Source organism: Pezoporus flaviventris, unplaced genomic scaffold, assembly GCF_033815535.1.
Source record: "Pezoporus flaviventris isolate CSIRO_AGI_PZ_B2104156 unplaced genomic scaffold, CSIRO_AGI_Pfla_v1 ptg000002l, whole genome shotgun sequence".
NCBI classification, from domain to species: Eukaryota; Metazoa; Chordata; class Aves; order Psittaciformes; family Psittacidae; genus Pezoporus; species Pezoporus flaviventris.
Window position 1 is genome coordinate 24,025,606 of NW_026892550.1, and position 144,179 is coordinate 24,169,784.

Here is a 144,179-nt window from a genome sequence, read left to right on the forward strand (position 1 = left end):
ATGTTCTAAAAGTTACTTTCCCACAGCTCATGCTGATGAACGCTCAGAACTGAAGCTGACACAAAAATACATATTACCTCCCTCAATGGCTTCTTCCTCAACCAATTATCTCACAAGCCACTAAGAAATACATTTGCTTCTTTGCTTTCCTCCTTTCTTCCCCCATATGTCCCTACCTCTTCCCAGTTGCTTCTAGTTGCTTTCACACAGACAATTTATGGTCACCTCACTTCTGAAAAGTCTCATCATATCAGATGTTATCTATGATCACTGGGAAGGGAAGGGAATTCGGTAAGGCTCCTGTTTGGCATCTGGAGAAGCTCTTTCATGCTTCCTAATTTAGAATAATATTCAGTTTTATGAGTAGTCTCCCAACCTAAAGTTTGTACCTCAGAACATCCAGCATAATATTTTTTTTAAAGATGATCAACAATGCAGCAGTTACAAGTTGAATTAAGCAGATATGGAATGTGAAGGTAATTTCATTGGCTACAACATAATTGAGAATTTTGGAAGCCGCTCTTTTAAAAGCAAGGAGTTAAGAAGTCTTCAGCAGACAACCCTGGCTGATAAACCCTGCTGATCTGTATATTCTTCATGCTGATTTATAAATTATTGTTAAAGTAGTGACCATGTGCATCCAGCAGCGTGTGCCCCAGTACTACCTTGGAAACTTGTTTCATAATTGAAACCTCGTTTGTAATTATAGTAATTTCAATAGAAGTTTACCATAGTGTTATATCACTGTATTTTTTGTGTTCATTTATTAACTCACATAAAATATGAACACCCTGACCCCAGAATAATGGGAAAAATAAATTATATTAACATGTCAATCAAAAATTTCACTGGTAAAAAATTTTCACTGTGCAAGTCTTTTGATAGCAAAATTACTTGCATTTGCTCACTTACAGTCCCTCTCCTCACTTTTAAGTATTTAAGACCAGTAAGTTTTACTTAAATTAAATGAAACTTCTAGGTATTTGGCTCATAAATTTGTGACACCAGTTTTCAAATCCTAGACACAGATTCAATGCCACTAAATTGTAAGAAGGCTTAACTCTTGCATTCCAATGTTCCTTGCATGATGCTTGCATTCATTTAATCCTTTACATTCAAATTCACTTATCCAGTCTTTAGTTTTACAAATTTGCAACTTATGTGTAGTCATTTTATTCACTATAAATGTTTCAGTAGTGAAACAATAAAGCAGACTTCCTCCCACAGAAGGTGTTTGCTTTAACACAGACCAGCTGAACTAAATGTAAAAGTGAAGCTTTTGTGGAGCCTACACACTCAAAAGTCTTGCTAATGCCCACAATAACTGCATGTGTATATTTAAAATGTATTCTCATTCACTGACTGAATTTGTGTATTTAAAATGTATTCTCATTCACTGACTGAATTTGTGTATTTAAAATGTATTCTCATTCACTGACTGAATTTGTACATTATACTTATTCTTCTGTATTAGTGCGCAATAAATGTATCTTTAGCATGTGATAAACACACCTGTTTTTTTGCCTTCCTGACTCCTAAGCATAACACAAGCATAGAAAACAATGGTCAGTGAGTGAAAACATCATTTTACCCAAAAAACAAAGCAGTAGCAGCAGAGCTGACTAACATGAGACAGCATCAGGCTTCTTATACAGACTGAAGATACACTTTTTGCATGCAGCTCTGAATTACACAGCTGTTCTTTTCCAGAGAAGTTGTCTTGTTGTAGAAGACTTGTACTGTCAAAAACCTTTGAGAGGTCCCGTTCTTGGATTAGGATGAAAAATCCTTCCTTATCAGCTAATCCAATATGCCTCTAAGCACACTCGTAGTGGGGAGAGTTCTGACTATACAGTGTCATGCATGGAGCAATACACAACATTGTTCAAATATTTTGAAGAGTTTGGAGTACCTGGGAGTGACCAAGGGTGAAACACAAACCTCTGTTTCTCATGCCCCAGTTCAGTGAGCCTCGGAGGGTCCCTACATCTTGCTGATGCAAACAGAAGGTAAGAACTCGCACTAGGTCATAGGAAGGAGACCTTTGCCACAGAAAACATAATCGAGCTACTCAAGTTCAAGAGCTGTTTAACATGGGCCTCCATTAAACTATACAGTCAGAGCCCTTTGCCAAAAACAGAGTTAAAAGTGAAGGGATTTTTCTACAGTTCTAATATTTACAATTGTTTGTACATATGTACATATTTATATATTTATTCATACCTGGACAATGTGACTTTAAAGGGATCATTTATAATTTACAAATGAAACATTTTAAAAATGTATAATTATACCATGAAATAAACCTTTGTTTATTGCTTGCCTTCCAGCCTTATGCTCATAATCTCACTATTGCACACATCTCCATGTTACATGGAAAATCTACATTTATATATAAATATATATGAAAATAAGGATATTTCAATTTTAATGTTCTGAGTAAAGTGCTCATTTTTTAACTACTGTTGATGAGAAAGGTTTAATCTGACAGTTTAATTAGAGGGACTTCAAGGGAAACACACCTAGTCCATGCTTCTCCATTTCATTTTAACTTACATTTTCCTGATGTCAACTCTGTCTTAACTATTAATTCTATTCATAATATGCATTTGTGACCTTGGCACCTATACTGTCACACAAAGTACAAAACAGAATCACATTAAAAGCAAAGAAAAAGCAAGAAAATAAATCAGCAAATGAGAGCAGTGTTTCTCTTTGTTGTTTTTAGCACATTTCCATGTCTTAAGATACTCTTTTATTTGATTTTAGAAATATTTGTACAATTTTGTTAAACTCTGAACATATCTATTTTATGCACTATACTCAAGTACTGTACAAAACTGCAATAAATGACACTATACGACTACATATGTCTCTACTAGAAGACATCATCATAAAGGTGTATCTTTTTTTAAAGGTCAACTAATAACTGCTAATGTATGTGTGAATCGAAGTATTTTTGATTGGCCAAGTATACTAAAATCTAAATACAGTACACAATTATTACTTATGCTATGATTTATCAGGCCTTTAAGGGCATAAAGAATCTTTGCAAAGGCTCAGATGAGAAACAATTTTACTGATCAGTATTAAATGTTCATATAAAATTGCAAGTGGCAGCTCCAATTTTGTTATATTTGTGTATATGAAATACAGTTTATACCTACTGAAAATGCATGACCTTTTATTAAAAAAATAACATTCAAATCTTAGCAAAACCATTTCTAGTATACAAAGTTATTGTAAAGTTATGTCAGCGAAATGCAAAGTTGCAATTTACAAAAGCAGCAGTAAATTTTATTATATGGACAATTTCCTGAACTTAAGTCATGATTCTTGTTTCCCTTCAAAAGAATGCTTTCTTGGACGAGTACAGGTAAATATTTTAATGGCAGGTTTTAGGTTAACATTAAGCAAGGAAAGAGTGTATACTTAACCCTGAAAGATTTCTGAGCACTTTTCTGAACCTCACAATAATCCAATTAAGAACAAAATCAAAAAACAAAACAAAAAAAATCCAACTTTGCTGAACCAGACAAACCTGGCTTAGTAACATCAAATAAATAAAACAGTGAAAAGAACAAGATTTTTCATTAGCAGAAGTTGGATGAAAGTGAAAATTTGATTAACACTAGCTTTTGCCTGAAATCATTTAGAAGGGTTTAATAAGAACTTCAAGCAGGACAGAAGAAAGAAACTTGTGGCTTTTGCCATATAGTAGTCTTTACTACCTCTTCAGCCTAACTAGCATCCACAATGTTTGTGAACAGTAGAACTGTATGAGCTCCATACTTTGTTATGTACATGGGTACCGCTATTGTATGAAACAATTACACCTTTTTAAAAAAATCATTTTTTTAAATGACAGCTTCTTTCATTAAAGTAGGATTACTTTATAGAAAAATATTTTAACTTTAAATTAAAAAAATACTGTTCTTAAATAATTATGTAGGATCATATCTTCATTTCGTTGTACGGAGAGAGTATAATTCTGTATATTTGAATCCTAGTTTAACAGAACTCTCCTGGGTATAACTTTTAAACAGCTGGCTATATTTGCCATGGGTGCTATCTGTTTACAGACCCATGAAATAACAGTGTGTCCCTCCTTTGGAGATACACTGATAAGACATCTATATACACTCTGTACATAATGGTTCACAGATTAGCAGTTATTAGTCGGACTGTACACAGCGAACAACCTATCTGATTAGAATGATTCTTTAAGTCCTCAGTGCAATTCAGATTTTAAGTTGATGGTGCAAAGCCAAGTAAGACAGGCTCTCTGTTTAAATATGTAGCCCAATACACTAAATTGAAAGTACCAAATAAGACTGGAAACACTATTCTAGACATTCTGTCAATTTTGCTAACACTGTTGAATGTTTTCTTTGCTTCCTGTGGCTTCGCTTCTGGTTTTGCCTTGTTGGGTTCTGCAGTTGTAGCACTCTTGGAGATAGTTGGTAGCACTGAGTCCTTGGTAATATTTGGAGCATAGTTGGCAACAGCCACTGCATAGGCATTGTTTTTCTTAATGACAGACGCTTTTTCTTTTTTCTATTGGAAGACAGCATGAAGTTAAATATTTAATGTGTATTTGCCAGAATAGACTTAATTAAACATCATTTCAAATGTAAAAGAAACAAACAAGTATGTTAAAATAAGTATTAGCAATACCATGCTGATAAATTCAAATATAAAGAAAGACACTTCCAGTCTACCAAAAAAGAAGGTATAGGTAACATGAGAATGCTGTAAGAGCATAGACTCTTGCGCTATCTAATGCCCTACTGAAGTTCTATGAGGAAGGATCTACTATCGCTATTGTAAGGATAACTGGAAAAGAGTTTTTTCTCTAGCTGCTTTGTGTCTGGCTCCTTACAATATAATTGCAAGATGTTTAAAATGTTCTCTGTTAAAAGAACTATGAGGAATGAATGGGTGGACTGGAAAAAAAAAAATAAAAATTACCTGGCATTGTAATAAAAGGAAAATTAGGCCATCTTTTCCACGTAAATCTAGCATCACTATTAACTGAACCTCTCATAATATACCACTAATATATAATGAAATTTCAGCAATGCTCTATATTTTTAAGAGATTCTGGAGAAATATGTGTGTGCTTACATGTATATATACATAGACACACACACTGATGTCAGAAAGAGATTGCAATTGAGAGAAAGAAGGACTCGAGCCTAGTAGTTGCAGAAACAGGCTGAGAGCTAGTCCAAGAACTATTTCTGTTCTTCAGAAATTATTGTTTAAAAAATGTGTAACAGTGATGAATATGGGGATTAGAACCTAAAAAGTAACAGAATATAAGAAAAGTAAAGTGGAATTACAAGAATTTAGTGAAGTTTAGCAAAGGGAAATTAAAGTCCTGCACCTCAGGAGGAATAACACCATGCACCGGTAGAGGTTGGGACTAATGGACTGAAAAGCAACTATGCAGAAAAGGCCCAGGATGGACACCAAGTTGAACAGAAGTCAGAAATGTGCCCTGACTGCATTACAAAGGCCGAGGGAGGTGAGCATTCCCATCAACTCAGCCCTAATAAGATACATCCATAGTGATAGACCCAGTTCTGGGCTCCCTGGTTCAAGAGACATGCAGAGTAAGTCCAGCAAAGGATTACAAAGATCATTTAAGGCCCGAACCACCTGAAATATGAAAGGCTGAAAGCTGTGGTGACTGTTCAGCCTGGAGAACAGCAGGCTCAAGGGGGAGTTTTATCAATGTATATAAATATCTGGTGGGAGAGAGTAAAGAAGACCAGAAAAGACTCTTCTCAGTGATATCCAATAGAAGGGCAAGAGACAATGGGCACAAATTGAAATGCAGAATGTTCTACTTAAATATACAAAAATACCTGTTTTACCATGAGCGTGACAGCATTGGAACAGGTTGCCCAGAGAGATTGTGGAGTCTCCATCCTTGGAGATACTAAAATTCAGTCTGGATATGACCCTAAGCCCCTGTTCCTGCTTGGGGTAGGGTAATTAAATTCAGTGACATCCAGAGGTCCCTTCCAACCTCAGCAATTCTGTGTTTTTACAAGATTGTGTATGCTGTCAAACGGCTAAATTTCAGCCAAAGCCAATCCAATGGAGACACTACGTCTATAGATAGATACAGGGATGTAAAGTTAAAAGAGTATAGGCTTGAGTTTTTAAACATATGTATAGGTACACAGACTAGTTCTGCAACAAGACTGAATGTAATTGATTCACCATTTTACAGCAATCCCAAACTAAGGAATTTCGAATAACTGACAGGAAAGAATGGAAGAGAAGCTTATCAGGAAGCAAGGCTCTCCATATAGAATTTAGAAATAGGCAAATAAATATTAGATTCAGTCCATCTCTTTCACAAAATACAGAATTAAACAGATGAAGAAACTTCTGGCTATTGTATTGGTTTGGTTTAATTTTTTTATCTAATTAAAGTGGCACAGGAGATGGTGTCACATAAAATCTGGGATCAGGTGGGAATTCAGCGCTGTTCCTTATTGACTGGAGTGTGAAAAAGGGCTGATCAAATCTGTAGCTTGTCCCTTCACCTGCTTTCCTGTCAGACAAATTCCATGTTGACAGCACTTAGATGGGAATTTCCATATAACGTGAACACAGATGACTGTCACTGAGGAAACATATTTCACTCTATTTGGTGAGGAGTAACCTGGCTTTAGGTGCACAGATGCATTCGGCAAAAATAATTGCCAAATCTAATTACAAGAGGAACGCTTTAACTGATCTATAATTCCTTCCTTTCAGACACACTTAGTGTGTTTTTAAAAGGTATTTGTAAAACCATTAAAGAGACCTGTATAATAAAGATGAACCATATGTTTGTATGACAAACTATGAGCATGTTAAAAGTTTAGCTTTTTGTTAAGACAGTTTGAAGAAAATAGAGAACGGGGCATGTGAATTGTATGTAAATCCTCACATGGAATCGATAATTTTATTTTTCTTGGGGAAGAAATGCTATCTTGCTGTTAAACAGCTGCCACTCCTAAGATCAGGAGACAACACTGTTATATTAATTTGAAGGAACAGCCAAAGTATGATCAAAGATTTTATAAGGGATGCCTACACTATTACAATGCCAGGGTAATATGTCCATCTGAAAAGCTTGATTTGGGACATGCTGATAATCTTGTAGAGATTCTGTATCTACTTCTAGCATGAGGGAACAGACCCCAAAGCTATGGACAGCTCATGTCTTAATGGAAGCCACAGGAAATTATAAACAACATACTTTTTCTTCTAATTCTCTTGTACTATTAATTGAACATTTTGTTTCTTTACGCATTGTGCATTATGCATTCAAAGTGCTGAGAAACCACCAGTCAATTAAACATTGCTTTACATCTAATACTATCATGTAGGAAGCAAATAATATTCTACCTAATTTAAGGAGAATGATAGAAATCAGAGTATTCTTTATCATGAGAAATCCTTTTCCATTGGTAGAACCAGGCACTGAGATAGGAAAAATTACATAATATAGTCAGTCAGCCAAAACAAGGTTAGCTTTAACAGTCATTCTGTGTTATTAAAATTATGCACTGCAAAGCTTGCCACAAATTTAGGAATATCACCAGTTAATTTTGTTCATGAAATAAGAAATTCTATCAGGTGAAAATTTCTTCATGCTATCACACCTACACTACTATCAATACCAGAAAATTAAGGCATGACTGTTTTTCTGCGCACTCAGAGCAACAGTGCATCATAGGTGAAGAAGCATTGAGAATTTTGTAAAATTGCTATTTAAAATAGTTTAAAGATCAATGTCTATATATCATTAAGGATAAGATTCAGAATACTGAAAATGTTCAAAACCTCTGGATTTTGTTATTAATAGTTTTTTACATATATGGGCATTCTGTTCTTATCTTTAATTATCTGGAAAATTAATATATGTTATCTCTCTCTCTAATATTCTTCTTATTTCCAATTGAAATGGATTAAATAATGAAAAAGGGATTAACCAATAAATCTAGATTAAATTTTCTGAATAAACAGATAAACAGTTGTATTTAAGAAGTAAGAAACAAGTCAGTTCCCAATGTAAAAAAAGCAATGTGCTTGATATATAAACCTGGAATACTGAGACCAAGTAACGTTAGCTACATCTGGGCAGATATATTTTTGTTCAGGACTGAAAATACACCTACATTCTTTTGATTTAAAACATCATATATTATTTGTTTTTATCTAGCCAATTTTATCAAAACTATGTATTACAGCTGCTTTAATGAAATTGAATGGAAATAGGGAAATTTCCTTAGGACTTACCTTATCATTCACTACACTTTTTCCATCCCAAGCCCATCCTCGCTTTGTGAAGTAATTTACAGTTGCAAATTCGATTAATGCAGAGAATACAAATGCATAACAAACAGCAATAAACCAATCCATAGCTGTTGCATATGCTACTTTGGGGAGTGAATTTCGAGCACTGATGCTCAGTGTTGTCATTGTCAACACAGTTGTGACTCCTGCAATGGGGAAAAAAAACCCACAACAGTAACAATTTTACTTGGATTTTTAAGGTTAACAAAAATACAAACCAAAAATTATTATGGTTTGTTTGTGAACACAGTGGAAAACTTTCTTATCTAGGTTGGTGACAGACTGCCAGAACCTTATTAAAAGCTGCATCTTGGATTTCCTTTGACACATTTTAGTTCAATTTTGTTGTCTGAACTTCCATTTTTTTAATCAGGTTAAGATTTTACTTATAGGAGATAGAAAATATATAGATAACTATATATTTTTAGTTATCAGTACAGGTAAGGAAAAAATCAGCAATTCCTTAATGGAATTGTAATATTTGGCAGCATTAAGTAAAAATGATTGATATAGTAATGTTTTGTGGATGGCTTCACTGCAGAAACTGCAGGTTTGGCACCTTTTCTCACTAACCATTCAGTGACATAGTTGAAGATATAAACTATCGATAAAGTCTTCATTCAGGTAACATGGATTTTTTTTTTTTTTTCTAGAACAGCATATAGTTTTGAAATGTTAGATTATTATTACTGTGTCACAAAACAAGACTTCATGACCCAGGAAGATTGTTTTTCACTATGGCTGTTATTAAGAGCACTTCACAGTATTTTGTACATGATGAAGACCCAGTAGGAAGCCAGGAATCAAACTAAAAAAAAAAAAAAAAAAATCAGAAAAAAGATAAATGAGAGGAAAGGAAGAACATTTTTTGAATCAAGTTTTAGCAAGCAGAAATGCACAGCCACAAACACAGTCTCCATTCCTTAAGTAAATCAGTTCTCCCACGTGAGACTGAATCACACTTAGACAAACTGAACTATTCCCTTTGTGGCAAGCCATTAAATACGTCTCCAGAATTAAAAGCAACACAAAGTGATATACTTAGCACAAATCAAAAACCTACACTCCATGATGACAGGCAAAGCAGATGCCATGGCAGAAATATTAATAACAGCACATCACAGCTTCAACAACTATACACTCATAAAATTGTTGTAAAAGGGTTCCCAAGGGAAAGTAAAGTCACTCTTCCTAAGACAGATCCTTCACTGTCAGCAACCCGTCACCAGGGTTCTGCAGGATTGACCTAGCTCAGATTTTCTTTCTGCTACAAGAGAAGCATTTTTAAACTGCTGTGTGAGAGGGAAGAGAGGCAGCAGTTACGCCTACTCAGACCTCTTTAGGCTTTGCAATTTCCATCCCTCCTGTGAAGAATCTCCATCTCTGAGGGTGCTACACAGGATGACAGAGCAAAGCTAAGCGGTCTCAGCCTCAGCATTACTCTCCCTTGATAACACTTCCACAGGCCTGTGCAGAAGGGAAAAAAAGGCACAGAAACAACCTGCTGAGTCACACAGTAGCCCGACACTTTAGCAAACATGATTTTGTAATTGCCATTTTTCAACCTCCATAAATGAAAGTGATGGATTTAACTGGAATCAGCCATGACACTGTTAGCCTATACAACAAAAAGGAAGCAGCTATCATACTATATTGTGTGAAAACATGTAGACAATATATTTTGTAAAGAACTTATTCTCTCCTAACACTTACACAACATATGGATTAATTATTTTCAGCACTTCAGGGAAAGGCAGTCTATCTTAAATTTAAAATTATCGCATGCAAATTTTAACAGCAGCCCTGAGCTGCAAATAAATCATTTTAATTACACGGAAGTATCAGTAAAGTAATTGTTTCTCCGAGATAAGTTGACCTTATCCACATGTAAATATATGCAGTTGCTAACGTAATGTTCTGTTTAAGTCCTACCTTTTAGAATAAACTAATCTTCTGGAAGCCCCCTTGGCTTCTTCAGAAATTTAATTTAACTGCTGACCTTTTCTAGTCTCAATTAAACCATCATGAATTTACATCTTGTATCTTGGTATCAGTTGACAATTTCTCTAAAAAGTTTAGCAAACCACACCACTCTGGGACCCAAATGTCAATCAAACAGCCCACTGTCAGAGAATTGCCAGTGCACTTTATTTACTTGTTCATTCTATAAATTCAGACATGTTCAAGCTACCACAGTGATTTAACCTGTGGTAGCTTGAACATCAGAGTGGGAAAAAAACGGACAGAAAATTTCACTTGTGAAACGTGTCAGTACTGGAATCTCTAATATTTTTATACTTGCTATTTTTCTTCAATAAAAAAATGATAGATGATTTTGCACATTATAGTTAATTTTAAAAATCAGTATTATGAAGTCTTCTTTACAAAAATGGATGGAATGGAAGTAACCTCCCTCCTTGTCACTGCTAAATTTGATAGGGCTGAAAAATTATTAATCTGGAAGAATATGGTCAACTTTTAAAACAAAACACAATTATTTCACAAAGATTTAACTTAAACCCCATACACTGACCAGATCAAAAACATTCCTCTTTCCAATAATTTGTAACACTAGTGAACTAAAATTGATATAAAACCCACTGAGTAGATTGTCCCCATACAATGAGGTAGCCAAACAATTAGAGAAAAACAATCTTCTCTCCTAAATCATATAAGACTATGAAGAGCCTAAATAAGGTAACAGGCTATGTAAAGACTGCATGCTATCACCCTATGATGTAGAAAGGCCAGTTTATAGACATGTCAAGAACTATCATCTATAGCAGATATGGCACTTAGCATGCCAGAAGGACATGGCCACATATCATCTTGTAAGAGACCATGAGGAGCCATCAATTTGTCTTTAAAGGATCCAAAACATAAACCATTGATGTATCACTTCTTCAAAGAGGACCAAGCATTTTATACTTGACAGTAGATAAACCCAACATCATATAATTTTTTTTTTCTTAGCAGTGCATGCTTATAAATGCTAAATATATTATACCACTACAGTTTTATCCATTCTGGAGCTATTTGATTGCCTAGGATTTTTTTATGGTGCCACTTTTGAAGTGGCATCTGTTCAGTGGAGGGAAGATACCCATCTCCAGGACTCCAAATTCAACACTTTCAACTGACACTAAACTTACATATGTGGAAAATACCAGCTCTGACATATTTTTGATTCCAGGACAGATTGATACCATCCAACACACGTTTTAAGTCAGACAGCCACCTTTGGGCAAAAAATTTCTGGCACTCAGCAGTCTAGGGCACTGCCACACAACAGCAGAAGAGGTAAACTGAAAACATAGAAATGGTTAACTAAAAACATTCAGTGGAAATTGAAGAAGTTATCACATAAATATTAAAGTTAAATCTTGTCATGATGAATAGTTATGCCCACATGTGTGCACAAAAAGTCAGGCTACTCTTTGACAGCAACAAGATCTTTTGGACCCTAATTTCACCTCTTGTGTATCAACTGATTTTTGTAATTTGAGCAGATTTTAGTTAACTGTACTGAAGGGGGCCTATAAGGATGCTGGGGAGGGACTCTTCATTAGGGACTACAGTGATAGGACAAGAGGTAATGGGTTAAAACATAAGCAGGGGAAGTTTAGATTAGATACAAGGAAGAAGTTCTTTACCGTGAGGGTGGTGAGGCACTGGAAGAGGTTGCCCAAGGAAGTCGTGAATGCTCCATCCCTGGTGGCATTCAAGACATGGTTTAGAGTGGTGTCCCTGCTCATGGCAGGGCAGTTGGAACTTGATCTTAAGGTGCTTTCCAACCCAAACCATTCTATGGTTCTATATTACGTCCTAGCCTTCTCGTGTTAGAATGTAGACGCAGCCCTTGAAAATGACATGGTCATTTGGGTGGCATGGTTTAGTGGGAGGTGTCCCTGCCCATGGCGGGGGGGGGCTGGAACTTGATGGTCTTGAGGTCCTTTCCATCCCTAACTATTCTATCATTCTATGATTCTGTAATGAAAGCCAAAGGCCTAAACAGTGAGTTACTAAAGAATATTTCAGTAACAAAAGTGGTACTTCAGCTTTGCAAATAATTTGTACAAAATGCCTAAAATGTGTTCCATTTCTTAGAATATCATGCTACTCCTCCCACAATTTTATCTTTTCACCAGAACACTTTGCAAAGATACACAGGGTGGTTGAAGAAGATTTCACAAAAGGATTGATAAATTGCTCTTTTTGTATGAGGAGACTAACCCAATTGCTCTATTATTTCATGCTTTCTTTTTTCTTAAAAGCAATTAGATTACCCAACCTGGTCCAAAACCTGAACAGATTTATAAATACAAATAACGTAGCAGAAAGAAAAAATTGTTGTACCTTTTTGAAAGATACAGATTGCTGCCCCATTTTATCACGCCAAGAGTAAACATTTGGAGGCCTAAACAAAAGCTTAAAAATTCTGGAAATAGATAGTGCAATTTTGAAGTATTATACCATAACTGTGGCTACACACCATACTGTTTGTTTTTTATTTATGTAACGTATTACTTGAGAATACAATACAAAGGAAGTTTACATTGATTTTGCTTAGACACTGGCAAATACGTCTGAATTGTCCTGGGTTAAGCTGTTATTTTTTTCTTCCTAGTAGCTGGTGCAGTGCTGTGTTTTGGCTTTAGTCTGAGAATAATGTTGATAACACACCGATGTTTTAGTTGTTGCTAAGTAATGCTTACCCTGATCCAGGACTTTTCAGTCGCTCATGCTCTGCCAGTGAGGAGGGACAGAGGATGCCAGCAGGAAGCAGAGACAGGACACCTGACCCAAACTAGCCAAAGGGGTATTCCATACCACAGCGCATCATGCTCAGTACATAAACTGGGGGGGGCGTTACGTGGAAGGGCAGATCGCTGCTTGGGTCAAGCTGGGTATCAGTTGGCGGGTGGTGAGCAATTGTATTGTGCATCACTTGTGTTTATTGTTTTCTTTTCCTTCTCTTTTAGCTTTATATTCTCTCCCCTTATTATTTCTCTTGTCATTATTAGTGGTAGTGGTATTAGTTTTGTATTATAGTTCAGTTACTGGACTGTTCTTATCTCAACCTGTGGGAATTACAGTTTGTCGATTATCCTCCCCGTCCTGCCTAGGGGGGGGAGAAGGGAGTGGGTGAGTGATTGGCTGTGTGGTTCTGAGTTACCAGCTGGGCTTGAACCAGGTCAACAACTAAAGCCAAACAGTAAGTGCTATTTATCCTAACTCCAGTAAAAGTTACATATCATTACACCACTACTGGAATATGAGCTATTGTCTTGACCACCACTGAGCTGAGATGACATATTTGTTTGCAGCCACCTCAGTCATTTAAGGTCTACAGTTTCCCAGGTATGCTTGCCCACTGCCTACCAGTAGTGTTATACCTACAGTTAGCAGAAACTCCCAATTAAGAAATTATAGACTGAAAGTTGTAAGTGCTGGGATAACTCTAAAGGCACAAATGATAATCAGCAACATGTGAAAGGAGAAGCAAATAAAGAGAGTTCAGATTTTTTTCAACATAATAGGAAAATATAATTTTTATATATAGAATTGTTCAAAATTAAAGGTCTACATTATTGAATTACCATGTAAAAATAACCAGAAATCAAATCTGCACTTTTCTTAGGTTTCCCTCTCTGTGCTTGTACATAGTCTGCCTATTTCAGGTCTAAATCATAGAATCATAGAATCATGGCTTTTTGCTTCAAAATGTACAGTAATTAATATAGGTTCAGAAAAGATAAACCAAGAACAAGCAAAATACAGGGACAGGAAAGCAGCATAATAATATGATCACAGAGAATACAGCCCTGACAAAAGAACATGGCTACATGAATTTAATATTCTGCATCTTGAACAACGTATTAAAAAATAATACAACTCCTAATTTTTGTTCTTGCCTGCTTTGGGTATCAAATGGTATATATATATCTAACTACATTTCTTTTAACAGTCTCATTCTCATTCTGTGTGAGAATTAAATCACATAGATAACTATAGCACTAAGAAAACTAATTTTTGACTTTTCTGTCACCTGCCTGTAGAGCTGCAATTCAAATATATGTGATGCTTCTAAATGTTATGACCATTAAAAATGGAGAATTCAATAAGCTGCACAAGGTTAGCTTTGCTAACATTGTTGACACTAAATGCATAACAATAAACACATTACTAAATGAAACAGATTGTAATCTTGCACTAAATGAAGGCATTATGAACCAAGCTCATTCCCTTTTGTTAAAAACACAATCAAATGCTTTTTGAATTTATCTGCTAGAGAAAACATATTCAAGACTTAATGATGATAAAACTTTCTTCTTCCATTAATTTAAAGCAAAGTTGAAACAATGTAACATTAGCCCATAATTCATTTGGGATAACTTAGGTCAACAATATTAAATAGATGCCATAAAGGAAAGGGATTAAGGAGCTCAATTATAAAAGAAGCTTCATTCTACCAAGCCCTTAATGTTACCATAGAACTTGAAACTTCATTGCCAGAGAATAGAAGGGGGAAAGAAAAGTAACTTCTTTCAAACATTAAATAATAAATGGTAAGTGCTGCTTTGAATATCTGGCAGTTATGTTTCTTTGAAAACAACAGTACTCCAGGAGTTAGTCCTTTCCAGGACTTGGTAGCTCTCAAGAAGATACTTGAAATAAATTTCTTATTTATTCTGACAAACACTTTATCAAAACTAATACTTTCTACTTAACAATATTTTAACATTTATACATTAATTATTGCTATACTATCATATCCGTATACCCAGGATGTTATTATGTTTATACGTTATGTAGAATATATTCTTGTTATATCTATATATTTATTATACAATGCAAAGATGGGTATCTAGTGACAACTCCTTATAAAAACTAAAAATTAAGTATGATCAATAAAAATGTAAAGTGAAATCTCCTACAAGTTTTATATTTTCTGCTAGAAGTAGCTTATTTTATTAACTTAGCTGTAATATGGGCTTCATGTATCACTGCTGGAGTATACGTGAAAGTACCACCCAAATGAGATCTTGAGTATACCTGCCCCACTCTAATTGCCAAGATTAGTTCAGTAAGGCAGAAAACTGTAAGAAGCAATAGATGAACTTTGCTATGAAACTGTATCTAAATTCACACTTTCAAAACACATTTAGGCAGGAGACCAGAAGGGTATCATAAATATAGAATCATAGAATAGTTAGGGTTGGAAAGGACCTTAAGATCATCCAGTTCCAACCCCCCTGCCATGGGCAGGGACACCTCACACTAAACCATCTCAGACAAGGCTTTGTCCAACCTGGCCTTGAACACTGCCAGGGATGGAGCATTCACAACTTCCCTGGGCAACCCATTCCACTGCCTCACCACCCTCACAGTAAAGAACTTCCTTATAGCTAACCTGGACTTTCCCTGTTTAAGTTTGAACCTGTTACCCCTTGTCCTATCACTACAGTCCCTAATGAAGAGTCCCTTTCCAGCATCCCTATAGGCCCCCTTCAGATACTGGAAGGCTGCTATAAGGTCTCCACGCAGCCTTCTCTTCTCCAGACTGAACAGCCCCAACTTTCTCAGCCTGTCCTCATACAGGAGGTGCTTGAGTCCCCTGGTCATCCTTGTGGTCCTCCTCTGGACTCGCTCCAACAGCTCCATGTCCTTCTTACGTTGAGGACAACAGAACTGCACTCAGTACTCCAAGTGAGATCTCATGAAAGTAGAGGGGAAGAATCACTTCCTTCAACCTGCTGGTCACGCTTCTTTTGATGCAGTGACAATTTCTTCCAGTAAGTATGAAGACTAGGAGATTTGCCTGGAGCTATGTGACTAGAGAAGCCACCAGCATCTTATGCTGACAATCTCATCTAAAATGTAAAAGAACATTACGAAATAGCTCCTCAGGGGACCTCCAACCCAATGCCAAAGTCTAAGCCCAAGGTGCAAACACTGCATACAGGGGCTATGCTCCATCAGACAGAGACTGGACATGTCTTGCTCTCCTGGGTTCAGGGTACCAGTCTAAGCTGGCCTGAATGGGATGGAAGCCTGACTGGTGCATGAGGGGCTTGTCTATGTGGCAGCAATAAAATGCTAGCATAGAAATTGCTATTTTCTCAATATACCCATTGTGCTTAGTACACATACTTTAGATTTTATGTCACCGGGTGTTGTGATTCTGTTCTTGCAGCCATCTTACCCAGTTCCCTCAAGACATCCTGAAACAGGACACTGTTTATTATCCATATTATGCTAAACTCCCAGGAGAATAAAGCAGCAGTCTACCATGCAGGTATTACTTATTTCCAAAGAAAACACCATAAAATTAAAAAAAAAAAAAAATCAGAAAGAAAGAAGTATGCAGAAAGGGACACAACTTTTCGTATAAACTGTCCTAATGCCTTGTTACTGATGACACAGTAACAGAAAGTGCATTTTAAGAAAATAAGATGTGAGACTTTTTATGGACAGACCAGTTACACTGCATTAAATGTACAGGAGGGAGTACAAGGGGTGAAGTCAGAGATATAGAAGGATTTGACAGTATATTTGTGAGGCTGGAAAATAAAAATGTGAATTTTGATAAGCAGAAATGGACACATTCACAGAAGATATTGTAGAAAGACAAAAAAACAAAAAATCGGCTGGATAACTGCCTGGGAAAACGTGGCAGAATTCTGGTCCCACTAAAACCACTGATCCATTTCATCTGCCTTCAGTAAGGCTCATATTAGAATCTGCAATTTTCACAATGCTTTGTGTGGTATTTGCTCTACAAGGAGAGACAGAAAGTGAGTTTGACCTATTTTTTGAAGAGCGCATAGTGTTTAATGATGACTAATCATATGATTTATGCAGCATTTCTGATGGCTGATTTCACACAGACATTGCTTTCCCTCTTTTGTTGTGCTAGTCTCTTTTTCTTTAAAAACAAACAAATTAACTTTAGGTTATGCAAATAAGAAAGACATTTGTTACTTTGCTTTAATAAAGAAGAAAGCAAAACCTTATTGTAAGAGAAACATTATTTTGCGCTGCTGATGCTGTTCACTGCCTTGCAGTACATTCCAATTTGAATTAGTGGAAAGGTTTTGCCCACACTCCCAGAATAGGGTTAATTTTAAACAACTGCAGCTTGCAAAGTTTAACACATTCAAATAATTCAACAAATTCAAATTTAATTTGCTTAATTTAAAAAATATATTTAGAAATGTGCTTATCTACCAAGTATGAAAATATTATTCATATAATATCAAGGTAAGAAAGACATTTCAGAAAATAATCTAAATTTACTTTTTGAATAGAAACATTGTTGTCTTTTTCTATTTTGTGAAAACTTTTTCCTCTCAAAAGAGTCACATATGGACAATTTTCTCCTAAGCACTAATTTCAAAAAAACTTCAGGATTCTCTGGAGATCTGTGAGCTGTAGCTGAAACCTATTTGGACTAGAAAGAGTATCACATTCTACAAGCACAGCAATTAGGATGAAAAAGGCCTTTACCAAGCATACTTCAGAAATGCTTCCTAACAGCTTCATCTGCTGCAAACAAAGCTAACACTGCCCAGTATACTCACCAAAAACTGTCCTGGCAGGTACAGATTCTCTGTTCAGCCAGAATGACACTTGAGAGAGAATCACAGTCATGATACAGGGCAGGTAAGTCTGAATGACAAAATAGCCAATTTTTCTCTTCAAGTGAAAATGAGCTGTCATTACTGTATATTCACCTAGGAGCCACAAGCAAACAAAATATAACGAAACAAAAGGTTATTATCTTAAGGAAGTCCATTTCTTTGGTAAAAAAAAAGTTTGGCATGTTTATGTGAACTAAATGTGCTAGGGGTAAATTGCACAGAACATATTCTGTAGTAGAAAGCATCCTGCAGAATATAAGAAAGTTTTTGAGCACAACCACATCTTATTCCCATTGAGCTCCAAGGAAGATCACTGTTCAGGAATTTACAGGAACTCTGCATGCCCTAACAAGAGCTTTAGTCTTGCAGGCTTCTGCACATGAACAACATTCTGTGCTCATGCAAAGGCACCCTGAGAACTTAATCTCAGTCAAAAGGCAATCATGGGGGTCCATCACAGCCTGATGCATGTAGGAACAGTCTAGAATCTGGTAGAATGTTTAATGCCAAAAACATGATGGAAGGGGAAAATAGCTGAAACTTGTATGATTCACCATTTAGTAGACAAAAAGTGTTATTTATCACATGAAATTAAACAATTATCCTAGTCTTGAGTTAAAAACATTAGGATTCAAGGCTAAGCTCCAGATACAGCATTAAAAAAAGTTACTGGGGACAAGATCACATTTGCTATCACCAGTTTACTTATTAACTTGAAAGAGTCAGTAAAGTGCTGCTATGTGTTATTTGTACCATACATTAATAGACTTTGCCTAGTATCTCACATTTTGCAAGTGTTTTTCAGGAGCCTTCCAACACCACCAGCAATGCCTATGTTCTTCATAGACAAGTGAGTGCCTTTTTTGTCAAAATTACTTTTACTAACCTGTACTAGATTTAACTGTCTCTTTTCCAATTGTTTGACCTAAAAGATCATACTGATTCAATCTTGAGCCATCTGGTGCCACCTGCACTGAATCTGAAGCATTATAAGTCCAAATGTATGTCACTTCTGAAGTTGTGTATGCATCTGTGGGAAATAAAATAAAATATTTTGTCAGAAATTTAAACAGTTTCTATCAAAACATATAGAATTAGAAGACCTACATTCTTTTTTTTCTTAAAGAAAAAGAGTTGACACCATAAACCTACAATTATATGGGAAAAGTATGCTTTGACATTTAAAATAGCTTTACTGTAGGGTAAATACCTATTGGAGCATGGGAACAGGGCACTCCTTTGTGATCTTATCAACCACAATTTACTGCTGCTAAATTACAAACATATCTTCTACACTGTTAAAAGAACTTGTCAGAGATCAGGTATTATATGTATCCTGAAACTCGTGTAAACCGGATGAAAAAAGCATCATAATGCAAGATTTAGAATGTACAAAATTTCTGAAAATTCATTCCTATATTGTTCTGACTTTCTGTTGTCCCCACTCTCCACTTTGGGATTGTATCATAAGCATTTTAATATTAACTGAAATTCATACGTAAACATGGGAAGTCAGGTTCAGTGATAATGCCATTAACAAACTTGTAATTGCTCTGTGCCTTGCCCTGTGTAGCCTCTTAAATTTTACCCTCTTAAATAGCATATTTTTGTGGGACACACTGACATTAAGCAGGCTGCTTACTCTCTCAGTACACGCATTTAGCCTAGGGTCTGTCAAAATAAACTAGAATGAAAGCAAATCAAAACTATATTTTAAATAGTTTATTTTAAACTAAATTTTAAATAAATGCCTCTCCCATAAGTAAAAAAGAAAATAATTGAGTATGTTTTGCTAGTTTTTCCAGTCTAACACCCTACTAACAAATGGAAAATAAAAGGAAAGTGGTAAACCACTGATGGATGAAACTTTGTGTTCAGTTTGATTGACTAAGTCAAGTACATTTTGAGTCCTATACCATAACTGTACTGCAGTGGGGAGAAAAAAAAAAAGAAAAGGAAAGAAAGAAAGAAGCAGCAACATTTCACTTCTGTTGGGCTGCAAACATTTTTGCTTGAGAAATACCTGAAGGCCCAGAAAGAAGCTTTTTCATGCAAGTAGCCATAGATTACATGACTAACAAAATCTAGCAGATGGGTAGCATGTAGAGATTTTTAACAATTCCCTCCTATCTTTCCATCTTCCCACAAGAAGACCTCTGCTTCAATGCAAATCAATAGTATTGCCAACTGCTGATTTGTCCCAATTCTCCCCACTGTTGGCTAGATTTTATGGTGAGGATAAAGAAAGGCTATTAAGCTATCTATTAAGCTACAGTTTCTCCAAAATGTTCTGTTTGGCTTTTCTCCTATGTATAAAAAATACCCAACCAAACAGACATACGTAAGAGGCTTGTGATCCTCCTAGCAATGTAAGAGTAGCAGCATAGGAAGAGCTGCAACAAATACACATCACTGGCAAACTTGTCTCAGCTAAACCAAAATCCTCATGATTCTTTCTTATTTTTATGATTATTCCTCATTCAAGTTCTATCCCAGAATAACAGCTGAAAAATGCACAGCAGTCTAGAAATGAGTTGTCGGTAAAGAAATAAAATGAGTGTGAAGCTATTCTAAATGGACAGAAATAAGAGTTCCCTGAATGTGCACAGGTGAGTATGAGGGAAATGAAAGACAGATTTTCTAAAATCACATTGCTTACAGCTTTAATTTTCCTTCTTGCCAGAAAACCAGAAATCATGGGCACATAACAAAGAACAAATTCGTAAGCAAAAAAGACCCAACCAAATAAGGCTACATATAAGTCCTTTTTCTTATCATACCTTATAAATCAAACATAGTTTGCTGTGCACATACATATAAATAAGAATTAGCAGCTGATTTCAGCTAACATCTCTAGTGTTAATTAAGCTGTATTATGTATTAGACATAAAATATTTAGGGGTGGGTAATGCTCCATGATACAAATATTATTAGTTTTCTCTCTAGTGTGGAAGCATCATCAGAAACACAGGCTTGGTTTAATTTGCTTCAAACTCCAAGGAAAAGTATGCCAGGGTTATGGGAGGGAGTGTGCATAGCTCCCTGACAATGTTCACCTGATTAATGCTGTCCTTAGTGGCAGCTTACCACCTGTTTTGTAACCTGTGGTGTAAAATGAGCCAGAATTTAAAGGTAATAACCAGTTTCCTCAAAAAAACATTCTCTTTCCTGGGCCCAGCAGAGAATGTAGACTGCAGGCAAAGAAAAAAAGAAAACCTTTCAGTGTACAAAATCCAGGACATAAAAATAATATGATTCTAGTTCATGAAGAAGAAGAAAGGCTGTAGTATAGGTAAGTGGAGTTAGGCTGCTGTTGAAGTAATACTACTGAGATCAAAGTTCACGGGTTTATAACATGCAGATGTGCTAAGAAGTGAAACATTTTAACACAAGAAGCCTTCATTGACAAAGAATGTAAAAACAAATCTCACTAATAATATAGAGAAAGTAAGTGTTTAAATAAATGAAAAAAAAAACAACCCATTATTTGAAGTCTTTAATCTGCTCTTCATTAATACTTCATGGGCTACATGTACCCAGGTCTGCATTCATCAGTATGGTTTCAACACTGTAATAAAATGCTGAACTAGGTGTATAGTGCTTATTGTTAACTGAAGTCAAGAAAGCTTTAAAATACATTAGAAGATACCACAAAAAGAGATTTTGATATATCAGGTTACAAACCTTTTAAAAAGAACCATTCTGTGTTTAAACCTCTCATGTAACAGCTTGCTGAAACAAAGTGATGGTGGGCAATGTTAGGTATTCACTAACCTAGGCTAAACTTATTATATACTTACAGCTGCCAAATTTCAGTGGGCATGAGTGAGCATCCATAGGGAAATCCTCCAAGTGCATTGGACATTCAGCTTGGACTGTAAGCCTAAAAGCGGTATGCATTTAAGTCAGTTAACAGTACAAGAAAATCACTTCAACAGAAATGAACAGAGTTCATGCTGTTTTAGGAGATGAAATTGAAATGTTACATTAAACTAATTAAAATTTAAATCAGCTCTTGCTTCTTCCCTTTTATGTGTTCCTTTGGAAGGCATTGACTTATCACATCAAAAGCTTGAAAGAACTGACCTCAAAACTATGAGCAAAGGCCATTTAAATGAAAATATAAGTTATGTAACCATGTAACTGCAGGTTGTTAAGAACAGTCATTTTCTTCTCATAATATTCTGAGGTACATGTGTGATTATATGGCTCTCAAAGGCTTATTACAAAAGCACATAAATACAGTTAATTTGCCAAAGGACTATGCTCCACAGTTTCCTGGGTCTTTTTTTTTTTCTGTTTGAATTGACGATGTGGAAGACATAGACAAAACCCCATTTGTGTTCTTTGAAAAGACTGACGATATTGCTCATTCTCTCTGTTACTTGGTATTATTATTTTTATGTACGTATAATCATGACAATATGTTAACAATTCATTCACTTTTGCTTCTTTTGTGAAAAAAAAATCCTACCAATATTCCAGTATCAAATATAGGGATTAAAAAAAAAAAAAAATCAAAAGTTTGAAGAAGGATTTTGATGGACTTTTCTTTCTTGTTATTTTTAAAACAAACAAACAAACAAACAATACAAAACTCTATTTCTCCTTCCTATCTTTCAAGTCTTCTCTGGTTAGAGATTTTTTTTCTGGATGCCTTCATTCCTCTTCATCCAGCCTCAAAAGTCAGCTACATCCTCCTGTACTCCCAGTGGTTCACAGTCATTGTATTCCCCACCATATTTTCCCACCCTTCTCTCCCCAAATATTACATATTACTATTCCCCCACTCCACAGAAAAGTGAAGTCAAGGGGCAGAGAGAGAGAGATGAGTCAGCAAACAGCGGAAGGTGAAAGAACTGCATGAGCCCCTGATATAAATCACACTAAGATTTTAAATATACAGATAAAAATGGCTGTTGAAAATCTAGACAACGAAAACAGTTTACACATTAATCTCATACCCTCAGAAGCAACATACTTAAAAGTCAGGAAAAAGCATAGTTAATTCTTTTGTTTTCTAAAAAAATCTTCATAATGCTTTCAAACAGTATTTCTTATTATTTATAGCATATGATTACAATGCCTTCTGGAGGAAGAGAATTTCAGTCAATTTATACAAATACAAGTACAAATATTGATTTGAGCCCAAGCAAAAGTACTATAAATGGGGGTCTCTATTTCCAGCAAACCTTTCTGAACCTCTCCAACCACCACATCGTTCAACATTATTACCAGTCTACCCATCAACACCCAATACTATAAGTGTGTTGTGTAGTAAATCAGGGTTAAGAGATGCTGGTATTGCTGCATGGAAAAAAAAGCACAGTACATGCTTGCTTTACAGCTCACATTTTATATTTTCCTTAGCCTGGGAATTTTAAGTCTATACTTGCAACAAATTCAATTTATTAAATATTTTCAAAAAAAAAAAAAAAGAAGAAACCAATCAGATGCTTCTGGAAGTTTGGATAAGAATTTTCCAGAAAACTCATATAGGTAACATTATTGCAGAAAGAATAATCAAAGAAGAAATCAGTCTTATGCAACTGCTGCTTATGCCTATGCAAGCATAATATTTATAATTTTTCATAAATTGTTTTATAAGCAAATATCATACATTTTACCATCTAAATGTTTATCTTAGCTGCTAATCACACACAGGATGCAAAAAATGAAACTCTAAGTAAAATATTGTAATTAGATATAAAGAAAGATTTATTACAGAGTAAAACATATTTTCCCTGCAGCTCTTGCTGGAAAGAATTTGAGGCCTTATTAACCCTTTCTTCTTCCTCTTTATTTTTTTATTGCCACTGATCTTAATAGTAAATTTGCTTAAGGACTCATGCGTTTGGTACAATGGGTGCAGTAGCAGGCAATTAACATATACTATTTTAATTGTTCTGAGATGGAGTTGGTAAACTTTGAGTATTCTTAACAGTTCTTACACACTGATTTCATCTGAAGGTCTCAAACCATTTTATGTAGGTGATCAGTATCTTTTAATACGTTACAGAGGCATGAAATCTGAGAAACATGTAGGAAAACTGATTCAACTGATAATCAGCCAACAGATTTGTAACAAAACTAGAAACAAAATGTGTTTTCCTAGCTTTCTATCTGCTGGGACAGAAATGAAACAAAGGAGAGTACTACTGCAACCAAGTTGTTATCTTGAAAAATTACATCAAAAAATAGCTTAGGTAGAGAATAGACAAAAAGACTTACCTCATGGTGTACAAGAGAGTCCCATCATCTTGGATTCGTAGAAGCTTGTTTGGCATTGTCATGTTATGAGCCACTGACTTCTTCCCATTGTGGAAAAATGTATCTGGAGTCCAGATTTTGCTGGCCATTAAGTTGTTTAATCGAAGAATGTTCATCGGGCCCTTAAACTTTAATCTCTCATCCTTCCATCTCTGACGGAAGAAAACATCTATTGTGTATTCCTGTAATGGAATAAAGATATGCTTGGTTTTGATCCTACAAAACATCAATCTGCTTTTTGAAGGCCAAAGTAGAAAAGCTCTGCTTGGAAAAATTCCTTTGGTAAAATTGTCAAGGGAGAACAACCATCAGACAAAATTGTATAATTCTGAGAATAACAAATAGGAAGTCAATTATTAAAGGTATAACATTCTTCTTCATGATTACTAGCTGTTGTTTGTATATTGCTCCATTCCTATCTTTAATTTATGTACCTGATGCAGACAGTATGTATGACAAGGGTAATTTAAAGAACACAGCTATTTTACATTAAGAGGTAAGAAAAAAATACACAGAAGAATATTGAACAGAAGAGTATTAAATAGTTCCTGCAGCAGATGCACCTGAAGGAGAATAACCCAGCATTTCAAGAGCACAGGAGAATGGCTGAGACTGGAAAGAAGGAAACAAGGCTACACATACAGGGCGCAATATATTGAAGCAGAGCAATATAAGGAAGATTTTTCCTAACAGGAAAGTAAGGCTCTGCAGTGGTATGGATTTTATTAATAGGAGTAGATAAGTAGGGAACAATTGCTGATGATTAACAGGTGACACCGTCCGCTGAACTTTACTCTGATGCCTTATATTGGGAAGGAAGCACAGTCTGGAGAAAAGGATGTAAGCATAAACAGACTGATGACCTAGACCAGATGCAGAGTATCCCATCTGCTGGATTTTGTAGCTTTTCTAAATATACAAGAAAAAAAAAAAGACACTGTTTAAACACTGATAATATAAATTCATCAACTAACTTCAAATTGGACCTGAAAATGCATTAGTGGTTTGCTACTGTCAGCACAGAATATGAATTGAAAATGGAAGAGTTTACAAACTTTATTGGAAGCAAACTGTATCTGCGTATTGGCAAATGCAACCTTGATGCAATTTCAGTTTTGTTGCACAGGTGCAAAATGGACCCACTGTTTCAAAATATTAGTATGTTACAGCAGTCTGTAGTATTGCAATCACACTGTAAATGCTACAGTTTACACAAACCATTTTTGAGTAAATTATCTTTGAATGAAAAAGTCCTGATAAAAGTCAAATAATACAAAATAATCAAGTGATTTCAAGGAACTTATCAGTGCCCATCACTTTCTGCTTGTGTGCTGATAAACAAGGCTTAAGTTCTTTCTCAGTAAATCATATGGCGGTATAAAAGGAGTGCTGCATAGACAGTGAGAGGCGACAGCCCTTTTCAGCTCCTTTGGTCTGTGAGCCAAGGAGCTGTGAGTTGCATTTTCCAGGTCAGGGCCAGGGGCTAAGATGAGCATACGGAATAAAGAAAAGAGAATCCTGATACCTGAAGGAGCATGGCAGGGAAGGAGAGAAAGCAGTTGTCATTAGGAACTGTGACAGGTGCTTCGGGACATCTTTCTGGAATGATGTAATGGGATACTTATAAACTAATCTGACAAAACTACAAGCACAATTTTTAGCCATTATCAAGTGGTCTCACATTACTACAATACAATTTTCAATTTTTATAATTAAAGTTATAGTTACTCAAACAAATAAAGCTAACACTACAATACACTGAAAACTATTTTGCTTGAATTTCTTTAATGCTAGTTACTATTACCTCTAATAATATTTTAGCAAATGTATCTGTGAAATACAAAGGTATGAATTCTAAAACATTAATTTCTTTGACATTATACTTGATCTTTTACTGTCTCTCATCACTGCCAGAGACACTGCCTCATGACAAATAGTTTGCCATTTTTCTACAATAGATCACATTCAAGTATTCTGTTTTATTTGCTGATTTATATGTTGGTTTATTTGCTAAATATCATGTGACTTAAAATCACATTTACAAATTCCAGGTTATCTATCAATTTAGTTGCAAACCATGGAAAGCCAAAAAATGCATAAAATCATGGAGGATTAGGAGTAGAAGGAACAGTGTGCTTGAAGCAGGGGGAATATATTAAATCTAGCTAGAAATACCAGGTAATTCAAGGAAAACAATTGTACTGAAACCCTCCTTGTTGTTTCTGTCTGGGGGGCTTTGCCAAAAAATCATTGCTATATATGATAAGATTGATGTTTGAGGTATAAAGAAGTGGAAAGACGAGCCTGAGGGAGTAAGACTTTGAAATGCCACTGAAATTCAATAGAAGTGAGTGGCAAGTCCTACCGGCTCCTTTGACAAATACCCCCATATATAAATGATTAGAATATAAATCTTAAGTTTTGGTAATGTTTCCATCAATAAAGAATTTCAAAGGTTCCACTTCTTCACTGTCTTCCGCCATATATAAAAAAGAATTAAAGGACATATAAAAGAGGGAAAAAGAAAGGCAAACATGAAATGCCACTAAATCAAAACAACATTTCAAAAAACCACATCTGATGCATGGCAACTGCTTAGGAAGTGGAATAAGCAGGAGAGAATCTGAACTACAGCCTTGAATGATCCCACTGATAAATCTCTGACTGATTCACAGGTAATTCTAATCTCTCCATCCAATCCATGTTGGAAATCTTTGTTTGCTGAATAACCCATTTAGAAGATGGAAGCACAGAATAAACCAAGGTTTGGTGTGAACAAACACCTTCTCGTCCTATTTACCATAATAGCAATAAAATCTCACATAGTTCTAAAATAACTTATCTTTCTATAAACCTCAGTACATTTTTCAAAGAAAGTACTGGGAACTCAATTTTGTATGAAGAGAAACCAAGGCACAGAGATGAAATTAACTTCTCCCAGTCCATTTATTGTTTATGAAAAGCAGAATACAATGTATGCCTTCTGCATCCCAGCACAATATTAATCAATCCCATGTCCCCTTCAGAACCAAATCTATTCTGCTTATGATCATCAATATCTTTATGATGATTAACATACAAAACAAATTAAAACACAGGCAACTATTAAAGTATTTTGAATAAAACTGATGTGATAAAAGGCCAGCATTTATCAAAAGATGATACATAAAGGTTTTATAACTGTTTCCTATTCCATACATGTACTACTTTGTGGTAAATGCTGTGTAATGTTTACTTTCCAAGAAATGCTAACATTGCATCAGAAACAAATCTGGACTCTAGAAAAAAAAACCTCAATTTAATACCTGATACTCATTTCATGCAATCTGCAGATATTTTCCTATATGAAAAAAAATCTGTGCGGTTACTGGAAATTACCCACCACTCACTCAGTATATAGTACAGTACCTCTACAAAATCACAAGAGCATACTTTCTGGGCTATAAAGGACTCCTGTGATCATTTCTAAACAAGTGAATGCTTCCTACTGATTTGTGCCTCAAAAGGTACTTTCACAGCTGGACTGGAACACAGTACACAATCTTTGAAGTATGTTTTGTAACAGCTTACATTCCACACCAGAGCACATCATGCCCTGTATATAAACTGGGGGGAGTTATCCAGAAGGGACCAATTGCGGCTCAGGTTGGGCTGGGTATCATCTGGTAGGTAGTGACAAATTGCATTGTGAATTGCTTGCGTTTTCTGAGCTTTCATTACTTCTCTTGTTGATTCATATTAGTATTAGTATTATCGGTATTTTTTTTATTATCACTATATGTTGCTTTATTTTAGTTATTGGACTGTTCTTATCTCAACCTGTGGAGTTTACATTCTTTTGATTCTCCTCCCCATACCACCCTGGGAAAAGGGGGGAAGGAGGTGGATGAGTGAACAGCTGCATGGTGCTGAGTTACCGGCTAGGTCTAAACCATGACAACAGTAAAAAAAAGATACTAGTATCTCTGGGAAAAGATTTCACTGACCCAAGTATAAGCAATCCCTCTCACTACATGGCCATTTTCTTTTTTTGCTAAGGCCAGATTTGTATGGGAAAAGTTCAAACAACAAAAAATGTACTCTCATCCTCTCAAAATGGTTGGCAGATTTTGGCAGGTTTTTCCATCTGGAGTAAAGATGAAAGTGTTCCAAACATCTCAAAAATTGCTAGTGTCCATTATCAAGCAGTACTGTTGTGGAGCAGACTGAACATTTTATTAAGCACCCTCTGGAACACAGCATTTTGTTAAGTAAATGGTTCTGGCTAACGTTCCTCATTCCCTACTTGTAAAGATTTTACTCAGTCAATTCTCTAAAGAAAGTCTGGCTTTTACTTTAACCACTATTAAACTGACACACGTATATAACAATGCAAGCAAATTTTAAGTCTTTTAAAATATGAAATTTTAAAAAGGCAAATACAAAAAAAAAAAAAGTAAAAAGGGTAAATGGCACACATATCTTTTTATTGATTCCTCCAAGACAGTCAGAAATACTGTGGTTTATACATTGACAAGATAAATGCATAAGATTCATGGACCTAAATCTCACATACAAATATAAGGGCTTCATATTAATATTTATTTTTACATTAGTATGATTCCTTAATTTTAGTTTTTAAAAAGATCATTCTTGGTATCATATCTACCTTAAGGCAATGAGTAACTTTTCTTTCAGTTTAGCTTAAAAACATGAATAATATTAATATACAAGTAGTACTGCTGAATATTAACATGGTTGGGTATGCAAGTATCAAAACTATTTCCAAGAAAACCAAGAATGAGTTTTATACAGGAGACTCAAAAAAATGCAGCTCTTCAATCCAAAATAATATGCCACGTATATGCATTCTTGTTATCATCTGGTATTTGTGGGTTTGATGAGTGCAAGTTTGTGACTGAACTTCTGCAAACTGATTTACTAAACTTCCTTACTAAGTATTTGGATTCTATCTTTTGAGTGAATGATGAAATTAGCTTTACAGTGTGAGGATCAAATAATTGTTTTCTTATCTTGGTCATTTCATTCTCTGTGGAATAGATTTATGCATGGTGTAAATGGCATACGCAAGGGCTAACACACTACAACAGTCTGCAAAACCCCATAATTCTTGAAGTACACTACTTGGCTTTACCTTGGCCTGTCTACCATATTGGACAAACAGTGTTTCTGATCTTTCCACCTCACTTCTCTCTTAAAAAAAAATTGTCTAACAACAGTAGAACTGAAAGAGTTCAGGATGCAATTCTCTTCTCCCCCAAAACCCCTCAATGTCACAAACACTGACTGCTCAGGCTCTGTAGAAGTACTTCATTAGCTGTGTATCTAACATCAGATCTCATTGCACAGATGTATAAACTGTGTCTATTTGCTCTTTACCAAAACTCACCTTCTGGTGTGTACAAAACGCAGAACATAGAATGAAATAGCAGACAGCCATAAATTCCTTTCAGACCTTAGGGAGGTGTGAATCTTATATACCAGTGAATAGAATTCTTGAAAATATTATGAATAAACTCTCTTAGAAGGAAGGTTGCGGTTTCAGACTGCACTCTTGGTTATTTTTCATCAAAGTCCTTAATAGCCCTGTTAAAAACCTGAACACCATACCATCACTGCATTTCAAACATGTATGCATTTTTAAATACATAAGTAATGTCTGCCAGATGTATACAACCTCTCATACTACAAGAATGTCTAGTATATTCCTAGGGAATTGTTGCATGATTTTCCTCTATGTGAAGAACTCATTTCAAGCCTTTTATTTCTGCTTCACCTGCCAGCTTCAGTCATTTTTGTCTAAGCATTTAATCTAAACATGAAGTATTTTAAAAAATCTGCAAAAAGATGTGTTTAACCACTTTGAATGATAGTATCTAGGGAAGAGAATGTCTTCCTATTTATGTTCATTTATGGAAAAGGTCCTTCTCTGAACAATTTTCTTTCTTTTTCTTTCCACAGACCTGATGCAGAATGAACTCTGAGTCTAAAATAAGCACTGAGGAGGGATAAGAGAGGAATACTAAAGACACAGATAGGAATTACTTAGAAAAGAGACTGCAGGATATCATTCACAGTGCTGTCACTGAAAATATAAACACTTCTCATTACCCTTTTTAATTCAGACTTGACGAACAACCCAGAAACACAATGGACGCCTGGTGCCAGGGACAGCTAATGTCAGCAAAGGGCTTGGATACAGCCCCTGACAAATCAATTTCCAATACTGACCCACTTGGCAGGATGCTGCACAGCGGAACAAGCCATCCCAACAGAATAAAAGGACAGAAATTCTGCAAGAGATCACACGAGATATCCTCATCAAAATTTCAGCCTCTGCATTTAACTTCCAAAGGCAATGACCTGAGACTAAAAGGGAACAGTGCAACCAATGTATTGACTTTTCAGAAACGTATGAATGATAGAAAGACAACCTATATGCTCTCCAACATCCAAGAAAGCCAAATGTATCTATAATTTCTTTTTGCCTGTTACACTTTAGTCTTCTGTTAAAATAAAAGCTACAGTAAGATTATTGCAATGCTTTTAATCTTTGTGGGGGAAAAAATTACCTTGGTGCATTCCCTTATTCTTCCTAACTTACCTATCATACAACCCCTTCAAAGCTCTTCTCCAGCTAAGGAATCATAGCTAATAATTAGACTTTGAAACAGTTAAAAAATAAGTTTTGTAGGAAAAAAAAATCTACAATGGAATGAAGGAATTTGGAAAAAGGACACACACAAAAAAAAAGAAATGCAGTTCCCAGTTCAGCAACTGTCTCTAAAGAGCCATCCTCAGTTTTAGTGAGAGATGCTGTAACAATCCTTTAGGTCATTTCTGTATTTGACCTACAGCCTTCATTAAAAATTTCTGTTGTAGCTATATTTGAAATATCAGAAACACTCATTGAAAGGTTAATTGAAAACTAAGAAGGCAGAAGTGCGTGTAGTGATGAACTAGCTGGGCATGGCTGTCTCTACAGAGAATGTTCATATTTCTTAACTCAAGAGTAAAAAACAGAGGTTTACCATCAAGAAACTAGGAAAAAATTTTGCATACAAACATACAGGGAAAAACAAAGATGTAACCACAGTAACCAGAACTCCCCAAAGGCAATGAAAAAGCTAAGGTTGAAAGTTGAAACTCAAAACTTTTAGAAAGGTTACTAGTTTTAATATTCAATCAAAACTGATTCAGGTCCTGTCACCTGTTGTAGGACTGCTACAGTCCTGCTGCAGCAGACTGCTCTGAGGCAAAATTTGGCAAAATCTTGCAAGGCTTCCTTCACAGTAGACCTCATATAGAGGCTTTTAATGCCTATGTTCAGTCCTGGATGATGCAATAACTATTGCTTGAGGAGTAAATATGTTACTTTTTTTTTTTCTATCAAGGACATCAGCACTTAAGTCTATTACATTTTAGAAGGAAATTTTAGAAGCCAGTGTCAGAAGGCCCTGGTAAGAAAGCAAGCCTCAGGATAAGCTGTAAAGTATCTTGCTTGCAGTGCTAACATCAGAATTATCGGCATATGTAAATAGACATCATTCTACCAGATTTCAAATAATTAACTAAAAAAACCCAACAGGACAATAATTAGTTATAATGTTTAAATAAATTATTTTCAACTTGTTATCCTACAAATCATAACCCAACTAAAATTATTCTTCACCTCAGAATTTCCTATAATAAATATTTAAAGTTAATTACAAATTTTTTAATTAGCCTCTTTAATCAACATTTACTCTTCTAACTCAGATATGCTTAGTTTTTCAATTGTTCTGTTCAAATTTCAGTTTGTTTGTTTTTCTAAACAATGTAGCTCTTCTCTAAGGCTAACTTCAAAATAAATTTTTATCACTGGTTGGATCTGGTTGGAAGCCTATGAGGCATAGCATCACAATACTGAATTTAAACATTTCAGAGAAATAACAACTCAAAAAGACGGAAAAGTAAAAGCAAAATCTGTTTAATCCCATGTTTTGGTTTGCCTTACTTGATTCTCATTAATTTGCAAAACAAAGTTGAAAATTCCTGTTGTGTACTGGCATTTCCTTTGACGGTAAATGTGGTGGTTGACATACAATAGCATTTTTATGACACAGCTAATACAGAAACACCAATATTTTAGACTGTGAACTAAATGAACAGCAGTTCATTTTAAGGACAGTTTGTTACAGAATTCTGTCCAAGACTCAATAGATTTGGTAGCTGACTCTTTTGAAGCGGAACAGAGAGTAACATCTTTTTAGCTTAGCCAAATATTAAACCCAAAATTAAATATTTGACTCTTAACACATTTGGAGAAAAAAACTCAACCTCAGCTTTTACCTCCTAAATTTATCAATGACAACTTCAGCCAGCCTAAAATCAAAGAAATCTCCCTGGATTTAATTATTTTTTTGGCAAAATTGGGATACTGGAAAAAATACAGGGAATATGAATAGAAACCTGCATTCTTGCAATCATACTGAGTCACAGACTGCACATGATACTATATTGTCATTAATGGGAATTACTGCACAGAAACCTCACTAATTGCTATGAATTCAACAACAAAGATTAGAATGACATTTTATCAACTTTGTGAATCAACACTGCCATGCGACAACTGTGTTGTCCACCTATCATTTTCAGTGTGCCACCTCCCTCTCCAATACTCTAAACACATATTAAACATCTCCCATGGTACTGAGCCCCTTCCCATTTTCAACACGCTTTTCCCCTAAGCACTGTTATTCTTCACAAGATGCTAACCGAGGGGAAAAAAAGCAAACTGGCAAAGAGATAACGCAAAGTGACACAGTCATCCATCTGCTGACTTGTTGATCTGAAAAATGACAGAGGAAAGAATCCTACTGGCAGCAATGACTATGAGAGTTTTGGGCAACAGAAGTATCCAGCCTAAAAACATGATGCGACTGAGGGCCTCTCCATTCATACCGTGAATGCAGAGAACCTCAAGGGCTGGGACCTGAAAAGATCCAAGATTCAGTTTAGGATCCTCTGGAGTATTTAGGAGATTTAGGAGGTCATGGGCAAGAGTCAAACTTATTCTTCCAAGCCTTTTATGAAGGAAGCTTATAAAATGAGACTATTCCAGAGCTTCCAACATTTACAGAAGAAACTACCAGTTAACCCTCTATATAGTAGCTTACATTATCAATTCAGTAATGTAATACTTAAATGAAAAAGTATTCATAGTAAAAACCCTAATGTCACCTTCATGTTTGAAGGTATATATAATAGTCTGGAAGCTATTATGTCCAAACTCACAAGTTGAAATTTTCTAATTGACTGCTCATACATTTCAAAATGATTTTTTAATTATCAACTGAACAAGCTAAATTAACCCTGAAACTTGGAAGTCAAATGGCTCTTACTTACCTATCTACTTATCTGTAAACAGACCTACCCATTACAGTAACAGCTGTCACTCTGTTTCGATTAACACCCCTGCACAGAGCTGCTAGATCTGTAGCACCAACCAACCTGATCCCTTACTGTGTGGTGGAATCTGTTTGTGCAAATGAACACCCAGAGTTCTCGACACATTTACACGCTGATACCAAAAGTGTTTCAGGATCCAGGGATTATGCTTAGGGAACTTTTCATTAAATTCCCATTTAAGAATAGATGACCTGCTCAGCCTTGACTAAGTCTCAGTACTTGTGCCTCAGTACCAGATCTTTAACACTGGGTTAATATCATCTCTCCATTCCATGGGAATACTGTAAGTGTGACCACTGTGAAGTCATGAGATACCAGACTAACAAGGTCAAGATGTTCATACCACCTTTGTATATAGCTGCGGATACTTGTTTTTTATACTTAGTAATAAAACAAGAATAATTTTGGAAACTTAACTTCATTATGAAACAAGACCATAAGAGAATCAGTAACATTTATAGTGACAAAAAGAAAATAAATGTCTATTTATCCTGTGAAATGACTTTTCATATGAGGCCTCCGTAATGTATTCATCAGAATCAAAACAAAGTTTGAAAACTGAAACTATCAAACACAAAACCCAAACACAAAACTCCAGGATATATTTTCCAAAGCTATGACTACCTGTTAATCAGTGGGAAAATAACTTCTAAAATATACACTGTACCATGAAATATTTAGTTATGTTTCAGCCTAAATGGTAACATCAAGATGTTTACTGGTTTGTATGATGTGTAACCTGAAAGTTACCGTATTTGTCCAATTTTAGAATTACTCAATTTTTAATACCTATATATACACATAAGTAGCATTTTATATGTCTCATATATAATCATGAACATTGAAAACACTTAAAAAAATAATTTCATGTAGGAAATAATTTCTTGCAGAAACGGCAAGAGCAGCTAAAGTAACTCTCAGATTGTCCTTCCCTTCTTTCATTTTAGAGATGTTACACCCATGAAGAGCTTTCTCTCCAGTGTGACACGTTCTCCTTAATCTGTGTACAATTTGCAGTGAGACTACAGAAGAACCCTAAGAGTTTTTTCTGTTTCCATGAAAAACTGTAATCCAAAGCAGTATTCTGACAGTTTCTGTCTTTATTTAATGTCACTAACTTCCTTTAAGTTGTGCAAACTATAAAGAATAACAGAAACATGCTGGCGACCCAGCTCCCAAGCCACATCTTTCTAGAAGTTCAGTTTAGACTGAATCCAGTCAGATCCCTCACTCTGATGGCAACATTAAATATGCTTCTACAGTGCATCTTCCGCTCTAGTTTCATCCAAGAGGAATCCAGTTCACCCATCTCAAGATTGATCCAGAATATAACTGACAGTGTAGTCAGTGGGGTCAACCAGAAGATTCACCAGAGCAAAATAAACAGCTAACACAAGGTACTTATCATGAAGACCAAATTCCATCTCTAGAACTACTGGGATTTGGCACTTCCTGACTTCAGTGAAATTATTCCCAACATGTGCCCAGTAAGTAAAAGTAGAATACAAGTTTACATGAAGTTAACAGTATATATCTTACATCATTTAACATATGTGAAAAAGATTCAGAAACTCACCATATCAGTATCTGACACTGGTCCAAAACTGGTTACATAGATGTTAGTGAAGACTTCAGTAATACTATCTGATATAAAAAGAAAAAGAAGCAAATACGTTAAATTTATAGTACTTCTTTAAGCTGTCTATGCAAAACTATGGGACGTTTTAAACAATTTTCTGTCTTATTTACTTCTCCTAACCAGTATCCTCCCCAGTACTGAGGGTCTCTACCCCACTTCCACAGAGATTACCAGATATGAGTTTGTCCCACTGAGCAGTTTGCTTCAGTTAAAGGACCACACAACCATCAGCAACTGCACACATATTTCGCATTTCTCCAGAAAATATAACCACGCTGTTCTGGACTTAATACAGTAGTACAGTTCTAAACACCAAATGCCTTTGTTGCAGAGGTTCTCTCCGTTGTTGCAGATCATTTCCACTGTAGACTTTCCAGTTCAAGGCTGTTTTCTTCATCCTGAATAGCTTTTTCAAAGCTAAAGACATGAAAAGGCTTACAAAGCAATTATTAACTACACCAAATGTAACATTCAACAGCATCCTACTTTTTAATTAGGTATGTTTTTAAGTGGAGCATATTTTAACATGATAGTTCCTTCTCTTGATACACAGTGTTCCTGATACATTGCTATGGTACTGTAAATACTGTAAGAAAATGTTCTTCCTAATCATTGTAGTCAGACAGCCATGAAATCAGAATATTATATATTGTACTGCAAGGACAAATAATTGCTCAGTTTTCTATCTTCAGTTTTCAATTACGCTCAGAATGGAATGATATTCACTAAGAGGGATAGAACACACTCACAGGAAATTTCTTACAGCGGTTGCCACCTACTTTCTGCATTCAAGAGGAATTCTCTGCCTTCAAGCCAGTTGGTGGCTGGAAAATAAAAATTCGAATACAAGTAGCTGCAAGCTACAAGCTGACTTACCCCAGAATTTCCCATTCCTAAAAATACAGCTGCCTGTTATATGAGTGATCCTGCTGCTATATCATGATTTCCACATTTAATCATTATTTAATATTGATAGCTAATAATTTCTATATTCCTAAGAGCTACCTGTTCACAAATAGGTAGCACAGGCAGATTTTTCTTTTCGTTGTATCGAGGACAACAGTATAATCACTGCCCTCTATTGTGAGAAATCAAAAGTGCTCACCCATGGTAGCAGATGCTCTAACAGCCACCAGGCAAAAGCAAGGCTATTCCGTGAGCGGCTGCATGGACAGCAGTTAATTTTGAATGGGATGCAGCTGCACCTAAAGCAGAGATGGGGTAATAGAGTACTTTGAGAAACCTGGAGCATGTGGGAGGCACATTCCTGCACTCTCAACTTTAAGGAAACTTGAATTTCCTTCTCCATCCAAACACTAGATGTGCTTATTAGAATAAAGGACTTCATAAAGCCTTTCCTATTAAAAAAAAAATCTTTCCAGGATCATCTCTGCTTTTAAGCCAATAGCTAAAGACTGACTCTTATTATGTGTCACACAAAGTTCACAATTGCACTTCCCCTCCACGTCCAGGGAGATGTTCATTTGTGTGATAGAGACTTCAGTAATCCCATATGCAGCATCCATACACAAGCTGAGTTGATTTCTACTCCAAACATGTTACAAATTAATTTTAAGTCAGTGGACAACAAGAGGAGCTGAGTCTGCACTGTTCTTAGTATTCAACAAGGATAAGTATGGGTCTGGCTGAAATATCATACAGAAACCACAGGTGCAGTCCAGAAAACCAGTGACTGAAATTGCTTGTGGGAGACTTTCCAGAAATTATTCTCTCCAAATGGATACCTGGCACAGCTGACATGAAATGGAAAAGTGACAGGAGAGCTACTCTTCAGGGGGTAAAACAGGGCTGCAGGGACTGTGAAATTTGGCCTGTGATATTAACGACAGGCTATTAACACAAAATCTTAATTACAATTCCATGAAAAACACTGTTGTTACAAAAATATGACTGACAGTCAAGTATCCCCACAGCAGGGAATGAAGGCTAATTTCAATTATACTGGTATAAATAACAATAATAATCTGATGGAACCCTACTGTAGCCAACAAAGTCACTTGGCAAACCTTAATCTGCACATGCACCCCTCAAATGGTTGGAAGCACGGTCCTCTTGTAACTTCACCCTACTGCTGTCAGTTGTTTGCACCTGACATGTTATTTGACACATGGGAATGACTGCAATTCACATATAGTAAACTACAGGACATGGAATCTTCAGGCTTGCCTTGTATTTTAAGTTTTAATTTCAAAATCATCCCATATTCTATCTTATTATTTCTACATGTTTCAGGATCCATCCTCCCATCAGAAATGAGCAGAGAAGACAGAGCTGAAAACAAACAAACTGAACACTATATATTACTGAATGATACTACAACAGTCTGTAGATTCCCCTTGGTAGTGTACATTAATCATTTCAAATCCTTGGAGTGAAGGATCACAACTTGGGTATTGGAGAGGATATGGATGGGAAGAAGAGGAGGCTTGCTATCCACAGATCCTCAACTGCAAGAGCTTCATTTAAGGATGATATAATTAAGATAAGCACTTCAATGTATATAAAAAGTCCTAGGGAAAATTCATCCCTGATAGCCTCAGGAATGGGAATGGATGCGAAGTAATCATGCACCTTTATTTACTTATTTATTTATTTATTTATTTGCCAAAACAGCCTTAAACCAGTGCAGCTCCAGGCAATGGTGACAGCAGTGAATTTCAATGAAACCAGTTGCTCTCCCCCAAGTTGATGATTCATCTTGACAGCTGCCACTCCACCAGGCTGCTTCTCCTCAGGCGAGAGCCACGCCATGGCACAGTGAAGGGAGCAGACAGAATGTCTTGCAAAAGGGTATGAAAGGATAAGAGAAGCTGAAAAGTTACAAGAAATTCTAAGACTGAAGAAAAAAGAAGGATAAGAGAACAAAGGAAGGCAGTGAAAAAAAAAAAGAGAAAAGTACAACGGCTATGAACTGGCAGATTTTTATTTCTGCCTCCTATTTTCTCTCAAAATGCTGCATATTTTATAAACTTCTGTTCATACCCTACAAAAAAAGAAACTGGTCCTTAAAGACAAAAGAAGCTGAAGTATAATAAATTTTGAATTATTCCTGTTACCATCTGTTAGTGTTAGCAGCCTAAACCGTGTACACGTTTCTTCTTTGTTACTTAGTGTTACAATAAAAACTCTGAATTACAGATTTGAACCCAAGGTTTCAGAATCAGTGTCTACGAAAAGAAAAAAAAAAAATCCTCCTTTTTTAGAACAAATATTACAGTTACTGCTTTGAAAGAATACATGCTTGTCAAATAAAGTCTGCATTAAAACATACTGCTTTGCCCCTTTAGTAACTCACTGAAAACAATGCAGAGGCACAAAGAACAGTTTTAGATGGACTCTCTAATCAGAATTCACCCAGCAGGCACCACAGTTACAGTCTTTTTATAACTCACGTTCTGTCAAGAACAACACAAGTTATCACACTTAACCCACTGGAGAATCAAACAGTTCTGGATAATCAGTATTTGTGGAAAAGCCAAAGGAATGTACTCAGCTAAAAAATGTTCAATGCAACATGTGTTCATGAACAATCTAGAGTCTGTTCTTTTGAGGAAAATTAAGGACAAGTTTTTTCCACTTGAATTATAAAAATCTTTTTCTTCAATTGACATGTAAACATGTATCCAAAAGGCCTGACTTTCAAAACAGCTTAAATCAATGAAAGCCTAGTGCTTTTGAAAAAGTCTAGTTTTTAAAGAACCCTCTGTTGGGATGAGTGGGGGCTGATTCATTTCTATTTGCAAGCTTTTAAGTTATTCTGAATCACTGCTTTTGAAGGTTAAACAAATACGAACAGGAAAGAGTAAGGATATAGTTTCTATTTCTCATGCTTCTTTTAGGGGAAAAAATCTTGAAGATGACATGTAGACGCAATCATCACATGAAATGCTCTGAAATTCAAGAAATACTATTATAACACCATTTCTAACTTGCCTTAGTCAAAAATGTTAAAAGAGAAGCCTTAGCTGACTTAGCTTAGGCCAATTTCTCAGAATACGGAAGCCAAAGATAAAATGATGAAAAAAATGTCAGGAAAATTAGGAATAAAGAGAGGAAGAAAAACACCCTATGAAAGTAGTAAAAGCAAAACCAATTAAGATCATGGTTCATGAGGTTCTCAAGCACTGATTTCTTTTGATTCCCTTTCCTTACATCAACTGTCGTATCACATTCTGTATATAGTACTTTATCCCATTCAATACTAAAAAAATCAAAAAGTAAGAAAAAGCAATAAATACACCAAATTTCAGAAGATTGATAGATCCTTATCTTAGCTGAAAAGTTTACTGTGTGCTTTAATGACATTTAAGAATTTACAAACATTAATTATAATAACCTCTCTCTGAAGATAAGAATTTTATTATTTTCATTTTTCTATATTTGAGAAGCTGAGCCAGAAGGGCTTAAGGAAGTGTAAGTAATATGGAATAGGGGTGTTTACCATATCTGACTACAGCTGTCCAACATTAAGTATCCACACTTGAAAATGTTCGCATCATTGACTAACCAAAAATTTGGAGTTCAGAATTTAGAATTGATATTAGCGCCTTTGCCCATTGCATTATACCAATGCTTTCGCTGGGATACCCATTTTGGTGGCCTGAAGTCCTGATGATACTCATTCCTCAGTAGAAGAACTGGCTCAGCTGATGTAGGCTGCCTGGCAGAGAATTTGAGATGGCTAAAGTCTATATCAATCACAGGTTAAGTAAGATGCAGGTGGTCAGAGAAGTTGGATGAAAAGGTTTCTCATCATCATTTACCAATTTGTCAAAATTGGAAATTTCCATAAAGGCAATTCTATTTGGATGAGTTCCTTTGAACTGCTGTCTGCCAGGCAGTTTTCAAAAGTCCTGCTTTCTTTCAAATGTCCCTTCTTGGGTACCTGCATCTCTAAAGCAGTTTCAGTGTCTGCAACGTGGGGTCTTGTCCTGGGCTCAACATGCAAGGTTGGGGACACCTGAGAGCTCTCCCTTTCCTGAAGAACTCTGAGGCAAGATTATCTTTCTTGAAATAAATTTTCCAAATATTTCTCAGATTCCAGAATGACCTGTGTTTTGCTCATTCCTTCTCTCTTCTGAACAAAATAATTGACAATCCTTTCTTCGCAGAGAGTAGTGACAAAAGATGAATGGCTTGTTCCAGGTGTGTTTAAAAGAAGAGAAATAAGGAATGTGATCATTGAGAGTTTTCAGAGTTGACCATTAGCAAGGTTCCAAATGTTCATTTGCAAGAAGCTAGCCGTATTATCCATTAATGTGTCAAAGTTACCTTCACAAGAAAACAGGCTAGCAAACTGGGTTGGACTTTTATTTCACTTGAATTTTCAGTCAATAAAACTACAAATGCAGGGTTTGGGCAGCTTAAAAAAAAAAAAAAGAAGAAAAAAGCCGTTCTGTTTGAGGCAATCCAAAACCACCAGAAGTATGTTTGGTGGGACAGAGCTTTTAAAGAATACATAGAGAGTTCAATTTCTTAAAAACATAATTTTAAATGTGAAGTAATTATTACCCAGGAGAACACTGCAAGCTGTAACTGAAGGGCTGCTACACCATGAAAAAAAAAGTTTAAAATAAACTACTGCTGTTTAATTATGTCAACAAAAAATGAAAAAGGTCAAGTCGCAGTGCTGTGGGAGCCTTAACTAAGGATTTCTGAGGTTTTGTGGGAATGCTGTCAAAAGCCTGATGTTACTTTAATTATTTTGCTATAAAAAATTATTTAATTGGAATTGACATTGTTCTGACGTTGTAATATGGTCTCCAAGGGCTTGCTTGGCAATATTGCTCAAAGGCTTTGAAATTGTCATTCATAATACAAGTCACAAATTGCACAGGTGAAACAGCCAGGGTCTTAATCCATCAAACACTGCTCCAACTGAACATGCTGTCCTTATCTGACAAGCTCCTTAGCATGTCTGTTTACAGCTCAAGACACTCTCTGGCTGCCAGGGAATGGGGGTCAGAGGAAGTCATGTAATGTGAAGCTGCAAGAACAGCAAAATCCATAGGAATGCAAATATTTCAAATTACTGTTCTGCCAGTTCTTCTTTATACTTGGTTTTGGTGTTTTATGTGACAGTTTTATCTGTCCAACAGCTTATCATCTTCCTTCATTATCCAGCCATATGTGCCTATACAATACACCTCCAATTTGTAAATTTAAGCCAGCTGTGAGAAAAAACAAATTAACTTCCCTCGACACCAGCACTTTACTTCCAGTAGCCTATCCTCAAACTATCAGCAAGACAATTTCTTAATATGAACCATAAGTAGACTTCTCTTTCAAATCTCCATCTTTAATGAAGCGTATGTAGAGTAAGCTTACCAGTAAGACCTAGTAATATCTGTAAGTGTTACTACAAAGATTTGCTCTCTTGATTCATTTTGGTGTAAATGTGACCTGAATCAGGCGCTGTACTTGACTTCTCATGGTGTTGACTGAAACAAGAATATATTCTGGAGAAAATATTCTGGAGGAAGATAGAGGAATTGAAAGCAAGTAGGCTAACAGACCCCAACTGATTTCCCTATCAATATCTTACATCTAATAACAGACATAACACCACATACTAAATAGCTCCGTGCAAAGACTAGAAGAGTCCTTCCCAAAGGCTTACACAGAAGTCACGAAGGTGGGCAACCCTGTAAAGCAATACCATACTCTTGAAATAAATACCATTATGTCATTTAGATTAACTAAATACCTGGTTCTGAGTATAAGCCCATTCTCGAATTGGAGTTCAGAAAAGTAGTATTTATTTTTCTAGAATTTAGCTGAACAGCTGGCCTGAAATATCAAGAAAATCTAAACTTGAGGAAGAATTTACTGTAATACAAAAATCCAGTTAAAAGTAGTTGTACCTTCAGAGTTTCTGACCATCAAAAAAACACACATTAACCTAGCTTAACTGTCAACATAGTTTTCTTCTGTAGCAAAAATATGACTTGCAAAAACATTGTCAGATACATTTTTAGCTGAGCTAACATCTTTGTAGATTTAGGTTACCCACAAAATGTGCACAGAATGAAATTTAGTCATACCTGCAACTCAGATAACATGATACATCTCCACAGTAGGGTGAATACTGAGATTTGTCATGTATTTAAGACACTGGTGCAACCTGAAAAGCACTATTTCCAGCTAGTGAACAGAAAATTAAAATGTTCTTTCTGTGCTGAGTGATACATCTACACGTTACTAAGATAATTTTCACATCCATATGACAGACTTAGGGTTTAATTCTCACTCAAAAGAGTACAGCTCACATACACAAACTCACATACACAAACACTATCTTTGCTACTTTTTCTTCACTACCAAGAAACTTCTAATTTACAAATCTTATTACTTCAGGTTACAAAACCAAACACATTCCCAAAGGGTCCTATAAATTAAGTGCCTTGGATACAAGTGACATTTGAGGTACAGTTTTAACTTTATTGTAGGCTTCCTCCACGAGTTTGAGAAAGTCACTCAAGGATAGGGCTACAGACTGATTTTGGTGCCCAATTATCTCTTTAAGCATATTGGACAAGCTCCAAAAAGTTATTCAGGCTCCAAGTTTCCACTTAAATCAATAAAAGTTAATCTGAATGATGCTGTTGTCCAGATCATAATGGCTCCGTTTTGCACGATATCTGAATCCCCCTTTACTTTCAAATTCCTAACACTATCAGTACCTAAAATTCCCTGGCTGCTTTTATTTCCACCTTAAGAGAAAAAATACCCTTTTACTGCCAAGCAGCCTAAAGAACTGGCTCTCAACCAAATCCCAATGAGTTCTTCAGACTATAAATAATTACAAATTTACTGTGCCAGAAAGACTTTGAGAGAGAAAGCAAGAAATCAAGCAAGAGACTGATTCCACAGCCTAGCAGTACTCATGGGATGTAGTAGGCATAAATTGAAGTCTCTGCTCCATAGCTAATAATTTACACAAAGCAGAACAACTCCTTTCAAAGACTGATGATGCATGCCCTTAGAAAATTCACCTTTGTGGTCAGGAAAGACCCTGACACAGAGTAACCTGAGTTCATATTTCTGCTTTAAATCAGAGCATGCACTTGACAATAGTTGCTCTCCCACAAGTTTCCATCATCCCAGGGTATCAGCTACACTCATGGCTCTTTTCAGGGAAGGAGGAATGGCATGAGCTGTAGAGAAAGCACACCACTGTGGACAGATGAAGTGGAGACTGGTTATGTTTTCTCACCCAAGCTTGGCTGTTTCACCTGTGTTGGTAAGAAAAAGCTTCAGCTGCATGTCTCTCTTCAGCATTTTTTAACTAGTTGACAGATTCGCACTCAGTTTACTGACCTTGTGAACTGCTTTTGCAGACATTAAGGCTATGCCCACACCATTTCTGAGGTGTGCCAAGCCACCTAGCTTTCCCCATGTTTTACAAAGGAGACCTGACTGTTTGAAGCAATTAATTGCACAATACCTGGGTTCCAGGAGATGTAGGCACTACCAAACCTAAGCCTTAAGTCTGTATGGGGCTGACTAGCCAGACTGTGAATGGCTCTGTATCCAGCAGTACAAAAAATAGGTCTCGCTCCATGTTCTGACAGATATGTAGATCTTTTATAAAAGGTAAAATATCTCCAGTGGAAGAAACCACTCTATCAAAATGATCAAAAGCCCTGTGTCTAGTTAACAGAGCTGGAAAAGTGGGAGACACAGTTTCAGATCCATACCAAGAAAAAAAAAAAAAGAAAGTAATTAAAAAGCATTCAGCTCAAAAATAAACAACAAATGCAAGCTGGAGTTGCACAAAATGTTCAGTAGAAACATGAAAGTGAAAACATAGTTGAGTTTGGCTGGAAGTGATCCTGCCGAGATGGATTACTTAACAGGTCGAAGTAAAATGAACTTAGCTAACACAACGCATTTGGCAGCAAACCAAAACTGCATGGCATTCAAATGAAAAATAAAACATCAGCACTAAACCTTATCCCTCTAGACACTACAGCTTCCATCAAGATGCAAAGAGGTTGTATATAATAACCAGGCTGAGTAACAAATGGGACTCCTGTATTGTTTAGATCAACTGGATGAGCACAATAAAGCTAAAATGAACCAGACTGACCCAGCATAGTCTAAAGAATGTGACAGAGAAAGACAAACAGAATGAGCCCTCAAGTCTAGAAATGGAAGGGAGCAGTCTTTGATCAAGTGGAGCAGTAATTATTTGGACCAACCTGAATCAGTGCCATCACATAAGTAGGGATGGCAAAGTTATTCCCATGCAACTGTATTTCCATGTACTCTGCTTAGACGCTTGTGCTATTAGAAAGGAAATCATAGCATGCATAGTAAGGCAGTAATCACCTGCATAGTAAGGCAGAACAATTCCCAAAAATATTCCAGATTTAGAAACTTATATTCTTTTTTTTTTTTTTTTTTTTAATGTTTGAATTGTATGACCTTGGTACTTAGGAGTCATGCAAGACCATGTAAAATTCTGCTGCATTACTCTTCTACATTAATTTCCGGTTTAATCTGTGTTTTATTCCAAGTCACAGCATTTATAATTTATCCCATTTGATAAGCTCACTCTGCCAGCCCCTCCTGCACTCCAAAACACATGTTCCCATAACAGCAATATCATTTTTAAAAAGCAGCAGCTTCTAGTTTCTCTTTGCAGTGACGAAGTGGCCAAGTCTGAGCTGCTTAAGATAGGCCTTCATTGCACAGTGGCTCTTGACTAACTTGATTTTAGTTGCTACCTTATTTGCTTGTTTATCTCCTCTTACACAGGCCCAGGTTCTTTTTTAACCAAGATCACTGAGCCTAGCTTATCTTCAAGTTTGACTTCAGGAGCCACTTTGGCTTAGGCTGGTAACATGTCAACTTGGAGGTGAAAGTACAGGCTATGAAAGGCAGCTCTTCTCCATTGCCTTCCTATATTCCAAACCTTAAAAAAAAAAGAAATTCTCATAAATCCCTGGAAGAACATCGGAAGTCAAAGTCGTTCTCACCAAGGACATGTGAAACAGCTGCAGAACTCACGTTGGAATGACCAAGGAACTGTAGTAATACATACATAATACATACAGGATTTCACCTTCTGGCTAAACACTACTTTTTCTAAGCTGAATCAGGCACTGCCGCAGTCCTTATTACCCTTGCTAATTATTTAATGAAGATTTGGGTAGCACACTAGAACCCACTGAGGTCAGTGAAAAGGGTTTCCCCTGGTGATGGCCAATGTCAGAGGAAGCCTTTGGAGAACACCTTCCTCTGTGGTCAGCCATGGCAAAAAGCGTTGTCCCCTTGGAACTGACAGAGACTGGGATGATGCCCTGGGAAGAACAGTCTTGCTTGTTCTGTGGCAAACATTCACTGTCACTAAAGGTCAGCATCTTTCCAAGGCTTGCTGCTATCAGCAAAATATGAAATTCGCATGTTCTTAAGTCCCAAACACTGATGGAGTTCCTCTAGAAATCAACAGATTTAGGAAAGCATTGAAAATTATAATCCTTTCAGACAGATTAATTTTACTGTACATGTATAGTGCCTGGTTACTACAGTCCAGGATTGTAGGGTCATTAAAAATGGAGCTACAGTTCTTTTATCTTTGCTAGCCTTGTACTTTGCATTCAAGCATGACAGGAACCGATGACAGAAAAAAGGTAGTGCCTTTATTTAATAGAGGCATGTATTAGTGGGCACTCAATACATTTTTTGCAGCAGAAGCCTCAAATATATTTTTAATAGGTAACACTTTATGAAATTCTATAATAGCATTCAGGAGATTGTGACAAACTGTTAAAAAAAGCTAGACAGCATTCTAGTCCTTCTATCAACCAGCCAGCATTTCTTATTTTAAGTCTAAGGTATAGGAAATTAATGTTTATCCAGACTGCCCTAATAGTCTCAAAAAAAGCTAGCATGGGTTTACCAAAATCAGCAGGAGGCTGTGTGTATCTTAACACCCCAAATACCCAGGGTGAATAAGAACAGTTAAGCATACTTTTTCTTTAAACTTCCCTGATGCCCACAGTTGCTGAAATGCAGGGAAAGAAGGAAGAGAGGTACAGGGTTTCAGGTATAGCACAAATCAGACTGGCTGCCAAGCTACCTGGGCTTTTTTTATTCTTAAGATCTTTTTGTTTGGCAGGACAACCCACGGGCTGGTCATGGATAATAAGCTTCTTACTAAACAGGAGCCCTGACAAAGCACAAGTTCATGGCTTGAACCAACAGAAAATCATATTAATACTCCAATCAAACAAGTACCCCCAAATGAGCAAAAAAATAGTAACATGGAGAGTAAGGGCTGGTCTTTTTTTAAATCCCATTTTAACATGTTCCAGAGTTGTCAGTTACTCTTCTGTCATCTAGTTAATAATAAAAAAACAAGGTCTTAGATTAAGGCTGTGTAATGTGCCTACAAGAAGTGCACTGTGACACTCAAAAAGTCCCACAGCTGAGTCACTTGAATGTCTCCAAGCTACTTTACAGATAGCAGTGTTTCCCAGAATCTCCTCTAAAACATATTCCCAGGATACTCCTAGGGCTTAGATTAAGCAGCCTCAAATTTGTCTTTTATGGTTGCCTGTGACAAGAGAATTCCCCTCTGGCTGTTCATGGGAGCATCCCTGGAATATTCAGAACCCATTAAGCTGCTGTATGTGGAAAAACTATACATTTGGGACAAGAATCTGCTTTTAATATTAAATTAACAGGTTTGTGGGTTGGGTTAACAAGTTAAAAATAAAGAACAGGTGTGTTTTTTTTCTTTGAAGCAATGCCAAATATGAGTTTAATTGGAACCCAGTTTCTTAAAGTGTGTATTCTTCTAAGCAGATACTAAGGCTTTGTGAAAAAGCAGACAGCATCTACCACAGAATATTATTTTAAAACAACTGGTTATTTTAAAAATAGCATATTATGCAGTAATAAAAAGATTATCTGTTCATTTTTCAATAGGCAACTAAATACAAAATGCCTGTTAAAAAAATAAAGAATTCTAACAGCTTTTAGCACCCAGCAGATGGAAGGGATTATTATGGATGTAACCATTCCCTTATCTCAAACAACAGGCATTTATACTTCTCCGTTCTCATATTTATTTATTTATTTTTCCAGGAGGAAAATATCTTCCCTTTTGTTCAGAAACTGCATGAAGTAATGCAGTACCAAGTTAACATTTAAAGATCTAGTAGAAAGAAGTTCACTGCTATTCAGTTAATACTATGGACACTGATAAGGACAGTGCATGAAGTGCTATGGCATGCCCTCAGTATGATAGAGGACGTTTATCAACACCCCATTGAATCTAAGGCTCAAACTCCTGGTTTTCCTCATTTATATATGCCATAATACAACTGCTTCTCAGCTTCCTCTCATCCAGAGGGACTTCATTCCTCATTCAGTGAGCCTATAAATTTTGAAAAACACATAAATTACTTCAAATAATGAGAATAAAAAGGCATCTACAGGAGCCTTTTGACAGTCAGAAGGAAGTATCTAAAACATTAGGCTGTTTCATTTAGAGCAGGAATCGCCCCTTCAACCCCCCTCTCAATTCTTAGACAAATGCACTCTCCTTGCCTCTCCATTCCCTTTCTGCTCTCTAGTGTCCCGCTAAAAGGCTCATATGCTTGAGGGAATAGAAAAGGATGGCTCTAATAACTCCCAGTCTCCTGATGGAAGTCATCTGAAGAACCTGTTATCTTATGACAACTGAAAATTAATACAAGAAAGAAAAAGCAGGGAATGTACCAGAAGACAACTGGATGCAACTTTTAAAATTAAAACAGAAGAAGGTGTTAAATGCAGATAGATAGGTAACTCCAGGAAACTACATTCACATGAAAAATCACAAATGCAAGCAGTCTATAAACACTCCAAGGAAAAAAAAATAGAAGTTTCAAAAAACGGCTTATATAGAAGTCATCTTTCCAGGTAGACTTCTGCATAAACCTCTCCACTCAAGTCAAATCTGTGTTAGAAATTATGTGACCTGTAAAACAGAGCACTGTACTGGGGCTTGGAGACATGGATCTGTTCCATTACCAATAGCAGATCATACCTCCCCATTACTTCACCCTCATGTACATTTTGTATTTACTCAGATACAAAATTTTAGTGTTGCTGCTGTGAGAAAAGCCATGATGTACATACGATGGACATGTAGTCCTACAGCACCGATCAGTTTTAAACTTTTTCTTACTGAACTGTATGGTCAGAACAGAGTGAAGATCAGTGGTCTATGCACTGAATTTGGATTGCAATCAGGTCTAATAGTTACAACACTACAAGATTACAAGATAATTTATAGTTTGTAAAAACACAAATTAAGCAGATGGAATATGGGGAATCCATGTTTTTACCAACCAAATTACAGATTAGAATGCATGATCTCTATTGATTCAACAAAAAAAAAAATGCATGTGCAGGACCAAATATATAAGGGCATAAAAAAAATAAATGGAATTTGGTCAGATGCAACTAAATCCAACCTCACACTGCAGCTACACAACTCTAATAAAGTGTTTCATGTCCTCTGATGTGCACAATAATCCCAGGTAAGAGGGAAATTGACTTACACTGCTTTCACAGAGTTAACTACTCTAATTATTAAATAGCCCTCGCATATGGCAAGGAATTACAGAATGTAAATTGAGAGCCATGCGCTGCAAAGTAATCACACAAATGGTTCCCAAATAGCAACATGACTTCCAGAAGGTTGGCAGAATCATACTTTAGTGAAATACAGACAGTTTCAGAAAACTAGTGCTGACACACTCTGCATTATAATGCAAACTATTATTAGAATGACAGTAGTAAACAAAACTTTCTTTCACTTGTGATTGAGTGCTAGCCTGAAAAAAACAGCTATAAAAATGTGTTTAAAGATTAATCTTAGCATATTAAAGTGCTTTGATTCTTATCATTAGAATTTATTAGACTTTTGACAGTATTAATTCAAAATCTTCTGCTGATGCTTTAATTTAGCAGGTTGGTGAATTGTACAGCAACACAAAATGTTATCCACTATAGCTGCTTCTTGAGACAGATGACTCATTGTTGAAAAACATTAACATCAGAAATGTAAATACATATATATATCATAATGATAGAACTGTTTACATTATTCTACTATCAAGTTTCCAAAGGGTATTTGAAAAAACTCATTCAGCTGTCTTAATATGCCAGTTGTTTAAAAGTAGCCAATGTTCGGTATTGCCATTTTATCTCCCTCCTTCACTCTCCATCTCTTTCGGTCTGCCCTTTCCCCTGTTCCTTGCTCAGAGTGTTTTTTTTTTGCCTTGGCTTGTATTATCCTAATGCTAGTTTGTTGAAAACGGTGTTATGTTTTATTTCATGTCTGTTTCTTGGGAGTCTTTAGAAGCTACTGTTAGATACTAATAGTAGCCACTAATATAAGCTGCTAACATCAACAGTTAGTAGAGACCAAAATACTGTAAAAGGCAAAGCAGACACATTTTTAATGTACAGGCAATTACAATGTCCTTCTCCATTATCCTTGTTGATGAAATACCTCTCTCCACACACCACTAATTCTAAACATCAGATGCACTAGATTGTGCGTTGAAAAGGTTATTGTTAAGGAAGGTCACAAAATGGTGGTACTGCTATTCTTGCAGGAATATGTAGTCAGGAATACTGCCAGAAGCAACAGATCTTCTCAAACCACTCAACACCACCAGTAAAATTACACTGGCACAAAAGGAATGCCATACAATCTGTGGGTAGAGAAGGATCTTTGCTTTCTATAGCTGCATCTACATGTCACGGTATTTGGGGAAAGCTGTGCTTAGATGGAGTAAAATAAATTCATTACATTTTTGTTAAGTAAGAGTTGGGCATTTTCTAGAACGTATGAAATAGGTATTTAGAAAGGGAAAAGACATGAAAACAGAACAAAAATTAACACCTCCATCAGGACAATTCAGAAGGGTGGGGTTTAGAGGCTCCTGGGTGCATCCTGTGGAGGTGTTGAGCTCTAGGATACAGCACTGTTCAGCTTTTCAGTTCCCTGTACCCTGTCCAGCAATGACAAAGTAAACTGAGAATGATTCCATGAAGTACAGTGCCCCTCCTCTAAAATACTGTCTTTTCCTATATTTAACCCTTTTCAGAACTCCAGGTTATGATGACAGAGGGAAAAATGTGGCTAGAGTCACTTCGTTAGTCAAGTCCCCGGTTTTGCTGAATGTTAGAAAATCCAAGGTGAACACCATAAAAAAAAGCTTAAGGCTTCTGTGTTTTTCCAGATCTTTCAGATTTACCCTAACTTTTATTCGTGACAGTGGATTGCTTATGAACAATACATTCAGGAACTGTATAACATTGCACATTCTGCTGTCCGTAGGCAGTATAAACCTTTCATCTACACAGGTATATTTATTCATCTGTATCTTCCAGAACTGACATTCTATTTTTTTTTCACACTTGCCATTTAAAATGGAAAACTTCAGCTATTTTCAATGTCTTGCTGGTTGTAAGTCAAGAAATCTTATAATAAGTAAGTTTAAAAATCACCTTTGCAAGGTCCAAAGCAGAGACAACTCTGAAGGCAGATCAGGTTGCCCAAAATTCTGTCAAATTTTGAGTGCCTCCACAGAAGTTCCACCACTCAGTAGCCATTACATCTGCAACTGTGTTGAAAATCACCATCATTTGCCATAGTTATGACCCTGCCTACTACAGCTAAGGAGGTGGGAAAAAAACTAATATTTCTCCATTATTTTATCATTTTAGATTATGTCTCATAAATAAAAGATAGTATTGTTACATCATTTTCACTACAATCAGACCTTGAATGGCATAGAAGCCTGTTGTGCTATGCAAAATAGAATGCATAGTAAGAGGTGTGTCTTACAGCAGTTTTCATTTATGATGTGCTAAAATACAGGAAATAAATACATATTTGCCAGTAGAGGCTGCAAGAGCTCAGTTTTTAAAAAAACCCAAACCTTTCTGCACAAAGAAGCTGAAGGAGTTCTGCATGTCTACTAAATCACAAGGTTTTAGTTTCCATTAAAAATAAAATGTCAAGACTTGACAATGAATTGTCTTGAAAGTAAGTTATTCATTATTGGACAGGCCTTTGAGCAACCTGGTCTAGTGAAAGATGTCCCTGCTCTTGGCAGGGGGGGTGGAAACAGATGATCATTAAGATCCCTTACACCCTCACCATACTATGATTCTATGATTATTTGCTTAAATATCGGTTGCTGTCACATGAGCAGAAATAACATCACTAAACCAGTGATGCCTACTCATATCACAGTATGCTGTAACTACCATTTTCTTTAAATCAAAATACTCCTAAGGTCTATTTTTCCAACTCAGTGAAGGACAGTGTATTCCTAATATTGTCTAATATACCTAAACCTAAGAATTCAAACAGCATTAATGCTTTTATTATTGACGATTTAATAGTTTTTCACAGAATCAGAATAGTTAGGGTTGGAAAGCAAATTAAGATCATAAAGTTCCAACCCCCCTGCCATGGGCAGGGACACCTTGCACTAGACTGTATCACCCAAGGCTCTGTTCAACCTGGCCTTGAATCCTTGGATGGAGCATTTTCTTCACCAAAAGTTTCTTAACATATTTACGTGGTTGTACAATTGAGATCTCTATAGCTTCCTTCTTATGTTCTTTAGTTATGACTCTTTTTTTGGTATACATTATTAAAGAAATATTTGAAACGTAACTTTCTGTGTGCTTCTTATAGAAAGGATATGTGAAACTGAGTACTCCATGACTACATCAAAGCAGTAAACATTACGGAATTTCCCTGATACTGTTTGCAAGTAGAATCATAGAATCTTGGAAGTTCAACTTTTAGTGTGAGACAGAATACTGTTAATTTTGCATTACAAAATATGTCTTCGTTGCTACAGAATGACCAACTTATTTGTTTCATTGTAAGCAAGATATACATTGATTTCTGTATTTTAAAATCACTTTTTGCTTGGTTAAAATCCACTACTAAAAACCCATTAAATCCATTAAAATCCCCCAAAGATATCCTGGATGAATTTTTTAATGCATTTAAACATTTCTGAAAATGTTTCAGAGTTAGATTATTTAAGTAATAATTATATTTCCAATTCAGGTGGCATTAGACATATTCTGCCATTTCACAAGGGTAATAAAAATTTTGGAACTATAATATTGTAGTCCTTTGGTACCTGGCTCTTAAAACTAGTCAGCCTGAGCGAGAAGCAGCTCTGTATTTTGGATAGCAAACTCATTGCAAGATTTATGTAACATGGTAAGAGGCCTTAGTGGGAAGCAGTCAACAGCAGAATATCTTGGGTGTCAGCAAGGACACTGCTTTTCAACCAGTTTCTAAATAATCCAGAATACATTCATCACTGAAAGATGGCAGTTTGTCTCAGCCCATCAAATCCGGCTGAAAAATGAAACAATCCCAACAGTCTGGTTTACAATGAGCTTCAATAAGCTTCACAGATATCTGCAGTATCTGCTTTCACGTCTTCCTTGTAGCTGAGATAAAAGTAAGCAAAACTTTAATTCAGCCATGGTGTCATCAGCAGTATTTCAAGCATTAGAAGCAAATGTTGATGATAAGACAGGAAGAGGAAAAAAAATAAAATAAAAATAAAAATATACTGAACAAACATGTTCAGCGAACTGGGAGATCTTTCCAGACAAGCTCCTTTATAGGCATATAAACTTTACAGTAAAGCTTATAGATTTTTGTTAACTATGGTGAAGCATAGCATTTTACCTCTTTGCACAACTGCAAGACTGCACAAGACTCTGGTATTTTCACTGCTGATTTATCCACAGACTTCCAATAAATAGATAGATACATACATACGTAAGTAAGTTTTGTTTAGCTCCTCAGCCACTATCCTATCCTACAGCATTTTTGCTGGTTTGTTCTTCAGTGTCACAACAGCTTCCGAGGGTTTTTTATCCTTCCACTTTCCTAATGATTCACTCCCCAGAATGCTTATAACTACTGAGTTAGTTCTGTTCTTGGATTTTAACACCATCTGCATGCCCTGGATAACTAATTAAATGAGATTTTCATATCCTCCTCTCTATTGCTGTCCATTTTTTACAAGGAATGCTTTTTGCCAATATACATTATCCACAACTCTTGACATAAATTAATCTGAGTTTCTCACTGACTCTTCTGAAAGCACTGTTACAGCCAGATTCCATGTGACCCTTCCAGGTATGCCCAAGAGTGAGCATACAGTAGTTTACTCCTTTGTATCCCAGCATAACTACATAGATAGTGGGCTTTCAGAAAGTGCAAGCGCTGCTCTGAATTGCTCTGCACTAGCGCTGGGAGAGAGAGATTACAATTTCCAAAAGATTAAACTAGAGCAAAGACGGGCTAAGGAAGCAACAAGAATTGAGCAGGGGACCTGCATTTTTTCCTTTAAAAACATTAATGAAAGCTTTCCTGTAGTGTTCTACAGCAAAAATAGTCGAAGGACCTTTTTCTAGGGTATTCTGAATGTGTATTAAGCATGATGAGGCTGACAAACACTGCTAAGTTTTGAATGACTAGCTAGGGGATTGCTGCAGTTACAAACTCTTTTACAGCTGATTAAAACTCTGAATCACAGAGACATATAAATATACTGTCCTAAATTTAACATATTCCCAATTACAAGCATGTGATCATGGCCTTGTTTCCTGGCAACTGAAGAGATACAACTCTTTGATAAACACATACACATACATATGTATATATAGCTCTCCTGATCTGGTGAGGTGGGGGAAAAGTTTTCTGTGAAATAAATTGCTTTTTTCTTTTAGCTCATATTGGTAAATACATCGTACAACTTTTTATCCCAGAATCTAATGCTCTGTGCTACTACACCAATTTTATGCAACAATATATTCAGTGCTGCAAAGATAAATGATCATACCCTTAAGTACACACTGCTCATCATCTCTCTGATAGTAATAATCCTTCTCAGTTCTCATCAGTTTTACTGCTCAATTTATTTAGAAAACATCGTGGAAAAAACAGGTTTTGGCATTTTTGTAAGTGAAACACAATGGAGATTCTTGTTTAAAGCAATTAGAACATCTGAAAGTCATCTTGCAACAGAGATGGATCCTTCAAAATGGAAGCTGGTGAGACAGTGGTATTTACTTTTCATCTACCTACTGTTTGATCTTCCTTAATAACCCAAATTCACCTCTTTGGTTACAATAAGAATGCCATTCCAGAAGCTGGTGAGACTGACCACAGTTTGTGGAAAGATCCTCAAGTTGTATAAATTTGGATAGCTCTGGCCTTCAAGTGTTCCAGTCCTGTGCTTAGCATAAAATGATTATAGACTAAAAATTATCTTCCCTTGAATACTCTCATGCCTACCCACATCAACATAGCAGGTCAGGGTATTACCTAATTCATATGAGATGTCCCTGGATTTAGGGGACAATGCAATGCCTTATTTTCCCTGCCCGCACCTATTTGCAGGCTATTTCATCACTAGCGTGTTCAAGGATCCCAGCTCCTAGAACTACCAACAGCCAACAGCCAAAACCTGTTTTTGTGACAGAGCTGCACCATCAGTAAAAGTTAAAGCTGCCTTAACAGTCTATAGAAAATAGTATTCAGTTCTGAATTGTACTGATGTCTCAGAAGAGCATCAGGTTACATACTGTAAGTACTCACACCAAGTCTGCCAGTAAAACTAATTATAAATTCAAGAACAAATCCACAAAGAGACAATTACTTAGTTGAATTTATACAGAGTCTTTGAAGGAGCCTATACATTTCTGTTTGGTTGGTCAGTAACTACATACAACTCCAATGCGAAGCTAACACTTTTCATTATTAAAAACATTTCTGTTTTTAACAGAATGTTTTACTCCATCTAATGTTTAAAAGACCAATAGTTCTTTGCAATGAGCTGAATTTTTGCCGTAAGTCATCTCTAAAAATGTCTTTCATGACAAGTGAAAGTGGGCTGGTGAAAAACTCTTGCTTTCAAAAGACCTTAGAAGAACCCATCTCAGACCCTGGCCTATTTCTGCTGCAGCACTTTAGGTCGGGTGATCTCAGTCCTAGTGTTGTAGTCAGGATAATGCAAGCTGCTGTGCCAAAGTAAATGCTGTACTAGTTTCAGTTAAATTCTTTCAGATTCATATAAATGCAAGTGGAACAGAACTGAGAGTAAGCATATTAAATTAATGATGTGACATGTTCAAGATGCAGCAGTCTATACAACAACACTTTTAGAAACTATGAGGACTTACTATGCACACGTCAGATCATGGATTATCACAACTGGCTTCTATGAGCATTCTTTTGAACTACAAGAATTAGCCCATCCACCACTGAAGTATTCTTGCAGATTAAGATTAATGTATCATGAATCATCAAGGTTTAATGTGCATGACACAGTTTCATTTCACACATGTTCTGCATGGGTTGATTGCCATGTACACCAACATCAAACAGATGTTAATTTTTTAGTTTTTATGCTCCCAAAGTATATTTTAATTACCTAGGAGGCTTGGCAAAGAAAAAGAGGGAGGCATTTTGAAATAGATTTAATAGAAAATCTAAAATAAAAATCCATTATAAAAATAATTTTTGGAATTATTTTCAACAGCATATATTTTAATATGAAAAGTATATATGATATGAAAAAGAACTGCAGACTGCTCTTATTAAATGGCACGGTCCTTTTGGCAAACAAGAACAGAATTCTTCATTATTTTTCTAATAAAACCCAGGATTTTAAAAGCTCTGCCAATTAAACATGAGCTCTGTGATATAAAATGTTTCTGCAAGTCACCTGCAAGGCATTTGTATGCTCACACTATATCTAAATTTTAAAATTCAGGTAATTTGCAAATTAATTGAATCCCTGTGTAAAACACCACTATAGAAATTCTCACATCAAGTCTCCTTCTGTGGATCACCTAAATTAAAAAGTCCTTAAATATAAAATATTTCATGTTTTCCCTGTGCAGAGTCCAGAAATGGAAATAAAAAGATATCCTAGGTTAAGATTAATGCATATGAGAAAGTGGTTTCCAGCCAGCGCCAGCTCCCACTTTTTGCTGTGTCAGCTGTAAACCAAGATTCTCCAGAACCAGAACAGCAGCAGAGCCACAGGTCAGGATGGAAGATGGTTGGCTAAAACCTGTGAGTTTTAACTAATTCCTGATTTGATCAGAGTTGTTAGAGCAGGTCTCTAGCTTTGGGCCTGATCTTACTGAAATCAACAGGAATAGAAATGGCTCCCAGGGATTTTGCACTAAAATCAGTTTTAGCAAGTTAAACAGTCTCCAGGTTGAAAATGACAATTACCAAAACTGTTACAGATAATAACAGTGTTCTTTCTATTTGATACATGAACATTTACATTTGTTAGCATCACTAGCAGATAAACAATAATAGTAGATAAAATATTATCAAACCCAAGATATTCTGCCCCTCCCCATACCACAGAGACCTTTTTGCACAGTAATTCTATGATTCTAATTCTTCCAACACCAAAAATTGCTTAAATTTCTTGCTTACACATCTATATGAGCCAGCATACAGCTTTGAAATGAAAATGTGAACTGACATTTTGAGAAATAACTGACAGTCATGGTACAAGAGTGCAGTGATCTCTACCCTCTAATATTCCCTTGTTTCTTTTGGTGTTTTGGTTTTTTTTCAAATGCCCAAATACATGCAAGGTACCCAGAAAGAAAATGTTATTTATCAGCAAAACCCTAATTCCAATGAAGTAAAAAATACAACATTTCCATTGAATTTACTGGAATAAGGAATTAATCTAAAATGTGGATTGTGCACACACCACACAAAACACTTGTGCAGATTTCTGAAAACATACGTTCATCGCATTGCAGGGAATCAAGCCTGCATTCCTTGTTCAACCAGAATTCCCTGACTGGAATAACAGCTTTAGATGTTATTTTTGTTCTCATTCTGTTTTACTATGTTAAATCACCAGATTTTTGTGTTCCTTTTCTCCTTAAGATAAATGTGTGAAAATGCTTCCTTTCCTCCTTTCTGTTCATAGATGCTATTTTCCTCAAACTTCACATGATTCAGCTGGGTGAATATAAAGTTATAAATAATTTTTTGAGATACATACCAGTTGTTTGGGGAAAAAAAAAAAAAAGCCCTGAAGGAATATCACTGCATAAAATCTGAACATTAAAGCTTTTTTTTTTTTAATCAATCTTTGTTTTTATTACCTCCTAATCCAGGTCTGAGACGATTATCATAACCATCCAGAAGTCTGTCTAGAATTCTTGTAAAGATGGTGATGTTATTCTTAGCTTCATCTTCCAGGGAGTCAGCCAGCACTGATCTAAATGGACATTTTACATTTTAGAAAGTGCTATGTAAGTTTTAATGTACACTCAACATGCAGTTTTTGCAGGCTGGCCCTCAATACTTAACTTTCTGCCCTCCAACAGGAATGGTGTAGTTACAAGTATACGAATATACAATTTGTACATAACAAGTTCAGAAACATAAAAGTAGATGATATACTACTTAACATTTCCAGGAAGTCATTCTCCAGTAGCCTCTACATCTAGTCAACATTGCACTACCATGGGTGTTACTTCAAGCTCCACTAACACATTTGGTTGTGTAGGCACAAAAGTCTAAAAGAGCTTCCCAGGCCTCAGTGGCATGTCACTCCTGGACAGATAACCTGGGTTCCCACACACAAAACTGTCTCCTTCCAGCTCTATCCTAGCTGTCCTCACCTAAGCATACTCTATCTCTGGATAAATCCTGTGGATATGCTTCCACCCAATGGTCATGTAACGTACATGACTAGAAGAACATGAGGGAAAACTCCAGTAATCATGCTCAGGGAGTCCTCTGATGTCAGTGTTTGGTGGGTGGGAACAATGATGCTGACTAGCAAGCTGCAGGACAGCTGTGGGTTGATTTCATGTTACTAAAATGACATTTTGTTATAAAAGCAGTATCTGACGTTCCACTAGATGCAGACAGACCTTGTAAAAGTTGGATAGAAAAAAATTAAATGAAGCATCAGGAACAATCTATAGATCATCAACTGTTTGTAACTTCCCTGATGAAGAACGAGATGTTACAGCCTTCATGGGTCATATATCTATAGAAAACACTAGGGGCTGGAGCATGAATCTGCTGCCCTGCTGGCTGTGGTGCTGATCTGGAGACCCAGACCAAAGCTGTTGTCTGCTAGGGAAACACTCCCATGCAGAAAGATACACACAAGTAAATGTTACCGTGACAACAATTTTAAGCACCATGCATGTGAAATGCATGAGCTCATCAATCCTACCTGCTTAATTGTAGAATATTAATATCCAGAAGTAAAGCATCGTGTGCTACACTCGTCATCATCTAAACCTTTTCTAGCCATCTATATTTTTTAACCTGAACTACTGATCAAGGCATCCTGAATGCCATAAAACCAAGAATGTTTCCTTCCTTCTCCAAACCAAAAGTAGGCTTGGGTGGCATTTTCCCTAAAGCAAGCTATAAAAAGATGAAAGGCAGGGCTTTATGTTGGTCCCCAATTCAACAGCATGGAGGAAGTATTTAAATGTAAATCATTGCAGTCTGTGTTTTCTGTCACAGAACTGACCAAGATCTTATAACTTACGAAGCCCATTCCAAAATGTCATGTGCGATTTCACTGATGTGTGAGTTTTTTTCTTAAATTACCAGTGAGTCATTTTTTATTTTTTTTTAATTATTTTCTGGACTGTCTCCATCATTTTTTAAGCTTCTTTTGAGTTAAAAGAACTGTTGTATCTCAGAGATACCACTAAAAAATCAGATCATACAATATCAAATTAGGGTCGAATCCTGCAAACTTTACTCAGGCATGAACTCCTTAATTACGCATGTAGTCTCTTTGACGTCAGTGAGATTACTCACTTGAGTAGGGTTTGCAGGATCTGGCCCACTGTGACTCAACTAATACTGCACCAGAGTTAGGCATGAAGTGAAATAGGAAACATAGTTTCAGGAAATGCTTTGTTAGCTAGGAAATACACAAAAATAAATGCAGATTTTTTAAAATCATAGGAAACTTGCATTATTTAACTTACAACACTCACCAGTGCAGGGCAAGACCTACCGCAGTCAGAACCAAAGCAAGTGAACCCAAGTTACAAACTACAACTAATCGCACATTTAGGGACTGTAAGCAACACCAAACTATTAGGTGATTAAAATTACTTTCTCTAATGTGGTCGCTTTAGAAATGGAGAACTTAACATAAGAAAAGCTGATTAACAAATGAGGCTATTGTTTTATTGTATGTGATTGTGAAGTTGTATGCTATCTCCACCTAGAGGTTTAAAGCTTAAGTATCATTTTGAATTCTGTTATGTTGATCAAGAAAAAAAAGCAAAACCAAAAAAAATGCCATGCCTGTAATAAAAACCATGCGAGCATTAATTTAGAGACTGTGATTTGCTATATTGACTAATCTATGTCTCCATCTTAACTCCTCTGTATGGTACACAATCACAGTGGTACAGTAACTTCATTAAATCTTTAAGATTCAATAAGGCATTTAAAGGAATTGTTTTTTAATGGTGAAATAAAACATCTATTCACAAACTGTTTAAGGACAAGCAATTAGGCTTATACGGTCCCTAGACTACCTTCTAACACATTTAGTCCGGAAACTATGTAAGACTGCATTCAAAGAGCCAAGAAAGATTTTTTTATGACATTACTATACACCATACTTTCATAACCTCTCACACAGGCTTACCTTTAGCAGACTGTAACATACATGTTTGTATGGAACAAGAAAACTAAACATCCTCTCACCTTGTTGGTAGCCACACCAATAAAACGAGAAGAACCAACTGCATCTCGGAGAGCACCAGCTTCCTCTTCATCGCTGCTCCTGCAAAACCTAACCGTACAAGAAAAACACAAACCCACTCTCAGCTACAGTCAGTCTCCGCCACGCAGTGCTTTCAACTTAACCCGAGGAAAAATATGTCACTTCGGTGGAGAGAGGAAACCTACTGGGTTTCTGCAGCACTTCTCACTACTAGCAACTTATTGTATCTCCATCTTTCCCAACGATCTTGCTCTGTGCAAAGAGGCAACGTATGATCAAAAGTGGCATGTGAGCAGACGCATCAGATGCTTTCCTTTTCCGTAAGCCCCAAGACGAAAAGGAATCAAAAAAAAAAATTAAAAAAAATAAAAAAACAACAACAAAAAAAAAAAAACAACAAAAAAACCCGCATGTACAAAAGGGCCGGGGTTTAACCATTCCTCGCCTCACAACGGCACTCCGCAGCCGGGGGGCGGCAGGGGGGAGTCACGCCATTCGCGGGGGCTTGGTGCGGAGATCGCGGTCGAGCCGCCCCCAGCCGCCGCCGCCGCCGGCCGCCCAGCACGTTTGACAGCTGCTCGGCAGTACACCGGCGGGGGGTAACAGCCCCGCAGGGCGACAAGTTGCGGTCGGCAGCAGAGCTCTCCTAGGGGCAGGGCGGGGACCCCCGGGGATCGTACCTGGAGCCGGCGTGCGGCCGGGGTAGGGAGGGGGGAACGGGGCGGAGGGTGCCAACAGCGAGCGGGGCAGGAGGCGGCGGGCGGCGGCGGAGCGCGGCCAGGACCGAGCGGATCCCGAAAGGCGGGCGCGCGCGTGCCGGTGCGCGGAGGCGGGCGGGGAACGGGGGGGGGGGGGGGGGGGGGGGGGGTTGCGCGTACCGGCACGCGCGGGCGGCGGCTGCGCGGGCGCGGAGTTGCCCCAGGGGGCGCGGCGCGACGGCGGGGTGCTGGTGCGCCCCAGGGCGTGCGGGGCAGGGAAGATGCAAGTCACCCTGGCGAGCGGCGGCTCAGCCGCGGGCCTGCAGCCTGCCCGACAACTCCGCCTGTGCGCGAGCGATAAACCGGGGGATCCCCAGGACGACACACCACCTTCCCTGTGGCCCTTCCCGACCCTTTAAGCACCTCTTGTTAAGCGCGGGTGTGACAGGGCACAACCCCAACAACGGCCCCGCGCCCTTTCCGGTCTGCTGGGGGGGAACGAACAACTCGCAGACCGCGGCTCCCGCCCTCGTGGCCCTCGGAGGCTGCCTCATTAATATTCCCCGCTTGCCCACTGGCACAGTCTAATTGAAATGCGGAGAGAAGTCTGTCATTTAAAGTGAGCTCAGGATGTAGGCAGCCAAGAAAACAAGCCTCTCTTGTTCCGCTCAGATGGCACCACTTTCGGCTGTGTTGCCTTCTAAAGCGCGCTGCCCTGCTTTCTTACACGCAGCCCTTCTCTGGTAGGAACTGGACCCCTGCTAGGATTCATCCACATTGATTTTAGCTTTTCCAGCACAAGTAGATCAGGACAGGTTTGACAATTACAGATGAGGGGTTATATTTAGTGTACCCCCATTTCACACTGTTAACTTGGAAATAATTAAATAACACCTGCAATAACACAATAACATTGCAGCTTTTTATTATTTTTTTTTTAAACGAATCCCCATCTATCTTTTTTCAATTTATGAACTGCTAAAAATACAGCTCAGTTACTCTCTTAGCATCACTGGCCTACCTGTTTACTGTGTTTTGACTGAAGCTGTTTTGCTGAAGTTTGCTTCTGAATCATTACCAGTTCCAAAATGAACCTGTGAAGTTGCATGTGCAGACATGGTGGGGGGAAAAAAAAAAAAAAAATAAAAAAATTACATAGAATTCTTCAGTTGAATGCAGAATCAACTCCAAAAAAATGGGGGATTCTTCTCCCCACTCTTTCTCCTGTTCTTCCTTTGTTTCCTGTGGTGCTTGCACCTGGAGGTCCTGTCGTTTTTCTTCTCCTTTAGTGTAGTAACAGCTCCACAACAGAGCAATGAGAGACAATAGAAGGAAGAAAAGTGCTTGGGCTGTCAAGATAATTTGCTACTTCCAACTTTGAGATATTTCATAACTTACAGTAAGACTGGGAATAGAGAGAGACAGCAAGCTGGATTTTGGGGGTTTTAAATAACCAGTAAAATGACAGTCTAGACTGTGGGAAATGACAAAGACAAGGGCTCAAGTGCAAAAATCAAAATCAAAAGAACACACATTCAGCAGTCATCTAACCCTGACTGTGTTTGAGGTAGGAGGCTCTCATCTTTCCTGTCCACATGTGAAAATGCGCTCTGCTCACAGACCTCTGTTGTGTGATCTGTGGTCAACCTAAAGGCTTCTTTGGATTTGCCCCATGTATTAGGAATTAACAATTGACACTAAAGGCAGAATCAACCCTCAACAGTAAACTATTTGTCCTAAGAAAGGGTGACTTCACAAATATAAGTATGCAGAAAGAAAAAAATCATTTAAAGTGAAGAGCCTTTGTGATTTATTCTTATGTGAAATACATTGCATAATAGAAGCAGAATAACTTTTTCCACAGGCATTCATAGCATTCCTTCCCAAATGACACTTCAAGTAACCATAATACTGAAACTAGAATCTAATCTTTGTATGTGAGATGAATCAAAAAATAGAACAACATATTTGTTAAGGAAAGCAGTCACAGTGGCTCCTTGTTGCTGTGATAACATATTGTCATTCTTCAAAAGGCACATGGGGTAGATATGTATTTATAATGAGCTTGTGCTCAAAGCCTTCCCCCACAAAAATGTGCTGCTTTTGAGTCTCTAATCACAAATATTGCCTGTGATGTTCTTTGAGATTTACCATAGCTTCATGCCTTGAAGTCACACTTTAGATAAACCACATACCTTGAAACTATCAGAAACTTGAATATAACCCCTCATTCCCATTTCAGGCAAGTTGCGCAGCCCTGTGAGGTATCTTGAATCACCGGGAAGCTGAGTGCAGGGACAGACTACTATGACAGGGTGTGAGAGATCAGAAGCAATATAATTACTGTCAGAGTGCAGGTTCTTTATGCTAGTCGCACAGACTTAAAGCCCATGCTGCCAACGAGCTGGAAGGCATTTGAGAAGAAAAGTGTATTGCTTGGGTTTTACTGTTTTGCTTCGTTTGTGAGCGTGCTTGCATGGCTCACAAACACTAGATGTGTTAGCTCTTATTGGTTAGAAACTTGAGCCCCCTCCAGTGCACAGTCAAAAGGGAACTCTCCCTTCCTTCTGTGTTATTATCCGTGGAGTGATATTGAATGATTTAAGTCATTATTGAATTAATTTCAGTTAGTTCTGAGTCATAGACAATGTCCAACATGTCACCGGGGTTTGTGATAGAGTCCGGGGATGCAAGTGCCCTGGTGGAAGTGGAGAGTCATGCCATTGACTTGAATAGGACTTGAAATAATCCATTGGAAGGCAGCAGTAACAAATTGTTACTTTCAAAGTACAAACAAAATATTTTACTTAAAAGGTTTTATTTCTTTTCTGCTGTATTTACTGAAATATACAAATAGAATGAAATCACTATTTTGATATTAAAAAATAGCTTTTAAAAAAAGGACCTAAAAATCCTATTATTCCACTTTGCCAAGGATCTCAAACTCTGCACATGCTAATAAATGACGTTTCACAATACTTCTGTGAGATTGGAATTACTACCTCTGTGAGGGCAAATTGAATAGCAGGGCAAGTATGTGACATTTTGTAAGCACTTCTTCCAGTTTAGAAGTAGTAGAATCACAGGAGAGGTGAACATAATCAGGTAGTGCTGAGCAGAGCTTAACACAGTATGCTGATCTGGGGTATGTTCTGCAGTATACCAGTTCCAGACAAAAATTTTGGCATATTGAGGTAATCATCATATAGTTTGTGCTGCTTTAGAATAATCCTTACCCTTATATCTAGGCCAGCAACACTCTTAGCTGTAAGGGTAAAAACAATTATCACTGGAGTTAAGTGAAGCGATGCATATATGTGAAAACTGAAGTGATATATCCAGTTTTTTTATGTGATATAGCAGTGGATTTTTTTTTAAGTGCATTAAAAAAAAATTTCATCTCTAAAAAGGCACAAACTGCATCTCAATCAATATGATATTAATTATTGGAAAGACTATTTATCCTTTTAAAATTTCTATTGATATTAAGTAATTAACCATCCACATGCAAGTGTTTGAGATATGTAGCCAAGATACAATGTCTATGTAATTTTAAACATAGATGTCAATGTGATTTTAAACATGTACATTATTTTACTTAGGTGAATAATGACAAAATAAAAAGTCAAAGGGGGAAATTAGTTTTTGACTGAGTCAGTCCCTAGACTATTTCATCATGTAACTAACACAAATCCTAATCCGACCAAAAAGAAGGGAAGAGCTGGCTCCATTCAGGAGCAGCTCCACATTATTCCCCATGGAAAGGTAATGGAAATATGATTTCTGTAAGGAAAGAAGACTCAGATCTCCACAACACCTCTAGTCACTAACTTTCTGCAAGATTGCACCCCAAATTCCAGAGGGACTTGGAACTCAATGATCTTTAAGGTCTCTTCCAACCCAAACCATTCTGTGATTCTATGAAATCCCCCCGAGAGATTAAATTATTTTGAAATGCACTGTTCAACAGTAGGTGCTAGTATAATAAACAAGAAGGCAAGAACAATCTTACAGCCTTATGCAGTACCCACTGTTTAAGTGCCTGAGAACGTTTATCTTTAGGGTTTTCCATCTAAGTGTAACACTCATGGGTTGGGAAGATTTGCTGTGCTTGCTCAGAAGTTCTAATTATCATACAGACTTCCTAATGGAAGAGCAGAAGTAAATGGCTAGTGCCAGCTTTAATTCAACACTGTTTAATTGACTGTAAGTTACTTTCGAAAGTGCGCTGGGAAGTTCAGCAGAACAGGAAATTGAAATGAGCTTTCCCATCCTACATATTATACTTCTTCCAAATTTGAATCTTAAAAACCACATGAGGATTTTTCATTCTCCAAATACACCTACAGGAAGAATGAGCAGAGAATCTTTGCTAAATATCGTTAATGGAGAGACTTGCATCATCCTTTTAGAGTATCTCTTCCTTGACGGCACAAACATAGGGCAAGTGGTAAAGGGCAATGCAACATACACACCAACTGGGACGGGAAAGCTCAGATACATAGAAATGGTTCATAACTCATGGTTTTAGTAAGAGGAAGATCTAAGTTTTTAAAAGCAACAGTTTTCGTCAGCTGCAAATTCCTGTTTTCTTTTTACATCTGTGGGGAGCACACATATCACAGCAGGCTGAAAGTAGGTTTATAGCAAAGCAAGACTTTTGCTCTGGGTAGACAAGACAGAATTCAGAAAATGCAAATATATGTTAAGTAATTTCATATGTATCTTTACATTTTTGTTACTTGTCAAAATACAGTCTATTTTATCTTTCAGCTGTTCACTCAAATACTCCTTGGACTCAGGATATGTTTTTCATGTAAAGCATCACATATCTGTGATGTTTCATGTTCCAGTTGTCCAGCTTGGGGCAAGTAGGGCTTGTTTATTAGAGGGCTAGAAATATACAGCATTTCAAAAAAAAAATAAAGTTACAATACAGAACTACTGTGAGATTCATTTTGTTTGAATATATTTTGAAGTTCAAAAGCAAATCTTCTTCTATTGCTACAGTGAAATTGATGTTCAGAGAAAATTTTACAGATGTAGGGCCAGTTGTGATCAACCTTTCTTTCCAGAAATACATAGGAGAAACACTGGACTTCTGCCACCTTTTGTTGCCCACAAAATTGCCATATGCTGACTTTTGAATCTGGAAATACCAGGAATCACTTATCAGTGGCTGTCTTTGCTTCTGCAAAGGCCTCATCTCCCCTCTTCACTAACTAATATTGGCCATCCTAAATGAAGTTCAACACACATGAATCTATCAATGACCATGGATTTGCCTAAGCTTCAAGGCCTCTGATGACTTCTGAAGGTGTTCCTGCACATCTTTTCTCCCACCACGATGCAGCCTGTAGGCAGATGATGCAAGTAAGAAGTGATATTTTTCTGTCTAAACTATTTAATTAGTTAAATTCTGCTTCTGGAGATTCAATAGCATGAAAGATTAGTAAAAATAAGCAGAAAGCTCAAGTCATGGCAAACAAAGGGATTAACAAGGGATGAGTTTTCCAGACAAGCTGATTTAAAAGGTACTGTCGTTTGTGACACTGTCTTTTTGTCACTCTAGAATAAAAAGCACAATACAGACATCCAGGTTGCCTGAAAACTGCTGAAATTGACAGTTCTGGCAGTGACCAGTTTTGAGCAGAAAAAAAAAATGGGTTGTTTTTGTGGGTGGTGTTTTTTTGTTATTATTATTCCTGCTAACAGGACAATGAAAATTTGAAATTTTAAACATGGATGCTTTTCTGAAATCTTGATAATAGATGTCAGCCTTTGCCCTAATTTCAGCTGCTTAAAAGAATGGCCAAAATTAATTTCAGAGTCTGTTCAAAAACTGCTTCTACTCAGGAAAGCTTTTGCTGCTGATCCAAGATTACCTTATCTTGGGTGGCAAAAAATCTGTGTTTTAAAAATGATTCTGCCTCCCAGGACTTCAAAGAGTTTTCTCCTGTCTGTGACTAATGTTAGCTAAAACACATGCGAATGTGTTCTTCTGTCACTAACAACAAATAATCCAAAGACAGCTCTAACATGAAATGACTTGCCTAGATTCAACAAGAACAACAAAAAAAATCACATTGCTCTGTACTGAGTCAACACAAATGTACCTTCTTTGTCTGTGGAGTCTAGATAGTAAAATTTAGGACAAGTGTTGTGCGACGTTCCATGTTTGTTAGAAAAAAACATAAACCACATAATTGCTTATGAATGTAGCTGTAGCCTGTGACAGTTTGCTCATATTTTGGAAAAATATTGAGCTATTTATAAACATATCTGGGTTAAGTAATTGCATTATACTATTTTTATACATTGGAGAGAAGAATTTAGCTTTTCTGCACACTGCAGAAGACATATCATGCAGGATGATAATTGAATCATAGTAAAGACATTTGCATAAACAACCTGCTAGATTTCAGTACCTGCTCCATGTGTTGCTGTTTTATAAATTGCCCCTTGCTGCAGCAACAGATAGAGAGATCAGGAGACTCTCTAGCTGGGCAGATGAGTACCACCCCAGCTCCTGCTGGAGGAGGCTGAAGTACCCAAGGATGCACAAATACAAAACACACCTAGCAGACTCCTGAGCTGTCAGTATGAATCCTTTTCCCACATTTTCATGCTTCAGTGCAAGAGATCTTTACACGAGTGAACGTTCTTCATTTCATCTCTACTCACCTCCATACATGCAGATGCCAAGCACAGCCCAAGACCTGACAAAAATCATCCAGCCTTCTGCAGCTGTCAGTCCAGCCACATTATATTGCTTTGAGAATGCTCTGGGCTACAATAAATAAATAACCAGATAAATGGATAACACTTGGTGTAAACAGGCCTGATTTGCCTTCCTCTCCTTTCAAGCGATGAATCACCAGTGAAATAGAGGTGACTCACTAAGGGAATCGAAAGCACACTTTCCTATGTGAGTCTGCAGTGGCTGTCCATGCTCTGAAGGGGGAGGAAACTAGGCTGCATTTTAATATTGGCTCTCACAACACTGGATCAAAACTGTCTTAAGTGCAAAGGGATTTTTAAGGAAAAGCAAAGCTGCTCTCATACCTCACTAACAGTGGGAACCTGTAAATAACTGCACATGGCAGATAGTTTGTGTCAACACAGTATTGTACTAGTGAGCATCTGACTAACAACTGCGCAAAATGCGAGAGCAGCTGAGCAGTTGCTAGCAAATATTATGCTATCATCTACAAAGCAAGCATTGTGTTACCCAAAAGCTCTGGATAGAGCTGCTCCCATCTGCCACACAAGAAGAGGTGCCCAGGGCAAGAGTTTGTCAACATCACCAAGATTATTTGAGAACTTATTATGTCCTTTCTAACTGACACTGTGGTACCTGATTTTGTGCTTTGATCTCTTGCTGATGGTCCCTGTTGTCTAAGAACATGGATGAGTCCTCACAGCACTGTCTGGCTTCAGAGGCTTGAATATTCTGTAGTATTGCAAGTCCCTGGATTGTTTTTTTTTTTCACCTGGAAAGCACTGAGGGATGCTGTGAGGGGCACAGAGGCAGCTCCTTCCCCATCCTTCTTAGGGAATGCAGTGCCACATCTGATGAAGGAAGCTTTTAGCTAACCCCAAATTGCTGCTGTATTGAAATGCAGGTATGAGCACAGCCAGGAGTCACAAACACGCCTGTTAGCCAGGGCGGGATCCTCCCCAGTGCTGACTCTCACTGAAAACCTGAATCTGTTCTCACAAACACCAGAGGCAGAGGGGCATTAATCTGGGATGCAAGAGACTGGAGACACACACACAAAAAAAGTCCTTTTTTAAATCTAGCTTGCCAAGTCACATATCTCCAACTTGAACTCCACACTCTTCACAGAATTCCCACTTTTTTACTTCCCACGTACTACAGACAACAGTTCATTAGGAACCTCATATTGTCATATCCTTGACTATTTGTGGGGATTTTGAATTATGTATTTGCCCAGCAGGATTACTTCCACAGAGAAGTATAGATGGCTGTTATGATTCCAAACCACAGTTCCTCTTCAAGGAAAAAATTGTAGCTGAATTGAGCCTTATTTAGGTTTTGAAATTTTAAAGGACTAACAAGGGGCTCTGTTTGCATAAGCACCTTTCTATTGCTCTGCCTAAAGACTACATTATAATAAGTAGTCAACTAAGAGATCACCCTACCAAAAAACATCGACAGCCTATGTGCAAAAATTGAATAAAATATGCAAAGTAGTCTTCATGCACTGTCTATGCAACATTAGAGATGTACCTGCAGCCCAATTTGGCAGACTTGTAGCTTTCACACATTTTCACTTGAGTATTTTGGATGGCAGAGAACAGCTTTCTTCCCTGGCTTTATGTTGCTTAATCAAGCCCTCACAAGTACATTAAGGAGATAGGGGATATTTAATGCATTTTTTCGGCAGCAGTCTATCTTTAATTCAGGTGTAAACACAGTGTTACCTCAAATTCATTCTTATCCTGTGTAAAACCCAAACAAACTAACAATCCCACTGTCATGGTTTAAAACCAGGCAGGTAACTCGTTCACTCACTCTCCCCCTTCTTTCCCTCCCCCTACTCCCGGAGGGGCAGAGAGGAGAATCGAAAAGAATGCAACTCCCACGGGTTGAGATAAGAACAGTTTAGCAACTAAGGTATAACACAAATCACTACTGCTACCACCAATAATAACAATGATAAAGGAAATAACAAGGGAAGAGAATACATCATCTCAGCACCAGCCAACTGATAACTTGCCCCCCCCCCCCCCCCCCAGCCCGACCAAGCACCGACCGATACCTCCTCCAACCCCACAGTCTCCCAGCCCTTCCGGCTAACTCAAAGTTACATCCTGGGCATGACGTGCCGTGGTATGGAATACCTCTTTGGTCAGTTTGGGTCAGGTGTCCTGTCTCTGCTTCCTCCTGGCTTCCCCTCCTCCCTGGCAGAGCATGAGGCTCACAAAGTCCTTGGCCAAACCAAAACATCATTGTTATCAGCTCTGTTCCCGAGCTGAAAGTCAAAACACAGCACTGCACCAGCTACCAAGAAGGAGAAAAATGACTGCTACTGCTGAACCCAGGACACCCACAAAACAAACAAATAAAAAATATCCCAAACAAAATCAAATGGATTCAGCTATCCAAAGAGACCATAAACATCTTTTTTCTTCAAATATATCTCTCTTTCCCAACTGTCATACTTCTTTAAGGTGATTTTCTTCTCAGTTTGCTACATTTTCTACCAGCCTGTTCTATCTTAAGAAAAAAATTAGTCTTCAAGTTGCTCCTCTGTTACATCATAAATATTTTGGAAAAATGAGTATTTCAAAGTTAAATATTATTCAACACTTTGAATTTATTTTTGTGTACATTATTTTAAATGGAAAATGAGTCTGTGGTGTTCGATCACTTAAAAGAAACAGAAAAAATATACTTGCAGTGAAGAATTTTGTACTTCATTAATAGACCAACAGTGTTGAAAACGTCTCAAAAGGTGTGAATAGTCCTGTAAAGCCATGTAACTCTCCTTAAAAGACACAAAATGGTTTTATTTGGCTGAAGATAAAAGAGTAAATGTAAATTGATCCTGGATACTATTCTAGCACATTATTTAAACAAACTCTGCTTGTTTGCAATTTTCATTAGTTTTTATATGCATTGTACTTCAACTCTCTCACAAATGCACTTTGTAAAATGTTAATCACATGCATCCAATTGCACATTGTGACTATGTCTCCCCAAATTCTTATGTATCACCACACACCAGTCATCTGGCAATCCAAGCTGTAGTGTTAAAATCCCAGCCAATGCTCTTAACTTTCATAGGGCCCATAATTCTTTCCAAGACTTCACTTCAGAGTCTGATTTGAAGGTTATTCCTTTGGGTATATTTCTCACAAGAATGGCAAGGACCAGCACATTATTCTACCCAAATACCTGTACCATACTTGAATGAAGTTATACTTGAATGACAGCATTCTTATGCTGCAGTTATTTGAGAGAAAAAAATGCGAAGAAGCTTTGAAGCAGCTCAGATTCTGTTAATGGTGTAGAATCTGGTGGTATGAAGAAAAAAAATTGCTCAATACAATTGGCACTTTTGAGATGGCAGGGTGGACACGTAGTAGGAGTAACTTCAGCTAACAATGGCTTTAGTGCTATTACTTCAGGCTTGTATGCAGATTACTATATACTGGCTGTATCAAGATGAGTCCACCTGAAAACTTTCTGATGGCTATACAGTTTTTATAAAACATGTTGCAAAACCCCAGCATTTTCTCTGTGCTCCATAATCTCTCTCCTATACCTGTTATCAGATGGATCGTGTAGAGGAAATTCAGTACATCATCAATTTAAAAAAAAAAAAAGAAGTATTTTCTGCATGTATTGGTTTTGGAATAATCCTGAAGTATTATAAGATCATGGAAGAACTATTAGCATAGTATATTTATACAAGGACAGTGAATATTTAATCAGTACTTAATGGTGATATAATAATAGGTTTCCCCATAGAGAATGACAATATGATTTTCAACTTCCTGAATTAGTAATCTTGCAGAATACTGAAGACCATTATTTCACTTCACTCACATGCAGAAAGAAGAAATCTTTTCCTGTGCAAGTAAGGAAACCTCTAAAACAAATCAAAGATGTGGGCAGACAGTATAGAGAACTAATTAACTCAAGGCGAGCAACCCAGGAAAATTAATGTTGAATTGGGGGTAGTTCAAAGACTTCAGGGTTAACAGTTTAAAATGCAGCATATTATGGCCTTGAGTAGTTAAGACCTTGTGAATCACTATGTTCTTTTCAGAAGGCATGAAACATCAAAGGCAAGAGAAATAGGAATAAATTTGTGTGTACAAAGTGATAGGAAAGAGAAAAGAAGAGCTCTTGTGTTTGTAGAAGGGCAAGATTCCTTAAGCTTCTCAAAGTCTACTCAGGAGATAGTGACCACTACTACTGCACTACAAACAGGTGCTTGGGTGCAGTGAGATCACTGAATAAACAATGCAGGAGTCCAGGCATGTGAGTTCCCCTTAGGAGGTGTGGCTGGTGGCTGCTCCACTATGTCAGGGTCTTCATTGTACAGTGTGTCCCACATCTGTAAGTATCTCCTTTTATAGTGTTGCTAAATTTGGTGTTCATTAATCAGAAACAGAGAAGAAAGGTGGTTCTGAATCAGTAATGTAAAGCGGCACCATAAAGTAAATGTGATCCTAGGACACACCAGGAATTTTTTTTTCAGGAGAAATGAAGTTTGAGTATAGGATTCTTGTTTGACCCTGTCAGAAATATTATGGATCAGTTTTTAAACTGGTGTTTCAGAAGAAGAAATTGAAACTTGAAATGTGTGTTCAAAAGGGCCAGTGAAATTACAGGGCTACTTTTATTGCTGAAGAAAGTCGAGACTTTCTTCTTGTGCCTACTATAGCAAAGGCTGGAGAACGAAGGGCAAAGAGAGGAAGGAATCTCTGATGAGGTGTCTCTAGAAAACACCAAAATAAAAAAAGAGGTATTGCCCCTGAAGGACAAAAGGTGTGGGTGTCCACAGGTCCTTAATAGATATACTCAAGAAATTACAGGGTTTCTAGCAAAGTGGAACAGGAGACTGAGGGAGGGACAAACACAGTAGTTGGTAAGCAAAAGGGAACAAAGCAGCACTTTGAACAGCAATCCCTTTCTTGGGTGTTTGCTGGTTTAGGATATGTTTTATATTCTTTGTTTTAACTTTGAAATTATTGACTGGAGAGCCCTCTTTCATCATCGCCAGTGGTATGGTCTACTGAAAGAGAGCATTGACTGGGAAAGCTTTAGGCAAGGGCAGAGTAATGCATTTTACCTCTATACATCTTAAATGCTTCAGCACTATTGCCTGGTGGTAGAAGAAAAGTAAAAACTAATTAATGATAGCAATGATATTACAACAAACATGGTACAAAAATGAGAAACACACTTTATCATAAGAGGCTAACGAATATCAGCCTGCCAACAGTGATAACTTCTATTGCACAGGTATTTAAATGCCACCTCTGTCGAGTTTTTGGACAGAGCTGTCTTTGCAGAAAATTGGTTTTTAGTAGAACAAATAATTTATGTTGATTCCATCTCAAACACACATGAGACCTGCCCTTTTCCAGGCAACCTCACTCTGTCAGCTGGTTATGATTAAGAAAAAGATATAGTATTAAGATATGTTGAGTGAGCATTTGGGTTATCCTAAGTATTTACCATGTCTGCTTCAAAGTTTTTAAATGTATAATGACTTTTACTTTTAAGATTTCTTAGCGGGTTGAGACAAACTCTGCCTTATTCCAAAGACATAGAGAACAGACTACAGCTCATTTCCTTTTTAATAAGCTTAGGATTTTCCCCACTTAGTGCTCAGTATGGATTCAGTGATATCACAGTTGTATATTTTCTAACAATATATATTCTGAATGCCTCAGAAGGGTAAAATTAGTGCTTACATAAAAAGAAGTAAGTGAGGTTTCTCAAATTTCATGAAAATGCATGCACGGTGAAGATCAAGTGTGGATATTTTCTGCCAAATGGGAGAATATTTTTATAAAACTGCCAAAGTATTTTTAAAACAATATTTTTAATAAAATAGCATCTTATTATAACTTTACTGTAGGGTAAGAGTTACTGGTCCTACCACATCACTGTAATTTCTTTGAAATGCTACTCAAATATATTCTTTCTCCATCAGTTAGCTGTGATTTTTTTAGATATATATATACACTCTAGAAAACCGTGATTGATTAGGGCTGATTTTGATTAAGCAGATATGCATAGTTCATTTCCATCCCAAAAGGGATCAAGAAAGTAAAAAATTAATGAAAAAGATTAGCAAAGTCATTTAAGAATTAATGTGATTAGAATCCATAGCCCTAGTACAATACCCAGACCTTTCAAGAGTAAATGGCAAATATATTCCAGCCACTGGCAAGCAAAGAATAGATAATAAATCTCAGAGAAATGAGAAAGGTTAATGGAAGATCATAATAAGGAAAGAAAATTATCTCACAAATTCAATTAGGAACTTTGATATCTAAGGCTAAAAGTAGAAACCAGAGGTTCAGACATACCTGAATGTAGAATTTTATGTCATCGAAACAAGAAAATGTGGAACACAAATGCTTTTTAGAAGAGACAAGTCAGTTTCACAAAGGTGGAAGATGGGCAGAAGTATTTACTCAATTGAAAAAGCTTCTTTACAAGCTAGACGAGATACTGTTGTTTTGCTATATTAAAGCTGGATTTCACATCTACAGATTTCCTGCAGTGCAATCATCTGAAAAATCGTTCTCAATGGTCAGGAATCCCCCCTCTCTTCCCTTCTTACAGGGGATGTATTCCCCAAAGAAGTCTACAGCCTTCTTTTCAACCTTGTTTAGTTACAGAGCACAGACCAGTTTGCAATGACTGGGCTGTTATTTATATGGGATGCAGTTAAAAGAGTAGCTTTCAATCACTGTCCACTCACTTCCAGCTCCTTATCCAGAATTATACACCAGAAATACAGAAAAGTTTGTGCAAAATATCATCCTCTGATTTTATCAAACACAATGCCCTTATATTAAAGAAGAAAATACAGTGACAAATGTAGCAGAGAGTTCATAACCCTTGAAGCTAGAATACTTTCTTCAGTAAAAAGCAATTAAGTATCAGGATAAAATAAAGGAGTTGCCTCTTCGAATTCAGGAATAGTCGTTCACAGACTCGGCCAGGAGAGGGACTGCTGAAGCCTGAGTCATGCTCTGCCCAGCAGAAGCTGCCTTAGTTATGCGGAAAAGGCACCTGCAGAGCAGTGCTGCTGCCCGGTAAAGAGTTTTGCTTTTCACCAAACTGCAGCAGGAAACCTGTCCACCTGGAGATTCAGTTAAGTGCCCGAGCTTTCAAAAGAAGCACACCCCCCAAAATGCTGCATTTCCCCCTAATGAACGAAGGTATTTGTTTAGATTTAAAATGACAAAGGCACTTCTCTAAGACCTAAATGAGTTAATTATACAGCAAGTATAATACAGTTAAATCTCAGCATTATACAGGTTGTTTGTAGGTAGGTTGACACCAGCCCTCGGTCAGTGTCCAGCCTTCCTCTCCCTTGCTCTGTCTCCCTTACCTGCCAGACAAGCCTTCTGCCCTCTCTAGATAATTCTCTGTTTCATTTAACAAGTGCAGACTGGACCACTAGTTCTTCTGATGCCTATGAAAACACAATAATCATCTTTCTAACTCATACACTTTAATGTTTCAAATAAAAAGCTCTGATTTCCAAATTAAAGTTTGAAATACTTTTTGCTTTTTTAGAATCCTTCTGTCCCTCCTTTTATATAATGACCTAATGCAGTTTGTTTTCAATTTGTTATAAATCTGCAGACCTCTAGAAACCTCCCAGCAGAGATATATGGCAAATTTGAGCCTACTAATAAAAACTTTTTATGGTTCCATTTGTCAGACCCTCAGGGGAGGAATCCATAGACATTACAGATTAAAAACCACCATAGCATCCAAGCCTTATCTTGATTGCAACCAGTGAATGTGCCATGTACCATTTGTACCATTTGATTGTAAAGGTTTGCCTGGAAGCAGAAGGATATAATTCCCATTTAAACAGTGTTAAGCTGGTGAATTGGCTTACATATATTGAACAAAATTGCGCATAAGAGCTTTGCCTGTGGTGATTCATTTTAAAGGGATATACCTATTAGAAATTCTTCCTTCAGTCAGCTGAAGTCTCTTTTATTTCTATCAGGAAAGGGAACATATATCAACAAACTAAAGAGCTCAATTTAACTCTATGCATGTTCTGGAGGGCCAGAGGAGTATTCTGGAGGGCAAACCCCCTCTCTGCATATGCAGTCGTCACCTCACATATGGCAAGCAGGAGGAAAATGGAACCTATCATGATCTGGCCTGTCCCTCATTACTCCTGCTGTTAGTGTGTGCAGAGTCACCAGCTCCTAGGCACACTGTGCTGAGACAGGCAGTTGAGGCTCCATCCAAACTGGGACTTAAGCAGAATCCAAACCACATGTTTGACACTTTAACACATAGGGCATGAGGAAGAGAGAGGTCTAACAAGGTCGACGACATGGTAGTTACACACTTCTTCTCATGAGCTTACAACTACTTTAAAAAACCTCATCTCAACTATAAGACCCCATACTGTTATGTAGAAGCAAAAGGAATGACCAAACAGGGATGGAAATCACGAGAATATTCCTGAGGCTCAGAAGTCAGCCTGCAGAAACTTTATAGAGGTGATTTTCAGAAGCTATGTGATCTGGATGGAAAAAGAAAAAAAAAGCAAAAACCCACAAAACCACCACTGCCACCACCAAAAAAAAAAACAAAAAAAAAAAAAACCAAAACAAACAAAAAAAAAACTAAAAAAAAAAACCAAAACACAACCAAAACCCCCCACTAAAGCAAAACAAAACCTCACCACAAACTAACCTTTCTGTTCTCTGTTATTCCTGAAGAAATTGCTTAAAACCAAAAATTATTACAAAAGTTAAGTTACTGTTTCTTTTTCTCCATATGCTTCAGAATTGTCTAATTTAAATAGAGTGGTGCATGGGTTTTGTGGATATTCAATGACAGTTGCCCCAATTGTACATAAAGACTCAGAATCTATTCCATTTTGGGCAGAGGAGAAAGTGTGTAAGTAGCTAGCAAAGTAGAAACAGCAAAATCTTTAAATGCTTATTGAGCCTAACCTCCAAGCTTCTGCCTATAGGTGACAGACTGCATTCCCCACTGATGCAAATCCTTTTAATCAATTCATTACCTCAAATTAATATACACTATGAAATAAAGATGCCCATGACTATAAATCTATATCTGAATTTGCTGTGCAATACTATTGCAAGAAATACTGTTCTCTTCCCATTACCAAAGGTGTCTAATACCCAAGTCACACAAAACATATTTTTGGAGAAAAAGTTTAAAACTCAATGGGTTGTGCAACATGACACAGGAAAATGTTGCATGAAAATGCAAGCTGTGCTATGCAGGGGCAATTGCAAAGTACTAGTTTTTAAAACTAGTTCACTAGAGTACTTAAAAGAGCCATTAACCCAACCTCTCATTCCCATGTAGATGTTTCACGAAAACTTATTTTACAGTATAAAGCAAATCCCTCCCCAGCCATTTCAACAGACCTTATCCCTTGTTATTTTAATATATTAAGATGCTGTACTTTTGTTTTTTTATAAAGTTTTAACATGCCTAATCAGGCTTAACTAGGGTGTCAAATAATCAGTCTTTAAAGTAAGTGTTGGAAGAGACAAACTACACAATTGCTGTTTTCCTTTTTGCTCTGAATTCATATGTATAGTTCTGCTATAGGCCTCCAAATTTTATGTTGCATTTGTGATATGGAATTTTTAAGGCAGGGAATAAGAAAAAAGAACTTTTTAATAAGCATTCCAATCCAAATAAAGGCTTAAACAGACATCTAGAGCTTAAACAGCTCTTAAATTTCTTCAGGCCAGGGATACAAATATGTCAGATTTTATTTTAAACCAGCTACATTAGTAAAATGTGTTAATTTAGGTCCTTTCTCAAGACTTAAAGGTTACTTTAATAAGTAATATCTTATTTAAGAAGACATTTACTGAAGTTCAGTCATCATGGCCCAATAAGAATCTTTTCTGTCTTTGATTTTGAGAGAATTGGCAGTTGTTCCACCTCATGGATATCTTTTCCAGTGAACTCTTGTGGTATGGAATGCACATTTCAGACCAGGTATGTAATATTTACTTTCATCCCACAGACATCACTGACAAATACATCACTGCTTTTTTTGTGCAAAGATGACCCTGGTTATTCAGGTTAGAGAAATCAATTACATGTAATCCAATTTTAGCAATATGCTATGTTATAGAAACATAGTCTGGGTTATTTTGCCCACTGTTATTCAAGAGATTTAAAAGAACATTTCCAATAATCTAATTTTAACATTTTTGATGACACTTCACAATAGCTACACTTGAGTCTGGTACCAGGAAAGAGGCAGAAGGGGATCTCATTTGAATGGGCAGGAGTTTGTCTTTTTCAACAGTATCAGCTGCTTTATGAAATAGATCAATAGCTTGCTCACTGTCCTTGTCCTTGTCCTACTCAAAAAGGCACTACCTTTTTTGTAAAATATGATTTTAGCTTCACCACCAAAAAGAGATGGGAACATATGAGTGTTGAATTATTGACACTAGCTATTAGGGTTTTTTGCGTTGAAACTGCTTTACTTCAAAAAGAGAGAAAGAAACTTCTGATAAAGCATTGCATTTCAGTAGATCCCAGTGCTTAGAGGTGCTACTAGACACTGTATTTGTCAAAAAATTTTAAAAAAGTAAAGACCCTCTAGCTGATAACATTGCCTCTTCAAATATATTTTAGACAGCTCTGACAAAGGGATGCAGAAGTGGAAGTGTATGGCTGAAGTATTTTCCACCCTCAATGCTTTGCTTGGATACTCCAAAGGATAGCAAAGCTTTTCTTTTTTCCGTATGAGAATATTTTATTTTTTTAATTTTTATTTTTTTCCAAGAGCTTGGAAAGTAAAATTACTTCAATCCTTTGAGATTTTAATTTCAGCTCTTAAAAGAATCCAGAGATGCTACCTAAGATATTTTGAGCCTGTATCTTTGTTACCCTTAGTTGCTGTTAAAGCCTGTACCAAATACCCCCATTGTTTAATGCTCAGTTCTGGTGACCAGTTGGAGCTCCCTCTCATTAGGGGTATGTGCTCTGGCATCTTAAAGAAAGTAAACAAACAAATGACTTTTAAAGAAATACTGTCCTTTTATGCATCTATCAATCAGCTCCAATTACTATCCATTCTAAATTAACATCCTTTTAATATGGACAACTAATAAACATTTCTGACTTCTACATTCATCTCAAGTTTCTCATTTCCTGTTCACTATGGCATTAGAATTAGTATGGCTAGCATTTTAGTCTTCATGCTGACATGTAGTGGTTGAACATCACTGCACTAAACATCAGGGAGATAACGATCCCTACAAGTAATATCTCAACGGTGGCAGCAGGAGGAAGTAGGAATTTATTTCACATATTATTCACTGGAAAGAGCCATTTTTTTAAATGAACAGATAGAGAGTACATCAGAAAATTGTAGTTTCCCGAATTCAGGCTGTTGAAATAGCACTCGGGGACTGATTTGTGATAATCTAGTGATTCACTGCAAAGGGCTGAAGGAACAATATCCCCCCTGTTGACAATGATAAGAAAGAATGAGATTTCTTATTACTGCTGATGCCCCTGTTGAAACTACTACTCAAGTACTTTCTGCTATTGCTATTTTTTCTTCTGCTGTAATTAAAGTAACATCAGAGGACACTGCCTTCTGCTATGTCTCAATTAAACCGAAGTCAGCTTCTTCACACAGTCCTTTCCAGATTTACAAAAGGAGTAAGAGACAATGTACTTTAATATTTAACTTCAATATTGTTTCAAACTTTTTATCGCTTTCACTATTTAGTGGTGCTTTACTCTCAGAGAACTACACTTCCAAAGACTCATGATTTGACCCAGATTGTTTTTGTTTTCCTGGGGTCACATCCTCATTATTAATCTAAATGCAGTAGGGTTGCTGGATGAAAGCAAAGGTACCTAGTATGCAGGGGTGCCAGAACATGACCTGAGGGTTTATTCAGCAGTGACTCAGATAAAATGCCCTTTTCTTTCAGTAGTTGATTTGACTGAAGAAAAATAAGCATGGAAACACACTCTGTGCTCTTGACCCAAACTTCAACCAGATTCACAGACCTGGTAGTAAATGTAATTTGAATGCCAAGATCAAGAGTATTAACTAATTACTGAGCAACATTCTCTTTTTCTGCACACATAAATTGGGCTTGTCTGTGACTTGGGTCTTACCCAAGAACCTAGCCTTTTCGTGGATGGAGAAATAAAATCTCATGTCTGCAGGGGCAGGACCTACTCACATCAGTCATAAGATGTGGGGAAGGGAGTCCTCACTTGAGTCCTGCACACTGAACTAAGTACCTGACTCATCAGAGGGTGTACACAAGGTGATAATTGCTTAAAAGGGCTAGGATTAAATTACAGCTATGGGATATGTAGAGCAATTTTCCCTGGAGATTTTTCTCTAAATCACATAAGCTATATCTATATTGCTAAATAAAAGCCAGACAGATGTGTCCACATGACAAAGGACATTGACATAGCCTTAGAAAGTGAGATAGGGTGGTCCAAACCACAGCTAGCTGTTAAGTAATTCAGTCAGGAGACCAATATTTGATCTCAGTCTCTGCATATGTTTTTTAAGCAAAATAGAGGTATGATAAGACTGCTCTAGTACATCCACTGCACAGGACTGTAGCTAAAGTCACAGCCTTCAAATGACTGCCTTTCTGCAAGTTGCCTTTGCTGTGGCTGGCACAGGATTCTCTTTTTTTTTCCCAGAATACTGGGAGATCAATTGTCTTAGGGTACAGATCTAATGTTTGGGTCATACTGCTGGGAAATGTGCCAGTCACAGAGGAGCAGAGGAAGAAAACAGAAAAAGGGAAATGACAGCAGATGTCAGTAAATATAAAAGGCAGCAAAGCTATGCCCATCTAATGTCCAGTTCTACTGATACAGATGCTTCCTTAAAGCCTGTTAGTAGATTTGTACCTATGCATATGCATATATGTTTATATGCAATTAAGATGCATTTTCATACTGCAGCTAAGGAAAACTAACCCCTAGCTGCAGCGAAGTGGTCCCACCATTTTCCTCATGCTTATTCACTTTCAGTGAACCAGTCCCAAACAGCAAACTAACAAACACAAATGTACCCTAACTACTGTCGGCTCAGCTCCCTGAGCAAATCTGCTGCTGAACAAGACCCCAGTGTAATGAGCCTGTGCTGGAACCCAAAAAGAAAGCAGCTTAACTGGGAGGCAGGAAGAGGAGCAGGTCTGGGCTTTGTATCAGCCAGCAGCTGTTTGAAAGGCTTAGCTGTACTTCCAGCCACACTGTCAGCCAAGAAGATTTTTATTCAACAGAGTTCTGTTACACCTGACCATGTCTGCCATCATGATACAAGCAGGAACAGATATTCTATTTTTCTTTTTTTTCTTTTTCCCCTGTTGAGAGGGGTGCAATATGAATTCCTTAAGACCTGAAAATACACTTAATGAATTGACTCAGACACATGGATCAATCTGAAACTAGAGTGTTTTCTATTTCTCAGGATCTGATATGTATCCATGCTTACCTTGAGTCTCATAGTAAGATCCCAGCATATACCTGCTGTCCTCTTTCCAGTGAAGGATCAATAAGTACATAATCAACAAAAACCCCTGTAGTCTGAAACTTTTGCTTATCCTTTTAAAACACTGCTCTCTGGGCACATCAAGAGTAAATCACATCTATGAACTGAATCGCTCGGAAGGTCACAGCATTATTAATAGCTGATTCAATTTAGCTACTTCGAGGAGGAACAGTTTCTAAAGAAAGACTGGATTCCAACCACCTTTTTTGGATTTATGTTATTTTTATCCCCTAGCACTAATTGCACTCTGTGCATGGTTTGCCGCACAGCTATAATTCCTGTATCTCTTTAATACCAAAATAAATGGCTGCCAGGCAATGCTAATCCTTGCTACTGTCATGGTGAAGATTTTATTGTCACCCTTCATTGGATCTTTCCCTAAAAAGGCTTTTTAAGTTCATCTGGAAATTGGGTTGTTGCATCTCCCTAGTCATGCCTTCCCACTCTTACCACCTCCCACCACAGATGCTGCTAATGTTCTATTGAACATTAGCATACACTGCAGGGTATCCTCACTGCCAAGATGCATAAGGCACACTGAGCCACTCTGATTCGAGAAACCTGCCAGCACAAGGGATGTCCTCTACCACCATGCTTTTCTAACAGTAATATTTGTTCTAAGGAGGAAATTTGCAAAGTAAAAATAATACCTCAGTACCAAAAATCCCTTTCAAAATCAATGACAATGGAAAACATATTTCTCTGTACCTTTCTTCAAAAGCAAGAATAAGTAGAGTATGTTCTTCATCTAATTCTCTCTAGATAAAATATTTATATTCCTTCTCTATAACTGAACAACTTAGAGCAACATTTTGAAATAAAGCCCCAATGTTATGTTCTCTTTAAAAACACAATTTTTGTGTCACCAGAGGATATATGCTTTCTGCTTTGAGGCTTCTTTTGACTGAATGACTTCATTAGTCATAGCTTTACTTACATATGCAAATAATAAAATGCTTGCACAAAGGATTCAAGTTAACATTTACAAATATCTTAAGAAATGTACAGCTGTAATGATTTTTCTCCTTGCCAATTTACATTTAAAAATTACTATGGATGATGATATGGAGATCAGTGGATATGAGGATTCCAAGAAAGAGAATTTACAGAGACAGAGCAGGGAGATTATATTAGTAGCCTTTTTTTTTTTTTCTGGGGAAAGTGATAAAGTGATGGGAATGCTGGGGGGAATAAAGCAGTCTGAGTGCTCACAATGTATAAGACTTCAGGCCTGAAAGTGTTAAGTCTCTGTTGATAAAGAGAGAAAGACAAGGCTCTTAGATGTGTTACAGGGAAGAAACACCAAGCATAAAAGGCAGCTAGGACCTTTGGTTCCAGCAAGTACTGAGGGTTGTCTTGCATATTTTATGATCAATTTCCCAAGATAAATAACACCACTCTGAAAATGTTTGATGCTTTCAGTTTTATTAAATTACAGCAAGTTACTTTCCCATCAATCAATTAAATAGGCAAGACTGGAACTTGACTATATATCCCTGAGTTGGTCTGCCATAAATCAAGCCCACAGTCGAATAAGTATTTAATGATGTGCTCACAAACTGTTGTGTAAAAAAGAATATATCCACCAAGTTGTATTTTTTACTTTTATGGAGTTTATTTCTTATTAACCAATTGCTACCCACAGTTAACTTTCCCTTCAGAACAATAAATAAGAGCCTCGTATCAGGACAGAATCTCACCTAGGGAGATCTTATGTTTCCACTGAACTCACTTCTGGCAACTTAAGAAAAGAACTCCATACCTTGCAGGATTCATTCATAATATGAGTGTGTGCACTGCTGTCTTTGTTTAGCTTATGTTTACTTTATTGGCCCAAGGAATGTATTTGTGAATGGAGTCCAAGACTGAGGAAACCTGTATATCAAGATACAGGCAGCAAACCCATTCTTACACCACAGCCAGGAAAAAAGAATAGTAAGCATTCATTTTATCTATTGCCATAAAAAAAGCCACAGGGTTGAACGCCTTCTGATGCACCCAAGAGCAAAAATGTCCATTTTCCAGAAGGGACTGTGTGTTCCAAGGGTACCATGGCATCCACTTTCTGTAGACTTAGTAAATACTTGGACTGTAGCCAGACCACCATGGTTCACAATCTTTATTATTTATTCAAAAGCATCTGCCGCCCTGGATTTTTTTGCTTACTTTTAGGAATTTGTAGCCTCATGGTCAATGCACTTCCTTATAATGCCAACAATTGAGTTTGCTAGACTTCTTAAGGCTATCAGGCTGTTGATGGAAGTATCTAAGGCTCCTAATGCAAGTCATTACTGCCCCAGAGGGAGATTTTCAGACTGAGTTTATACTTTGTAAGGACAAGGTTATTTGGGTTGCCAACCTTAAGATTCACAATAATAATTTCTCTCCCATTGATATACTAAGAAATACACTGTTAAGAGTCACTAACCCATCCTCTCTATTTGACCTTTTCAATATATTGTTCTTTTGAGAACAATCCAGGAAATCCAAGTTTCCAGTGGCTCAGTATTGCTGTGGCTTATTCATGAAGTACTTTAGAATCATAGAATCATATAATAGGATTGGAAAGGACCTTAAGGTCATCTAATTCCAACCCCCCCTGCTATGGGCAGGGACATCTTACACTAAACCATGCCACCCAAGGCTTTGTCCAACCTGGCCTTGAACACCACCAGGGATGGAGCACTCACAACCTCCCTGGGCAGCCCATTCCAGTGCCTCACCACTTTCTCTTTCTTTAAAGAGAAAGTCATCAAAAGTTGTTTTATCTTGTTTTTAAAGTACCTTCTGTTTTAAAAACATGCCTTTTCATGGCCAGGTAATTACACCATTAAGAAACCTGTATTCTTTTTCTTCCACTGTTCCAGCCTAGAATGGTGATCCTTCAGAGAATTCACTTTCTTAGAAATGGTCTTGAACAAGTTTGTCTTACCCCCGATGCCATTATATGTACAGAGGGCAGACCACCCTGCTATAGTGCCCTTCAACATCCATGGAATAAACTGTAAACTCAAAAATAATGTGACAATTTTAATTCAGGATGCTAAAATCTTTATCCATTGGCTTTCACCTCTGCTAATACATATGAAGATGTTTGGAACCCATAAAGGTTCCAAGCCTAATTTAGCCAGAGATCCCAGAGTTGCCACTAAACCTGTAGCTTAAAATTTTATTGAAGAACCGTGAATTGCATGCTCTTTCAATCCATCTCTTGCCTGCCACAAGAGAACCACATCCACACTCAAACAAGGTGAGCTGAGAGTAGTAGTTGCACATATAGGTCAATTTTAAAGCTTTTATGGAAGAATTACAGGTTAATTTGGGGGGTCTTGTGTGAATAATTAATGATGTGGGTCCGGAAGGAGAATGGTCAGATCAAGGCAAAGCATAAGACTTCTAAAAGGCACAAAGGATATGGATTTTTCCATCTTACACATCTGTAATTATAACTTACTTGGCGTAGCTTTCTTCATGTGCAGTAAATGAGACACCATGCTTACTTCCATCCAGGTCAATCCTTGCTGGCCTTGGTAACTTGCTGGCTTCCATCTGCTTTGCATTCTTCACTGCTGGGAGCCAGAGGATGACTGCTCTTGCTACAATACAGAGTACTCCTGAATGGAAAAAAAGGGAGGAAATACAGGTGAAAAACAGTGTTATGCAGCAGATGGAGTGCGGGGAAAACTGCTGAAATAACCTGATTATTTTGTGTGATTTTTTTGATGTGGAGAGGTTGTCCTTCTGTTTGATAATAATATTGAACCTTGGGCATTGGCTGCATAGTTATGTATTACTACTTGTACAGAAAAAAGTGGATTGTGATCCCTAGTGTACACCCATAATTTCAGTTTCTGCAGCTTCATATGGTCAATATTTTGTCAGATCTGGCACATGAATGTATTGATACATGAGTATAGGCTAGTTTGTATTCCTAGACAAGGTTCTTATTTGCACAATCCCAGGACAAAAGTTCTCCTACAAAATGTCCAAGATTTTAATTTCCCTTTTATATGTGTCCTTGCCAAGGACATATCAGAAGCCACATAAGAGCATTCAACAATTTATTACAGCTCCAAGGCTTTGAACTAAGATAAGTCAAAGATAGATTTTAAATTTGAAAGTAATAAGTCCTTGTATTTGGCAAGTGTAATATGTTGGGTGTTCAGTGGAGTGGGAGAGGACTGCATATTTTTTTCTGCAATCGGAATGTGAGCTGTATATTGCTTCACTTAGAGCAAATGAACTTTTTTTTCCTGTTTAGCATCTTCATAATTTGTTCCAATTCAGCAAGGTACTCAAATTTAAGCCTAGGAGTAAGAACATGAAGTCAGTAGAACTGCTTGTGTCCTCCAGCTAAGGAGCATGCTCAGGCATAATGATGAATTCAGCCTTAATTAAGCCTTAATTAGTTTCTAATATTGCTAACCACTTCCTGACACAAGGAAGATTGAATGCACTTTGGCTGGAAAGTTTGAAACTCAGCAGGAGCCAGGGTTATCTTGGCCTACCTATGAATGTCTTAAGTAATTAGCCAGTTTAATGATGAAAGTTATTTATGTATTTATTTTGTATTTATTTATTAATAATAATTTATTATTATCTTGTTTTAAATAAGGAGGGGAACAAGACTCCTAAATTTGGAGTTACCCTGACATTGCTAATAGTACAAAATAAATTGTGAAGGAAAACAAAACAAGGAAAACCCCTTGTCCTTTGTTCAGCAGTAGCAGTCATTTTTCTCCTTCTTAGTAGCTGGTGCAGCGCTGTGTTTTTGACTTTGAGCCTGGAAACAATGCTGATAACACTGACATTTTTAGTTGCTTCCCAGTAATGTTTACTCTGACCAAGGACTTTCTGAGACTCATGCTCTGCCAGGGAGGAGGGGAAGCCGAGAGGAAGCAGAGACAGGACACCTGACCCAAACTGACCAAAGAGATATTCCATACCACAGCACGTCATGCCCAGTATATAAACTGGGAACAGTTAACCGGAAGGGCTAGATCACTGCTCAGGTCGGGTTGGGTATCAGTCGGCGGGGGTGAGTGGTTGCATTCTCTTCCCTTGTTGTTTCCCTTATAATTATTATTATTGGTGGTGGCAGCAGTAGTGATTTGTGTTATACCTTAGTTACTGGCCTGTTCTTATCTCAACCCGTGGGAGTTACATTCTTTTGATTCTTCTCCTCAACCCTCCGGGAGCTGGGGGAGGAAAGGGAGGGAGTGAGCAAGTGGCTGTGTGCTTCTGAGTTGTCAGCTGGGCTTAAACCACGACACTCCTAAAAGAAATGCGATCACATCAGAAGAAAGAATGAAGCTTCCTTGTTGGTGAAGAGTTCATTTAAGTCATCACATTATGCCTCTCTGCCTATTTTTCTTGCAGATTAAACTGAATCAGTAAATTCATTACTTAATGGAGAGAGTCACTACATTTGTTTAGTGGAAAATGTGACGGAGACAAGAGGATGGGTTAACTTGGTTTTATCATCAACTTTGTTAATTATGTTCAGACACTGTTGTAAATACACTACTGACACTAATAGGAAATCAGGAAATGGAGGACATGGAGCCCTCTGCCTGCACAATGCCAAGACAGAGAAATTCTATGTCTACACATGTAAAACTACACATGGAGAGAGGAGGCAGTCTCAATGAATGGAGCAGAAAAATGGAAGATAATGATTGCTAGTTTTAAGAACAACCTTCTAAGCAACTGGATGCCAAACTAATTAGAAGTTAATGAAATAGTTTTTTATTAAAACATACCTATTTTTGCATGCTGAAGTCATTGCTTACCAAAATCTTCATTGCCACCTCCTCATTTCTCATTCTTCAGGCTGTTAGGCAAATTGTAAGACCTCTGGCAGCTGCAAGCATGCATGATATTTCTTGATTCTCTTCCACTTTATTCCTCTGCTATTGGGTTGTGCATTTTCTTACTTTCAATATTCTCAAATACTTCCCCTAATAAGGAAAATGAGAGTCAGAAAACCACTGAAATAAAAAATTTATCGACAAAAATAAATGTAAGTGAATAAAGTAAGGTAAAAAGACAGTGCTACATAGACTTTAAATACAGAAGAAAGCAGCTGCCTGGTGAATTTGCTTTGCCAAAGCCATTTAGCTTGGGTCTAAGAAGAGAGGCAAATAAAAATAATTAATAGAAACAGATATCACTGGGGTTACTTAAGTAAGAAAAAACTAATGTGAATAAGTATTTGAGGACATATAACATTTAATAATGGATACTTAAAGGGAACTTTGTGTGTTCCAGGAACTGCACTTACAGCAATTAATCCTTAGGACACCCCAGGGAGACAACTTGGTAAGAAACAGTCTCCTGCTTGGTTTACAGAAGAGGTTACAAGTGTGGAAACAGGTTGTCATTGTAATATGTTAAACAGTAAATAGCATTTTGATAGGAACAGCAGGGCAAGAACTCCTGAGGTTCTAGATTTCTGTTCTGCATTCATATCATCAAAAGGGGCAGAACCAGAGTGAATGGGGGACAAGCACACACACTTATCTTGTGCGCATGCCTGGGCATTCTGTTGCCTAAGAGTATATCTCACACACTGAAGTTGCATGGAAAAATATCTAAAAAAATATTGGTGCAATTGTCAGGCTGGAAATCCATAGTTTTTCTCCATGATTTTCAACGTGATGACCAATGGAAATTTAGGTAGATTTCACAAAGTAAAAAAAAAAAGGTAAATTATTTTCACAAATAAGAGAGAAGAATCTTTGTTTGCTTATGTTTTGAGGATGAGACAAGAGTTGGCATGAACTGCAAACATCTCATATTTCCCCCTGGGCTTTTAAGTATCAGTAGTTCATTTGAGCAATACAGGAAAGAAAACAAAATAGAGAGAATGTGAAAAAGGGCAAAAGAGAATACAATCAGAAAGGGGAGAAAAAAGAATTTAGCTAGTAATTTAAAATTCCTATATCACATATATTCAAAATACTCTTTTTTCCCCCCAATGGACTCATATAAACAAGTCTTCATCTACCTTACAAAGGTTATTGCCTTCACACAATAATTTCCTTTTCTCCAATTTAAAAACATTTTATTGGGCTCCCCAATTATAGACAATTATTTTTATTACTATCATAGGGTAGGAGTAATGGACCAACATGCCATTATAAAAACAACAACAAAATCATTCCTCCTTCAGACAACTTACATATTCTTTTTTAATGGGATGTATAAAATGTTATAATGAGAATCATTTTGTATTGTCGTGATTTTTCTGATTGAATGGTGGTAAGTACAGAACCTTCAAAGACAACTTTTTTCTTCTAATTCTTACATCTAAAATAACTAGAATTTTAAGGCAAGCTTAGTAGAGACCTAATGTAGGTATAGTCATTTTTATTCAGTGACAATTAATAATATTTTTGTAAACATAAGTGTTCTAGGACAGGTAAAAAGGAAAAATCTGATTTTGATACAGCTGAGCATCCTGAATACTAAAAACTAAATTATCCTGTGATGAGTGTCAGTGGCATAAGCCTATGGACTTCAGCTTGCACGCTCATGTTAATTAAAATGATGTTTTACTGTTCCTGCGCAGGAGTGATGGTTTACAGTTTTTCTTGAGCAACATTCTTTATCAGATATGCTCAGACACTGCTTTTTGTACTCTGCCATTCCAGCTGATAATCCATTCCTGCAAGAAGGACAGAAAAAAGACCAACCATACCGTGAAGGCAAGAAGTGACTTTTGAAATCCAATTATGATTTGAAACATGGCCACTCATTACACTTTTCTTCTTCAAAAGAAAAGATTATTATGGTTCCTGTGAGACTATGGGCTACATGCAGTTTGAATCTAGTCTGTAGTTCTATGGCTACTTCCTCTAGTTTGCATTTCTATTATTTTATGCCGCAAACCTTCTCACAGGAAGAAGCCAGTCATGATTTGCCCATATTAGCTCACAATTTACAATGCTACACATTACAGTGACAAGACCTTTCCCAGACAGATGGGGGAAAAAAAAAAAAAAAGGACTCAAAGACTCAGAATATCAGATTTTTTATTTTTATTACTTAGTCATATATGGTATCTGAGAAAGAAGCTAATGGTAATCTGGAAGCCATAAACCCTCTGTTGCGCATGAGCAGTGAATCCTCCTCCTTATCTAGGAAGATGAAATTCTATTATAGCCTTAAAATAATTTCAGAAAGAGACAGAAAAAACTAGTTAAGGAACACAGTATCTGTGTGAGATAGCTTCAATTCTAATTAACTAGAGGCAAATCTGGGGGGAAGAAGAGAAGAAATCTAACCCTTAGTGGTAAGGAATGAGAAACCCTCCTGCTTACTACAAATGTCCAAGTAGCCACCCTTGTGAGCAAGTAACTTCACAGATATATTGAAGAAAACCAAGAAGTAAAGTCTGCCGAGAGCAAAGAGAGGAACTCATTCTAGGGAGACTATAGCTTTAATAAAGTTCAAAAAAAGGTCCTATAGAAAGAGCTGCTTAAAAAAACCCCAACCAACCAACCAAACCAAAACCACCAAACAAAATAACAAATGACTAAAAAGTCTTATGAGGAAGAATGGGGTACTCCCCCAGAGCCCATCTTACCTGTGAGGCTGAGGCAATGAAAGAGGGAACTTTAGCAGAATCCATCCTTAATAAAGGAACAAAGAGGGCCTATAAAAGGCGAAGATCCCAGAGCACGTGGTATTGAGAGCAGCTATGCTAGCTGCTGTGTCCCCACACTGGGTAATTTGGAGCAAGTAGGAAATCCTTGCAGTGCCAAGACTGATGAAGAACTGCATTTGTTTTGGCTTTTGTTTCAGGGTGTGTTTTTTGTGGGTTGTTTTTTTTTTGTTTTTGTTTTGTTTTGTTTCATTTTTTTTGGTTTGGTTTTTTTGGAGGTTTAGGGGTTTTTTGTTTGCTTTCTTTAATTTTGGGGTTTTTGGGGGGGGGGGAGTGGATTGTGTGTTTGGGTGTTTCTTTTGGGTTTTTTTCTGACTTTTACGTTTTAAAATGCATATTTCAAGAAACTTATCTCATTTTCAGCCTGAACTGAATGTGATGACAAACACCCTCAGATTGCTCATCTGAAATGCCCAGGGCTCATCACTAAGAAATTACCCTGAGAGCTTTCTTCCTTATGAAGCAAAACATCAAAATACAGTGAGGACACAGGGGAGAAAGCATGGCCAAGAGAAGAGTTCCTGGAAGTGAGTATTGCCAGGAATCACTGGGATTTGTGGTTCACATCAAAAATATCCTGAAGAAGTGTGCAAGATGAAAGACCTTCCTTCATCAAGCAGAAACTAAGGAGAACTTTAATGTCTCTCTTTTTATTTTGGGGGGGGGGGGGGGGGGGGGGAGGGTTCTTTTGATCCCAGCACTAATTCCTCTTGGTGAAGGAGCTAGATTTGTTGGGAAGTGTCAGAGCCATGAACCTTTGCAAATCTTTTTTTTCCAAACTTTTTGTACCTCCAAGACAAATAAAATTCCTAAATAACGTGCTTAGTGCTGGTGTTAGTAATAGAAGTTCTGATCCTTCACTCACGTAAAGCATAAGTAAAAATAAGCTCAGCCTGAGCAGGCTTGGGGGAGAGCTTATAGTGCTCCTGCATAAAACATTGGCCCAGAGCTTCACATTCACCACCATTAGTTTCTGCAGCACTTCAGCAACATGTAATTCCTTATCCTGCAGGTGAAAGATATCTTTGGTGTCATTGCTGCTCTGTAGGTGATAAATCTCCACTCAAGTATAATCCTGGGTCATGCCACATGACAGCTTCTTTAGTTATTTGGATCACTGTAAGGCAGCCTGGCAATTATACAGAAAGTGTGTTTCCATGGCAACACAGGGAAACTGCAGCATCTAAAAAAAAATTAAGACCGCAGAATTACTTAACATTTTATTCTCCAAAGACTTCAGTATTCTGAGTTTAAACTTTGAACAGAAAATCATAACAAATGGTGCCTATTTCATAAATAGTGCTTCCTACGCTTTTCATCAAAGCATTTTATATTTTCATTTTTGTGGAATTATTGAGCAGAGTTTAATGAGAAAAATGCTCCTCTATCCCCTGTCCAGATTTTTTTTTTTTTGGCAACAAATACCACTTGATTATTACTCAAGTCAAATACAGTAATTACTTCAGCACGGTTAATGCATAAGTCCCCTCACACACCTCCCACACAAATGACTGCAGGCAGCTCTGACAGCTCCTACATCCTGGTAAAGCTCTGGAACAGTACAAAAGAATAGCTGAGATTTTACTTTTCATAGGACTGGAAGAGCCAAACAGCCTGAAGGATGAGAAGGGACACAAAAAGGTGAGACAGATACAACCATCTAATGCCCGACTCACGGGCTGCTACTCACTAACTCAAGAAAAAAAACTACTCTGGCTTCTAGCATAAATCACAAGATTCCTTCTGGCTTAGTGGCTTGTTCAAAACTGAGGTTTAGCTATTCAAAGATGGCTTTGTCACCCGGGTCATCCAGCTACACTGCTTGTTAATGTTATGTGTCGCATGATTTGTGCTTTTAAACCTTCTAGTCACATGATGGTGATCAGGAAAGCAATGGACACTGTATTGTCTTCCATATCAATCTGCTACTTCAGATAATCTTGTAAATCTGGGGTTTGTTATAATTTAGTGTAAAGCCATTCCTGACATATCATTGCTATAAATAGTGACAATACAATGAAGTAGATGTACAATATCAACGCAATTCAAACAGAAAACGAAATATCACTATATGCAAGAGCATTTTCTCTTGTGCTACTATTTGTAAATTATTTCATCTCATGAACATGGTAAAGACAAAAAATATTTAGTGGCCTAAGAATGTTTGTTCTATGCTTCTTCGAACAGAAATAATTATAAACATATATGAAGCAGTCAAAGTTTTGTGACAGCTTTCTCAAAGAGGGTAGGCAGAGAGCTCAGTCTGAGCCTTTTTTGACAAAAAAAAAAGGAACTATGTGACACAGATAAAAAATTTTAGAGAAGTCCATTAATGCAGAACTAATGCTGTATACCAAGGTAAATACTCTGGGTTCAATTATTTTCTAAATGATTCAACACTGCTAGCAGGCTACGTTAAAATCTGATCTTGAAATTCATCCTTTCCACCTATCCATCAGCATAGTCACTAGAAAAGCACACAATAGAAAAGCACTTCTGAAGATTAGAGTTTGAAAAACACAAGTCTTCCCGTTCAGTGTCTCTGTTCCACATTCCACACTAATTAACCTATATCTTTCAATAAAAACCAGATCTTGGTTCCTTAACAAGAAGTTTAATTATGTTACCTATATTGCATTTTGAAATAGATGATAGTCTTAAATTTTTGTAACATCACTAACCGATATGATTTGCAGAGATATGGTTAGGAACAGAAACTTTAAAAATATGAAAAGCATTTGCACTAATGAAAAATACAGAACTTAGCCATTGGGGCCCACCTAGTATTATCTATTGCCTTAATATGTACAATAAATATTGAATACAAGAATTCAAAATAGTCCAACAGTCTTGAGCAAAACTCTAGAGCTTGAGGCCAAAAATACAATGGGAAATAAAGTACATCAGTAAAAAGTCAGAAATAAAATCAGATGATTTTATTAAAAAAAATCAGGAAATGCTGATTTTTATTCCAAACAGTAGTTGCAGTATACAAGAACCAGAATACCAGGCATATCAAAAAGCAGAAGCAGCAGGAGGAAGAGTGGTAGCACAAGGAGATACTTGATGTTGTCAGGGATTCTACTGACATGTCAACTGAAGCAAACTGAGAGCTGTGAAAAGAAAGTGGTAAACAAGAAGCAGCAGCTCAGTCATTAAGAAGCAACAGCCAGCTAATGGGAAAAGACATACAGCTATCAGGAAGCCAACTGATTGGAATAAAACTACCGCAAAAGAAAGTTGACCACCTGGCAGCAACAGCCAGTTGCATATATCAACAAACTTACTAGAATTATTAAGTGGAAAAACCAGCAAGAGGAGAAGCCTGAAACGAAAGCTGTAGGAAGGTCTTGACCATGCTGCAGATACTACATTCACTAATTTAATTTTGACTACAGCCTCACATGGTTGCAATGCAGCTTTCACAATGAAATGGAACTGATTTCCAGGTGCTGAAACACCTGCGTTCCTACTGGAGAAAATGAGGTATCGTCATAGGAACAGGATTACTTACCTCTTCTAGCTGCTTACCGATTTCTTATAAAAATGCTTAATTGAGTGATACTTCTTTTCATAGGACAGGATTCCTTTCACTCTATGGTAGTATTTCCCATCATGCCAAGCCCCAAATACAACTGTATGTCTAACTAAAGAGGAAGAGGAAGGAAATATGATGCAGTATCACTGGCATGGGATGTGAGAAACCAAGCAGGTTCAATTCCCTGCTCTGTCACATACTTCTAAAGTAAACTTTTATAGGCTACTTTAGGCAAGTCTGCTCTTTCCAACAGACCATGGCATGGCTTTCCACTGAGCTCTGCTAGTAACACACAAGCCTGCACTGGGATGCACACATGCTCCTGCAGTCACGTTGGAAGCCTTTCTATCTGTGAAATGAAAATAACGATCTTCCCTGCTCTATAAAGACATGATTTGTACAAAGATACAGATAGCAAAGACCTAATTAAATATTAGGTCTGAATATCCTCTTTACTCACAGTGTGCAAGCTGTCTAGTTAAAAATCTAGAGGACATAGGTCGAAAGAAACGTACAGCCACCTCTACAGAAAACATACGGCTGAATTCAGACTTGGTGTAAACATAAGTTTCACACAATTTCTTTTCCTCCTTTTCATTTCACACCTTTTCAATAGCTGCAAACTATCATCAAAGCCCATCACAGCCAAAGTCATTTCTGAAGCCAAGCTATGCATTTTTTAACACCATTTTATCCTTTTCCATATGTCACTCCTTCTATTTCTGTTTCTCCTCTTCACCTGTAAGCCAATTATATATCTGGTGATTTGCTCTCCAGTAAAGTCTGACTCATCTGTAACTGTGTAAGGACAGAATCCATGATGAAATCTTTAGGCAAGCCTGTTCAGAGGAAGAAAACTTCGTATTTTCCTAAAAGTATTTTTCCAAAGCATTCCTCTTCTAGGAAAAACCTCTCTAAATCCTGTGGAATTAACAGAATAAATAACACAGTCCCTAAGGCCAAACTTGCATATAAAGAAGCCTGTTTCTGTGCAGGTTTTCTTTCATGCAATATTCCCCTGTGAACTTTGCTCCTTTTCAAAGGCACTCATGAGAGGGGTATGTTATATTTTACCATGTCTACAGTAACTACAGAATTATCTCTCTCATTTTAACAGCCATCTTTCCACATTGGAGCCCTCATATTTTATTTTATTTTTTGTCTGTAAATCCAGTCTTTGACTCTAAATCAGTGTTCTCTCTGCCATTTACTTTGCCTGTTTGAAAATCATGAATATGCTATACCTTTGCCATATGTTAACTTTAGCTGCTGAATTATTAGTCCCTAAGACAGCTTATTAAACATCTCCCACCTTGTTTGACGTATTGTTATTTTTAATACATCTGGTAGTCTTTCAGCCCTTTTTCTGGAATAAGAGGTATTACTTTTGTTCAAGTAAATGTGAATTAATTTTTGTCAGCTGATTTCATAGGATGAGATAAAATTCTGAAATTAAATCCCAAGACATATGATGTGCAGCCAATGGTTTTCTGTTGAACAGAACAATTCAAAACATGCCTGATAAAAACCTTTCCGAAGAATCATGATACTTCCTGCTCAAAGTGGGTATATGTACGTTTAGAGACATTTTCCTCTACTATTTTATTATGCTTCTAGAAGCAGAAGTTAAATGCAGAAAAGTCACAGAGTGACTATCTCCCCTCCCCCTCTCCTCTCTACTCCCAAGTCACGAATCAGTGCAGCTAGATGTGGTTTTTCTCCCACTTTTAACAAAGTGACAAGGGGATGCTGCACCTTCTGGCTGCAGAGCCTCTTCACTCCCTTACTCTGGGATCCCAGTGCCACATGCAGACAGTGTCTGGTGTGCTCATTCCTACAGGGGGAAGCAAGAGATGCAAGTACTGAGGCAGAAAAAGAGGGAGAGATCGAAGTGAGCAGTTAATGCTCAGTCCACAGCTTCAGTGGCTGAGGGTCACTTAAGGGCTCCTCAGAAATAGCTCGATCCGTATGTTTGGTTAATGCGTTCCCTCAAAAACTGCATGCCATACATTCTCCAAAGCAGTGACTACCCCAGGTTCTGCCACTTCAAGTGTTTCCTCACTTGCTCCCTTGCCCTCCCCTGCAATAATTTCTCTATGAACTTACCTTCTTTCTAATTTGTATGTGCACATGACAGTGAAATTTCACAGGGAATCTCAATCTTTGCCATTTTTGATTCATAAATAATTCACTCCTTTTCATTTATTAATGAATTAACTTCTTGCTAAGGTTAAAGTTACATAAAAAAGAAAAAGGCAGAACTTTTCCAGTGCATGAGGGCCTCACATATGTCAATAAAGCAGCATGTTTTGGTGTCTTGCTGCCTAGAAGAGCCCACAAACCATGACAATGAATAACGGAATCCGCACATTTAGGGAAGTGCAGTGGGATCTGGCGTTTGTTTTGGATTTTGTATTTGCCTCTAATTTCTAAGCCCTGTAAGTCTGATTAGACTCTTTAGGGGAAAACAAAACCAAACCCCTCAACCATTGTCTACAATCATCCTCAGAGAAAATCTTTTTCACAGCTTCTGAAGATGTACCTCCCACCTTCACATCTGGGAATAGTTAGTTATTTTCTGAGAACCATGAAAGGAATCATTTGCATTTGAATACGGAATACCTTTTCTGATTGTTAACATCCTGGAATGGGGAACTCAGGATTTCAGGAGTCTAATTCAGGTATTACGAAAAGGCAAAGCAGACTGTATGTCCCAGTGCAACTTCTCCCATGTTGGAGCAGCACGACTGTACAGGTTTAGCTCACCGAAATGCAGGGAGGAATCTGAATTCTTCCCTGTACTATCTCATCATTATGCTGAGCTACCTCGCTTCCTACAGGCAGCATATTGCAAGGTGAGGGGAAACGTGGATAAGTGAAGATAATCTGTCCATACTACTTGGAGAGAAGTTTTTGAATATTGCATGTCCCTATGCACCTCTGCTAGATTATGATGGCTTCTGTTCTCCTTGCTCTCTTCTGCGACGACTGCATGTTAGGCTCCAAGTTCAGATTAGGCTCTCACTTTCACTAACATTATGTTCTCATTTCTATGTTCTCTTAGAAAATAGGTCTTTAGCTCACTCAAATATGTGACATGCACATTTCTAAAACAAAAAATAAGGTCAACCAAGGTCACCATTACTAATGGAACCTATTCTAAAATTATGTAGCCCAGATGTTTTTTTTTTCTATTTTCTTTTTTAAACAAATGTAGGGCAAGAATAAAGAGTACTTGAATTGACACATTAATATAGGAGGAAGACTATGTGAAGATGGAGTTAGAGTTATGATCAAAGCCTGCTACATAACAGCAGACTGCTGCAGCAATGTTCGGAGTAGAGTATGATTCAAGCTGTGTATCCACATTTTGATTTCTTCATTAGTTTGTTACTGAAGGCTTACATTGTATTTCTATATACAGACACACACATTAAGTTGTAAGGGAGACATCACAGTCACTGTTGGTAAGGAAACAACTTATTGGGTGCTGAAGTTCACATTTAAAATTAGAATTATAATAATATTTGAGGCAACTCATAATTGTCAATGAGTCTTTATTTGTATCTATGTAGATCAGGGAATCATTAACTGTGCCAAGATATTTGAAAGGAACTTAGTTATTCCAGTAGTGTTGAACTCAAGAAAGAATATAAGAAATAAATTGCTGTGCGAAAGTCAAGCACATAAAATTGCTATACCTTGTTTCCTACAACTTTTAGTAATTTTTGAGGAACCGTCCACCAAAAGCCAGCATTTTTTGTTAGTTTCCATTAAATTAGTATAGTGCAATAGAGTGCATTAGAATATAGTTTCATGAGCAGGTTGCCTTCCCATATTTGCTGTCCAGAAGCAAAACAACTGAAGTTCTCTTTCCTTATATTCTTGTTCATGTCATACTCACATGCAGCCTCCTTGTAGCCTTTTGCTGATGTCCCTCTAGTTTTGCACAGTCATTGCAACTGATTCAGCACCTTTATTTCATCTTGTATTTTCAGACAAGGCAAAAAAAGGAGCATGGAAATATCCACTGTCTGTATAGACCTAGCAGCAAAACCAAAAGGAAAAGTTAATACTTATGACTCTTCTGAGAGCCTAAAAAAAATAGCCAAGAAGGCACAGCCTTTGTGTACCACACATCACTTAGGGTAATGGCAGCATTTTCCTGCCAAGTACTGTTTGTTACCAAAATAAAGCACAAATACATAGTCGTTAAACAAATTTTATTGTTCCAATTCAAACCGAACAGTAGTGCTTTATCAGTTGTTACTGAAGCAACATTTTAATTTTTCTTCCATATACGAATTAAAAAGATTCCATAGTGATTACTTAAAATGTTAGTAGTTTATGTGGAAACATGAAATGTGAAAATATGAAGTGTTGGCAGTTGAAGTGATAAGTAGAACAAGTCAGAATTTTATGTTTTCCACATGTAAAACATTTCATTGCATATATCTAATTAAGGCATTGTAGCTGAAGAAACTATAATTCATTTCCCATCCTGTTTTCATGGTAAGGCCGGTAGACACTGGGAATGTACCATTTTTGCTTGAACCACTTCTGGGAGTTGCATGCATGCTGTATAACGAGAATAAAACTTCATGTCAGATTTTGAAAATGACATTTATTTATGGCTTCACAATTCCAGGTCATTTACAGGGATCATTACTTCCTCTTATCCTGTCAATTCTTTCGATAGTTTGACATAGTCGACTAACAAGATTTCCAAAAGTATTAAAGCACAAGCTGTCTTAGTTTAAAATAGATGCCCATTTAAATATATTGATTAATTCCAAAAAGAAAAAAAAAAATCCAAACCAAACCAAAAAAGTATTTTAGGAGGGTTTATATTATAGAACTCAAGTGTATGTTATTAAGTCAGGATCGTGAGCTTTTTTTTGTAAATAGATTCTCATATTCCTGAAATAATTATTAAATTCTATGAGCAAAAAGGGTTCTTCTAACTTAATAATCCTTATAATTTTAAGCTCAAATACCTTTTTTTTTGTTTGTTTGTTTATTTGTTTGTATTTTGAAATAGTGAACTAGAAGAGATACTTGGGAACAAAATATTAAACTCTAATACCTGCAGGAAGATGGGTCTAAATCTCTTGGGCATTTTTCAGACAGCAGTGTGTCAAGAATTCTGTCATGAGTTTATTTCATCTGAATAGCAGGAAAATTCATACAAGTTAGTTTCATTTGCTTTGAATAGTTAATGGCAAGCTTAAAAAATTGATTTATTAGAGAGTTTTCCATCTTTAGGGACCAATTTTACCTCTTTACAGCAAGATGTGCAAAGCTGCTCTACTACAGGTATTAACCTCTCAGCATCTTCAGTCATGATAAATTTTCCTACTCTTTTCCTAATAAGAATAATTCAGATTTTGAGTACTTTAATTAGTACTTACTTTCTCAGTACTAATGACTCTTAATTCAAGTATAACTAAGAGCACTGAATTATCAGTACTAATAAACCCATATAACTCCAACAGTGAAACTATCTGACATCATGTACTGTTCAATGCTGTGCATTTTATTATTTAATCTGCATATGTCTACAAAAAAAGACTTATTTGCCTACAGATGATCAAGAAACAAATGATGGTTCAAGATCATTAAACATATACATCTTTTTTTAGTAATTAATAATAAGAAAGACATATAAAGGGAAAATATTTGTATATGAATGTAAATTCAGGCACTGGTTACATTTTCATAGTATCATAGAATCGTTAGGGTTGGAAAGGACCTTAAGATCATCTAGTTCCAACCACCTGCCGTGGGCAGGGACACCCTACGCTAAATCATATCACCCAAGGCCTCATCCAACCTGGCCTTGAACACAGCCAGGGATGGAGCATTCACAACCTCCCTGGGCAACCCATTCCAGTGCCTCACCACCCTAATAGGAAAGAATTTCCTCCTTATATCCAACCTAAACTTCCCTTGTTTAAGTTTTAACCCGTTACCCCTTGTCCTATCACTACAGTCTCTAATGAAGAGTCCCTCCCCAGCATCCCTATAGGCCCCCTTCAGATACTGGAAGGCTGCTATGAGGTCTCCAGGCAGCCTTCTCTTCTCCAGGCTGAACAGCCCCAACTTCCTCAGCCTGTCTTCATACAGGAGGTGCTCCAGTCCCCTGATCATCCTCATGGCCCTCCTCTGGACTTGTTCCAACAGTTCCATGTCCTTTTGATGTTGAGGACACCAGAACTGCACACAATACTCCAAGTGAGGTCTCACAAGAGCAGAGTAGAGGGGCAGGATCACCTCCTTCAACCTGCTGGTCACACTCCTTTTGATGCAGCCCAGGATATGGTTGGCTTTCTGGGCTGCAAGCACACACTGCCGGCCCATGTTCATTTTCTCATCAGCCAGCACCCCCAAGTCCTTCTCCACAGGGCTGCTCTGAATCTCTTCTCTGCCCAACCTGCAGTCGGATTGCTCCGACCCAGGTGTAGGACCTTGCACTTGGCATGGTTAAACTTCATGAAGTTGGCATCAGCCCACCTCACAAAGTGTGTCGAGGTCCCTCTGGATGGCATTCCTTTCCTCCAGTGTATCAACCAAACCACACAGCTTGGTGTCATCAGCAAACTTGCTGAGTGTGCACTCAATTCCACTGTCCATGTCAGCGACAAAGATGTTGAACAAGACCGGTCCCAACACCGATCCCTGAGGGACACCACTCATTTCTGGTCTCCATCTGGACATTGAGCCATTGACCACAACAATTTGTGTGCGGCCATCCAGCCAGTTCTTTATCCACCGAGTGGTCCATCCACCAAATTGATGTCGCTCCAGTTTAGAGACAAGGATGTCATGTGGGACAGTGTCGAACGCTTTGCACAAGTCCAGGTAGATGACATCAACTGCTCTACCCCTGTCCATCAGTTCTGTAGCCCCATCATAGAAGGCCACCAAATTGGTCATGCAGGATTTCCCCTTAGTGAAGCCATGCTGGCTGTCACCAAGTACCTTGTTGATTTTCATGTGCCTTTTGGTTACCAACTTTCTGCAAAGTCAGGCAGAAGTGAAGTACTGTTAATACCCTACCTTCTGTTACATTTACCACGTGAGCTTAGAAAATCTTAGTTATGTTCAGGGTGGTTCCTTGTTACAGGTGCCTCACATTCTAATGATTGGTATTTACTCCAGTCATGTTCTCAAGGGACTTCAAAGCACCAAACGCAATCCATTTCAAATGGAAGTACTTGGCTTTTTCAGAAATACCTTTAATGTTTATCAAACTGCATTCACCCCAGGATCCCAGGGCTTTATAAACACTACTGAACATAGTACAGTGCTTTGTCAGGGCACAGAGGTATGGACAAATGAACCAAATACATCAATATCTCACACGAGTTTTCTCTTGAAATGCCAAGAAGGGCTTTCTTCTGTTCTAGCCAGAGGACCAGAGTTTTGGTGACTGCTATAGTTAACTATTATTCTTAGCTATTGTAATTATAAAAGACCACTCTTCCATTTCTTCTGCACTGCCAGTTAGTAAAACAAGTTACCTCTCACTTGCATTTCTCTGAGCAGGTTTCAAAAGCAGAATCCAGAGCCACGTGTTTGGCACCCCCATGGGAAGAGGGCCATTTCCAGGCCTGTTGTGCTCAGGAGACACAGGCAGAAGGATGGGTGCTTGAACAGGCTGAGGAAAAGAGTTTCTTATTGACTCTCCAGTACTCAACAGAGGCATGGGATTTTGTGCTATTGGTGAGAAATTAAGCAACAGGAAGCCAAATGTTTAATCAAACAGCTAAAATGTATTCCAGCCCTATAGGTAGTCTTTGTTTATTCCTTACTTTGAACCCCTTTCCTGATCCTCCTGACAATTCCCTTCTCCTCTGCTGTTGAGCTCACTCTGTTCTCAGTACATCTCTCACAGTAACCGGTTGCTCTATTTGTGAAAGATAATTTCAGTTTATATTGGTACAGATGGGAGAGATGATGCCCCAGACTGAAAGCTACAGAAGCATTTGCTGGGCATTGCATTGTGGAGGCATTTGTATGCATATAGTGTTTTCCTCTTTCAACCAACTCCAAGTCAGAAAAAAGGAATATTTCTGAAAAACAATAAAACAAAAAGAGAAAACAAACAAAAACCAAACAAAACAAACCACCCACCCCACCCCCAAAAACAAAAAAACAAAAAAAACAACAACCCCTAACTTATAAAATTCTATAAATTAATTTTAAGCCAAAGCCCTTTTGTGCCCCCAGAGTCTAGGCAGCAACACTAGCATCTACTGTAACTGGGTCTGCAGTGAGTAGTTCAAGGGATTGAGGGGGATTGACAGCTCACTCTGGGCTAAGTACCACTGAAGCCAAGTCTTTTTTTTTTTCCTACAACTGAAGTATTCCTATGGAAGCTCAAAAGAGCTACACAAACTTTTGTCTTCTCTCCACTTGAAAAATATTTATTTTATTATTTGTTTAGAGCCCTCCAGGGCACTTTTGTGCTTTCTAAGGAGATTTCAGTGGCATGCCATCACCAGCACAATGAGGCATATGTCATGCTCGTAACAGAGTTCCTTGCATTTCTATTCCATTTAGGTCATCTATAACACAGTAAAACCAAAAATTCATATATGGTATGAGACTTCAAAAACCCAGAAAGACTTTGTTTAGACACAAGAACAGTTCCCAAGATCTGACTTTCCAAATTAGTGGGAGCTTCTCTGTTCCAAAGTCACAGTATCACAGTATCACACAGTATCACAGTATGTTAGAGATTGGAAGGGACCTCGAAAGATCATCTAGTCCAATCCCCCTGCCGGAGCAGGAACACCTAGATAATGTTACACAGGAATGTGTCCAGGAGGGTTTTGAATGCCTCCAGGGAAGGAGACTCCACAACCTCCCTGGGCAGCCTGTTCCAGTGTTCCGTCACCCTCACTGAGAAGAAGTTTCCTCTCAAGTTTAAGTGGAACCTCTTGTGTTCCAGTTTGTACCCATTACCCCTTGTCCTATCATTGCCACTGAGTAGAGCCTGGCTCCATCCTCGTGACACTCCCCCTTTATATATTTATAGACACTTATAAGGTCACCCCTCAGTCTCCTCTTCTCCAAACTATAGAGACCCAGCTCCCTCAGTCTTTCCTCATAAGGGAGATGCTCCACTCCCTTAATCATCTTCGTTGCCCTGCGCTGGACTCTCTCCAGCAGCTCCCTGTCCTTCTTGAACTGAGGGGCCCAGAACTGGACACAATACTCCAGATGCGGTCTCACCAGGGCAGAGTAGAGGGGAAGGAGGACCTCTCTAGACCTACTAACCACCGCCCTTCTAATACACCCCAGGATGCCATTGGCCTTCTTAGCCACAAGGGCACAGTGTTGGCTCATGGTCATCCTGTCGTCCACTAGGACCCCCAGGTCCCTCTCCCCTACACTGCTCTTTAACAGGTCGTTCCCCAACCTATACTGGAACCTGGGGTTGTTCCTGCCCAGATGCAGGACTCTACACTTTCCCTTGTTATATTTCATCAAGTTATTCCCTGCCCAACTCTCCAGCCTGTCCAGGTCTCGCTGGATGGCAGCACAGCCTTCTGGCGTGTCAGCCACTCCTCCCAGCTTAGTGTCATCAGCAAACTTGCTGATAGTACACTCAATTCCCTCATCTAAATCGTTGATGAATATATTAAATAATACCAGTCCCAGTACTGACCCTTGAGGCACTCCACTAGTTACAGGCCTCCAACTAGACTCAGCCCCATAGACTACAACTCTCTGGCTTCTCTCCTTCAGCCAGTTCGCAGTCCACCTCACTACCTGGCTATACAAGTCTGGCTATATTTTCACACATTGCCTAACTGATTCATAAGATGATAGTCACTAAGTTGATGGAATAGCCCTGAATGATTTAAAAAGATTATACCAATTTACTTAGCTCAAACACTGGCAACACTAAAATCATCAAAACTATTACATGCTTTGGAAAACAAAGTTGCTTAAGCCTAAATCAGATTGCATATTCTATGATAATATAGTATATTATGAGACAGTTGTCTCCCTTTTTCTCTTTACAATAAGCTCTAGGCTAAAAAGCTATTCTTCCACCATCCAATTTGTCCACACTATTTTGTCACAAAAATAATCTTTCTTTTAGCAGTACATGTTAACTTTAATGCAAAGCATCTTACTGAGAAGCAATGCACTAATGTCTGATGAATTTGGTACTCAACATATGTAGTACTTGGATGCACTATAAGACACCTCTACATTTTCTTATTTCAGTAGTGTAAATCATCAACATTCACAACATAATTTGAAAGCATTAATCACAGAATTATTTTTGTAGCTCTTCCATGAACTCTACTACAGTTTTACTATCACAGCAATACAAATCTGCCTTCTTAAACTTATGGGAACATATTCTTCATTGTATCACAAACTAGACTAACCTTAAAAGTCAGTGGTTTTGCATGATTTACTTCACCACAGCTGTGCTCCAACTACATTAGTGCTCAAAGTAGAGACAGCCAGCCAGCTGTGCAATTGCTCCATCAGCAGCACAAGTCTTTTAAACCCAACACATTAAAATGGCTGTTTAAAAACGTGTCAAACTATTCAGCGGTGAATAGAATACTGAACGAGAGCGGCTGTTTGCTGATTAATGATGGGTGAGAGATAATATCCTACCCATGAAAATAGATGAATTTTTTAGGACTTGCATTGTCGTACTGCTGCATCCTAATTCACAGCACGCAGCATTGCATTCAAAAAACCCCAAAACAACAGCAATAAAAATAAATACAACAAAAACATACCTAGGCTGAATTTCATAGGCCTTTGTCAGGCAAAAGCCATTGCTCAATTAAGGAGCACAGAATCTGGCACACAGACCTTGATAATTTGTCTCATACAGAACAGTGTATGGCTATCTAAAAAAAGAAAACTTGAAACTAACTAATTTTATTTTGTCTTCCCATCTTGTAAAAAAGTGGCAGTATGAATGTTTGTATCCCTTCTATAATTCCCACTTGTAATGTAACTGTAAATATTGTAAAGAGACATATAGAAGTCTAAGACTTTTTTGGAGTCCTGCTTACCATCTGTCTGCAATGATATCTTAAGGCAATGCATGATAGAGGCTAATTATGTGCTGCAAAAAAATGTATATTGTTTTTTACTCAGCTTCATATTCAATTGATTGAATGTTCTTTTGCTGTCAGCGTCTAGGAACTGTGAACATAAAAGAGAAAGAGACCCCATGAAACTATCTGGATTAATCTACCTCTCAGAAATACATACATACATACATACCACTTATCCTCCACTAGAATGACTCCACAGTCTGACTTTTTACTTTCAAGATACATACAGTGAACAAACTACACTTGCTAATTTGGTAAGCATTACATATTGCCTATTAAGCTTATTATTGCAAAAGTGGGCCATTACAGTAAATAGACAATTTACTTTACAACATCAGCAGTGCCATTCCATGATTCCTGTCATTAAACATAATTTCAGATTCTGATTTTAACATCTTTAAAGTCATAACTATAAATCTTCCTTAGGGAAAAACTCCTAATACTTCTAGACAAACCCAGAATTTTTTTGCTTGCTTTTATAGAAAAGAATGCCAAAAGAACAAGATTGTTTTCAATTAGAAAAACTTCCCAGAAAAATCCCTGATGAGACATTAAATAAGGCAAAAACTAACAGATTAAGATCTTAAGCATAGCCTCATTTTAATATTAAATGGCCTTTTGATCAAAGCAGATTTGCTGGATCAAAACCCGTTCAACTCCAGGGAGGTGCTAACTTTTTTTCTCATCTAAAAAGATGAGTAAACCCTGAGTTACCAGAAAACGTTGAGCTGATTTCTGCATACTTTGTACTGAAACAAAATAAAGTCTGCAACAAATCACAGCTCTTGCAGGAGCAAGTTTCATAGTCTGACACCATTTATTAACTCAGACCAATACACATACCTAGAACTTTATCCTCATGATAGCCTCATCACTCAGACCGTTTCCAGCCTTTCGCTATCAAATCTATCTTCCCCCTAACAGTCTCTCTGAGCAATGCACGACAGCAGTCACTTCCAATGAAACTCATTGCTACTTAGCTTCTGATAACATATATGTATTCTATTTTGCTCCTAAGTTTTCCAGTGAATCTATTCAGCTTGTAGATGATGGCCATGACCAAAATGGTGGATTATACACATGGATGAGGAAAATATAAAAATCCAAGTATTTTGGTCAAAGTTTGGAAACACTGCTGTAGCTTTTCTAGGAAAAGTTCTGCACTTGTTCTTTAGCTATCCTTTGCAGGTCAGTCTCTCCTGAGAGAAGCACCTCTTTTGATACGAAAGTTCTGTTTAGTCAAAAAGCACTTTTGCAGTGAGGATGCTCAAGTGTAATTTTCCATCAACCATAATACTAGCAAAACAAAACAGTTGAGGCTGAAATTCAAATTCCTATTAGTATGTACATTTTATAGTTTGTTCTTTTGCATTCTACTCCCTAAACCACTTTTACATGAAAGGCTGCATCTCAAGGATATAGATGATGCAGGGGAGCATAAAGTAAAGATGTCCTTACCTCATTAAAGGTTTGCTTCTGCAGCTGTTACGATGTATCAGGGAAGGAAATCTTACACACTAAATGAAGTACAATACTTCAGCACAAAAATGAGAAATGTTTGGTGAAGTCTTATCCTTCATTTCCCATGTTTAGTCAGGCTTTTGACGTTAGTTTAGCGTATTTTTCCTCTGGATTCCTTTTTTTTGGTGCTTAATTACACCATCTAAAAATTGGCTGCATAATTTCATAGGTGAAATAACACCTTTAACAGACAAAAAAAAAAAAACTCAGAACTTCATTTTCATTGTTCACTGAAGTATGCCAATGAGAAAGGACAATATTCTGTTACAACAACAAGCCCGTTTTTTGTGTGCGCTTCTCTTAGCTGGAACACTGTCTCAATAAACAGTAATAGATGTGAAGTCATTCCAGTATAGCTTTCTTCCCCATGTCAAATGAGATATATAAATGCTCATGGAGTGTTTCCACACGTTCTTCAAGCCATAGGAATTTTTACAGAACTAAAGAAGTTTATCCAAAGACTCTAACAAGAAGATTGACTGGTTTCTCTTATTTCATACTAGATCGGGGGAAAAAAAAACAAAACAAAACCGCAAAACCACCATGATTCATATTCTCTACTCTTGCACTAAATCACAGCTTCTCCTGTATTTCCTTGTCTCTCAGGCAATAAACATTTCCTAATGCCTTCACCTATACACACTACAGCTATGTTAAAAACTGAGCCCTTAAGATCAAAGATGGTTCAGTACTAGTTTTTGTCTACAAAATGTCAAGAAATTAAATGAGTTTGTTTCAGGAAGTCACTTTTCATTGCTCTCTAAGAATATTAACAGGAGTATTTGAAAAAATGTCACAATTCTTTTCTTGAATTTTCTTACCACTAGCAATTCTGGTTTAGTTATCTGTGCCAAAGTCTCTTGCAATGGCATGGAAGGCAATGAAGACTGAAATAGGGGTAGAAAGAAACCAAGTAATAAAAATGTAAGTGACTAAACAGAATACAGAAAGAAAACTTCAATTTCACACTGTGTTCACAGAGCTTAAACAAAGAGGAAGCCACTACATTATCTATACCTAGGGTCTGGCCTTCAGATCACTGCTGATCTACAGTTTACTAAACAACAAAATGCACAAGTCTTTTTCTTTTTTTTTTTTATTACTTTCACAGTAGAGTACAAATAAATCTAAAGCTTCACAGTGATGCATGTGTGTTCAAAGCTTGGGTAACCATTGTCACGGATCATCGTAATTTCCTGCAGACACATCTATATTGAGCCCTGTCACTTGAGTTATGCAGAAATTTTACACTTCTTAGATTAATACATAAATAGATTTTTTTTTTTTCAGGCAAGAAAACAAAGATCAATGCCTAAGTGGGGAGAATTAAGTCAGCTACCCAGATGCTTGTGATGGTTGCTGTGACCCTGAACAGAGAAGGACCCTAAGCAGAGGTTTCTCAGTAATATTTAGCAACATGAATACAACCTTCCTAATTTACCCTGTCATCTGACCAAATTTTGAAGGTTTAGATAAATAAACTGTGTAGATTCCTCCAGACTCTCCTAGGCAGCGAGCTGACACTGGAAATTCAAGTGAAGCTGGAGATTCAGTTCTACTCACTGCTTTGTGTTATGTCACTGCAAATGTTAAAAACATGCTGAGTGCAGTGCACATTTTACCTCGGGATCTAAAAAAAAAAAAAAACAAGCCAAAACAACAACAACAAACCACAACAAAACCAACAGAATTCATAAACCCATGGATTTTAAAGAAAAAAAAATTATAATAATCTAGGCCAGCAGAAATCAAATGTTTTTAGAAAATACTTCGCCTCCTTTTTAAGGTTTCAGAAAGTGAAGCAGTATCATACCTCCAGTGCTACTCTTTTGAAACACTGAATTATACTCATGTGAAGGACCCTGCCTCTTTGAAACTGGAGGTTTCTAACTTCAGCCTACACCTCCTCGATTTTGATGGAGATAAGACTGGAGAATTGAACACTTTTTGTCTTGGAGACCCATTGGTGAAGACTGGGATAATATTCTCAGGAATTTTATGTTTTTCTTTCTTTTTGGTCAGGTCACAGGCATTATTGAATTTTTGTCTGGGGGGAATATTTGTTTGTTTGGGGTTTGGGGGTTTTTGTTTTTGTTTGTTTGTTTCTTTATATTGCCCAAATGTATCGTTTTAACACCGTCATGGGTTTGTGGCTAAAGAAATGTAGGTTAGAATTGAAAACATATATATATATATGTTTCCTGAGTCCCTTTAAAATGCCTAAATATATTCTGTCAAAACCTGTAAATTTGAAAACAATTTTAAGAGATAATGCCTCACTTCTCTCTTTGCTACAATTGGTAACTTACATACCACACCATACACAATGTAGCTATCAATCACCCTGCTTCATACACAATGTAGCTATCAATCACACTGCTTCAGAATAGTGTTGGCTATTGAAACTCTTGCTTCTGCATTATCATTTATAACCAATATTTAATAATAGCCATGTCTCTGACTGAAGCTCTTTTACTCCTCAGATATATCAGAGAATCTTTGGGTGTTTTTTAACCAAAGTAACCATCAGTACTTTATTATTTCTTTAAACAACGTCATCAGGCATCTATATGATCAACATTTACTATATATTCCATTGTCATTATCATTTGCTTTCCATTATTTATGCAATATAAATAACCAGATCTCCTTTAGGTAGAATGTATTGTTTCCCAGTCTAAATTCCCATTCCCTAACTCTTTTTAAGAGTTTAGGAATATTTCTGGGTGGTGTGCTTCACCACAAATGTGCTCATAGCTCTTTGGACTGGTCCCTACAAGGAGGCTGCATGCAACTTCATTACTTGGGTTTTGCCCATTTTTCCCAGAAGCAAACCAAAGAAAACCAAACAAACACAGAAAAATATCCCCAAAGCAGCAGTGTCACCTGGCATGATGCAAGAGTGGATTTTCCCAGCATCAGGCAATCAGATACCACTTTGGTGCTTCATTTCACCTCAGTACAAATGAAAGAAAGGATATCAACAGCAAAGACCACAGTACGCCTTTCACCTAAAACTTCCCATCAAAGCACAGCTCCTCCGAGAGTCTGCTGTTTTGCTAATCCATACAACACACATCAAGGCAGTAGGACTGTAGGAGATAAAGGAAAGGATGCATGCAGTTAATCCTTATAACAGAAAGGATATAAAAAACATTTTTCCTAGTTTGCTCTCAGACTTCTGGAGTGCTTAATGGCTCCTGTCTGGCAGACATACTAACTTTGAAATTATTGAGACAGATTGACATTAATGTATAAAAGCATAATATTCTACCACGGCAACTCTATCAGTATAAATAGCTGTAACAGAAGAAAAAAGACCTCGCATTAACTTCATGAGTGGATTATTTGGCTGTCTAAAATTGCTGTATTCAATCTTTGTACGTTACCTTCCTTATATTTTCCAGGGTAATGCAGCAGTGAAAACAAGTAATACCATGTAGAAAAACTACTCCATTTAAGACATGTAAGGAAATATTTCATTTTGTGGCATAAGTGTGGCAAAACCATAGCATGTAAGAGGGAGGCAAGCTATTTTGCTCTGCTCCCTGGCTCAAGTCACATCAGGTAACACTGGGTGCATGTACCACATGTCTGAGTTAATAGTTATGATACCCTAAGAGCTCCAGTACATCTGCGTCTTCCTATTGTTGCCTTTCCGTAACAGGCATTTGTTTTTGAAGGGATACTTGCATGGCATGTAGATCTATCAGTCTTAACATTAAGTATTGGCGTTTGGAAAGGGCAAAAAACATTCAAATAGAGATAGAAAACAACTTAGAGAACACTTTAAGAAAAAAGGGAAGTTAAAAAGTATGAGTGTTGTGAACAATGAAATCTAGTGGGTAAGTCAGCCTTCTCCACAGGTGATAAACAGTAATCAAGGAGTTAATAGTAAGTACAAAATGTGTTATTTTTTGAAAGTATCCAATCAGCTGACTTCAATATTGATATCAAAAGTGATTATTTTGTTAATACAATTCCCATTATTTTGATCCCAATTTTGCCTTTACATTCAGTTGTAAGAAACCTTCTGGTGAATTTCATGGCTATAACACTTGAAGAGCAGTTGCTCTTGCGACTATATTTTGATTGCTTTCTTAGTGACATGAAATATTTAAACTAAAGAAGGAAATTTATATGTAATCTCTTTCCTGCTAACAGAAGCACACACCCTCTAAATTGTGAGCCCAAGTGTACTCAGTCTGAAGGAATACAAATGATCCTGGAAGAAAGTTTCATAAATTTTGTATTGCTTTGAATCCTATACTTTTTTTAAACAAGGTATTTTTTACTAAACACAAGGATGTGCAAAAAGTGGTACTACGAGTCATACCAAGTATGGAACATTTGGTAGAAGTTGTGTTACAACCAGTCTAGAAATGGTTATAAATCTAAAAGCTATTTGGTCAAAACACAATACTACAAGCGTGTCTTCTCACAGGACACATCACTCTCATGAAGAGAGGAGCAAGTTAGAGAAATAACTTGTCAAAAAATAGACTCATACCTACACTTTAGAGGGGGAGCTGCCTGTGTAAAAGAATAAGATAGTAATCACAGAAACAGAAGTGATACTGACAGTATATTTTATGAACTATGTCATCTGGCTTTCTCATATTCATCCCTATGGCTAAAAAAAAAAGAAAAGAAAAAAAAAACCCTAAACCTGAACCATCAAATAATCTCACCTAGAACCTGATCTCACAAGTCTACCTGCAGATACTTTGACTCTAAAAAAACAAGCCTTCATATAACTGCATAAACCCCTGGCTACGTAAGTAGTAAAATATTGTATATACTAGTATAATAAGTTATAATTTATTGACAGGTTGTCCTCAATTATAAAAACTACTTCAGATTCACCTATGTTTTTAAAAACAGACAGCATCACAAATAAATAACTTTTAAAAAGTAAAATTAAACCAGAAGTAAAACCAGAATTTTTTACATTGAATGAAGGTCATCTGTAAATGAGGGATAAATTCACACCCGAATTTATTTATTTTTTTTAAGATCATGTAATTGAGAAAGAATAGATTAAAATGCAGAATAACTGAAATTTAATATTTCTGGTTAGGTTTCAAGAGTTTATCTTAAAGTAAATGTTTTTGCTCTCATTTTGTGCAAAGTTCTGGTCCAAGCAAAACTGAATTATGTTTGCCTGCTCCATGTTCTGGTCACTGCAGAGATGAAAAAAAAAGAAGCCCCTTCACAGTGATAAATAGGTAAAATAGATCCCTAAGAAAAAGATGGTAGATAAGAATTGAGTTAACAATCAGAAGATGTTCGAAGAGCTTTTCTACTCTGAAGGTGAAAGTAATTATACCTTCACTGCATTAGCAACACTAAATATGCGTATTTATGACCTGTGCTCTCCTCTCTGCATTGACTTCAGATAAAATTCACAGGGCAAAGTTGTTCTCCTCTAGAACAGTCTGTCACACAACACTGATCATCTCATGGATTTATGGAACGTGAAATCACCAGTGTGTATGTGCGAGCTACTTAGAAACTGTAACGATGAATGAGGATCAAATGAAAAACAGGAACACACAGTATCAAATACTACTTCTCTGATCTAAGCTACCTCCAGTTAGTTTATAGGTAAAATTTCTAGTACTGTAGTTCACAAATATTCCACTGTTGTGAATATATGATGCTTATACCATAATTAAAATGCTACCTGACAGGCAAAGTGAAAAGGACCAAACAAACACAACACACACACTAACTAATTAGAAAAGCATCCACACACCACTAAAGACTTTCCAGGGCTGAGGAATCTATTTCACTGTGAGAAACCATTCCAATGGACAGTCATTTTTTAATAAGAATCTTCACTTATTTCAAGTTTTAGTAATTCTTCTTTCACAAGTCAGATACCAAACATCTGTCAAAGTTTGCTGTAACTGTTATAAATAGACTTTTCAGCTCTTAAATTTCTCTTTGATAAGTTAAATAGACTGAGATTCTTCAAGAACTCATTAAAGGCCTATTTTTTAATTATTCTCTCACTCTTTGTTTCTTTTCTGAACCTTCTCCAATATATTTTTTCTTTTTGTAAATTACGTACTTCAGAACTAAACATAGCATTCTTTCAGTAATATCAACACCAAATACAAAGGGAATATATATATTAGCAAAAAGAAATAGTGCCATCATCAAACACCATCGTTTGACATTGTTCCTCCAGCTCATGTATAGATTGTCAGTCGATGATGCACCATGAAATGAAAATTTGATATTCTTCCTATTTTTATTTTCCAAAACTTCTCCATAGATCTCAGCTCTCTCTCAGCACAACCTTTCTATGCTGTTGTGCTCCCCAATGCAGTTGCCAACCCTTCAAGTTGTCACTGACATCCCGTAGAGTACATTTTTTAAAACCACATGCTCTTCCCCTCCATGACCCTGTCATTCTTTCTCCCTGCTTTCCAGGAAAAGTTCTTTAGGGAGCAGGTAGCAGAGTTTAAGGAAAAAAAAAAAAGATGACAAAGCAATCTTAAAAATTAGATCTCTCTTATTGTAAAACAGCTGCTTGCTTTTGCTAATCTGAGTCAAATGGACCACCAAGTGAAATGCTTTATAGATTGACTCACTTGGACAAGGAGCTATGACAATTGGCGAGGCGGATATCAGTGGTGACACTGTGAACAGACTGTGAAAGGCAGACCATCAGAGCAATTTACTACCACTAGGCTGAGAATGCCAGCATGAAAGGAGATATCTCAGCAGCACCTTGCTCATTTCACCAGGTCAGAGGCAGCCTAAGGGTTCCCCAGTAAGAAGGACACATCATGCCTACACAAAGATGGTTGGTGCAGGAGAGTAAGCCAAGTCACCAGCAGCATGAATTTCCACATGAAGTATGCAAGTGTGAGGACAGCCAGCAAACAATCACCTGAGGCATCTACCAAAGCAGCCAAAAGGCCTGGAGATCTAGTTCCCCAGTGTTTTGATGGGATCACCATAGATAATTCAAAGGCTGCACTCATTCTGGCAGCCAGCATTTCTGATGCTGGGGCTCTGTGAGGTCAGACAGACATACAGACTAAGTTACTCACCATGAGCAGCAGCAACTATATTTTTGTAAAGTGTGTTCTTCAGCAGTTAACTTGGTACAATGGAGCAGTTATGGGTCTCCTGCTTTGAGGAACCACATGATTCTAATAAGCAGACACTACAAAGTACCAGAAATAAACCCTAGATTATTTTTTGAGAGAGATCGTTTTTCTTTCATGCATTGCTATTGACAGTAAACACAAAGACAATCTGCACAATATCTAGTATTGCTCTACCCCAATGGCCTGTGCAAGAATTAAAATGGCATTGATATTCTCCTTTTCCAGATGTAGAATGCAGTTTCTGAGTATCTTTTAAATTACATTTAAAAATATTCAAAAACTCTGCGAGAGAAAACCGCATTTGGCTGACATAATCATTGTATCATTTTTAGATTTTTTTTAAGCTAAAATGTTTCCCTTTAGCAATTCCATATTTTCTGATTTTAGCATTTTCACATTAATATTAAATTAAGAGCAAGAAATTCACATATAATGTTTATATAACATCTTTTAATTTAGTTTGGTGGCGCTTTAACCCTTAACTGGTGTTTGCAAGCAAAGATGGTACAGATCAAATATCTATTGATTACTTCTACACATTGGAGACAGAAGCTTTGGAGACACCCTAAAATTTAAGGAAAAATGTCATAAAACCTCCTGCAGACAGTATCCTTCTGTGTATGAAACAAAAGCTTCTCTGGAAAAGAAAAATTTCACATCAATTCAGGGAATTAAACACCAATAAATCACAGAGGTGTTTGCACAAAAAATGAAGCATACACTTTCACAGCTTTGGCATTCTGAGTCTTCTGACTCAGTTTCCCCATTTATTGATGTGAATATTCGGTACTGAAGGCCTCTCTAGTCCCATGGTTCCCTCCCAGTTTCCAGAGATCCCCTGCATAACAGCCATGGTCAGTAAAGCTACAGACCCTGGCACAACCTTACATGTGCTGCTTCTGCCTTCCAAGGATTTGCTCTGTCACAAAGAGGTTCCTTTATGTTGCTATGTGCCTGACTGTGTCACTTCCTGGCTGTGTCACTTGCTCCTGCACACTATGCTTTTCGCTTGTGGTCCTCTACCTTCAATGCAGCCCTTGAAAGGCATTTTCATGCTCTCTAACTGTCTAGCAATCATTGCTTTACAAGCATTATTAACTCTGTGTCAGCTCTTTTACTGCAATTCACTTTGAATTTCATTCTGGCAAAAGCCCCAGCACCTCACTCCTGCGCTCAGCAGTCCATGGCTGAGATTTGGTAATACAGAAGCCTCACTCGCCCTGTATCAGATTCAAATCATTCGTTGCTTATTCAGTCAGCAAGGTTACAACACCTCATTATCTCCATAAACAGAGATTAAAAACCGGCATTAACCAGATCAGCGGAGGCGATTGCAGAGGCGCAGGGCCACGAGCCGTGCTAAGGCGGTCTGACTCCGGCTGGTCCCTTCCGCCGCTTTATCAATAGATGGCAGCAAGGAGCTCTTTCTCTCCTGAGCGTCGGAGGAGGAAGATTACACCCCGGTAGAAACCCGAGACAAGCTTTCCAACAGAATTCAGATACTTCATGTTATCAGCCATGTTTTGTGGCTTCTTCAGGAATGGCTAGTATACTCTGCAGCAGTGCAGAACTACGGAGATGACCCTTTTGTAGTGTCCTGACAGGTTTGCAGTACATCAAAAACATGTCAATGATAGGAATTAAAATACATTTTCCACATGTGTTTGTTTGTATCCTAAATGGTATGGATTAAAAATCCTGAAATGAAGCATAACAATCAGTGAAAGCAATAGCTAAGTCAGGTTAGAATGTCATCTGCGCAGAAACAAAGGCTGCAGAGGTTGTGAGACTTTGGTAACCACTCCCTACGCAATTTGTCCAGTTTGTGTGTTTAGAAGCAAGATGAAATTTAGACTACATGAAATTTTGGATATGTATTAAAAATAATATTTCCCTAGCAAAGATGGGTCTTTTGGGAGTCTTAAAATTACTTCATGCTTCCTTCTTGTGCTCAATTTGACTCTTTTTCTGGACCAAGCTTCCAACCTCCTGTTTTGACAATTTCTCTACTCAGAATACTACTTTCTGTTCTCAAAATATCTTTTTACTACAAAATAAACTTTCTTCCCCTATACACACACCCCTTGTGCATCATTCTTTTTTTTATTTCTATTTTTCCTTTTCTTCATTTTACATGACCTTAGAGTGAAAAAATCTTCAAATAAAAACATCTCTTTCCAGTCCCACATGTTGTAAATTCACTGCATTGGACAGGTTATCACAACTAGGCAACAAACTGGCAACCTCTGAAGAATGCTCAAAAAGGGAATGAATATGCTTAAGTCTTTCTACTGCCACACAAAATGAGGCACTGCATTAGGATTGCCTGGGACACAGTTTTTACTATGATATTTAGCTATATCTGCTTGTATGTATAAATATTTAAGCTACAAAACTATTTAAGCAGACCATTAACGTTGCTTTTGCACACGGAGGATGTTTCAACATCATTTCCTGAGCAGATAATTATCCAGTAATAAAGGAAACTATACCTTCTTTGAAGCATTCAGACAAAAATGTCTAAGAACATTGAATTTCATTGTTCATTTTCTATATTAAAAGGATTCAGAACATCGACCACAAGACCTTTCATTTCCTGAATCATGCTATACACTTTAAAAAAGTAATTTTGCAAAAAGAAGTTGGTATTTTGCTATTCTATTCAGTAGCAGACCTATATCTTCTGTTTTAGGACTGCCAAGTTCTGGAGCAACTAGCAGTTTCTTATACAGATGCTGACTAAAAGTTTAAATGCAGAATCCGCAGCATCATTTCTGAATGTCCAAAATCAGCCTTTACATCAGCAACAACATAGTGCCGTGAACCCAGGAGGTCACCTGTGTACCCTATAAATTTCTCTCAATCTTCCATATGTCTAAACAGAAATGGCTACGAGTGCAGTGGCAGTTAGAACTGCATTAAATTCTATCTTCTTATTAGTAGTGTCATACTATCCATGTTAATTGGTACAGTAAGTTGAACTGGAGGCAGACAGCTAGGTTTGTGGAGGGAAGGTTGGGAAATACATGTGCTGGACAGGCTAGGAGTGCTTCAGCACACCACGCAGCTCTCCCAGCAGATTTAGGAACTTTTTTCTACCCTCCCCCTGTCCTCTTCCCTCAGAAATCCTGTTGCTGAGAATACAGAGAGACATTCTATCTTTGGGAAAAAGGTACCCTCAACACAGACTATGACATTTTCATCTACCAGCTTTATGGCCTCTTTTGACCTTGCTGACAGCAATCTCTTGGAAATCCTTCAGGGATTTTAAGCAAAACCAGGTAGTTACATTGCCTTGTCTATAAATTTAAGCTAGATGACATTGCGCTTGTTTTACTTGCAGCCTCTTTGTAAAAGTCAAATATTTAGAGTTACCACAGAAGTCTTTCTTTGTTTTTACTATTGGCAGAACCAAAATCAACAAGTATTTTTGCAGGCATCTCAGAGCATGTTTAGCAAAGCTTCAGGTTGGAGAGCAGTTTCTGCCAAGTTAAAAAGAGGCAAAGCATATTCATGAGCTTAGGTGGAAAAGATTTCCCTGGAAGAGTGAAAAGCCAATATTTTTCCTTCAAAGTTCTGATAACAGAGATAGCCCAGGACACAAGCAGAGGTATAAAACCCTCCTGCTTGTTGATTTATTCTCCTTTCTAAGGATCAGAGATCACTGCTGAAAGGTATGTCTGAGAAGGTACTGATTTTTGAAGCTCATTTATGGTGTGCGATTTTATTTCAACTTAGTAAAAACGTGCAGAGGAGGGAAGCGACACCTACACTTTCAGCCAGAGGGTGGCCATAAATCTATTTCTGCTGCACTGGAAACTGCATCCCCCTCTCCTGTCACGATTATTTGCACATCTACTACCTAGCTAAAGCACAGTCACATCCTTGCTGTGTGGCAGCACCAGTCATGGGACCGCAGCATGGGGGAGCAGGCAGAAGAGCTAGCTTCTGCATTCCTTCTTGCAGGTCACAGATGTCACAGGATACACATATGGTGCATGTTAAAGAGGCATGCTTTTCATGTGACATGGCTGGTCGCAGCAGAGAAAATGCTGCAGAGTGATGGAAAGCTGCCCTGGCAGAAAAGGACCTGGGGTGTTGGTCAACAACTGGCTGAATATCATCCAGCTTGTGCCCAGGTGGCCAAAGATGGACAAGACCATCTTGGCTTGTATCAGAAATAGTGCCGCGAACAGCACTAGGGCAGCGATTGTCCCCTGTATGCAGCATTGCCAAGGCTGCACCTCAAATCCTGTGTCAGTTTTGGGCCCCTCACTAGAAGACAGATATTGAGGTGCTGGAGCATGTCCAAAGAAGAGCAATGAAACTGGTGAAGGTTCTAGAGCACAAGTCTTGAGAGAACTGGGGTTGTTTAGCCTGAAGAAAAGGAGTCTGAGGGGAGAACTTATTGCTCTCTACAACTACCTAAAGGAGGCTGTAGCAAGGTGGTGTCATTCTCTCTCAAGTAACAGGTCATAGAGCAAGAGGAAATGGCCTCTAGTTTTACCAGAGAAGGTTTAGATTGGATATTAGGAAAAGCTGCTTCACTGAAAAATGTTGTCAAGCATTGGAACAGGCAGCTCAGGGAAGTGATGGAGTCACCATCCCTGGAGGTATCTAAAAGATGCGGAGATACAGTGCTTAGGGACACCATTTTGTGATGGACGTGGCAATTCTGGGTTAACAGCTGGACTTGATCTAAAGGTCTTCCCCAGCCTAAATAATTTTATGATTCCATGAACTGAAAGCAGCTTCTGACTGACACGGCAGCATTTTGTCTCTGTGACCCCTTCCCAGATGCAAGGGTAGAGGATAATCCTGAGCAGCACCCAGACAATGGCAATAGGAGCATACTGTAAAGGGGAGTAATTTCTCTGTGAAGTGCATCTGGCACATGGGCCCTATCTCAGCTCATGCTAGTTTGACAAACAAATATTAGGAAAGTGATCTTTCATTTTTAACAGGCAATAGAAAGGAAATCAAAGTAACGGCAATGATGAACACAACGTTAAGTCTTTTCTGAAAGCCAATCCACTAAATAAAATAGAGCCTCTATGCTCCAGGAAAATATTTTCCAACATGGAAGGTATTTTCTACACAAGTTAAGACACCATTCTGCAAGCCAGTAACAAGCCCTGTTCTCGTGTACCACACAGTTAAAAATCATTACACAGATGAAAACTGTTTTGTCATAATTTAAAAGCGGGCATCAGTGAACTATTTTCATTAGCACTTAATCAAGGTAAATATTAAATTTCATTACTTAAAAGATTCCATTCATGCAGTGATCTTGAAGTAAAGGATTAATTAATATTTTAAATATTCATATTAACCAGATCTCATACCCACACAGACCAATCTCAATCAATTCCCCTGGTAATGCTTCTGCAAACTGCATCTGACTTAAGGTTATTTGAGAGCAGCATTACACCAGATTCCCACTGCTTCTTTTACCTTCTTTCTGCTGTTTGAACTCTCACAGTGATACACAGGACAATTTAAGGAGATACTGCCATAAGTGGAAGGGAAAGCCTTTCCCTGTGCAGTTCATACACAGCTTGTTCCCATCTCACCTCATTTCACCAACAGAAGAGAGAGCACTGTGCTCAGGAATCAGTTGGCTGTCACCTTGCATTGCCTCACATGTTTAAGATATTGTAGCCCTCCCTCACCAAGTTACTGTGGGTCATGTGGCTAGTGATGTTTCCTGGACTCTCTCCATTCCTGTGCTAGCATCACTTTTCTGCAGAAAGCCTTTCAAAAGGCGTTCAGAAAGAAGAGATTTTATATCTAAATCTATTAATATTCTGTGGTCTTAGTTCCATTACACATTAACTTTTGAGTGTCCTATGTTTGATAAATGCTTTTTTTTTTATTTATTTAATGTAGAACCATAAAGTTGTTTTACCATTGCCAGATTCTTCAATTCTTTAACCATGCATTTCAATGGAAAGCGGATAGTTTGGATTTTAAACTACGTTGTTTTTTTTTTTAAATTAAAAAAAAAAAAAGTGGGGTTTTAGGCATTACAGCAAGTTGTGTAATATACATAGTTTCCTTTTTCATCAGTATTTTTGCCTGGAGACAGCATGTGCAATTAACCTTGCAGAGTCATACATACAGGGCAGATATAGGAGGCTTTACAAGTCATCAAGTTTCACTTTATCTTCACTTCAGCTATTTTCACATAGCAATACCATCACATCTTGTTTATTCTGAGTTATGACTCCTTCTACAATTTCATAAATTTGTCTCTGCAAGGAAGCCAGAAAAAGATGCAATCAGTGGCAAGAGGCAGAAGTTGACTTCTCAGAAATATGATGGAGATGATAGAAGAGAATGGAATTAGCCCTGAAAAGAAAAAACCAAAGAAACAAAAAAAAAAACAACAAACCAAACCAACCAACCAACCAAAAAAAAAAAAAAAACTGTGGAGAAGTGAAAATAAGTGTGTATCTGATAGATGTTGAAAAAAAATTAAAGAAACGTTATTAAAACATCCCTGATCTTGCAAAAGAATAAGCAGTGAAGCAGGATCAAAATGGAAATAATGATATTTTGAATCTATGGAGAAGGAACATTGTCTGTGCAACTTTCCATGAAGCAGCACAAAAAGGATATATTTACCAGTTCCAAACCACCACGTGACACTTCAAGAGAAAGTGTAAGGTGCTGGGTGAGACATAAAATGAGAATTTAGATGTCAAGACGGCAGTTTTATTTTGCAAAATACAATTCTATTGACCCTGTACAGAAATCCATGAGTGGCCCTGCTCACTACTGTAATACCTAAAATTTTCCATCCAGTTTAGTGCTATTAGCAAGACCTGCAGCATTGTTTTTTCTGAAGGCCTTCGGGTCTCTCCAAGATGCAATATTTCATTGCTAGCACTTGTATCCTTTAAAAAGAAGTGTGCACAGTCAATCATGTTACCATTTTCTCATTGTTTAGTGCTCAACCAAGGCAAGTCTAGTCATTATAAACAGATTTTCCCTAGAACTTTATTCATAATGCTAAGAAAGTCTTATCTCTTTGTTGTGATTTCTTTGCCCTACAATGAGGGTGGGTGTAAAACTGCATGATATGACTTCTACAAGGTTTTTCAAGGACCAAGAACACAACAATTACCTTTGTTCCTTGTGGCCCTACAGTAATTTCCACTGCATCATTTGGTTTACAGTAACCTTTTACATACAGAAAAAGCAAGGAAAGAAAAGAAAGAAAGAGAACCTTAGCAACTTCACTTTTCCCCCCCTCCTTGTCTGGAAACCATAGAAACCAAACTGAAAGTACAGCCAAGAAGTTCGTCATTTGGCTATCTCTGGCTGATCTCCATGGAAACATTTCACTTTTTGTTGAAAGGAAAAATCTTCAGATCAGACAAATGGCCACAGTCTGATGGGTTCTGACATCTTTGGGAAAAAATTAAAGAACAATGTCAATTGGTTTTGCTTTACATATTCCTACTCTATTTCCATTGTATGCCATTTTTGCCCATTTTATTTCATTATAATTACAGGTTTTCTTTCAGAGTTATGTTATCAAATAAGACATTAAATTTGCAAAAAAAAAAGTTATATCCTGCCTACAAACCAGGGCCTATTAACTCTGGTATTCGGTTTAGGTATCATTTGCTGTAAGTTATATAGGTCATCCAATACCTTTATTTACATGCTTTGCCTGGAAAATTGAATAGAGGTGTTGAATACAGCATAACAGCTAAGACTGAGAGATAAAAAAACATTCAACACCAGCAAGTCACACCTCTCAGAACTATTCTTTCAGGAACCCTGCAGACCCAGGAAGGTATTTCTGCCTGCTACGCACCCTCTTACCTTTAAGTTTTATTACAATTAAAATAAACACTGGATGAATGGGAAAAAAAAAATCTACAAACAAGACAACTAATATGAGAGGCTCTTCCATGGGACTTAAGGCTTCTATTGATCCTATGGAAGTCACCATCATCATGGCTTGACTTCTCAAACAAAGATTTGGGAAGGGCTTTACCCACACTTACTACAAGCGCGCTGATGACTAAAAAGGCCAGTGTGAGATAGGCAAATCCAGCTGCAAAAAGCACAGGGAAAGGTCTCCTTGGGTGGTATAGGCGGGGCACGAACCTTTCTACATTGTCTTTTCTCCTCCAGACTAATTCCGCATGAGTTCTCAAAGGAGACAATGGCCTTATGGAGCAACTAATGTCCTGAATAACCTGCGTGCAGGGTTGGGTCTGCGACTTCCAGTGCACCTTATCACCTCCCGTTTTGTCCATCACCTGTTGCTACAGGGCTTTGCAAGTGTGGGTAGACCCTTCAGGCCTGCACAGTGGATTTTTTAGGTGAGGCACAGAGTGCACAAAACTGGCCCTACCCTTTACACCTGAGGTTTATCTGCAAGGGCCTAGCGAGCTTGGACAGTGACAGCAAAGTCTTCAGGTCTTAGGTTTGATTAGAGTATCCTTCTCTTAGATGGATGGCCTTACAGAGCTAAACGAGCTCCATCTGCCCGGGTTTGAAGTTAGAGTCGTCCTTCTCCTAGGATGGTTGTCCGAAGGCTAGTGAGCCCATCCTGCCCATGGACACATTTTGTCTGACTCTTCAGTTGAGACCTGTCTGGCATGGGAGACCCTCCTGGAGGCATATGCCATCACCAGTATAGCTCCCAACCTCACAAGGGCAAGCAAGCTCTTTCCCCATGACAAGGGGGTGTGCGTGAAAGAGCCCATGGAAGTACTTGAGCACTTGAAGTACATGCCCATGAGAGGCCTTCTGACAGCGGGTGAAGTGCCTTGAGGCACTCCTACAGAGGCTCCAGAGCTCTGAGCACCATCAGAAAGGAAGACTTTGGAAGACTCCACCTTTATAACTACTTTTAGTAGTACATAGGTACCATCTACACTATAGGTACTACCTACACTGGTAAGGTGTGGCTAAGCAGTGCAGATACTCTCCTGAACTATGGATTCAGAAGTGAAAATTAAAAAGCTTTGCTACAAAATGGTCTGAGGTACTAAACCACAATTAAATTTATTCCTTAGACAGCTCCAAGTTGCTGCTGCAGCCATTCTACTCCCATAAATATTTATTTGCTTCTTTTGGAGGTAGTACACATAAAGTAGTTGAGAACAGGGTAATTTTTTCTAATATATACACAGAAGCTCCAGTCCCAGAAAACATTCAGGCATCAAAGGAAGGAAAAATACTGGTACCATCTTAGCTCATACAGAAAAATTAAAAATCCACAGCCACTCTAACATTGTTAAAGAACTATTCTGTTTATCATTATATACAGCAAAACAAACTACGATATATATGGGGTATGATTTGCAGTCTTAGAAAAACCTCTAGGTTTCTGACTGATAATACAATGAATATTGTTTCAAACATCAATATTATTGCAAGAAGTGTCATTAGCTAATGCTTAGTTGTGGCAGTTAATTATACTGCTCCTATCAGTGGCTTACCTGCAAAGAAATATGATGAATTCAATGGAAATATTACCAGCGATGAAGAGACATCATCTGATTTCAGCTGCAGACAAACTGTCACTGAACAAAAGAGTGAAAATGTGCTGATGCTTCCTGAAATTTGAAAGAATGTTGGAAAGATTGCAATGAATTATACAGACAGAAGTAAATAGAGCAGGAAACTCAAGGAAGTCATGAAAGAACATTCATAAGGAGAAAGTGATAGGCAAGATATGACTCTGCTGAAGGTTTTATCAAACAAAGTAAAATAATAGTCCAGAACCAAGAGGAAGAAAAAGGTCGCATTGCCTCAGTTGGAAGAAGTTACTTTACAAACATATAAATGAAGACTTGCATGAAAATGAAAGGCAGAGTTTGGTCCAGATTATTGAAATCTGTTTAAGAAGATTATTAAATTTATTAAGATTATTAAGAAGATTAAGAAGAACTATTCTAAATATTTTGACACCTTCTGGTTTCTCTGTACCTGTACATTTCTACACTTACCATTTGTGAGATAAGTTGAAAGATGTGCTTTGTAGTAAAATGCCTCTAATATCAGAACACAATAAAGCACAGCTGTGCAGAAGCAAATATACAGGACCTGGCAGTGTTAGGTTTATGGTTGGGCTCATAGAATTGCAGAATGGTTTGGGCTGAAGGAACCTTAAAAATCATCTAGTTCCAACCCCCTGCCACAGGTAGGGTTACCTTCCACTAGACCAGGTTGCTCAAAGTCCTGTCCAACCTGGCCTTGAACATCTCCAGGGATGGGGAAGATGACACAATTTCTTGGGGCAACCTGTTCCAGTGCCTCACCACCCTCACAGTAAAGAACTTTCTTACATCTAATCTAATCTACCCTGTTTCAGTTTTAAAGCCATTCCTCCTTGTCCTATCGTTACCTGCCCCTGTAAAAAGTCCCTCTCCAGCTTTCTTGTAGGCCCCCTTTAGGTACTGGAAGCTGTTCTAAGGTCTCCTCAGAGTCTTCTTTTCTCCAGGCTGAACAAGCCCAATTCACTCAGCCTGTCTTCATAGGAGAGGTACTCCAGTCCTCTGATCATCATGGCCCTTCTCTGGGCTTACTCTAACAGCTCCATGTCCTTCTTCTGTTAGGGGCCACAGAGCTGAATGCAGTGTTCCAGGTGGGGTCTGACAAGAGCAGGGGAGAAGAATCACCTCTGTCGACCTGCTGGTCACATGGATTTTAAGAGGTCTTTTACAACCTAAATGATTCTATGATAAAGGCAGGTAACAGTGGCATAGATTTTTGCTTTCACTGCACGTAAGTGCGTTATGCTATCAGTCCTTTACAATACATCATCTGTAACCATATGGAAAGGTAGGGTGTATGTTATTTTAACTCAACAGGCATAAGAGACTTACGATTTCCAGCTTGATTCTATTGAAGTTTGAGTTCAGTTGGTTGATTTTTTTTTTTCCAATTGTTTATGGGGTTTGTGTGGATTTCTTTTACCCAGGGTTTGAGGGGGTTTTGCCTTGGTTTTGGGGTTTTGGGTTGTTTGATTTGGTTTTGTAACTAATGCTTGAGAATTCAAAATAATCTCAACAAATTTGTGAAATTATTGTGTGTAGGGAAAAAAAAAAATTTAGTATTTTGTATTTGTGCTTAGAAGGGATCAGGTGCCCAAACACAAGAAAAAGAAGCCTTTCAACTTAATAGTCCCCAACAATGTCAGTCTTGAAAAGCTGTCTTTGTGCCCTGAGGTACATATATATATATATATATATATATATATATATATATATGTCTTAAAGAAAAAAAAATTAAAAGGATATTTTGCAAGGCATCCAACATGTTCTTCTCGGTAATTGCAGATACTTAGTTTGGAGAAGAGAAAGCTAGCAGGAGACTGAGCAGTCTTCTAATATGCAAAAGCTTCTAGTAAGAAGAGATTAATCTGTTTCCCATGACCATAGCAGAAAGGTCAAGGAATGATGGACTTAAATTGCCTCTATGGAGATTTGGGCTAGAGATCAAGAGAGAAATATTTCCAGCACTAAACATTGTGATGGATCTTCTAATAGAAGTGGAGAAATCTCCCTCATCAACAGTTTTTGAGAGCATATCACAAACACCTGTCAGGAAATATTTATGCATAATTGGTCCTGCTTGGGGCAGAGGAATTGGCCAGATCAGAGTTTTCCTGCTTCACTCTTGAGGCCAGAACCACAGTTCCCTGCAGTAGCAACAGAGGCAGAGAGCAAACTCACTTTCCCTCTTTAACTTGGAAAACCAGAAAGGAACTCATCAGTTAGATGTAAAGCACTGGCCAAATTATTTCAGCTGCACCAGACTGAGCAGCCTCCCCATGTTCTTAACCTTGTTTCCTACAGTTTTCAGTTAGAGCCATAGAAATAGAGCATTTCAACTTTTTTAGCATATAAGAAAGCAATTACAGTTCAAAACTTAAATTCTAATCTAGAAACAAGACTGTCTGGAATCAGAAGAAAACTGATTTTGGTTAAACCAATTTAGAGAATCTTTAAGCATCCTACCTGGCCTAACAGTTAGAGAGTTTGGTTATTGGATATTGGTTTGGTTTTGGTTTTTGTGTGGTGGTGGTTGTTGTTGTTTGTTGGTTTTGTTTGTTTGTTTTAAACAAAACCCCACTCCAATGAAACTTTTTGTAGCAAGAATAAGGCATGTTGCAGCACCTGCCAGGCCTTTGCCCATTCCCATCGTCAGAACAGGAGCCTGCACAAGCTCCCAGGAGACTGTCAGTCCTTGGAGGCAGTAAATCTTTCTTCAGCAATAAAAAGTGAGGCATCAGTGATATGGGGCAACCATTAATTACTGTGCAATCCAGATAAAGCACCCTTTCAAATGCCAATTTTTGTATTTTATTTTTCTTCAAAAAATATGAATGTGCATCACTACAGGATAGTTTTAGATAAGTATTTCCTGGATTTCTATATTTAGCAATCACACTTCTATTGGTTTTGCCTCAATCTAAACTACTTCATGGCTACTAAGACCACCCTCACATTAACAGCTTCTGCTTTGCTTTCACACAAAAATATGAAAATTTCCCCTTGACTTCTCTTGGTGCAGCTTGTAATAGATCTGCATCTGGAAACACTATACCATATTCTTATACTACTTTTATAGCAGGAACTGCTAAGTACTTTGGCTCACTTACAAATTCCTCAATTCACCAAGATATAATTTTGCCGTGATTCATGCGTTTGCTAAATCTATGCAAGTTGTGGGCATGCTTATTAACATCACATTAAACCCTAGAACTAAAAAGATTAGCAAGCAGATTATTTTTTTTCTTGGACATTGACACTTAGCAGATAAATTACACTGTCAAAATGTTTAAAGAAAACAAAGCACAATTATGACAGATACGGTTTTATTTTACATACTGCTCTACTTTTACACAGAATCACAGAATAGTTAGGGCTGGAAAAGACCTTAAAATCATCTAGTTCCAACCCCCCTGCCATGGGCAGGGACATCTCACACTAGACCATGTCACCCAAGAAGACTTTTAAGACTTTAACAATTGTTGTATGTCAAAATGTAGCATCATTTCAAGATTTGTTTATCCATGGAACAGCACGAGACCAGCATAAATAACATTAAGTGCTCAATTCAGGAATTTATGGTGTTATTTCTTAATTTCAATAGAATTTCACACTCAGCATGTCATAAGCCTCTGTAGTGATGTATTGTAGCATAAACAGGACACTGTATGTCACCTTGCAATTGCTGTGGAGCTTATTGTATCTCTTTGAAGTACAACCACTGGGCCACAAATGAGCTCAGTGGCTTCAGTTCAAATTTTGCTCAGCTTCAGATTAAAATTACTGCCTTTTCTGCTGCATTTTTCTGCTGACCAAAATCTCTTCCCAACACAGGTATGCACCAGCTATGATCAAATGACCATTCAGCTACACTGAAAAATGGTGGCCTCTTATTTCTCATTGCTAGGCAGATTTTTTATTTTTGTTTTTGCACATCTTCAAATAGCTTTCACCCAGCAGATGGCTTTTTTATGCAGATTCTCTAAGGAGTGTTGGGGGGGGAAATAGGAAACTGTCAGCCAGGGTAGAAGGGGTGAACTAAATTGGTAACAGCACATGCCACTGACTTTAGCAAAACCTTGAAGTGTATTGAAGAGGCACAGGATTTATCCTATGGCTGTAGAATATTGTCACTGCGGCCTCTTAGGAATCAGTCCTGAAAACTTCCAGAGGAATTCTAGAGGGGCAGGAAAGTCTAGCAAGAAATAACAGCTTCGACATTCTTAATGGCCAATTTGGTAATGAAAATATCTTTCCAGGCCAGCTGACAGTGACTGTCTTCTTAAATAGCTTTTTGGTTTTTTGGTTTTTTTTGTTTGTTTTTTTTCTTTTAACATCCTTTCTCAGCAGGATCAGTGCAAAGAACTGTGCTAGAGAAACTGTGCTCAGGGAAAACATTTTACGATAAGCATCATCCATCATTAGAAATGTTAATATGATGACACAAGCAATCTGAGCTAAACAGTCTGTTGCATTTATCATCATTCATTTTATCACACGTATAAAACAGGTAAGAACAACACACTTATATCTAAAGCCAATAAGGAAATCTGCCTTATTAATAGTGCCTTGAGGTTATAATATATGTTATGTTACTCTTACCTTTTTTTACAAGTAAATCATATTACTTGCAATGTAATTAATGCAATCAGTGCTTCTAGTCATTAACCACTCATATTTAAGAGCTTTCTTGCAGCCATTGATTCTTTTGATTGTTATGCACTGGAATACTTTTCAGATAAGTGTATTTAAAAGCTTTCAGCAAAGAACAAAGGATCTGCAAAATACTTTTTGGCATTTTTTTGTCAGAAAACCGTGACATCAAGACCACACAGATTTTCAGTGTCTGGTATTAGGAACAGATCAAAACTCACTCCTAATAAGGCAAAATTATATCACATTCAGATTTTCAGTGTATGTTCAACACAAGAGAGACTTGCAGAGATTTTGGAGCTACCTTGAGCAGGAATACGATTTGCTTTAAAGTTATTCTGAGATAAAAGAGCTAGATCAGCACACCAAGCCAAAAATACTGAGACAAGTCTGGAGAGACACAGGAGCACATTTTCTGAGCTCCTGACCTGAGCCAGATACTATTGCTCACCAAAGGCCAAAGGCAGAGGGAAGCCATGGCCATGGTGGTCCATAAGCTCAGACACAGAACTTGGGGCACAGAATCTGGCAGAGGAAAAGCAGGAGGCACAGAGACTAGCATTAAGCAGTGGTTGTTAGTTAAGGGTGAGGGAGACACCACCACACATGAGCTACTGAAACAGCAAGCCTTAAAAAATCACACCACATATTTTCAGTCATATTCCTGTCAAAGCATCTTTGCTTTCACAAAGCCATTCATTCCTTTCAAAAGCTCACTGCTGGTAATATCAACAAGCCTAATGCTCAGAGCTGTATTACTCAACGCATGACCAGGATGAATTTCATCATTATAGACATGGAATAATTCAAATACACTACTTGACAGTCAAACTAAGAATTAGTAGGACTATAATGCCTTGATTACCTTTCATAACACTTCAAAAACACAAACCTACATAAAAGTCCCTACCTAGGTAGTCTGTAGTTATCTAACAGCTTCTGCATTAAGAGGGAGACAGCACTTCCCCTTGCACACTCACCCGGTTAAACATCTTTTTAAGCTAAAACTTATTAAGTAAATATCGAAAGCAAAGCAAAATACTGACCTGCATAGTCACTTGCCAGTCAGACTGAATCAGAAGACTCAATAGCTTCTGGGCAGCAAGTAAAGACAGAAGTTGTTAACAGATTAGCAGTGAAAAGTAATTTTATTTTGATCAAAGACAGATAAGGATGATTACCAATTTTCTGTTGGGGTTTCCCCCCTCCCCTAATAAATTTGCCCATCCCAAACACCAGCCTTGTTCATTATGGTAATGGTTGTAATGCTTTGCAACTGTGAACATGGCAGAAGATTTTCATGGCTTTTTTATTCTACAAATACTAATGTCAAAGAGGACACAAAAGACAATGAACAATTTCTCGCTTCATTTATCACAATTTTCTTGTTAGCTACAGGGCTCAGTTTAATTACAGCTGCAAGCATCGGGTCAGCTGTTGGGTCTTGCCTCTGATAAGTCTGTAACAGTTAGTGTCTTCCTTGATCCGATGCTATCATTGGCAAAAGCGCATGGCACTGAACTTGACATCATCATCCAACACCTACCCAAAGAAACCCAAGAAAGAGATTTATCGATGGGGTTTGTTTGTTTTAAACATAATGGCTGTAACCCAGAAGACTGACCTAATAGACTTTCTGAGGGAGTAGCTCATTAAGCTATTAATTAACAAATACACATCTCTCAGTCTCTGTGATTGTTGCAGTACTAGGCAATATGTATGAGCAAAATAGATAATTAGAGGTGTTTTCTAGATTATCTTTTTAAGGCAGTCTAAACATTATTGCTTGTGGAAGGGAGTGTGATACAGAACATGTCAAAACAAGAACTGCAACACCATTTAACCGCTGTTTTTTTCTACTTTCAGTTATTTAGAGTTGAGTTAGAGCTTTTACTTTCCATAAGCAAATAACAGTAAAACTCTGAACCAATAATATATTAATTTCTCCTGTACTGGAAATAATCTTCGCTCCTGTCATGAATCGCTGCTAGTGCCATGCTTTAAACAGACGGGAATAGACAATAAGCAGTTTCCTACATTGGTGAATGCAAATGAAGCACACACAAGGACATGGTACAATGACTGTTTCAGGGCTATGGTGGCGCAGGTCTACTGTCAGAAGCCCTGTTTTGATCAGGTGTGGATGTAACTTGAAATCTAGTCATACCCATCAATTACAGGTAAAATTTGCAGCTATATATGACAAGAGAAACAATACTGAGGCTCATCACTGCATTACTGATCACACCTACTTTAAAAATCTAAAAGTTATAACCATGATTATGAAGTTATGATTAGGAATTATTATTATCCTTTATTATCACTTTAGATTGCCATTACTAGGAATGTAACTGATTTAGTTAAGTTTAAATTGACGCTATGGTGCAAATATATAAAGTAAAATTATGCTCAGTTTAGCACAGTTCAGGGGGAGAAAATAGGATTGGTATGCCTATATTTCTGGCCATACAAAAAGAGGTTTCTGAGCCAATATAATGTACCTGGGGGAAATAAACTTAGTGTGCATGCATTTCATACCTCTTATAATGATAGTATACACAAACATAGGAGACTATATCTCTCTTAGGTGTTCAGGGCGCCTCCTGGCTTTCTTTAAGATACCTTGGTGGGTTGAGCCTGGCTGGAGACGAGGAGCCCACCAAAGCCACTCTATCACTCCTCTTGTCTGGTTGGACAGGGGACAGAAAATATAACAAAAGATTAACAGGTTAAGATAAGGACAGGGAGATCACTCACCAATTACCATCACAGGCAAAACAGACTCTACTGGGGAAAATTACTTTAATTTATTACCAATTAATTGAGAGTAGGGTAATAAGACAAATAAAAACAAATCTCAAAACACCTTCCCCCATCCCTCCCTTCTTCCTGGGCTTCACTTTGCGTCTGAATTCTCTACCTTCTCCTCATCAACGGCACAGGGGGATGGAGAATGGGTGTTGCAGTCAGTCCATTACATGCTGGTTTTGCTGCTCCATCTTCCTCAGGTGAAGAACTGCTCACACTCTTCTCCTGTTTCAGTGTGAGATCCCTCCCATGGGAGACAGTCTGCCTTACCCACAGTAATCACCGCAGGCTGCAGGGGCATCTCTGCTCTGGTGCCTGCAGAACCTCCTCCCCTCTTCCACTGATCTTGGTGTTTGCAGAGACTAAGAGCCACAAGTGGAGAACAAATCATAACTGAGCATGAAAACTCATGAAATCTGGTTTCTTGTATATGGAGAAGGAAGCAGCCCATGCTTATGTGATTTCTGATCTACCCCCCACTGTACTGACAGATCAGTAAGCCAAAAGCAGGTAAAAGTCTAGAGCTCAGAAGATACAGACTTTCTGTCAGAACACTTCTCACCAGTTTCCTTCAAAACTAGGAGCAATTTAATATCTTTGAGATCTCCAACCTTCTGTTATGTCCAGAAGAAAATGTTCAGTGGGTTGAAAATTTACACCACCTTTTAGGAAGGGAGAGGAGAGAGTTACTATTAAAAACATTGCGGAAATGCTCAGAGTTTGGGCTTCTGGGTTATGAGCTGAGACTACCTCCCACTTGGCAAAGAAGGTGAAGGTGATGTAAGTCATTTGCTGTTGGGGAATGCAGGTGAACCACAGTGATGACAAACAGAGCAGCCCCTACTGAGGGAAAGTAACCACAAGTAACAGAAAAGGCTCAAAATAGTTTCCAGGATTCTGTCCAAAACCGGAGTATTTCATGTCAGAGAACTGAAATGACCACAGGGAAGCTTAAGGAAAGTATAAAAAAAGAGAAGTTATTCCGATTTGAGGAATAGTCAGCAAGAATCCCAAACTAGCATTAAATATGCCTGAGAAATGATCTAGGGGGAGGAAAAGAACTCTGGAAAAGAGTTACTGCTAAGATTCACCTCAACATCTAGCAAGTTATTTATCTTCAGTGTAAAAAAAATGAGATTCCTAAGTAGTATCTTAAACTCTAGACTCCATTAGGTTCCTGTTCCCATGTGATATTTAAAAGTAAGGCTGGAATGGTTGCTTTTTGGAAGAGTATTGAAAGAGGTTGGAGATGAGAAGAAATAAGGACTAGAGGCTGAATTGTACTTAGCTCAGAGGGAAACCAAGGACAAGGCTTATTTATGCATCCTGCTGAATGAAGCATTTAAGATAGGGAAGCCTGGATAAAAGATTGAAGATACTGCTGTAAAAAGTATCCATTTTCTATTTTCTCTATTATTGTGTCACATGTCCTTAGGAGATTGAGACACCCAGTTTGTTTTATATAGGCTAGCAAGACTAATTACTTTAAGTCATTATTAACCTGAACCAAATACACTGTCCAAAAGATGAAATTGTATGTGCCCATTAATCCTCAAGAAAAGTGGCAGTCAATGATCCATGGTTTAGATTATTCAGAGATAGTGTACTTCTCACTAGTATAGTCACAGTATGTAGATGGTTTAGAATACTCTTAAATTATAAAATTTTGAATGCCTTTCCAAACTCACTTTCCCTTAGGAGAGGCCAGAAGCTCTAGTACTTGCAATTGGGTTGTGGAGCAGTGATATAAAAACTCCCACTTGCTAATGGTGTTCTGGTGCAAAATGGGTCCAGTCAGCACAGCATTAGCTCCCCTTTGTTTAGCTTGCTTTATGTGTCAGTTTCATTCCCAGTCAATCCATCTGTTCATCTATCCATCCGTCCACCCATCCATCCTTCCTTCCATCCATCATCTAATGTAGTTGTGAAATACAGACAGTAAAACTAGACTTGAATTTCAGAAAATTTTCATTTTTAATGGAAAAAATGTGTGATGATGTAACTATAAATGACGTTACTATAAATGCTAGGCTTGACTAGCTCATTACACAACATTGCTCCAAGTGTTCATTTTGCACATGTACATAATCGCAATAAATGCCACTCTGATGCCAAATTTCAAGAGACTAAGTTGTACAAATAAAAGAACAGGGTTTTGTGTCAGGTGGGATATGCAAAACTTAAAGCTCTGCCAGAATACTGTACGGAAAAGGAATTTCACCCTATGACTTCACATGCAGAGAGAAAAAGGCACTAGACATGATCTCAGCTGGAGTACAAGTTATTCACCTGTCCATTGACTGGTATGAAAGGGGAAGAAATGAATCAGTAAATTCATGTATTAAAGAAAAATAAAGTATGTTGAAGCTCTCTATGAAAATTATTGAATAAAATAAGGAATGTCAGTTTGTATTCTGAAACACACCAAAAGATACTGCTCCATTTCAAAGATAAAAGACGAAACAAGTATACCTGTTAGAACTTCATGTGTCACTTGAAAAGACCACTACATCTATGAGTGACAAAGAAACAAAGCTCTCCCCAGATGTTTACATTGACATCCTGTACTGAAGACATAATAGAAATATGAGGAGTCTTTATAATTTTGGCAGGTTACAAGTCAACAGTATTTTGAGCAACAAATTAAAACTATATCACAAATTCCTGTTTTCTGTCACCTGCAGAGAAAGCCTAAAGCAGTATGTCTTTTGAGGACTTCATTGATTGTTTCTGACATACTCTGACGAGAATCAATTGCAGGTCCTGTGCCTTCTTTCACAGCATTTTGTACAGTGGTTTTCAAAGACAGGTATTTCAGGGCTCCTCATTTGTTATCTTTCAGCACCTTTCTGTTCACAGTTGCTGTCATTTCTTGCACACCTGGGGAAGAAGTTATTGAGACAGAAGAAAGAGCCTGCAATGTCCCTGATAGGAGACTGGGAAACCAAAAGCAACCCAACCCAAACTCATGAGAACCCCAGCATGATAAGGACCTAAGGCAGATTTCATGCATGCAGGTTTTTCTCTGTGTTAACTACATCAGTTATCTATTATAGTGTGCAAATTACTGCATATGCTGTGCTTTTGGATACCTCAGAAATTGCAGCTTCCATGTGCTTCCAGATAGTAGACATGCAACAAAAGCATACTGAAAGTCCCAGGAGTTGGTGTGGCCAGTATACACTGTGAGGCCTGGGATATCTCACTGCATGGCCCTATACTTGCAAAAGGGAAGCAGCTGCCCATGCCCAGGAACCATGTCAGAAAGGTCCTGATCCTGAAAAGCCTGATTTTTCCTCAGAAAAGGAGAAATCCTACACGCAATTACAACTCGAAGAAATTTCAGTGGGGCTCATGTAAGGAGATAGTTCACTGAGGGGCAAGGATTTTTTCACAAAAAACCTCTACATTCTCCACTGAAGCAGTCTAGAAGTCAGACAAAATAAGCTACCAGAACAGGTCCCATGACCCATAAACACCACACATTTCAGTGACTGGAAGTACAGATGTCACTGCAAGAGCAGACAGGTGGGCCTCCACTACTCTGCTGTAAAAGAGAAACCTCTGGCATTTCAGTTGATATAATACCTCACTGACATCAACTTGGATTAAAATTTAATCACTTTACTGCCCATTGAAATATTACAACTAAGTGGTTTCACTGTCACCAATAAATGTGAGGACTTGCTATTTGGCAATAACAGTGTTTTGAACCAAAGACGTTCAGTTCTGCTGACCAGGAGCATTCAGGATTTCTAACTAAAAGGCTATAAAACATAGGACTTGGAAATAACTGCAAAGATATTAAGCTTAACTCACGTTTTCCCTTTGATTTCAGTACACACCATGAGATATTGGGCTGTTTGAGGACAAAGAATACTCTAAACCTTGATATGACCTCTTTAGAAAGAAGAACATTTGCCAGCAATTTGTCTTTCAGATTTATGCTTGATCATCAGTAGGTTAAATGTTAGTCATTTCATTCCAAGTAGGTGAGTAGTATCACTCATTAATGCAGTAGGTGGGTGTGAAGTGAGTGCAGTGGAACAGGTTAATGGCATTGCTGACCTGAGAGAGATCAGAAACTGTCTCTGATACAAATGACAGGATTTCTGAGACATAATCCATTCGCTCAAATTTTAAACATTAATGGTATTTTATTAGAAAGAAGCAGCTGAAATGAAACATTTAATGCTTCAAACAATGGAAATATATACACAGATACAAGTATTCTTAAATGTTTACATGGTTCCTGAGTCATTACGGCGTTTCTTTTCCATTAGTCATCAAGAAGAAAATATTAAAAATACCACTGATGGGTATTTATATGGGTGGATTTACCCATCTGTCTACTAATCATAAGGAAACAGAGTTTCTCTGAGTCTCCGTAAGTGCATGACTATACAAATACATGTAAGTTTTTATGCATGTTTGTCAAGTATTTATGATTGTCAAAGACTCTTCAGTTAGAAGAAGAGATGTTCAAACAAGTAACAATGCCTTGAAATCTTTGTTGTAACCAAGTGGGTTACAGTGAGGTGGGTAGAGGTTCATATATGCAGTGGTTTCTATAGTTACAGTATCTCTTTCTGTCCCTTTAATGAGGAACAAATCACTTTGTTCTCTGTCCAAAGCATCCGTATCTCACTTGTTTGCCTCTTCACCCACAACAAACAGTATTTCTTCCCCAGGGGAAGGCAGTAATCTACCAATATTCATGTTCCAGAGCAAAAGACTCCTTGACTAGCTAATCCCAAGCCCTAGGGAAAAGAAAGGACTTTCACAGAAGTGACAAGTTTAATACTGGGCAGGAATATGGCATGCCATGGCAGTGGATAACACTTCCAACCTCACCACAGCTATAAGAAACCCTAAAAGGCTGCAAAGAAGGTACATACTTTACATAAGCACCTGTCATTGAATTAAATATCAGAAATGTTATTTAAAAAGGACTCAAATTTGCAAGTATTTAAGGAAGTTTAACCATAACAAGTGCAAGGTTCTACACCTGGGTCGGAGCAATCCCAGGCACAGCTACAGGTTGGGCAAAGAAGAGATTCAGAGCAGTCCTGAAGAGAAGGACTTGGAGGTGCTGGTCGGTGAGAAAATGAACATGAGCCAGCTTCAGTGTGCCCCTGCAGCCCAGAAAGCCAACCGTATCCTGGGCTGCATCAAAAGGAGAATGACCAGCAGGTCGAAGGAGGTGATCCTGCCCCTCTACTCTGCTCTTGTGTGACCTCACTTGGAGTATTGTGTGCAGTTCTGGTGTCCTCAACATAAAAAGGACATGGAACTGTTGGAACAAGTCCAGAGGAGGACCACGAGGATGATCAGGGGACTGGAGCACCTCCTGTATGAAGACAGGCTGAGGAAGTTGGAGCTGTTCAGCCTGGAGAAGAGAAGGCTGCATGGAGACCTCATAGCAGCCTTCCAGTATCTGAAGGGGGCCTATAGGGATACTGGGGAGGGACTCTTCATTAGGGACTGTAGTGATAGGGCAACGGGTAACGGGTTAAAACTTAAACAGGGGAAGTTTAGATTGGATATAAGGAGGAAATTCTTTCCTGTTAGGGTGGTGAGGCACTGGAATGGGTTGCCCAGGGAGGTTGTGAATGCTCCATCCCTGGCAGTGTTCAAGACCAGGTTGGATGAGGCCTTGGGTGATATGGTTTAGTGTGAGGTGTCCCTGCCCATGGCAGGGGGGTTGGAACTAGATGATCTTAAGGTCCTTTCCAACCCTAACTATTCTATGATTCTATGAACAGCTTGCTGCAAGATCCCAAAACTTAGTAGCTCCTAAGACTAAAGAAAGACACCCGTAGGCTCTATAATGCATACATGGTAGCTTTTCTCCCCACTCTGAAATTATGTCTTACAGAAGTAGTAGATGAATTGTGACCCAAATCCAGGAAGGGACTGAAGGCTTCACATCCAACAGTTAGGATGCTGGGCTTCTCAAAATATCTGCCAGCTGCCTTTTAGTACCTCCCTTCACAGATCTATCTATCTGGTTATTTTCTTTAGGTAAAAAAGACAAGATTCAGGGGCATAAACATAGGTGCCAAATGCCCTCTTTGGGCACAGCTGAGTTTCTGAAACCAAGTCTTGACCTGTCAAAATCTCACCTCCTGGGCTGGTAGGCACAAATACCTCAGCACCCTGAGCAAGTGTTCTTCAACTCAAGGACCAACAATGGAAATTTAGGGCTATCAAAATTTCACAATACATTTTACCTCTCTAATGAGTAGGACACTCCCCAAAGAGGTGAAGGAGTCTGTTATCAAATGTCCTAACTCATGGGTAAGAGTCACCTGAAGAATCATAAAATGGTTTGGGTTGGAAGGGACCTTAATGATCATCAAGTTCCAACCCCCTGCCACAACCAGGGACACCTTGCACCATAATGATCACTTTATTAGAATAATACAGTCAGATACTAACTATTTAATACCACTAAGTAAATGCAGTGTTTTATCTGCTCACTTTCTGTCCTGCTGCACTACAGTTGATAAACGTCAGTGGCATTAGTCACATTTGACAGCATATTTTACTGAGCATAAGCACAAGCTAAAAAGTAACCAACAAAGGCAAGTGCAATTTAATGTCCCTAAACATCATGTACATCTATTACTTCGGTAAGCTACAATTTTCAATCTTTTCAGATGAACTTATAGCCAAGCTTAATGTTACGGAAATGAGCTATACTAAGCTTCATCATAGATTTTCCTCAATTTAACTGACAAGCTGAAATTACCCATGCTTGATCTTTGCCTCAGGGAAATGAGTTTTACATTCGCCAGGGATTCAAGTCTGTGTGTGAATATCTACACACAGTCTGCATCTCAGAGTGCTCTTCCTGTTTTGAACCCATTGCCAGTTATCAGATAGATCTGAGAGTTGAATGCCTGTCATAAATGCCATAAAGAGGTTAAGCTATATATTGTTTTTAAGCTATATATTGTTTTTAACACCTTAAATATATTCTTAATACCTTTATACTCTTAATTCTACTTTAGTATTTTTAATTAAGATTTTCATGAAGATACTGATTTCTTTAAAATATGGGTGGCCAGAAAGAGAAGAAAAGATGTGGAAGTGCCAGGGTAAAGATTGTGTTGTGATTTCGGTTTGTCTGTACAAGATAATCCAGATACAAGACATAAAAACTGGATTTGACTGATTTCAACAGCAAGCAACACTTTACTGAAATTCTAAAAAGCAAACAAAAATAAAATAGTTATTTTACGTTTGAGACAGGGAACATATGATTATTGGTTTAGCAAAGGTTTCTGACTTCTTTTAACAACTTCTTTCTATTTGGAGGAATACATTTAAATTTAGCATGCTAGCTCTTGGACATAAGAAATGCCACCATAAAATCTGACAAAAATATGACTGAACTGTCATTGCAGAAGGTCACTGCAGCCTGTGGGAGTTTTGCACCCCTTGGGAACAGCATCACAGGACAGAGCTTCAGGACAGTAGACAGACAAAGAGCTTCTCTCTGGTTTTACTTTCAATTTTCTCATTCTTTGTTAAAAAAAACAAAAACAAACCAAACAACAACAACGACACACAAAAGAAAAAACCCTTCTCAGTATCAGGCAGAACAGATATATATACATATGCTAATATTGTTGAGGGTAAACTTAAGATTAGTCAGTTCAGTATGGAGACCTGCTGAGTGGTCCACTTTGGACTGACAATTAAGATACATACCGTAATGTGTATTATAAATGCTGACAGGAGGTGAGTTGGGGAGACATGACTGCTACATCTTTTGCTGGGGGAGGAGGTTCCTTTTTTGTATTTGCAAATGGTCTACTTACACAACATTAAAAGTGAAGAAAGTAGCTGATGAGAAAGAAATCCTATGCAAACACGTGAGAACTAAGGAGACACTTTGCTCTTTATAGAAATATTCTCTTAAAAGAGCATTTTCCCTTGTTAGCTGAAGATTTTTCTTTTTTAGCAAATCAAGAAAATAGGAGTGAAGAGTTTTTCAGACCAGCACATGATATATGCATATTAGCCAAAGAGTGATAGACAGTTGCACAAGCACAAAAAGAAAAGCTATTTTAAGAAAATTATAGCCCCGTGAATTCCTGAAAAGGTTATTGTCTTTGAATATGCTCTGTCTTGTTCAAAGGCCCTCACTGATAGCTGCAATTACTTAAAACAATAGTAATTATTTTCCACATAAATTGACACAGACAGTGAACATGTTGATAAAGTAAGTAACATCATTCTATCCTAGGGTTAAGCTTTCTTCAATAGTCTTTCAATATCTAAATTGTACCTGCTATTATACCTGTTTCTCTGAATTTTAATTATGTAACAATATGAAGTCTAAATTGTGATAGCAGTTATCTTCACTACAACCTGCTGATACAAATTCCCCACTCTAGGAAGACGACATTTTGCTGAATGCTATTAACAAGGCAGCTTAGAAGTTCTCCCCTGAGCAGTAAGATACTTTCTAAGACCAGCAGTTGTTTATTTGCATATGAAAGACAAAAAGAAAAAATTAAAATAATCTCCAGAAGATCAATTATTTCATCATTGCAGTTCTACATGTAATTTGTCACATCATGTTAGCTTTTCCATGTTAAAATATTATGCACAGCATAGCCATTTCTTCCCAACACATCCTTCTGCAAGGCGAAAGAACAAATTGTATAAACACTTCTGCTCTATTTAAAATAGAAAGTGGGTCACTGGGTTTGCAGATAATTTTATTTAATTCTCAGTTGTCCTCTACTTCTTGTTATCAGGCTGAACATTAGATGCTACTAAATCAAATGGTATTATTTAATCACAGGTGCTAATAAACAGTCAGGCTGCTGGGAACAGCAAAAACTGCTCACACCTGGCCCCACTAGCAAGCTAGAAGATTAATACGAATCACAGGCACATGCAGGCCCTTTTCCTTCTTCCTTTCCCTGGTGAAAGAACTATTAGTATAGCTAATCACCACAGCTAACGTTATCCATTTCAAACACCAGCATTCCCACTCCTCTGACAGCAGGTCCAGAGTCATAGCCCCTACGGGACAGGCTGACCTCCTCCTTTGTGCCTCTTCTATCCACTGGGACAGTGAGTTACACAGCAGAGCAGTTAATAAAGACCAGTAGCATCACAGTTATCTCAGAAGCTAGAAGGAAGTCTCCACTCCTATAATGAACGAGACAGTGTTATAAAATGGGGATAATACTTGGTACCCAATTGAATATAGCCACTATTTCCCAAATAAGAAGTCCAACGTAAAGAACTGAGGTTTGTATTCAAACCTGAAAACTTCACTAGCATTGCCTAATATTTGCTGGAGTATCCAGTTTTGCTAGAAAAATCTATGTGAATATTAGCAAAAAAATGCATTAAATTACTCTGTATTGGTTAACTTCTTTTCCTTAGCATAAAAAGAAAAAATAACTCTATGAGAATTAATTTGGATTTAAAACTTACTGTGGGGTGATTTGAGGTTTGGAGTTTTTTGCATAGACATATACATCTTTGTACAAAGCCAGTAGAAATGGTAACTTAGAATTTATCGGAACAAAAGTATTTTATTGTTCTTCAGGTTATTGCTATCTGGGTGTCCTGTGAGGTCATGTTTCTGTGATGTCAATATTGTCCAAGACAGCAATAAACTGGGTAGCTATTATGCTATATCGTAGCTTCTTATGAGCTTTATTTTTGGCAATCTTGAACACAGCAAGAGGCTATGCACAAGATTAAAAAACTGAGGCAGGGGCAGTAAGGAGCTGCTAGTATAATAAAGATGGCTTCATAACTTTACCTTTCAGCAGCTCTGAATGAGGAAAAGAAGTCAAACAAAACAAAACATGAAGCTCTTTCATGCTTGGCCAGATTTGAAATTAGGTGCTTTCATTCCTTTATTGATCCCGCACCTTTACACAATGCTCTTAGTTCAGCCTCAGCTTGTGAATACGTAGTTTGCTTCATAAATATGCAGCATTTTTCTAAAAGACTTTATTGTTATAGCAAAGAATTTTTACATCATCTTCAAAGCTTACTTCTTCCTTCGTTAGTCCTTTTTGTGAAATACACCTTTTTCCTTTCATCAGGATTTACTGTCAATTAAAATTCTGTCTCAAGTAAGTGCAAACAAGCTTATCTTTTACACAAAGGTCTATCAACTCTCCAAACTGTCTTTAAATTTAATGAGTCCTTACACTTAATAGTGATTAAAGAAGTCATTTTTCTTTACCATTAGCAATCTGGAAAGATGGCTTCTCCTGCAAGTAAATTGCCTGGTCACTGCCAAACTGTTGGTTCAAGTGACCATAGATATTCTCTCCTCAGATCATTTCTTACATTGGACCACAGCTGGAATATCTGCTTAGACTGATACACCATATATATATATATATATATATATATATATATATATATATATATATACATACACCATTTCACTACTCAAATAATGCTAAAAGGAAATTTTCTGGTGGTTTACATCAAGACAAATAATATTTGCACCTACACATCTCAGGAGACTTGGTTAAAGTTCACCTATAGGTGGTCTTCATTGCCTTAAGATGAAGCATATCTGAGAAAGCAATTTCATCACCTTTCAATTGTGTCTTTCTTAAAATTTGGAGATTCTAGACAAGAAAATTATTTTAGGTAAGAAAATCATTGTCTTCTCTGAAGAAGGATTTAAACTAAGGTCCTACTCATTTCCAGACACTGGCAGAGGTTATGTTCTGCTCTACCTCACATGTAGATCACAGTGAAGCTTAAATCAGTGGGGTAGCTTTTATTTAAACAAAGAAGTCTCTGAATTCCACTATGAAGAAAAATTTCATCACCTACTTACAGATGCTGCATGAGTTTTGTAGCTGTCCTGGCTTAGGTGGCCGCCAAAGAAAAGATATTCTATATTGCTATTTTTAATGTGGATGCCTCAGTAAATCTCATCTTAATCTTCCTGACAAAAATTTGACTCATTTCATCCAGATTCTCAGGAAGCCATGAATGGTATTATCACAGGAAGAAAGCCAAGTGCTCAGAACAGAGGAGCATCAAGCCAAAGTTAGAGAAGAAACACATTTAGCTAGGAATGTAGATCTGCATTTGTCCATCAGGATTAGTCCTATATTCTTCTGAGCAATATAACATGATTGTATATTTTAACTAAATTAAACACATTAATTTTAATTATATACCACTGTCAAATGGTATGAAAAGCAATTTGAGGGAAGTGTACATTAGAAAAATAAATTTTCAGAACCCTAAAACTGCCCATTACAGCTTCTTTGACTAATTAGCTTGGAGTTGCAGGAGCAATAAATGACCAATTTCCAAATACTCTTATTATTTCAGTCTGAAAAACATGTTTATCAAGTATAGAAAAGAATAGATTTTTATTCATAGTCTGATGTTTAAAGGAGTGTTACTTTCCCTAGGTGCAAACTATTTAAAAGGGGATTAGGGTATTGTTTTTCTGGAACAGGAAAAGTATAGACACCTCACTTTTTACAGGTAGTCCTCTGTTCTGTTTACATCTGCTCAATGTGAACTGAAATTAGTATTCTTGGTGTAAGCTGCAAACTATAATGTAGTAGTGTTTGAAATCTATTTGACTTTTTTCACATGCAGTGGATAAAGAAGCATCTCTATACAGTTCAAGGTATAAGTAAATAAATAATGATATTATTTATTGGCTATTTGCATACTTTTGTAGAATTTGGAGAAGTTTAAAGAAAGCAAATCTGCATTTTGGTAGTCACTGAATAGGAATTATGGGGAAAAAAAAAAAAGGATGAAAATTTAGGAAAATCAGGATAAACTGAGTGAAAAAACTCATCAGTCACTTACCTTCTCTTTCACCTGATACTGAATCTTCAATGTATTAGTTACTAATACAGTTATCATATAGCTGTCATCTTTTAGCTTTAATCTGTCAGGGCCACACCAGCAGAGTTTCTGTCATGAGAAAGACTCTTAGCTCCCTAACTACACTTGTACTTTTACTCTACTTGAAATTCATCTTTCCTCACAGTAGGTGACCAAAATCCACTGATCATTCTCCAAGATGAAATCTGACCACTGTCTCAGAGTGGCACTGTCAATCTCTTGTTATACCTAAATGCATTTAAGAATCAAATAGAACTAGGAGAGCCAACTATTTGTTTTAATTTGCTTATCAAAGCTCTGAAATGTTATTATATCAGCTAGACCACCCAAACAGTCTCTTTACCGGTTTAGTTCAGTTATGGAGAAGGAAGCTTTGGCACAACATAGTCTCACTCCAGGATGTGTTCCACTAGTACAAACATTTCTTAGTCCTGCTTTTATCTGTAATTATCTGTGGCATGCCTAGAATAACAGCTGGTAGGGACTCCACTCTCATCCATTGTCACTCTTTGAACTTTGAGGTTTAGTTCCATAAGTACCTTTCTTGGAACTGCAGAAACAGGTCCCCTGAATCCTGGAGCTTGCTACAAGAGACAAGCATCAGAATAAGAAACTAACATGAACAAATGAACTGACGATCAGAACATGGTTTCAATGGTTGCATATATCCTGAGACTTCAGGCTATGTAAGCAATATAAATGAGGTATAGTCTCACAGGGAATATGTATGTCTGGAATTACATACGATTTTTGAGGTGTCCCATGGTGACATTTCAGCTGCTGAACACAAATTCCACAGTGAGGTTGAAATTATATTCTCACACTTCTTAGAGTTCTTTAATGAAAAAAAAACCAGCATTTTAAAGTTCCTGAAATCAGAGACTGAAATCGCTTCTTGTTGGATGATGCTGACACAGCATAAATTAGTACACCACAGCAGTATATAAGCCTACGAGCCTGTCATGAGCTTTTTGTCTTGATGGCTGCACAAGCAATTACTTAGTAGCACTGAAGATGAGATTAACCGAACTAAATTAGAAAAACACTCATATATTTAACTTCCATTCACCACCAATAATTGCCCATTAAATTTAAATTTGTTCACATTCTGGATGATAAAGTAAAAATGTCCTTAGTGGAAGTATCTGACTACTTATCGGCTCAGAGGAAAAATTAGGCTATTTATGGAATGTTAATGCTCAAACTATGTAAAAAGAAAAGCACATATTAGTCTTTTACATATTAAGATTTCTCCTGTTTTACAAAAGTGTGTAAGTTTAAAAAGAAGAAAAAAATCTGCAAATGAAAATACCTACTAAATATGTAACAACTTTATGTGCTAAACTGATCGCAAAAGAGAAAAAAGTGATACAGCATTTGAGCTACCTCTATGTGAAGACACAAGGGATCTAAATATAATTCTGCAATATCTTTAGTTTTAAAAGTTAGGGATACACAGTGAGCAAAAAACAATTTGCAGTCAATATACAGCATGGGATACCTGGAGAAAAGTAACTAAGTTATAAAGCTATAAATACTCAAAAGCTCAGTAATGGTCTCACCCTGGACATCAAAAAAAGAAGTTCAAATTGCTTATTGCCACAGTGTGGTTTTGATCATGCTGTGATTAATCCAAACTCAGTGTGATTAGTGTGACTTAGATGAAGGAGAACATCTACAAACCCAGAAATAATTTGGAGGTTGCTCAATGGAACCCAAGGCCTCCAGGCACCTCAAAGCTTATTGCTTAAGCAGTGTGCCTGGCTGCTCTGTCAGTGGGTTGGATATTGTTTAGCTCGTTGGCGTGACAGTGGGCCCAACCTAATGAACCCTGACTTTCAGATTACTGAGAAATGAGGCCTTCCATACCCATTGCTTGATGGAACATTTTGTTGACTGTCATTCTCCCCAGGATTTTAGGTACCACATGAGCAAATCTAGTCAAGAATAAGGATTCAAGGGCTGTCCGGAAGGCAAAATGCTATGGTGAGACTTAGGATGCTCTTGTATTCATAGAATCATAGAATGGTTTGGGTTGGAAGTGACGTTGAAGCTCAACTTAATTCCAACTCCCTGCCATGGGCAGGAACACCTTCCCCTACACTGGGTTGCTCAGAGCCCCATCCAGCATGGCCT

General features: G+C 37.6%; 1 protein-coding gene and 1 long non-coding RNA gene across 3 annotated transcripts; both read right to left on the reverse strand.

Moving 5' to 3' along the window:
* Positions 1 to 3,433: 3,433 nt before the first annotated feature.
* Positions 3,434 to 61,386, reverse strand: GABRA2 (gamma-aminobutyric acid type A receptor subunit alpha2). 2 transcript variants are annotated; one of them, XM_061471863.1, is made up of 10 exons: positions 61,337 to 61,386; positions 60,197 to 60,284; positions 57,601 to 57,716; positions 35,305 to 35,372; positions 24,240 to 24,460; positions 21,809 to 21,891; positions 18,895 to 19,038; positions 17,949 to 18,101; positions 8,308 to 8,510; positions 3,434 to 4,557 (listed from the first exon to the last, which is right to left on the reverse strand). In XM_061471863.1, exons 2-10 carry the CDS (start codon positions 60,265 to 60,267, stop codon positions 4,249 to 4,251), a joined length of 1,368 nt encoding a protein of 455 aa, XP_061327847.1. In that variant the 5' UTR covers positions 60,268 to 60,284; positions 61,337 to 61,386; the 3' UTR covers positions 3,434 to 4,248. The 2 variants fall into 2 exon arrangements, with proteins under 2 accessions (XP_061327847.1, XP_061327839.1); XM_061471855.1 differs by lacking the exon at positions 61,337 to 61,386 and adding an exon at positions 60,896 to 61,032.
* A 27,186-nt stretch (positions 61,387 to 88,572) lies between these two features.
* Positions 88,573 to 89,846, reverse strand: LOC133275201 (uncharacterized). The gene is made up of 2 exons (XR_009745436.1): positions 89,807 to 89,846; positions 88,573 to 88,885 (listed from the first exon to the last, which is right to left on the reverse strand). It is a non-coding gene; the product is annotated as an uncharacterized LOC133275201 (long non-coding RNA).
* Between the last annotated feature and the right edge of the window lie 54,333 nt (positions 89,847 to 144,179).

Bases quoted from the DNA above. Each gene is read 5' to 3' on its own strand.
- GABRA2 (XM_061471863.1), bottom strand. From the start codon at position 60,267: ATGAAGAGGAAGCTGGTGCTCTCCGAGATGCAGTTGGTTCTTCTCGTT. The intron at 57,717-60,196 runs GTGAGAGGATGT...ATGTCCATTTAG, and splicing joins TTGGTGTGGCTACCAACAAG to ATCAGTGCTGGCTGACTCCC. The intron at 19,039-21,808 runs GTAAGTATATAA...TATTTCCCACAG, and splicing joins CCCACTGAAATTTGGCAGCT to ATGCATACACAACTTCAGAA.